Genomic DNA, 110,264 nt, shown 5'->3' with positions numbered 1-110,264 from the left:
TATGCACTTAGGTCCAATTCAAAGTCCAACTTCATGATTATTCATAGGGGCTTAACATTTGTTGTTGAGGCTTTGGTTCACCCTCTATTCCTCACCTTTACTTGGAGGAACAACTATGGAACAAAGCGGTGTGACTGACTACAGTCTTACATACAGTGCAACCTTTAATAACAGGTTGACATGACGCATGAAAAATAGCAGATGGCATTTAGAATCACTCCTTATTTGGTGCGAATTGATGCCATCTGTCAACAGGGGAAATGCACCTACACTCCACTAAATAGGCTAATATACGGGAACAATATGTGAAGTTTTGGCCATTCATTGAAATTGGATGAATATTGCTTATGGTAAAGACCGAATTACTTATACACAATCTTCCATGCAAGGCCTAAATACAATTAAGACTACATGAAGACTAAATCTAAATCTATTATTTTTTTAAGTGAGTATAAGCGCTACATTTTTACTTTCTTCCTTTTTTTAACACATTTGATTCTGATACAACATTTTTTCCAATGAATAAGTGTGAGAAGAGAATGATGCAAATGTAACGTCACCACATTATGGCATTGGCAACAAGAAAGGATTCCCTTTTACAGGGAGAGCACCACCACAGTAATGCCCAAATATGCATTCAGCAACAGAATCTGAGTGGGCCGTAAGCAGTGAGTGATGTGAATTTGTAAAAACACCCATCCAGGCAATTAAAATTATTAATAAAAAATTGAAATTTTGGCACGTGTAAAACCCCTGAGCTAATTTATGGTCACAATCTACTTGAGGCTCACTACATTATTTCCCCTGGATGCAATACAGTGAATATGGAAAACTAAATCCCCTGCATTCTCATTGGACCATCTACTGTCTGTCTGAGTAAAAACTATTGGGCACAAGTTAAGTTGGTATCACCTTCTCTCCCTGCTCCCTTTACACTGCAAACCTGCAAAAAAGCAGAGATAATATTGTGTGATCCCTAAACCGGAACCCTCCCGGCACTGAGCTGTTCCTTGAAATTCTGTCTAGAAGGTGACAAACAGAACTGGTGACAAAGGGCAGCCCTGCTGGAGTTCAACATAAACCTCTAAGGGGCAATGTGAATCAAGCTCTGGTCAATCAAAGGCCCTGGACCTCAACCTCCAGGTAGCTGTAGGTTTGATGCACGTCCGTATTTTTAATATTTCTGTCAATGTTTTTCTTCTTCTCAGAAACAGGGCCAGCAAGTCAATGCCATAGTGGTAGAGTACTGCTATATTATCCATGCTGTGTTAGATTCTTGCTATTTCTTGTCCAGCAGGTTGGTTCTATGTATTTCTCAGGATTACATACACCAGCGAAAGAGATGGGATAGTTCACGATCAGCCGTACACATTTTCCCTGTGGCCTATGGACAATATAATGGACTGTTGCCAATGCACAATGTTTACACAAGAAAGTGTATGGTTACAAATGATCACTCTGAAAGTTATTTTATGTATTGTATGAAATAAGTTTTGTGAAAATGGTACATGTTTTTCACTGCCACTAATGGGGTCACAGTGGTGACTAATGTAGCACATGTTGCCCAGTGACCACTGTCCATTGGCTAGCACATGTCAAGGCTGCTTTGCACTCAACACAAGAGGCGCAGATCACCGCTACATTTGTGCGTTTCTCATCTGCATTTACCCACCACCATTCAGAAGTGAATCACTTCCTCCAATTTGGAATAGGTTTTGAGTGGAAAGTGTTTTGTGTAGGAGATGTGTGGGAAGTAAACATTCTAAACTACCTGGGAGTCTGTGTGCTGTATCCCATTAAAGTGCATGAAGCTGTTAGCACTACCCTCCTACATGCGCAGCGTTGATAGGTGCTAGTGTGAATACGGGTAACCTTACTGGAGTAGTGCCAGTCTGATATGCCCCACAGATGGTTACATGATGGTTTACCATTGTCTTTGGGACTAAGGCTGTTGCTCATTGACACCAAATCATTCTGCCAATGTCAAGCCTTTTCCGCCAGGCCTTACATGATGAATGAAATAATGCAACATCAAAGGTAGACATGGCTTGATTTAGACTAAAATGCACTTAAGTTCAGTTCACCTCAAAATACTAGGCCCTACAAGTACAAACCACTGACCTGATCCACATACATTCACTTTATTTCCCAAAATTATTAAGCAATGCATGATTCATGAAAGTGATTTTGAGGGTCCTGAATATTTCCTGTTCCATAGAAGTAATACAATAACACAACAATAAGAAACAGAAATATACCCATATACAAGCTGAGCTTGCTCGGTGCAAGGTGGCTGGGCACACCCTGAGATAGGGTGAGGAGTATGCTTACACTTTGGGGTCACCTGGAGGAGCTGAGGTATGAACCTGACTGCAAAAAATTCTCTCTAAATCTATTTGTCAATTGCTCATGATGAAAGTGTCATCAGTTTTTGTTTCATTCGCAAATCCCATACTCAACACGGTTTACTGGAAACTAAATACAATGACAAGCAACTCAATAACTGCACTCCCATTCAGCTGAATTTTTGGACGACAGAATGAAATAATACACTTTTTGTGATGAACAGTTGATTGGCTGTGAAGATATATACATACATGTTTGCTGATATTTCTTTTGTTCTGTTTTATTTGTGTGCCAGGAACTTGACTGAAAATCTGCTCTCGTAATAGAGTGCAGATCTACCCAGAATGGCTTTATTTTTGAACATACTCCATCCCACAGACAGTTTTGTCAGTGTTGTGTAGGTGGGTGTCAAAACGCCTCAGCACAAAATGATGGAAATCTCTCAGAGAAACGTGACATATGCCGCAGATGGTGATGGCTTTCCGTCACAAGGTACCGGTTCTCCATAGTTCTCATTTAGTGCCAACATGTCTGTTTTTTTCCCCAAACTCACGCTTAATGATGTCAATGAGAGGAGGAACAGGAAGCAGTAGAGACATTCTAGGCCCATGAGATGAATCAGACCTGCATAAATCTTTATCAAACAATATACGATTGCTCTGATGATTTGCTGAGTGTGAGAATGTCCCTCTTCACCCCTCCTTTTCATGGTGAAAGGACCTGTCCACTAAACTCGGGTCAAAAATTAAACAACACAAAAAGAAAACAAGATCACGACATCATAAAAATGTCAACTATAAAAGTATGAATAACTATGTTTTTGTGAGCACAACATTATTAAGTATAACTGTGTTAAGCTATGTTCTGGAAGGTTTTCCTTATTCGTTGAAAGTACTTATATTGTCTTGTCTCCACTTGAAGAATCCAATTGAAGAGCCAATATACTGGCAATGGTACAGACATGCAAATAGCACCATCTAGTGGACAGATGAAACAATATCATCAATGTGTCAGCAATTCTGTACACATCCGTGACCTATTAACCTATTGAATCACTTTGGTCCTCCTTGTGTTGCTGTAAAGTGCTATATAAATAAACTTTGATTGATTGGTTGATTGAAATCAAGATATTTGCATATTTTTTCTTTGATTGTAAGGTTTACCTCAAATAGCCATGATACCAAATGGGTTCATATTGCAAGGCATCTTTCTTTGTTTGCCCAAAGCAAGACCTTCACCTCTTAAGTGTTAATTAAAATGCAGCACGCCATATGCCAAGTCATGTTTTCCAAATGAGCAAGTTTAAAATAATCAATAACGACTTTCCAAGCAAGAAGATATTGTCAAAGGGCTTAACATTTCCTCGGCACACATTTGGTAAAACAGCCCAAAACAATTAAATTCCCACCCTTCCAACTTCCACCCTTCATAGTCACCCACAAAGAGATAACCTAACTACAGTATTTGCATGAATGTTAAATGTGTCACTTTTAGATAAAGAGTTACAACATTTCTTTTTCACTCTACAATTTCAATTTGGATTATTTCAAACCGCTCACAGCCTGTGAAATGTTTGAAGCTCACCTTACCTCTAACCCCAAACCATAGGCGTTTATAATAAACATTGTCAAATAATGAGTCCAATGTTGCCACTACGCTCCCTCTGGACCTACCATTTAGTTTCAAAGATTATGTGCGTAAAGAATACTTTACCCTATTATCTCCAGGATGAACTCAAGTCAAGTGCAATTGAACGCATAGTTTGGCGCCCCCTGCTGCTCAGAGCTCCTTGGGTGTTGCGATGGCATAGAACTCTAAGTTCTCTAAGAAGTAGCCAATAAATTAAATCCATCAAAACAGCATTGAACTATAATCCAGCCCGACCGTCGACAAAACCTGACAGAAGAGAATAGGCCTGTTCAAGAGACCTTTAGCTTCCATTGATGAAGGGGAAAAAAGTGCTCTCCATGACTTCCTTCAGGGATCCATGTTTTAGCGCGCTTCTCCACGTGGGTAAACTTCATCAACCCAGATCGCTAAGGGCCTGTTGTTTTAGTCATCTCCAGGACCTGGCTCCATCCATTTGGACATTTGACGTTTGTGTTACTGGTTATCGCATCTTAATTTACGGTAGGCCTAACTCTGGTGTTTACACCATGGAAATTAAACTTTGTGGAATAATGGATCAGAAGTTTAAAGCAGTACTAAGTAACTTGTTTACCTTAGATCCTTTCCGCAGTCCCTTTGTGGGTAATACAAGTGTTAATGGGATGATTGGGGTGTCTTTCATCTCCCCCTGGTGTCTCTGTCCAGAAAACCACCCTTGCAACTTCCCTGCCTCCGCCATAGGAGCACACTCATGAAGAAGCTAATGGGCAAAGCTAACTGCGGGCTAGCGCCAGTTTAGCCAGGTTTGAGTGAAAAAAAAAAAAGTCCATTATATATTGGATATTGTACATTCATTGTGCCACAACTCAATGACATGAGTTGTGGCACAATGTACAATATCCCTCCCTCCCTTTGTCTTTTCTGTCAGAGTAAAAAGTTCTAGGCACCTGCAGTGGCGCTTATGGCCTCTAGGGGCATGAGTTACTTAGTTCTGCTTTACATTAAAATGGATATGCTTTATTGTGTCTGACAGTTTTAACAATAGCCGAAATGGGAAATGTGACATCTCTAAGATTTATTATATGTATGTGTGTGTGTGTGTGTAAATACAATTAGCAAATAAATAAACATCAACTTATCAATGGACAACACTTGGGCTTATTTTCTATTGGAAGTCCAAACAAAATAATACTGTGCAACTGTTAAATGGATTTATGTTGTTGTTTTTTTCACACTGACTACAGATTATTCTTGCCTTCGAAATTCTCCAGTGTCTTCTTTCAACAGTGCCAACTCTAGTGCACAGAAACCAAAACGATGCAACAAGTAGCCCCTGAATGAACTCATCAGACCACATCTTTGTTTTTGTGTGATGATTTCGTGTCCGTGTGCGCTGTGCAGTTGCAGCAGCAGCAGCGCAGTCACTGAGGAGTCGGGCATCTGTCTTTCAGGTTGTCCATGAAGCGCTCCAGTTTGCCAGAGAGGAGTCTGCTGTACGTCTGCAGTACCGCGGTCATGCTGCGTGTGCTTCTAGGAACACACGACAGGACCGGACTCTCCTCTGCCCCCTGGTGGATCGTGGCAGAAAGACGCATATCAGAAGGTCATCATAAGGAGGCAAGGGTATGACAGAAATATGTATAATTGAGCTTGGTGGTACATGTGTTTAAAAGTATAATTGCTTCTTTAATCTCACAGCCTCCGGTGAATTATGTAAAACATGTTTTTTTTTTTAATTCTTTGTGTGAGAATGAGTGTCTAACAGGGAAAGTATGCACTATCATCGTCTTGTCCTGAGGAAGGAAGCTTTGGGGTCGAACTGGACTGTACTGGAACAGCCGAAATTTACGAGAAGCCAGGATACTTCCACAGTGCAGTGATGACTAACAATGCTGACAACGTTTTTTCCGAGTAATCCCTTAACCCGCGCCTGAACCAAGCACATTTTCTCCAGTTCGGCATTACCCAAATCAAAAAGCTTCTTGAAAAAAAACCCCCGCCAAAGTAGCGACAAAAATGAGATGAAAACAAGGATGAAAATGCAACATAAAAGCGATGAGAGTGCAGGAAAAAAGACACAATAAAAGCAACAAAAAACAGCCTATAAAGTGACCAGAAAAGGGATGAAGGTGCAACAAAAAAAGTGCTAAAAGTGCAGCAAAAAAAGTGACAAAAACTTTAGAAAGAATTTTGAAAAAGAAAGAAATTGATGAAAAAGAACAGGAAAAAACGACAACACAAGGAAAAAGATCCCTTTAGATCAGTTTCAGAGGTCTTAGCCATCAAATGAGGCGTAGCACTGGCTCCAGTCCAGAAGCTTTTAGATTTGGGTAAAGCTGAACTGCAGAAAATGTGCTCGGTTAAAGGGGCTAGATGCAAGTTAGCCATTTTATACTCACTACTGCCACCTCAGGTCATACGTGTAACTGCACCTTCTATGTTAAGCTCATGCATGACGGCACTTCGGACCCGAATAAACACCCTTTTGAGTGACAGTGCAGGATTTTACTTAATTAAATACTTAATTTTAACATTTTTAAACTCCGTATAGTCCCTTTAAGACGGTCATCCGGAGATTTTGTTAACAGCTTTTTGACCCATAAAGGTGTGTGCGCCGGGTTACCGTGGAGACTCCTTACACTCAGATGCAGGTGTGTGAGGATGAGCAGGTAGTTGCCGATGTTCTGCAGGAGTCTCCTCAGCACAGAAGTGGCACATGGCGACTGGCTGAGAGTGGTGACAGACTCCACTCCTTCATTTAGAATCCTCAGTGAAGCCACGAGGTCCCCCCTCTTCTGCTGGAGCTGGGGTGGCGTTCAGCGTGGACGACATGTAAAAGAAATGTGGCCTTAAATCGTTGCGGTGACATCATGTTGGTACTGCTGCGTCTCATGACATACTGATTTGTTTTCCCAGGACGCGGCGTGGAGTGCTGTGCAAGGAAGCTGAACGGCTTGTGGGAGAGTGGCGAGGCCTTCACACTCGAGCTGTAAGAGGACGGATCGTGCGAAGGTAAGTGAAAAGTTGCACAGATTAAGGTCAGTTATTGTGAGTGAAATTGAAAATGTCTTCAAAGCCTCCAGGGGCTGCGCTGTACGTGCAATGGTGCATTCTCATCAATTAATGTGCTGAAAAATACAAACCAGACACTTAGGCATTGGGCTGGGCAGATTCTAACACATACAACTACAGCAGAAGTGGGCAATATTGTGTTTTAGTCATCAAAACGTCAATTAAAGGCCCTGTACTTGAGCTTTACGAACAGTGACAGTAGTTTAATCATCAATTGTAGTCCACTTACCTGACGCATTTCTAATATTCCAATTCTTTCTAAGCATATTAATCAACTTCCATAGAGCAAAGCAGAACTTAACTTCACAACCAATAAAAATACTATAATCAGTCTCTTTTCACTCAAGTGTAAGAGGACACAATAAATATATTCCACTGTTCGTAAGTGTAACATTGCCCTTCTGAATGTTGTGATCATATTTGTTTCACTCTTTGTACAAGATGTTTTATTTGTATATAAAATGAATTTCTATGGTACCCTTTATTTGAATGAAAATGGTAAATCATTCTTCTTGGATCAAAAAAAAGCGTATATATGTAAATATAGAGGACAAAAACAATAGATCAGACAAGACTATTTAGAATTTAGTCTATTTTGATGTGCAGTACAAAAGAGTCTTACCAATTCACTCTCCATCCATGAGACGATATTGAGAGCCTCCCTCACTGGCTTATTGCATACAAAGGCTATAGGTTTAGTTTGAGCATCCCATGGCCAAGATGTCACCACGCAGAGCAGTAGTAAACCTGATTCAGCAGAACTCAAATAAATTACCCACGACAAGAACAAAAAATAATTGCGGCCGGATTTATTTTCCGTGTACTTACTGCCTACAGCCATACCCTGCTCGGGCGCTCCTCCTGAAACTTCCACATTTGTTCCATGAAGCACCAGATGTCCAGCTCCTCTGTGGCTGTGCGTGTGTCCTTTTTGTCTTCCCACCTTCTCATTGAGTAGTGGGAAGTGCGAGCGATAACTAGCCCGAGAGCAGGACGGCTTCCAACTTCCCTTTCCAGTCAACCGAATGTTAGGCTTTAAATGGCTTTGATTGTGTTATGGCTTTTTTGCTCCAGGAGTTTTGTAGAACATTGGGATGAAAAGTTAATGATTTATTATTGTGCAACTCTCTGATTTACACAGATGACATCAAATCCAGCCACTGCTCATAGAGGATATTTACTTTTTGGTTGGGGTTTACAATGACCAATAGCAGTAGCACGTTGAGTTCGTACAGAGTACAAAATTGGTGTCAGGAAAAGGAACACAGTCCATATACAGGAAAGAGGAGTAGTTTAGGCAAATGAGGCATGCCCGGGCTTTGCAGTGTACCAGGCACAAAGCACGTCCCATTTGGTTTTACATTCTGACTTAACCCTGTAAAGGCCAAACCAGGAAAACATTGTCAAAAAATTATATATTTTTTAAAAGAGTGTCTATTGAACCTTCTGGGAAAAAAAGTTTTGATTTGTATATAAAGCATGCATATTAAAATAACTTATATTACTATTTTATGACCCGCTGTGTCAAATTTCAGTAACAATTTTAAATGTTTTCTGCATATGGCCATGTGGATCCTCTTTGGTACAGGATAGCAGGTCATCTTACCTTGAGATCTTCAAATTTGGTTCACTGATCCCTGGCAGCCATTTTGGATGTCCCATTGAAGGCCTATGGTGCATGAATAGCCTGCTGACCCCTCGTGGATAACCTGTGCATTAAGTATCTGATTGTATACTTCGGGTTCTTAAGGAATAACATATGAACATCAGAATGTCATGTATCAAATATTGTAACTCCCTTATCATCCAGTAAGTACTTATATCTTCAGTAAAATACAGTAATGGTACATAGGCTATCCATCTATAGACCTGCTATTTCTGCGATGATCAACTGTAAATCTTAAAAATCTATATAGGCCTATAGGCCAATGACCCGATAATTGTGGCTGCATGGCCGGATACACACACAGCCCCCGTTGGTCATGGGGCGCATCTGGAAGGCGCAGGGATTGATTCATTCATGTCAAGTGTTTAAGATGTGTGACAACAACTGTCAATGCAACACAAAGAGAAACATAGGGACATCAACACCAATCCTGATATGGGACACGTGGTCACCCGTCACCTCAGCCTGCGGACGGATGGCAGTGCCCCATTCTCCTTCTGCTCAGTGCTCATGGCCAGCTGTTTGCCCGTGCCATTATCAAGACGCATGGCTCCTAATATTAGACATATAAAGGCATAAAGGCGCACATGCAGAGGTCTGACAACAAATGCATGTGCTGTCTCTCTCTCTCTTAACTCCTCCTTTCTCTGCAGACAATTTCAATTGGTGTTAATTAAGACAAATGCGCGTCTCCTATGCGCACACGATGACCGGAGCGCTTTGCTTTCCGCTCACAAGGAGAAAACTGCGGGTCATGGCACCGGTGTTGGCCGCATTGCATCACGGACTCGACACCCGGTACCCCGCTGGTGCCCACCCACCTCAAGTGGAGCCTCCGAGCAGCCTGTAGCATCTTTATCGAGTTGCTTTTGCCGCACAGTGTCATTCAGTCTTTCCCTGAATGCGCGGCTCTGGGTGCGCATAGCTGGTGTTACGCGCCCCTTGGACAACTTCAGGACACTGCTGTTTGGATTTTCTGGGAGCTACCGAGAATAACACCCGCTGAAGTGACGTGTTATTCCCCGAGAGTCGTCCGCTGGCCGATCGCAGCAGCCGTTTAAGAGTGCGATACAACCTGTGGCTGAGCCGCGAGCTCATCCTTTCTGACACCGTTCCAGGCGCAATGGAGGGACACAGCTGACGGTTCTGATCCTAACCCGAGGAGGAGAGAATAAGAGGAGATAATACAGCCCCGAGGGGAACCGTAAGTATTCTGCGTCCTAACAACATGCATCACTGTCTCGTGTGACAAACGCGCGCGTTTCTCTAACTTTGTACACGTCCCGCTCAAGGGCAAAGCCTAATCGAAGGTCTGATTGAGTTGTGTAATTACAAGTGACGCGTTGCTTGTCTGGGATTTTTGGTAAAAATAAATATAGTTGTTTTGTTAATGGAATTCGAGGACAGGCAAAGACAGAAGGCACGGGTGGTTATGGACCTCTATTGCGCATGAGGTCTTACTGTCGGCTCTGTGTCCCGGTGCGATGAAATAAGTGTTAGGCAGCTCTGCTCATGACTCACGCAGCCACATTCCAATACTTTTTTCACTTGGACATAGGGATACATGTGTCAAATCTTCAATTATAAATGCAATGGCAGACAGCAATTCATTCAGAAGGAATGTAGCCTATCCATAAGTCAATAGTTAAAAAAAAACAAAAAAAAACATAAAGGCTGCATTCCAAAATGGCTTCAAAATTTCGTTTTAGCCATAAAATATGTCCCCCCGGCATGAGATGAGATCTGCTGACTGACTTGTGCAGCTGAAGGTGCCTGCAGCTTGTGCTGAAATGACATGAGCCATGATCAGGGTGACAGTGGCTCAGGTGGTAGAGCGGTCGTTTGATCCCAGCTCTAACCAGTACCGTCGCCGTGTCACTGGGCAAGACACTTTCTCAACCTTACATGTGGTGTGTGCCAGTTATTGATGGTCATCTATGTTTTTGGCACATACACATTTCCATCAATCAACCCCGCGGCAGCTGTGGCCACGGCAGTAGCTCACCATCACCAAGTGAGGATGTTTAAATGGTGCTATGTGTGTAAGTCATTTACTATTCAATTATTATTATTGATGATAAGAAACATAAGAAAAGTATGTTCAGATTCAAAACAATATCCAGGTGAATTGAAGGTGTGCGCAGCCAGACACAGAAACTGCACTTGAGGAGAGTGCTTTGGATCTGTGCTTTTCAGTTTTCATCCACTGTTCATCCATCAGGTGAGAGCCGACCCCCGGTGACCACAATGACCAGGCTTCTCTGTCTTGATTTGTCTCGTGTGAGTGCAGGAGTTGCCTGCAATCTCTACCTGGTTTCCCCCGCACGTTTCCAGCCATCCTGTTAGACCTTCCTCTGCCCTCTATTGTCCTTGTGAAATGATCTTTTCCAGGCTGTTGTCTGCTTTTACCATATGACTATAACAATTCAGGGTATTCTCTCTGATATGTTCACCAGGGATGTATTGGCTTGAATTCATTTTACCCAGGATGGTTTGTTGTTGATATCTTTTTCATTCAATTACTGTGGGTGTGAAATCCTCCCCATTTTAATGTTGTTTCAGAAACAATATTGATCACTCTGTGCCCTCAGAATGAGTTCATCTGAACTTGAAAGCCTTTTTGTTTTCCCATACTTTTCTTTCCTTTTTTCTTCCTTAAACTTATTAAGCAAGAGCAAGTTGAAACATGGCACCAGCTTGATTAATAACCGCCACAGGGATAGAGTTAGAATTACTGATCTCTTCACTGTCATATAAAAGCATGGCACTACGCTCTTATTTCAGCTTGATTGGTGCGCTTTGAGGCCTCGCCAACGTCCAAACAGCTGCAGTCGTGTTGAGGAATGCTTTATCGAGGCACACTTCAGCAGCAGTGGGTCCCTGCGGACAGCAGCCCATTAAAGCACACAGATCACAGGGCTATATGTCCACATGTGTGTCCAAGTGAATTATGTCATACTTGAACTGATTCCCAGTGTTTTGTTTATGGTCCACAGTGTTTTTGCACCTGTATTGAGGCCACATTGGCCAAAACGAGCACTGTCTGACTCCTCAAAAGTGCTCTTCTCAATAGCTGGGAGTGTGCTATCGCTCAGGTGTGAGTCTCACTTGGCACTGCACACAGATTTCAGTAGCAGCGAGGAGCTTGTCTGAAAAGCCTGGAGACATGAGCTTAGGATTTTCATACAAGTGTCGTCTTAAGGAACTAACAGTTGAAGTGTTTTTACCTCCACCCTCACACACACACACACATACATCCACATTAAACCTAATATTTTTTCATAATGTCAAAATATTGCTGCCTCATTGAACACAATTTATCAACGGGAAGATTTATGTGTAAACGGTCTCATGATCTCTTATTTAGTTGATGTTCACTGTGTACTCATTGTGGCAGTCATCTTTACGACATAGGTTTACTTCAGAATGTTTTTTTGTTTAATACATTATCTGTCAAATGCCAGATTTAGGAGCTTTTTTCTTTCATGCTCGTCAGCGCAAATTTTGGTTCAGATGTTCCGTGCTGTGTACAGACTTCATCTCCAAACTCCTTTATTCTTAACCAGTCTTGCTTCTTTTTGTTTACATATAGCATTGCCAGCTGCATAGCATTTGCATAATTGTGTGTAATTGTGTTGTTGCCGTCTACTCTTGGGTGTTGTTTCTTTAATCATGGCTAGAAGGTATCAGCAGAAGCTAACCTCCAGGATGTTGTTCACCGGCATAAAGCAGATTGGAGTTCATTTAGGGTGCATCTTGTTGTAGTTCCCGATGATGGAGAGAGAGAGAGAGAGCGCTTCGTCAAATCCAGAGTGAACTTCCCCGCGTCAACAGTTGTGACTCCTAAGTTTCTTTTAACTTTGGAAGATGAAGATGACAGCCTCTACATGCTTTTTTCTACTCATTCTACAGAGGTTCACAAACAATAAATCAATGATAGAGGAAATGTTATTTTGTTGCCCCATTAAAGTAAATGGGATAGAACATCAAGCTGTGGACCGGACTCTGTGTGCAGCTCATCTAAACGTGATACTTCTGAAAGAGTCTCTTCAATATCAAGTCTGGAAATTCTTCAAAATTTTACAATGGCAGTGTTGGAGTGTTCAGTTTGTATACAGTATTAATATTGTTTAAAAAAAACTAACGTATATGTATCTTCTTTCCTTAAGTGTGATTTGCCTGGATAAGTGGTGAGGTTTACAATAACAAACGCACAGTCACATTCTGTAGTTTCTCCAGCCTTTTTCCCACTCGAGCCAATTTGACCAAATAAATAAAGAAGGCGGCTTCTGCTGGGAATAATATGGGACACTGGCGGAGCACACTTTAGACATTTACTATAGACAAAGGTTGTTAGAGCAGTTGTCCTCACATCCAAAAGATGTGTAGTTGAAATCCTAGCTCCAACTGGTGCATACATGCTGCCATTGTGTCTTCAGGCAAGACACTTCACCCGCCATGTTTGTGCAGGAATCTCATGACTGATTAGTGGTGATGGCTTACTTTGATTATGATTATTTATATTTTCATTAAGATGATATTTCAACACAGACCAAAATGTAGGTAGTTTCATACTTCACTATAGCCTCTTTACCTAAATACTTGCGGATTGCGTCCATAACTCAATAGACTGGAGCACAAAGAGAAATGTAAAGTAACTTGATACAGTAATCAAATTTTGCTGATAAATTCTATGTCGAAATGTAGGAGGTTTTTGGGGAGCGGCTCGGTAAGAGGTGCAGACGGGGTGTTAAAATTATGGTAAAACAAACAACATCAAGCAATGATAGAAAATGTTTCTGCCATACTGTAGAGACGCTGTCAATATGCAATAACTTTAAATCTCAAGCAGCAGCACATGTCCAAGCCTCTCCCTGGAGAATTAGTCATCCCACTTCAATATAGAGATGACTCAAAGCACGGGCAAAGGACAGCGGCGCGGAGCTATCAATTTATCCCAGAATGCAAGATAGATAAATGAAAATAATAAAAACCCACTCTGCTCTCATTTAACCACAGATGCACCTGCAACAACGCACAACACAGATCCACAACACCATCAGGACCCACAGAGCACTGTAGTGCGGGAGGAGGGGGGGTAGAGGGAGCACTTCTTTTGCAGTCAGACCAAACCGGCACAACGGCACCGCGTCAGCCGTCCAGCTGCTTCTCTCCTCTGCTACCCACCGCCGAGACACGCGCCGCGGGAGGAGACTTTTCACAGGGCTGTTCCGCATCATGCACCAAAAGCTAGGGGAGGGGAAAGAAAAAAAAAAAAAATCTCATGTCCAAAATGCTACGTCACTCAGCAGTCTTCACGTGGCTGGTCAGCTTTGAGGATATATAGTTGCAATGGTGAAGGGCAAAGGCGAGGACAGCAAGCAGCTTCAGTACCAGCAAACTTTGGTGAGTTGATGAAGTCTGAAATTGACATGTATCTTTCAATGCCATGCTCCTTGCAGCTGCAAACTATGAGCTGCAGTAAAAATGCCGCTTCTCTCTGCAGTCTACTTGACAAAATCCATATCTTTGTTTCACTTGATCCACAGGTGTTGCATCACTCCTTTCTCAAATCATTTCTTGTTTTTTATTGAGGGATTTTGCACGAGCATAACAGATGAACTGGTTGAGCTCTAGAGAGGATCGTGTGCAAGCCCAAAGCTATCAATACATGTGTAGCCTAATGAGCTGATAATGTGCCTGTAAAATGTCATTAAAGCCCTATTCGGATTACATTTCACTCACGTCCCGCCAGTGCTGTTTCATTCCCCGGACTGCCCCTCATCTTACGCCTCCTTCTCATCTCTCTCCAGGAGGACGACCCCTTTTATATGGACGGCCTAAAAGTAGACTCTTTCAGAATATTAATTGCCCCATGCACCAGTTTTTTACGTGTCATATATGTGTCATAGCAGGACTGACTGTGGTGCCTCGAAGCAACATATTAGCCAGAGCATCACAGTGTGCAACCTGCAGTAAGTCTGCACAATGAATGTTTGAGGTCAAGTGAAACTTGTGAGTGTGGTGGTGAGCGGAGGCTCCGATGTGTGCAGCTGTACTTCTGCGGGTCTGCCCTAAGGACAGCTGTGGCTACATGTGTAGCTTAACATCAGAGCAGGACCGGTGACAGATTTACTGAGGCCCTTGGCAAAATGACTTCACACGGGCTCCCATACCTACTGTTTGCTATAAAATGACTCATGATAGAAAATGGGCGTGAGGTCCTGAAATTAGATTTCATAGTCATTGAAAAAGAGCTCCAATGCACACAAATAAACTGTTCCTCTTTGCCATTTTAACACATAGTGTTCCCTGTCAACGCAAGGATCACATAGGTTGGTTACACATGTACAGACAGCAGTTAGCACAGAAGCTACTGAGATAATAATGTTGCCAGACACAGTGATGCATTAATCACAGTTTTAGCTTGATTATTTTTGGTGTTGATATTTGTGTCAAGGATTAATTGTGCCTAAACGATGACTTTCAAATGCTTCTAATACTATGTATTTTGTTTTTTTATGCTTTAACATAGAAGCTTAGATAGAAGTACATATAATCATGAAAATAAAAAAATGTTTTGATTGCTTACAATAATATTACCAAACTCCATGACCGCCCTATACTCAATATTCCCAGACTTAAACTTTTATTCAGATAACTTCAACTTTGAAAACATGTCTTGGAGCTTTTGCTTTATCACCAGCGCTGTCCCTCAAGACTTTGTCATGATCTAAAAACAAGCTAGAGGCATTCAAGCTAACGAAAACTGCAAACATCACAGAATAAACTATTTTTTTTAAATCTTTGTCAGACACAAGCTTTACTCAACCCACTCTTATTTCAGCGTTTGCCTCCTGGTCAGCCGTTGGCCCTGTTATTCTGCTGTATATGTCAGGGCTGAAGTTGTGCGTGTTTTCTCCCCTCTGCGTCCACGTGCTTTTAAGCTGGACATGCAATGTTCTGGTCCTCCTGCGACTGTGCCCCGGAGACGCACAGTGGCTTTGCTCTTACTTGCGATCGATGACACGCTGCGTATCTAAGTGTAAAGATCAATGGTGATGTGGAGTAAAATGGCACTCGGTGTCTCTATTGGTTCGGAACGTGCCCCCCCCCCCCCCCCCCCACTCTCGCAGCTCTGGGGCCTTAAAATCAATGGCTTTATCATTAACTGGCTTGATCCAACTCCATTTACCCATCCCAAAAATAGATGCCCGTATGTGTCTTTCTGCACATGCAAGCAATATAGAAGTGCCCGATGAGAAAAGTGACATCGCGTTCACAATGCAGACGCACAAAGTCACTCAGAGTAGCAATCCGGATTTACTCTACACCCAATTAGACAATTTAGCTCCATCTAGGTCTATTTTTAGCTCATTTTACACCAGGTTTAGTCCTGATGTGATCTCGTTTATAAGGTGGGGCTTGCAAAGTCAATTATTTTGCACGGTGGCTTCGTTTTCCATCTGAGAGCCACTGCCTTATTGGGTCATATTAGATTTCAATGACTACAGCGGAAAAGTGATGCGTGCGTTCTGCAGAGAACAAGGCACAAATATGTCCCCATCAACGGCTTTGTGTTGTATTTTAATTTCATACTTCTAACTGGCAGTGATGAAAATTTACCGCAGAAAATGACACAAAGCATTATGCAACAAAACAGAGAAAGAGGAAGATTTTGTGTGATAAGACACAGACATTTCATCTCCTCATCCACAGCCATTGTACTGAAATGCCACTTCTCAAAATACCATTTGTTAAGCCGGAGTCTGGAGTGTTTACCAAGACAATTAAGCCAGGAAGGTTAAATGCATTGTTGTCCATGAGCTTTGTGTGCCGCGCCGTCTGGGTGCATAATGTATTAAGATAGAACTTTGATTACACATATTTAATTTATGAAGCCATTTCTCTGCTCAGCGTTTTCTGTTGGGCCATTGGTTTGTTCATTCCCCGTCCGATAGCAAAGCGGGAGTGGCTCAGTGGTAGAGCTTTGACCCATTAGTCTAAAGGTCGGTGATGATCTCGGGTCTCGGTGCCATTACGTCCATGGGAAAGACATTCCACTATCTGTGTGTAGACCGATGTATATATGAGAGTGTGTTGGTGAGTGCAAATGCGGAGGAAAGGCTCTGGACTGAGGCCAGTTTGGGTGCTACTGCATTTAATTAAGAGTTAATTGTACTGGTAATTATTGTAATAATATTTTTTGTATCCGGAGTACAGACTCAAATTAATAACTATTATGTATCCTATTTACTGTCAAATAATAATGTTATAGAAGGTGAATTGAAGTAACAACAGCATATGGCGAATGTATTGTTGAAGTATGGGGCATTGAACCCTGTTTTTAGGATGCCTTTGGGGCTTTTGGGATGGTGCGCCTGAATGATGGTCTATTTCACCCTAATTTAAGTTCTGGATTGGACCCGTGCCACCAACCCAAGACATTCATGTGGAGTCAAAACATGCTCTGGACCAAATAAACCCTATGAATGTTGGGAAATCACTGTCTCACAATCTCTAAGTAGCATGAAAGAACACATTTTTTGACTGCAGGTGGAAATTAGCACAAGTGCTATAACCTGGTACAATGCATCTCTCCCTTTGAGGTTAATGTATATTGTACACTGTCCCTGTTCAAATAAATAAATAAACTAAACTAAACTAAACTTGACTGGATATATTAATCAGTATATTATCTATGAGCATACTAACTTTATTTTTTACCAATGGGATAACAAAAGCTAATTAAGCGTTTTTATTATTTTATTAAGATGCAAAGTGATAAATGCTTTGCAGTGAAGACAAATTAGGTGCTGAAATGATGCACATTCTCAGATTTAAGCATAAGCCTTATTCAAATATATATGAAAGAAACAAAGCATCATGTCTGTTTTTTGGGCCAAAGTCAAACAAAAAGCTAAAAAGTGAAAATCCCAATACGTTGATTTCATATATTTTGGGGGTTTCATTTGCGAAAAGTACAATTAGAGGAAATATGTGTTTAATGTTCACTTTGCATAGCAGTGTTGTTATCTATTTCAGCACAATAAAAAACAAATGAATAAGTCACTCCTTATTGATGGAATTCACTCGTTCGCTTTGCTGGTAGTGCGGTCTTGTCCAAAAACTACTTTACCCAAGGAAGAAAAGGACATTTTTTTTAGATGTCTATTTCTGATGAACAAATGAACACTGCCCTTTTCCTGGAAGAGAGATTTTGGATTCTAATGGACAAAGCGGACAAAGTGTCAGGTCCAAGTGGAGTATAGGCAGTGGCTTCCTGTGCGTCTCTTCCGGCCTCCTGTGGCATGGGGCAGCTGTAATGGAGGAGAGCCAGGTCAGAGGCAGGAGATGGAGCGACAGGCGTTGTACTGACTGCTGTGACTTGTGTCTAAGCTCTTTGAAAAGCTCTTTCCTCACCAGTGTGGGAGGTCTGAGTGTGTCATGGGGTTCGCCACTTCTCTTTGTGTCAGCTTCGGGAAACTTTATTTAGGCCGAGTGGGCGTTTTATACTTGTCATGTTTACGGTGTGCGAGGACATGGCGTTTAGTGCAGGTTACAATCAATAGCCGCTTTAAAAAGGTTGCGTTCATGCGATATCATACCACTTAAAGGTGCATTATGCAACTTTTTACACGGGATAAAAAGTTGATATTTGTGCGCGTTTGACCTTGTAGTGACTCAGCGGCTGTATGAGTGGTTACCGTGGCGCCTTTACGTTCAATCACGGTGGCCTCTACAGCGCTCCGGGATCAGTTGTTTTGTAGGTTTTCTGGCGAGAGGGTCCGTCCGCAGTGAAAGCCTTCTAAACATTTGATCCTGGAGCGTCCGAGAGGCCACTGTGATGTATAAGCAAAGGCACCATGATGGCCACTCATAGCCACTGGGTCACTACAAGGTCAAAAACGCACAAATATCAACTTTTCTTCCCGCATTAAAAGTTGCATAATGCACCTTTAAATATGAAGTCCAAAATCTTAGGGTACAATTGGTCTTCAAGTTTTAGTTTAAGGATAATATCTCTAATATCTAAAAACTGGCATGACATTGAGTTTCATCTCCGCTATCGAATTTTAGAACGTTGTACACACACATTATCAAGGGTTTACGGGACAATTAGAGAATCACACTTTTTTTTTCAAAATTTGGGGTTACTTTTAATGCGCAGTGCGGCAGAAGGACATTTTGATCTTGGTGTTTGCCACAGCACTTTTGTGACCATGTGACAAACGTTACTCCCTATGGCCCCAACACACACACACACAATATGAACGCTGTATTAGCAGGAACATTAACTCAGCACTGCAGTGGCCCTTCATGACACATTTACCCCCTGTAACGTCATCACCAAAACATTTTTAATATAAGATAGGGGGGAAATTTGTGAAGTTAAAGTCCACGCCACGTTTATGAGACTGCTTATCGAATTTCATTGGATGGGATTTGATTCAAGCGTCTGGTTCCCGAGCCATAGAGATTAAGAATAGGATCAAATGTCATGAATTGAATGTTGAGGTTAAACGCTGTCATTTTGTTGTTTAAAGGCTACATCGTCAATAAAGAAATATTAGCCAAACAATATTACACACTGACTATAGCATCAGAATGTTAGCACAACCTGAGTAATGTCAATTAGATACATCCCCATTAGATTATCATTACACTGAGCGAGAATTTGCTACGGTATTTGTCAGTATTATGGATTTATGGGGCAAAAAAACTCCTCCTACTCCCTCAGCTTTTGGTCAGCACATCGCCGCATTCAAAGAGGCTAAACAGGCCTGAATTGGAGCAGATGTTCCTCCCCACATGCCCCTGTCGTTTGCAGCGGCAGGAGGTGCACCATTTGGCCGCAGCGCAGATCAAAGTAATCACCAACCTGGAATAACCCACCGCACCTTTTACCCACAATCCCACCTGCAACGTGCACTGGCCATTGCAGCAACGAGCCCATCATGCAGCGAACACATGAGCTGTCACTATCCAGGCTCTGCTGCATGCTATAAACCGATGTACGGTTTATAGCAGCTCTGTTTCCCCCATCTTTTTATTCCATATGTCAGCGGACCATTAATATTTAAAGCCACACTGTAGCAATATTTCAATGTAAATATATGCATACAGCGATGCGGGATAAGGCGGGACTGTCACTTCCCTCGCCCAGGGGCTCAAGTGTGGGCCACCTGGAGCCAATTATAACGCATACATCGGTCATGGCGTTTTAGCAGATGTACAAAAACACGCCTGATCAGTGAACGCACAAAGTACAAACAAAGTAATGACGCACAGGTAGCACTGCATCCGTCGTGTGTGCGGACCTTTATTGCGGTAAGCGGACACAGATTGGCTCCTAATGAGAGTGACCAAGCAGTCGACCCGCTAGTGCTCGATCTGCTTGTTCTTTTTTCTTTTGTTTTGTGGTGTAAAGACTCACAGACCAGTTGGGATGGTAAATAGGAGCGTGCTGTTAGCGGCTCACTTCGAACACTTCACAGGGATTGTTGAGGCACTGCAGATTCACAGAGGCAGCAGCACCCATAATTTAATAGTTTGCTACACTGCAATGGTTGCATGGAGGGTTCAACACGACATAGGTTTGTGTACTGTAGGTGCAACCCAGTTTTTTTCGGGGGTGAGTTTACACACATGATTCACAACGTTAAGGAAGAATCACTGTTTGTCAATTCAAACAACTTGCTTAACTTAACAACTTAACAACTTAACAAATTACAGCAAGTCATTTTCCTTCCAACATTTGCCTCACCATCTCTAATTATCCAGGCTTGGGACATTTGTCATTTAGGATGCCGGATCTAGTGCGTATGTGCGGCTGTTTTCCAAATCCAACTTTTAAAAAATCGCAAAATGACATAGTAAGGCCCGTGTTAAAAAGTGGCCGTAATTCTAGGAGTAATACAATATTTACCTAAAGAGAAGCTATAAAGTTTGAGTACATTTTTCAGCTCCGGGCTGAGGTAGCTTCGGTAAAATAGCTGAATTTGTTCCCAGAAAGTTTACTCCTATAGATATTTTAAAAGTGAAAAGTTTGCAAATAATAGCACTCTCTTTCTCAGTCTGTCTGTTTTGAGCACACGCTGGCTTCTTATCAGGCCGCTCTGTTCTTCCGAGTCAGTGTTCTGCACCCCTCTCTCGGTCTCTCTCACTCGGGGCAGCTGGCTTTGGTCCATTTTGAGCCCTGTCACTTCCCCATAGTCCTACTCCCTCCCACACTTCACGCACACGCACGCACGCACGCACGCACGCACGCACGCACGCACGCACGCACACACACACACACACACACACACACACACACACACACACACACACACGCACACACACACACACACACGCACACACACACACCACATATGCTCACTACAGGCCACTGCAGCAAAAACAGCAATCACATCTCACCTGGTGCTAAAAATAGCCCATGCGGTGTGTATAGAGTGATCTCATATAGAATAGATGTGAGGTTATAGAAACAAAGCAGTGGGCTCCGGCGCACAACACAGAAGAGGCTCTAAAGGGCTCATTGAGATTTGGGATAATTGCTTCTGCTTACTGTTCTGAGCGGGAAAAAACTATTAGGACGAGGTGGGAATTGAAATAGCATTTGCAAACTGAACTATTGTGTCGATTGTGGATGATATTGAGGAAGTTCATCATTTATTTATTGTTTGATTTGGATGGCTTACATTAAAAGATAGCACCATATATTTCTGGAATAGGTGGCCAGGTGGGTGCTTTAAGTGTTAGTAGTTTTTGTGTTGATGAAGGGAAGAATTATTTTTATGTTTCCTGCTCACAGAATAATTGGAAAATACAATTGAACTTGCTAATTGTCTCACTCCCTGCAATACACTTTGTACTAGAAGTTACTTCCACAACTATGCGAGATTCTAAACTGTTTTTCACCATAGGATCTGGTAACCTTAAAGGTGCATTATGCAACTTTTTATGTGGAAAAAAAAGTTGATATTTGTGCGTATTTGACCTTGTAGTGAACCAGTGGTCAGCATGGCGTTACTTTTGAGCATGGTGGTCTCTACAACGCTCCTGCATCAATTTTATAGGTTTTCTGGTGAGAGAGAAAAAAACAATTGATCCTGGAGCGTCCTGGAGAGCACTGTGATGGAAAGTTAAGACGTCAAGCTGACCACTCATACAGCAACTGGGTCACTACAAGATTAAATACGCACATATATCAACTTTTTCCCCCCCACATAAAATGTTGCAAAATGCATCTTTAAGTCAGGGGTTTTCTGTTTCTGATGCTCATCTTGAGAAACAAACTTTAAAATGTAAACAAAACCATAATTGTTATCAATAAAGCAGTTGTTCAATTGAGCATGTTTAAAGCAGTACTATGTAACTCATGCCCCTACAGGCCATAAGCGCCACTGCAGGTGTAGTAGCATGTTGCGTTTTTTTACTCAGTGATTGTCCGTGAGAGTAAATGCTACTCTGACAGAAAAGACAAAGGAAGAGAGGGATATTGTACATCCAATTACACAATGGAGATCTACTCAAAGATTTACTCAAACCTTGCTGTAAATACTGTTTAAGTTGCGCTAGCCTGCAGTTAGCTTTGCCCGTTAGCCTGCTAGCTTCTTCTTCATGATTCCATTAGAAGTTGCAATTGTGGTTTTCTGGCCAGAGACACCTGGGGGAGATGAAAGACCCCCCAATCATCCCATTAGGACTTGTATTACCCCCAGAGGGACTACAAAAAATATTTATTAAGGTAAACAAGTTACTTAGTACTGCTTTAACTGCATGTGTGGGGACAAGAGTCTATGTGAAATATGTGCGAAAAATCTTCCACACCCAACCTCACATTCACGTTGCCCTAGTGTCAGCACTTATTACGAAATTCTTAGCGACAGTAATGAATAGATTTTAAATTTGATCATTTGCATCAGTTGAGTATGACAAGAGCTGGGGATGCTCAGCTATTCATACACTTCCACACACACTGAAAAAGCTAAATGTAAGTGTCACGTCTCCCCTGTGTCTGATGTTACTGATGACATGCTTTATAATGAACAAATGTTGGTCTGTGATTTATCATCTTTACAAAATCACATTGATCTTCATCTGGCAAATTAGCTCTCAAGAAACAAAAGCTGTAGTGGCAGGTACTCCATCAGTACTTCAAATGCAAATGCCCACAGGAACGTTGGAAATCACGGCCTCTGACATTCCTGCTGCTAATTGTTGATTACATTACCTATGCTCGACAGTGCTCTTAAATGCAAAAAACTATGTGAGTGTCTATATATAAACTTTGATCATTCAAAATTGCCACAGCTTTGACTCTCCGTGTGATACTTGCCTCGAAACCTGTTGCAAATGTAATCTGTCTTGCTGAACACAATGCTGCGACACATGCACATCACCCCCACCCCGGCCCTTTCGTTTCTGCGTCCTTTTTCTGACAAGATGCCACTCTCACAGCTGGATCCTTCAAACTGCCTGACATCCCGCACCCCTCCCACAGCCCCGTGGAACTGGGAAAATATGACACTTGGCTGCACGGTTATAGAAATATCAATAGATTGCAATGGTTGAGTTTTATTTTTGAGTTTTAGGTTCAATCATGACTAAGCCTAAAGTGAACAAGGAGAAAACCATAGATCACGACAAAACCAGGTCTAACGCGCCGCAGTTATCCATTGGTTTCAAGTGTTAGGGCCGCATCACTGTACTATCTTTAAACTATCCTTAAAAAGTCCCCAAAACGGTTTCAATAATAGCAAAACATCATGTAACTTGGCCTAGTGGTGCTGGCAAGGTCAAATATTAAGTTTGAGAACCGCTATCAGCTGTTGGGACGCAACCAGGATTATGATGAACACAGATTTTAATAAGGTCTAGTATCTGGAGTGGGAACCGCTGGGTACCTCTCAATTCGAAACGATACATGGCTGTTAATAGGGAAAACCATACTGACTGTACTGTTGACCATTACTAGCCCTCTATTGACTGTGAAAGTAGTGGAACACTGCGGCCTCATTGATATGCATCAAAGTATCGATATTGGCAGAAATTGGTATCATATCGTGCGGCAAAACATCGCGATATATCACTAAATCAATTCATTGTCGTACTCCTGGTCTACATGCCGCCCCTATTAATATTGGCATATACATTTGCATTTGTGTATTCAGATGTTATGAAAGTTAAATAGCTGCACGTTCACCTCTTGCAGGTACTGACTCACAGATATAAGCCTTCCTGCACATACTTCCTAATGAAAACAGCGTGATGAGTCAAATTTGTCCCTTCCCCTCCTAATTTAATTTTGTCCCTTAAGTCTGTGGGCCATAGATTAGTGGGAGTGCTCCGATCGTCCTGCCATTCCCACCTCTCTCCTCTATCAATACCCGCTGGGAAGGTGCTCAAGCAATCACCGTAAGAATATACAGTACGCTGGGGCTAAAGTGTCCGATACATCCATCTTGCACAGACCGAGGAGACAGCTTAATCCATCCTCATAAAAAAGAAAAAAAAAAAAGGCCCTCGTACATATGCATCACAATGGACAGTGAGTGAAGTTTGGGGATGTGCAAGTATTCATTATCAGAGTTTCACAGGTACGTGTCCTTGGTTGATCTTTGCAGCGCGCGGATCTCGAAGTGCAGTGAGTGAGAGGGGAGTTGGTGAGAAGTGGTAATGAGGGGGTTCTTATCTCGTTTGGCGTCCGCACGACTTCTGATCATGTTAAATGGGCAGTTAGTGAAGCCTGGTTAAACGGGCGGCTGATTCTAAAAGGAAATGTCTTCTTGGTGTCAAGGGATCAGGCCAAAGGATTTTACATGTCACATCACAGACTTCAAGACTCCCAACTTAGGGCTGAACGATTTCGGAGACATATTGAACTGTGATTGTGATTTGATTTGCAATCGATGTATGCACCTTTAGCCATACTCCAAGCATGTCTTTTGTGTATATGGAGTTTTGTGTATATGCTATTATGATAATGTGTTTATCACCTGTTGGTCTCGCCACAACAGTAAGAGAAATGCCGCTTTTGAAGTGAGTAAAAACATGCAAAATTCAATCGACCAAAATAATTGTCCACGGCAAGCATAGCACTTTATGTAACAATGGACTGTAGTTTTGGGTTTGTTGCTATAAAAGAGTCTCACTTAATTAGGGAAATTATTAATCTATTATTGTCTTTGTCTATGCAACTGATTTGTCTGAAGGAATTAAGGAACATTTTGTGTTTTCTTTGACTTATCAGCCATAGTAATTTTAGATGATGATTTTCTGCTACAATGCGTTTAGATCAAGTAAAATTGGTGCCATGGATAGTGTGAGTGAGCGAGTGAGTGGGACGAGGGGGCGGCAGTAGTACACCGGTGTGCAGATGACTAACGCACAAGCTACATAAGCTGTCGATGTGGGAGGAGCTCATAAACAGGTTACAGATAACAACTCATTTAACCCGCAGTGCTCCACCTGCTGCTCTGCCGGGGCGCCGCACTCCAGATGGCCAACGAACGCTTTTTCACAGGCCCAAGGAGACGAGCCACATTAACGGGACGCTTATAGCTACTCCTGGTGGGTGTGGGTGTGTGTCTATACATGTAGTTACAGCACGTGTATGTGTGTGTGTGTGTGTGTGTGTGTGTGTGTGTGTGGGATGCAAAATCATTACAAGTTAAATTTATGTGAACAACAGACATGGGCACGAAGCGTCTGCCACTTTCAATTCACGCCGTTGCCCTGGTCCAGCTGACAGATATGGGTCATTTAATTTAGGAAATACCACCTCCGCCATGACGCTGCCGGAGAGAGGAGTAGACTTGACCTACATCTTTTTACTTTTTAGGATTTTACATTCACTTTGAGGAGAGTTTTATTACGCAACCATACAGTAAAAAACATGACCTCAGCGTGCAAAGCAAAGGGATTTCAGTATAATGTAAATGAGACCTTTTTAGTTCAGTGTACTACAGCGCATTATCAACAGGACCTCTACTCCTTTGGACTGACTTTTTGAGGCTTTTCAACAGGTTTTTCTATCATCAAAACATGTCTGGGGTGGTCTTTTGTTTCATTTGCGCTTGTCAGTAATCCTGCCTATTTAATCTGTCTTCACACTCAGATTTCCTCACATTGTTTTGAAGCCTGCACACCTTCATCAGACTCGTTCTCCTCACCCTTACGTAGCCACTTCTTTTACACGAGTTTGGAACTGGTTCAAGATTACACCAGGGAAGCGAGCCCATTCTGTCTGGAGCGGCACTGACAGGAAAACACAAAAAGAAAATATTCCATTTAATGGCGCTATAGCGCGTCTTATTCACTTGATAACACAACTCAATTATAGCCGACCATTTTCTTTTCTTGAGGCTCATCGGCTTAATGCAATTTAAATGTATTGTTACCACGAGTATTCTTCCGTTTGTGCCAATGCTAAAACCCTGTGAGGTGTGGCCTGACTTGACATCATGCACAAGCGATAACACGAGCACTAATGTGGAAAAGTAGCAATTTTACACAGATAGCTTTGCAGCATAAAACCTAATGGGCCTTATAGACACACATAAGGCTTCTTTATCGGCTCCCAGTGAAGGGATACATGTATTTAAAAACTAGACATGGCTTTTCGGCTTTTGCTCCCAAACATAAAGCTATATTACGTGTTGGAGAGCTCGGTCAATGTTAACAATGCTCATTTAACTTGCTGCTCTGGTGCCTGAGTTTAATGCCAGAAGCAGCTGGTGGTGATGATAGTCAGTTGGCAGGAGCGACAGCCATCAACAGCCTCAAGCCAAGCGTCTCTTTTTATGACGACAAAAGGTTAGCATGCCCCGTCTGGTCAAAACTTCTCTGATACATCAAAAAATGTCACTGCTTTGAATTTGTATGAGGGAGTGCATCTGATTTTTGGTATATCGTCAGGCAATTTGCTCTAGTGCTATATAATTAGATACGAGTTGATAATAGCATTACGATTGTAGACGTTATTCATTCAGTGAAAGCTGTGTCCTCACTTTTTTAAACCGCTATGAGCGTGTCCGACAAACACTGCCTTTTAACGAATGGCATTTGTAGGATGTTGCTGATTGGCTGTTGTTTGTAGCAGTGGTCCAAGTGTAGTTCAAACTTGTCCTAATTCATTTTTGCACCACATTATTGGTAATCATAAGATAAATATGGCATTAGGGGTGATAACTGTTGTTTGGTAGATGGAAAACAGCTGATGTAGTGCAGTTTAAACCACAGATACACAGGTACATCGCAAGGGAAGCACTGAATTGAGCACAACACTATTTATCTAATGCAATCGTGCTGCCTTATGTTTATGTGCAGATTTAATATCGAGGGTGGCTAGAATCTGTGCATGGGAAACAATGGGAGTCTTCAGCTTCCTCTTTTGGGCAGGATATTTTTAGCTTGAGGGAGTAACGGACACAAATTCAAGATAGAGAATGCACGTTGCTGTTATTGCATAATCTTTATGGTTTATTTGGTCAGGACAGCACATGTTAATGAACATGCATGAGACTCATTCCCATCCGTTGTCCCCCACTTGCACTCACACATTCATACTGGCCTGTTGTACATGTTTTTGGGGGAAGGGGACACAGACAGACACAGGGAGAAAATGCAAACTCCGCAAAGAAAGGCCCCGTCTGGCCCACATATCGAACCTGGAACCCTCACTGTACTCAACCGATAAAATATATTCATAGACTTCTTGAACCAAGCTCGACTTCTCCGTGAGCTTCCAATTTGGCGATGTGCCCCGTGTGCTTGAAGTTTTACTTTCATTCCGCAATTGATTGGCCCAATTTAAAACCGTTTAACATGCTAAACACAGGTCCACTCCACACAACCCCATTCTCTTGACAAGCTGACTTTTTTCACTCCGCTATCGAGGCAAGGTTATGAATATGTATCACTGCCTAAATGCCTACAGGTGGGGGTTGAGGAGGAGAGCATCCTGCCAGCATAGACCCATCTTTGCTCGTCCGTCAGTAGCAGCAGGCTCCCATACTGCTGCTCTGCTTTCCTCCTGCACCCGTTGTTCATGAGAGCAGAAAGAAGTCTGGGGGCGGCGTGATGCCCATCTCAATGAGACAACGGGCGTGTGGAGGAATTGGTGTAGGACAAAAAGAGAGGTGGTGCTCTGAGAGGCGGAGGAGAGCTGTTGCGTTGTAACATACAGCGAGGAAGCCAAGGGGGACCATTATCAAAAAATAAAGAGTATGAGAGATGGAGGGAGAGAGAGAGGCAGAGCAGCAGCACAGAGTCTGCAGGAGTCGTGATGCTAATCTTAATGTTGCCGAGGAGAGGCTGGAGAGAGATCAATGTCTCACCGAGCTGTAAATAAGGTGTGGATGTAATGTAATCCTGAACACAAGTGGCACAAATCTCCTGCAGAGACTTCCATGTACTTCACTTGCAGCCATCTTTTCATTTCCATTCCTCCAGCATCCCAAAATCTAAAAATTAAAACCTCACCCTCATCAGGTCTTCACTGAGCTCATATATTGACTGGTAATTCAACCTTCTGAGATTTCTGCACTGCGCTGCACAAGCCTGGTTACATTACTGGGTAAACTTACTGCCTCAGCATTTCAAAAGTCAGGCGATGTTGACCTTCACTTTATGAATTCAGGGACGACATGCAGCACAAGCTTATAACAAGCTTTATTATTAAAACATGTACACGTCATTGGATCATCTATTAAACCTGGAGCTGGAAGTGCGCGTCAAAACACTCTCCCTATGACTTGATTTAAAGATCAGGCCACGGGTCAGGATCACTTTCCCGCTCGACACCAGCGCCCTTTGGTAGCCTGCCGCAGTGCTTCTCCCTGCGGGACAAGATTTAATTTTAACACCTGCCTTTGAAAATGAGCACACAGAAGAGGAGTAAAGCTTGTACTCACTTTGCCGATGGCACTGTGATTGACAGGAGTCTGTGCTGCTGGGAGAGCACACTGCTGTAGAACAGTGGATGAACACCTGTGGCAAGTAGGAGGATAGGGATTGTTTTGGCATTTGTAAAAAACATTCAATGCGATTCAACTTAAAAATCCATCCAAAAGCAATCACGTGACAGAAAATTACTGACCGTGTCCTGACGTGGCGTGTAGGTGGTTGGATCCACAAATGTGAACATCTCCACAATGAAGCGTTTGTAATGTGTGGGATAGGGAAGTCCAGAATTAGCATCCACAGGCACCACTTTGGTCAGGTAGCGGTCCTCAGAGTATGGGCACCTGTTGCAGAGGAATAATAGCCAGTACTATTATAGCTGAACTTGAACCTGCCCTTTTGTTGTTCACAAATATGATGCCATTCACAAAAGGAGCAGTTAAGCCATGTTCTGTGGATGAAGAAGTCATTTGTATACTACAGAGATTAGTTAATGGCCTTAAGTGCTTGTGGAGCAGCATTTCATCATTTTATAATCCAAACTTCATACCCATTTAGTAAGAGGTCCCACTGAGGCCGGCCATTCGGGTTGGGTGCAGATGTGGCCCAGCAGTGCTCCAGCATCAGAACAATGTTGGGGTCAGACCTCTCCAAGAGCCGCACTTCCACGTAGACCGGATCCCTCAAGACCTTTGTGATGGGGTAGTCCGACGGGGAGTAGTAGGAACTGTACGCTGCCACCTCTAAAAAAGACGGATGGTGAATTTGCATAATTGCGCCACCTGATAAAAGGTCACACACTTAACTCACCCTCTGCACATCCCTTTGAGTGACATCGTCCATTCCCAAGACGGAGCTCCACCCGAAGAGGTCCCACACCGGCCACTGGTCGCGGTGAAGGAACATTATTCACCTCCATGACAAGAGCCTGAGCAGCTGAGCTCGAATAGCGGCACTGGAACAGCAGCCTATGGAGATGAGAGGATCACAGCATCAAGCGCTGACTCACTTCTTATTCACATCAGAATATGCGTTTATTTTAGTGCCGTTTTGTTGTTGACACCCCTAGGCAAGTGGATAGAAAGATACGGCTGATACAGTGGATGTCAAGTTAACAGTACAGTTTTCAGACGGCATGTGCTAAAACAAACTAAAATGGACAATTTTAGTTAGCCATTTCCATTGGCCTTAAACTCAAGTGAGAATATATCCATTGTCAACAGAGCTGTACAAATTATAGTTTTCCATCTCAAAAGTCAAGGATGCTTTTGGGATTTTAGGTCACACTCATAAATGGACCAGCCGGCATTTTACTCCCTGCACGGCTCATTTGCTCCCCACCATCGTTATCTTTTTAATGGCGTGTCGAGTCCATTCTATTCTTAAAAGGCTCTTAAATATCGTAAATCACTCCTATTCTACTCTAGCCAACAGGTTTTACCATTGCGGTCGTGGATCACAGGAGGAAGAAGACTCGGCCCAAACTCCAAAGCATTTCCTTTGAGATAATTAAATTTGACCCAGTGTCCTCGGTGTGTAATGAGTCTTAACTCACTCAAAATGGCTGTCTCTGGTGATCGATCCTCTGGGTCCCATTCCCACCTCGTACGCAGACGACATATGGTTTTCATAAACAATATAGCCATCTTCCTCCTGCAATTTTAAACAGAGGGTTTCAGAGAAATGGACAAGTGCCGTCAAGATGCTCTTGTTCATTTGTGGACCAGCGTGGCGAATAATTGTTTTCCGTTTTCGTGATGTTCGACCAAGGCTTCATGGACAATATGCAGCAAGAAACAGGGGTGAAGTATAGTGAGATATTAGTAGAATCGATCTCATGTCGAGGCACAGAGCCCAGCATGTGTACCGTGACTGAATCCCTTTTGTATACTATAGCCAGTCAATAGGCATTGTTCCACAACACTTTGTTTGGATTTGCCATCATGATTTCTGGCAAGAGAATTCAAGTCATTTCATTTGTTTTTGGGACTGTGACATCGTACATTGTCACAGGGCAAAAGAAAACATTGTCTTCTACTCACCGTAGTTCTTGTCCCACATTGAGTCACAGCAAACTGAAAAATCGCGAACGCCGAGGTGACACCAGCCGGGCTACAGGAGTCATGATCGGGCTCCAGCAGACTGACCGAATCCACATCAATACGCGGCATCGTGGCCTCCCGCGCCACCACCACAATGAAAAGCCCATTTCTGGTGCACTGCACAGTCACTGTAAGAAAGAAACAAACATCATTACGTTTGCTGAACTGTCTCCCTTCCCTGCTCTCCATCTGTCAGATGAATGTATTTTTTGTAATTGCCATTCTCGCACTTTGGTGCAGTACTGTGTGGTTTCAGCCCAGTAATCCCTGTTGTCCCATATGATCTGACAGTTAAGAGCGAGACATTTGCAATACTGGAGCGGTATTTACGTTGGTGCCATGTAATTGACAAAAAAACATTCAAACCCCATACAAAACAATGAACAGCCATTCCATTGCTCTCAATCATAGTTTCATTAAAATCAATTATCAAACTTGATTTCAACTTGGACAAACTTTGAACTTAAAATTCATGATAAGACATACCTGCTTTCCCATAGTAGCACTGCTGGCCGTCATAGCAGCAGTTTATGCTTTGACACTGTTCAGGGGTGACATCGGTTTGGCCACAGCGAATCTTGGTGGCATCCTCCACTTGGCATATGTCAAAAGGTGCTGCAGTTGTTGTCGGTAATGGATTCTTTGGCAGCTGCGCAGGAGTAGCCCATGGCTTTTGCACATGGGGGACCCACTGACTGTGTACGTGACAAGCCAGGACAACAATCATAACACCCAACAGATTAGGAATACACTCCATGTTGGTGCTTTGCTGTCGAAAGAGCAGGCCAGAGGAGGAACAATGGGGTCTCTTCATTTGAGAGGCTTTTGTGTGGTGATTGATTGAGTATGCGGATAGTGCCACCCAGCCGTTATTAGTACTTAATTGTATGCCAGCCCTGTAGAGTCAATCAGCTCAGAGCAAACAGGTGCAGTGTGCTCATCTGCCAGCAGGAAGTCATGTGACTGGGGAGATGGGAATAATAAAAGAGTGGGGGGAAAGGTGCGGCTGGCATGATAGGGATGCAATATTTTCCGCATTGAATCCACTTCGCAATTTGAGAATGGTCAAAATTGATAAAGGCTGCCGTTATATGAGGCGATGCCCTCTGCGGAGAACCACGGGGAACCACAGAATACTTAGAAAGTGATCAACTCAAACGCCTACTTATTAATTTAAGAAATATAGTTGTTATTTTCCTACATTTTACACCAAGACGCCATCTTAATAGCTGTTCTTGTGAAATCATAATTTCCCATTCATCTTTAATCCGAAGTAGTTAAGCATTGTCGTGTGCCCCCAGAGGCCCCCTTACCCCACCTTGGGACACACTGGTGTAGATCTCTGTAGTGCATAAACTGCCTCCTGAGCAGGTTTAGAATGTGCACTGTGAGGTGAATCTTGATTTCAGAAAAAAGGGAAATTGCAATTAGATATTTTGCCAAAACCGTTCAGCTCTGGTGGTTGTAGACAGTGGCTCTGGAGGGAGATTATGCTGGCTTATACTTGGGAGCCTGGGAGTTTGATTTTCATTCTTTCTGCTGTGTGTGATAGTGCTGGAAAAAAAAAGTGTGAATGGCTGTTTCGTCTCATTGTGAGAATTTTCTCTCAAATGAAGCTCACGTTACATAATGGAGCATTACACATTCAGTTTTTGCTATAGCTCAAATTGGGTAAATTCAATGAACTGTGGTTTTTCTGAAACACAAATGCAGAGTCTGTTACCTGTTTTTTTTATCTGTGAAGTGTTTTGGCTTTTCCTAATTGACCTGTTCCTTCGTATATTTTCTGTTCAAAGTACTGTCTGGTCAGAGTGAAATTATAAGTATAATACAATAAATAAGATACTATGAACGACTCATAAGGGATCTACTATTAGGTAAAGCAAAATCACTGAGGTCTTCAATCTGCCAGACTTCCCATTTTATGCTATTTTTTTTTTCTATTTAGCCTTGATTTGGTCCTGATTTAGTAATTTGTTAAAGTTTTGAATGAGATGAAAGAATCAATCGCTCGCAATTCTTGTTTCAATTAAATGTCACAGGCTGTGTTGAAATGGTTTAGTCAAATATTGCAGCGATGTTGTAATTCCAATACATAATCAACAGTGAATATTGCAATATTATGCAGTCTTACACTTCTGTGAATGTTTTTTTCTGTCTGAACCAGTCCACTGCTTTTCCTTGTCGATACATTTCTTTTTGGAGCTTGATCTGTGCGGCTCTTCCTGTTCACTCTCCGCTCCTCTCAGCATCGCACTAAATTTTTTATTTTGCTCTTTTGAAAACTACACGGTGTGCAGAGCTCTGCCAGGGAGGCTCACAGTCAAGTTACTTCTCCAAACTCGGACGTGATGGATTTTACAACATCTTTGACTCTGTGGTGTGTTCACTGTCTATGCGCCGTGGGGGAAAAAAACGAAAATCTGCTGCCTCATTTCCACCTGCTGCCCAACTGACCGAAAATAACTGCCCCCTGTGTGTCTCTTAAACAGATGTATGGGCGCTACACACAGGAGCTGGGTGTGTATGCCAAGGAAGAAGCGGCGCGCCTACGGGACGGGGGCGTGCGAGATGGAGGGGGCCTGCGGAGAAACACCAGCGTCCGGAGCAGGGCCGCTGACCTGCTGGAGTATGAGAAGGACCCCTGCGCCAAATGCCAAAGTAAGCCACGCACAATAAGCAAATCTCAGAGTAAAGGTAGTTTAGTTTCCTGGGAGGACAAGAGCCGACTGTGCGTCATCACTTGTTGAATGTAGACGTTGTAGCCGTGATTGAATTTTATCATTATCAACAAACCACAAGCACATAGATTACCAAATATTGTTGAAATACTGCGTGAGCGCTGACTGCTTTAATATGATAAACTACTTTGTGCTCATTTGTCAGCTAATACCTGTTGATCTCTAGTGTGTCAGGATTTCTTGCTTGGATAGAGGTCATTGCTTATTCCTAAGGGCGAATCTCTACAAAGACATGCATTATGGCCAGAGGTTGAAAAAAAGAGTAACGTTACTTCAAATTAATTTGACCTAAAAGTCTGATCATATTTTTGTGTTGATGTAATTGAAGTAAGTGCCTTGCATGGTGTCCTGCAGTGGCCAGTTCCACCTCCTCCTTCTTCTTCCTCCTGCGCAGCTCCCTCCGCGCCACAACAGTCTTTCACCATCTTCTGGGAAGAGCTTAGTAGTTAATCTGTTTTATTCTCCAGTGAACGTCCATTAGCCAGAACAATAGAAGGCATGTGTGACTTTGATGAAGACCGTGAAAATCAAAAAATACATATTCTTTAGATTAGACGTAAAAAGCTATTTATGTAAATGCTCTTTTTTACTCACTACTGCCAGCTCAGGTCTTACGCGTAACTGCAGCTTCTATATTAAGCTCGTGCATGACGGCAATTCGGACCCGAATTAACACCTTTTTTAGTGACAGTGCAGGATTTTAGAGGCAGTTGTGGTGAAAAGGTCTGAGCTCATTCTACACATTAGGACATGGCCGGAACATGTAAGGGGATGAAAATACTTAGTTTTAACATTTTTAAACACCGTAGAGTCCCATGATTTAAACCTGAAGCCTTTCTCTATTACAGATTTGCTCTAGGAGGGTAATCAAATGTTATACTCGAGTACTTTTACCAGAATTTTACTCCAGGGCAAATAAAACGTACGGTGTGATGTAACTGCTCTGAGAAAGTAACTTTAAAAAGTGAATGTTTATGAGTAAATGTAACTGAGTATATCTTTTTGGCTTTGACACCAGTGTTCCTCACTCAGCTCGTTGTTTGAAGTTCAAAGTTCAAACAAAGAGCTCTTACTGTGTCAGGATTCACTGCAGACTTGTAGATTAAAAATCACCGTGCATCATGCCGATGCCGGATAATGACCAGGGATTTAAACCCAATTGAGTCAAACTTACACCACGATTGTAAACCATGGAGGGAAAAACACCTAACTTAAGGGCATTTCTAAAGCAGGAATGCAATTAAAATGAATTAAGTCTAAAACCGCAGATGACCCTGAGTACGACCTTAGTGTTAGCTACCACAGTTTAAGAACCACTTTTTAATGCTGTTGATATTTATCACTGAATCTATCCGGACACTTTTTCATCTTTCCAGTTTTTTACAAGAAGTGAATGGTTTCTCGTGGGCCATAGTTTGAGACAGGACAGTCGCTGAAAATGGCATTGGAAAAACGGTCTCCCCGTGGTTTAAGTGCAGCTCCCTCGTCAGAGCGATGTGCTTTTAGACCGGAGACATTTGTCCAGAAGGTCACCAGAGAGAAGTGCTGTGCGGCCTCATAATGGAGTGGGGCTGAGGTGAGAGTCTGCAGACCTTGTGGAGAACAATGCGGCGCTTCAATGAGCATAAAAGTTTCTGTTCTTCTGTTTGTAGAATACCCAACACGAGAGAGTTGGAGATTCATCCTATACTAGCTGTGCAGTGTGACCTCCTGGTAATAGGGCTCTCTCAATGTCAGACCTGTGGAGCGCCCTCTGCTGGCTGCTTGTGATATGGCAAGAGGGGGAATTGGAAGAGACTTGTCAGATTGTTTTATGTCGGGGCTCCCTGATGGCTGCAGATAAGGGAGTGGCACAAGACAGCACGAAGACTGATTGATGTATTAAGTTTGACTTTGGGCGTTTGCATCATTCACTTCAACAACAACTCACCCACGCTGTTAAAATATTTAGCGCGGTGTGGAATACATTGTGTTGTTCATTATAGCCTGTGTCTCCAAGAAAACCAACCTATAGCAGTAGATAGTACCTATAGTACCGATTTAAGCAGTGGCTTAAATACATGTGAATTGCTGACAAGGCGAAACATCCCATGCTGCAGCTCAGTGATCACTAGTGAGATCTTGCATCTGACTGAGATTTACGCTGGTTGCTTATAACCTTGTCTTGGTCCTAATGTAGGTTTCACATCATGTACAAGTTGTTGTGAATAAGTCAATGTTAAAATTGCTTACAGTCCAGTCACTGTTAGGCCTATAATGTTTCTGAAATAAACCTACCTTTAACCTCTTAACCCCCACTGGAACTGAGCACATTAGAATCAGTATAGTTTTATTGATTCTGATTCTGATGCGCTTGGTTCATACGCAACCGAAAGTAGCGATGAAAATTAGGATGAAAACACAACAAAAAAGCCACAAAAGAACAACAAAACATGGCAAAAACATGACAAAAAAGCGGCAACAACGTGATAGAGAGGTTACTATCACTTTTGTAGGTCTTAGCTTTCAATTGCATTACACTGTTGCTTTCCAGTTGAGAAGCTTTTAGATTTGGGTAAAGCCGAACTATGTGAGAAAATGTGCTTGGTTTAGGCAGGGGTAAGAGGTTAACTCTGTCTTTTTGCTTCCTTTACTTTCCTTTTATCCTGGCTTTACTTTCATTTCTTTCCACAAAAGATACTTTACTCATACTTAAAGGGGCTAGATGCAAGTTAGCCATTTTATACTCACTACTGCCACCTCAGGTCATACGTGTAGCTGCAGCTTCTATATTTAGCTCGTACACGACGGCACTTCGGACCCGAATTAACACCTTTTTGAGTGACAGTGCAGGATTATAGAGGCAGTTGTGGTGAACAGGTCTGGGCTCATTCTACACCTTAGGACATTGTTGAAACATGTACGGGAAGGAAAATACTTAATTTTCACATTTTTAAACTTTGTATAGTTTAAGTTTAGTGCACTGATATTTGCACTTGTCGTGGTGTCCACTATTGACCGCGAAACTCTAAGGCCAATATTTTTGTTCAGGGCTATGATTGGATCAAATGAGAGCCCCAATGATTTGTAGTCAATCCCTAAAAATGCTTGTACTTAATAGCTATTATTCTTTTCTGTTGTTGGGCAGTGTGTGTTTGGACAATAATTTAGTTCAAAGTAATTCTGTCTTATAATATTTGGCTTTATTCAAATCTGCCCTCATCGGTCCAAAAATCATCTGCTTAAAAATCAATATCGGACACGGAGAAACCATATTGGTCAATCAGTCTTACACATGCTATTGTTATGGATGCTGATATTTTTGTTGTCTTGGAATTGATTTTTTGCAGGAAGCAAAAAAGAGGCTTCGCTGTTTGACTTGGGCCAGCGGCTGTTTTACAAAACGGCTGTTTGTGCCTTTGCCCTTGCGACGGCTGATCTTATTAGCGCAGGAGTGATTGCTGCTCAGGTTCAGGCGACAGGCGCCGTAATGGAGCCATTTAAAACAATCAGAATCGGATCAAAAGCCAGGTGTGACTTGTGCCTCCGCTGTCTGCGTATGGCCGCGAACCAAGAGGAGCTTGTATTTTTAGACTCTGAGGCTCCGTCTCTCCACTGCCTGTTGCTCCCTTTTATCGTCGGAGTGATAGTCCTGGCATTGAGTGAAGTGGGAGGGTTTTTTTTGTAGTGTTTTCCTCCTCTATTTTGTTTGTGTGGGAACATTTTTGCTGTGGGCGCTGCAGGACAGAGAAGTGTTTCGTGTGCCCCGTTCAGATCAGTTGCTTTTTGAACGCCCCGGCCTACACACTGCTCTGCTAAAAAAGAAAAAAAAAAGTGATCGTGTTGGAGAGCCAAAAAAGATGGACTGAATCATGCTCTGACTTGGGTTACTATTATATAAATGTCTGCCTCGCACTAGTTTGCTTGCCATACAAATTTTCTCTCTTGTTCTTGTAGTAAATTTGATTATGACTCGCTTATACAAGGTGATGTAATGCTGTTAGTAAATCATGTGAAAGCTCTCTTCCCTTGTGTGATATTTTTAATTTCAAGGAATGAAGAAGCTTGAGTGTTACAGTCTGTGCTTTAGTCAAGATGTGCGCAGAACTGTACAGCTTGCTGTGCAGGTCCCATATGCTGCGCGTGTATTTGAAGAGCTAAATTCAAGCATTTTCATTTATGAATAATAATTTAATACGGTATTTACAAATGATAGATATGGTGCTTCAACGCCCCTCCTGGAACCGCCACCTTAACGTGGTGGAGGTGTTTGAGCACCCGAATGATCCTGGGTGCTCTGTCGCGGGCTTCGGGCCCCAGGTATATGGTCTCCCAGGACAAACAGGTCCGAGGTGATGGGTCAGACAAAGAGCGTCCCTCTGTGGACCCACCACCTGCAGGAGGCGCCATAAGGGGCTGGTGCAATGTGATTTGGGCAGAAAAGTGGAAGAAGATGGATGGATGGATGGATGGATGGATGGATGGTGCTTCAATGTTTCCTCACAGCCTCATTAAGCACAATCAGACTGTCAACAGCTATAGACAAATTCCTTCTCTATTGAAATCTAGGTGATAGAAGGGAGTTTTGCTTACTTTGTAGTTTTGGAAATGTTAATCTAAAATACCTGTCTATCTCAGAACTGTTTGCCCTTTTGTGAATCAGAACAAGAGAAGCAGTGTTACGTTTACCACTTAGTGCCTTCATACACTACTTTTGCGACACCTCACCGTAAGTGTAGTGTAGGTAGCAACCACTTTTAAGAAAACCCTTCCTCGTAGCTTGAATCAGAGCAATTTCCTGACTCAATGCTTTATGTCTGCGTGGTTATGTTTTGACACCTTTCACAAGCGTTGCATGATCAAGGCTTGTGAAATATGGATCTGGCTCAAGCGTTAGTGGCACATTTTAAGCCTCTCCCGGGAGCGCTGCGTTCATGAATGCTCCGGATACTGAAGTGAATTCCAGGCTTTGGCAATATCTGTAGACAGGAGAGGAAATAGGTCCAGCTCTCCTTTTAGCTGACCCAACTCAGATTATAGATAATTTCCAGATCACAACGGGCACAGATTTGTCGTTGTCGAACTCATTTTGAGCACTTTAAAATAACACTCAAATGATTGTATGTGTTTTTCAGTGTGTGCGTCCCGGTGCCAAAAGTTCCTCATTTCCAGAGTGGGGGAAGACTGGATTTTTCTCATTTTGTTGGGACTGGTAATGGCTCTGGTGAGCTGGGTCATGGACTATGCCATAGCGTTCTGCCAAGAAGGTAAGCGAGTGCCAAAGAGTAAGTAAACACTAATGACACTCATGGTTTACTGAGGAGAGGTGTTAAAAATTAATTAGGGCGGCCTCCGAGGTTGTGTTTTGCAATTTACACCCATAAAAGTGTGGCATTTCATTTAGGCATCGTGTGACATTGAATATCCACTTACTCACTGACTTTCTCTGCAGTATTATCAATTACATCTTTGGTTTAGTTTTGATTTTTATTTGACGACCATGAAGATCTGAACAATAAAAGCAACAACATCGAACGAAAAATCCACTGTCTTATCTTTTTGTTACTGTTGTAATAAACCTGATACGTTCTATATATAAACTAATGTGTTTTCTTCTCTCAGTTCCGTCCACTCTTTTGCTCTCCTTGTCTGTTAAGTAATAGGGGGCGCCCTTAGTGCCTCAAACCACCGTCCGTCCGCAGTGCTCATCTCCTCTTCATTAACTTTAATAGATTACCTTTACTAGTACGTGGAGTTTGTAATGAGACGGAGAATCTTGCATTCGTTTACTCTGTCCCCTGACCTGCTGCAAGAGCACCCTCTTATGGTCCCCTTGTGCTGGTTGTGTGTGTGTGCAGCACAGAAGTGGATGCACGGCGGTCTGGACAGTAACCTGCTGCTACAGTACATTGCTTGGGTCACGTATCCCGTGGTGCTCATCACATTCTCGGCGGGATTCACTCAGATCCTCGCTCCTCAAGCCGTGGGTAAGACGCTATGTAAACACCACCGCGCTATGGATCCGGACTAATTCCTGGTGTGCTTTTGAATATTCTAATGAGCCGCCTAATGCACAGTAAGGCCTTCAAGGACATGGCCTGTGTTTCTCTTTAGTGGTCACGTCTGCAGAAAAGAAATCCATAAAGTGATGAGATGTGCATACGCAAAAACTATATGAATATCAATCAGCTTCCTTCATCTGCTCCTCCCTGCAGGTTTAATTTATGTGTCTCATCAGCGTCCCCCCAATAATTGGTTTTCTTCAACTTGTCTTTCCGTGTCGCTCTGTCATCCCGCCGCCTCTCCTCCCAGGATCGGGCATACCCGAGATGAAGACCATTTTGCGAGGAGTGGTGTTGAAGGAATACCTGACTTTTAAGACGTTTGTGGCCAAAGTCATCGGGCTGACCTGCGCTCTGGGCAGTGGCATGCCTTTGGGAAAAGAGGTACAGCTTCCTTATCCCTTTAATGTATTCCACTCATTACTCCTCGGCTCGTGACTTATCGCTCCCGAGATGTTTTTTTGAACTTCCCCAGATCTAAAACATCATCGCTCTTTCATTCTCATTAACGTCAAGTGATAATAAAGAATGTGATTTACTTCTAATAGCGCCTCCAGGTCCCATTTGGAGGAGTAATAAAATTGTTGGCAAATATATCCCAGCTAGATTTCTCCATAAATTTGAGTGCCAATGTTTTACTCACTGTTAATGCTGTGCTCCCAGCCGTGTCCTGTGTGTACTAACAAATTTATCTCCGGTTATCTCTTTGGCAGGGGCCTTTCGTGCATGTTGCCAGCTTGTGTGCCGCTCTCCTCAGTAAACTCATGGCCGCCGTGTTTGGAGGGATATACATGGTGAGCACATAGAATGCATTGTAAATTTACTCATCTATAACCTAAGCTTACCAAAGCTTAAAAGCCGCCCGCATCGTTGTGAAAACCTGTTAACCCTCGGCAAAGGTACCACTAATGCGCATCAGAAGTGAGAGAGACACTTTTGCCGGCAAGTCCCACAGGCCAGTTCAGTCGGATATTAGATCAGACCCAAGGGATTCTTTACAGCTATCAACCAGATACATAATGAGAAGGCAACTCATTAAAATGCTGCTATAACCTTTGGGCCCTCTGTGGTTTTCTATACAATAAGATGACCTTTCAGAGACCAGATTATTGCTATAAGGAGTGGTGATGACAGAAAAAACAAAGCAAAGAGATTACAAAACAACATTAAGAGAGTCCCCTTGTATAGCTTATTTTATACCATGGCCAGGCGTGCGTTAAAACTGTATACCACACTGTTAGTCCGGCAACAGTTAAATCACGTTCTATAGCACTCCACTGCAGCTGTTTCCATAGTAACAATAAACAATTGAGCTGGAACTAGTTTCAGATGCAACAGCTTAAAAAGTAAAATAACTCCTGTCCAGGACCTAAAAAAAACAAACAGGCCCAAAACAGGCCCAACTGAAACTGTTCAGTTTGGACCATGGTATAAGCGGATTAAACAATGAGGAGCAGTGCATTAGGCAGTTTTATTGCACTTTGCTGCGCACCGTTCTTAAAAATGTTAAAACCAAGTATTTTCATCCCCCTACATGTTCCAGCCATGTCCTAATGTGTAGAATGAGCCTAGATCTATTTACCACAACTGCATCTAAAATCCTGCACTGTCTCTCAAAAAGTTGTGACTTCGGGTCGTAAGTGCCGTCATGCACGAGCTTAATTTAGAGACTGCAGTTACGCGTAAGACCTGAGGTGGCAGTAGTGAGTATAAAATGACCAACTTGCATCTAGTGTTTTTAAGACTGCCTAATGCATTGCTCCTTGTTGTTTAATCCTTACGTATACAATACTAGCCTGCATTTGCATACAATATTCATAGAGAATATTCACTTTTACAAAATGAATGAAACTCTTTGTCATCTGAATTAGGGGAGTGATGTCTACAAAGTTAGTTAGACAAATATTTGGCCATGTTTATATCATCAACTAAAACTCCAACATTGGTCGATGTTTTGTTTAAAGAACAGTGACATGAGGCGATACATGAGACTTCTTTGACTTTTCAGTGCATGTCTACAGCAGGACTATCAATTTGAATTGTCAGATTTGCACAATAATGTTTTCTCTCTTTTGTTTTAAGTTTGATTGAATGGGGACAAGTATATTTCATAAGCTCATGTTACATACGACAACATTTTAGCCTAAGCTAATTCTCAATGGCCGTCCCTAGTGAGGCCTTTACACAAAAATAAAACATTAAAAGAGCAGCCCACCGTTTTTCCATACTGAGATATGTTCTTACCTGAGCTTAGACGAGGTGATGCGTACCTGGTCTTTGTGTGTGCGCTCAGTCACGCAAAAAAGACCGAAGATGTTATTTGCATTTAGCCTCTCCTCCACTCCTCTATGGGGCCAAACGGGGGTGATGATCGAAGCGACCGGGCTCTTCCACATGTTTTCCCTATTTAAATATGGTTACGTGAGTAGTTATTTTGTGTAACTATACCTGGATCGTGTAACTACTCGTGGAAGAGCTTGGTTGCTTCTAACATCACCCCCATTTGGCCCCATAGAGGAGTGGAGGAGAGGCTAAATGCGAACAACATCTTTGGTCTTTTTTGCGTGACTGAGCGCACACACAAAGACAACACAGGTACGCATCAACTCGTCTAAGCTCAGAGGAGAACATATTTCAGTATGGAAAAATGGTGGCCTGGTTCCTTTAAGTTAAACACTCACAATAACAATACAAACACAGCAGAAGATGATCACGTGTGATCCGCTCGCACAGCAGTGAGACGGCTTTAAGCAGTGTTATTTCACCCCCGCTACATGCACTGCAGTGTGAAACAAAAGCACAATCTGAAATGCTTTGACTCCTCTTTCAGGACACAGTGTCACTCATGTGAGACCACCCCGCGGCCCTCTGCTCCCTCCAAATCTGCCCTGGACTAATCTGAGCCTATCTATCACTGCGAGAGCTCTCCTCCATGCTCCAGCAGCCCCCTGTATGGGACAAGATACACACCAGAGACATGGGGAAAGACGACACAAACACACAGTCCTCCACCAAACTGTTAATTTGAGCGAACTGAGGAGTGGAGACTGTTTACAGAAGCCCATTTGCAGCTTGCATAACGTTGTGGGCTGTGGATAATAATTTGGATTGCCTCCAAGAAAAAAAAGGGGGAAAAAAGAGGTAATTCCTTCACTCACATCTCTCTTTCTGTCTTTTCCTCAATGTTTACGCTAAAGGAAGAGCCCTGTGAGGGAAGCAAGGTATGAAAACAGAAATCATACCATCGGCATTAATAAACCATGCTGTCCATTACTCACGCTGATGCGGACTGACGCTTTCCCATTTGTGTTTGGATGTGCTCAATGGAGTGTCACCGGGAACCATCGATCTGTGCCCTGTCTGGTTTTTGTACAAACATCTCATTTCATAATGTCAACACTCAGCCCGGGGTTTTCAATTAGGCCCTCAAAGAACTATGATTAGATAATTGTCCCACATCCCACGACTATGATAATTTCGTGTGGTAGTCAGTGTTTGATTTTTAATTTTTGGGTAAAGAAAGAGGCACGAGCAGCAGGTTGTTTGATATTATATGAACATTAACCCCGTTTGTGTCATCGTCAAGGTTATTGAAAGTGCATATGACTGGTCAGCTTTGCCAGGATCTTATATTATACAATGTCGTTGTATTTCCTACTTGGTTATGGCCAAATAATGTAATATTTTGCTTTTGTTTCGTCCATATAATCAACGGCAGTGTTTTATGTCCCAGGGCTTAGATAGGCCTTGTTATTAAGTGTGTAGTTTATGTATCAATACTTTCTTAAACGGAAATAACCTTTTGTGAGAAGGGCTGGGCGACCTCATCACCGTCTGTCTACACTTGATCTGCTTTTGAATTAATAGACAATCATTTTTGCTTTGTTTGTTTTTTGTCCTTATAGTTTACTGACAAGGTTTGTACTGCAAATATGCTCAACTGTTGAAGGTGGGATATTTTTTCTAATGAAAGAGTGCACACTTAATCCATGATAATTATGATTATTATAATTGTCATGGGCATTATGAAACATTTTTTTAATTAAGCAAAGCTCTATGAAGTAGCATTGGCTTTTTCATTAGAAATGCATGAGAACAACACTGTTTGCATGAGTCCACCTGTTGATGCCTAATACTGTAGATAAGCTTGTGCCAGTGCATGTGTAGGTCTCTGTATGCGTCTGTGTGCCTCTCTCCGGACAGAACGAGCTGAGGAACACAGAGATGCTGTCTGCCGCCTGCGCTGTGGGCGTGGGCTGCTGCTTCGCTGCCCCCATCGGAGGTGAGCCAACATGGCCGCTAGAGCACCCAGCGCACGGAATGATGTCTAATTATGGCCGATAATTGCATGAGTTAATTAGATGAGGGGGAGTACTCGCCCCGCATTAGGCTTGGACATGCCACTATTCATTAAGTCCGGCGTCTTAAGGTTTGGTGGCCAAATAGATTTGTATCAGCGATCTTTGACCTCAGAAATCCTTTTTGATTAACACTTACTTCAGGACACAGCTTCATGCTTCACAAATTAGGGATCACATCTGATTGAGACTCCATTTTCAAACAATGACCTGCACATTTATTGTTCAATGTAACAGTGTGGAAATAATGTTCATGAGCACAGAATAATAGACGGCTATCAATAGTAGGATACAGGGAGTGAAGTGTTTTTACCCCCACCCTCCATCTGAAATTCTGATCTAGATGTCTTGAATGCGGTGAAGCTAATCTTGGTCACTTGTTCGGTGCAGGAGTGCTGTTCAGTATCGAAGTCACCTCCACGTTCTTCGCCGTGAGAAACTACTGGAGGGGATTCTTTGCCGCCACCTTCAGTGCCTTCATCTTCAGAGTGCTGGCCGTGTGGAACCAGGAGGAAGGTACACGACTCTATCCATGAGACAAATATTTGAGCTTAAACACCGGCTTTGGCCTCCTCATCATTTTAGTCTTTTACATAATGACTCTGCAAGGTCAAATGAAGGGAATTTTAGTTCTTGTTTGCCCAGCGGAAATCGCAAAGTCTGTAATTACTGTAGTTAAGTTCTCTGCAAACCACAGAATTTCCTATCATTAAGAGGTGGTTTATGGAAACTTTTTTATGTTGAATGGTACTTTATTTGTTGTTTGAGTTGAGTTTTATTTAACCTTGTAGTTTTCCACACACAAGTTCTGAATTACATGTGATTCATATTTTCATAGACTTCTCCCAGACATATTTGAATGAGAACTATGAATCTTCATTTTAAAATATTGTTATTCGCAATCTCCACACTTACACAGATAGTTTTCCAGCAATCGTTCTACCCTAATGTGCACTGTTCTCTGAAGGGGAATATGTTGCGCTTTTCCTCAGAGACCATCACTGCGCTGTTCAAAACCCGCTTTCGTCTGGATTTCCCATTTGATCTGCAGGAGCTGCCCGCGTTCGCCATTCTGGGGTTTGTGCGTTTCTCATAAGCTCAAGTTTGATGCACACGGTTGGATTGTCTCAAAAGAGCAGTGCATGAAATTAACTTGTGTGTGTGTGTGTGTGTGTCTGCTTATTACAAAAAGAAGCGGGGTTTAGATCACCGCCTTCTGATTTATGGCATGCCAAAACACTAGACTAGACTAGAGAAACAGCATTAGACAGGTTCTCACTGACAAAAGAAGTCTCAGGAGATTGTGGTGAATGGGTAGGGTTCACCTTGAGTCGTCGTATGTGGTTTTAATTTCATTTTCTTTTTCATGTGCGTGTTTAGGATCGCCTGTGGATTCGCGGGTGCTCTGTTTGTCTACCTGAACAGGCACATAGTCGAATGTATGAGGAAACAGAAGACAATCAACAAGTTCCTGTTGAGAAAGTAAGAATGTGATGAAATGACTTTAAAGTGGACATATCCTACAAAACCTTGTTGAGCTTTAAGCCATGCTTTAAAGTTGCTCAAAGTTTACATACCCTGGCAGAATTTTTCAAGATTTTTTGAAGAATGTGAAAGATGACACGAAAGTTTTTTTTTCACTCATAGTTAATGATTGTGTGAAGCTGTTTGTGGTGAAAAAATAGAGTTTGATGTTTTTAAATCATTATGAAAAAAGAAAGTACCAAAATGACCCTGATCAAAAGTTTACATACCCCCATTCTGTGTATTGCCTGCTTTAGAATCAATGACAGCTTAGAGTCTTGTGTTGTGGACAAGGTTCTATATATAATCTAATGGTAAAGCGGCCCATTCTTCTTGATCATAAACTTTTGATCAGGGAAATTTTTGGTGCTTTGTTTTTTCATTATGATATATAAACAGCAAAGTCCAGTTTTTTCCCCTTTATTTTACCACAAATGGCATCACACAACCACTAACTATGAACATAAAATAAGAAGAAATAATCTTTCTTCATCTTTGAAAAATAGTCACAAAAAAATCTAAAATTCTGCCAGGGTATGTAAGTTATTCCTCCGGCTCCCAGCAGGAGGAAGTCAAAATCTTCACCAGCTCTAGTCTGCATTTCATTGTTAGCCAACTATTTAATTCTTAAAGAAACATAATTTCAAACTATAAGACATAAAATACCTAAGCTAAGGCACCCAAAATAATGCTTGGAAGTGCACGGTAGTACAGCGGTTAGTGCTCGTGCTTCACAGCTAGAAGGTCCAGGTTCGATTCCCACCAGGGACCGGGCCTTTCTGTGTGGAGTTTGCATGTTCTCTCCGTGTCTGCGTAGGTTTCCTCCAGGTACTCCGGTTTCCCCTACCGCTAAAAACATGTACAATAGACCAGGATGAATGCGAGTGTGTTTGAGAGTGTGCTTGGGGGACAACGGATGGAAATTAGCCCAAGGCTACAATCTGGTGTGGCTTGTCTACATGCATGTTCATTAACATGCACTGTCCCGACCAAATAAACCAGTAAACTATTCTTAAGCTCATATGCTTGATATGTTCACCTTAAAGCCACACTTATGTGCAGGTTATGTGCCGCTATGTTACAAGAATGAAATTGTTATAAAACTCATAACATGAATAAAAATACCTCCTAATGCTTAACCCCAAACAAAGCCATTTGTTTCTAAATAGGAAATCAAAATAAAACATTGGCTACTTTTTGCAAAAGTAAAGCAAAGCACAGACATCTTCATGTCGTCTCATGATCGGAAGATCGGGGTTTCGAATCCCACCTCCTGAAAGTTCACACTGTCGTTGTGTCCTTGGGCAAGACACTTCACCCACATTGCCCCCAGTGTCTGCGTACATTAGTGTATGATTGAGAGTATGAATGGGTGAGTGTATCTTTGATGTAAAGGGCTTTGAGTGCCTAATGTAGGTGGAAAAGCGCTATATAAGTTGAGACCATTTACCATTTACCATGGAGACATACAGGTGATGTCCCGCCCTCTGACACGTGTTTTTCACCAACACTTTTTTTTTTTAAATAAAATGACACAAAATACATACCCAATCAGAGTGAAGAAACTGCTGCTAAAAATGCTCTCTTATGTATTGTCAACCTCACTGTTACTGTTCACCTGAATTGTCTGATTCAAAATAAAACGATATGCAACTGGGGATAGGGAACTGAATCAAAACTAGAGATCCCACACATTGTCTGCCTAAAAATACCTTCAGACGTGATGTCCCACATTACAAAGTTATGGGTGGTCAATTAAATAGGCCACTCGATCACATCACACACAGTATACCGGTATATATTAAAGGCCTCAGTGAGACCGTCAGACCATTAACATCCCTCTAGTCCCTCTCTTCCTGTCAGGCGGTTGCTGTATCCCGCCCTGGTCACGCTGCTGGTGTCTACACTGACGTTCCCGCCGGGTTTTGGACAGTTTATGGCTGGGCAGGTGAGAAAACACTTCATTCATCATCCCACTGTTGCCACGACAAATAGATGAAAGCTGACGTTTGTGTGCGAAGAGTGCAGGTCGTAGGTCAGGTGTAATTTCTTGCCCCTCTTATCCACTGATGGTCACTGCCAAGAGTCATGAGCAGACCAGATTTATAAGAAGATTTAGGCACTTTTGGGTGTCGGCCCTGCTGCATAACAATGAGCCGAGATGTGTGGTCATGCATGGAAAAGTCTCAGTGCAATTATTTAGGCTACTGCAGTGGTAGCAAAAGCCCGGAATATGACAGAAATGTAATGTCAGAGTTTAGAAATGCAGCCTCAGTGAAATAATTTGTGGCATTCAGGAAACTGCAGTTAACGCAGTAGTATAGCAAAAGAAATCATAAATCAAAACTTTTTGAAGGTTAGTAACCAGAGCTTTGCGAAGTGACTCTCAGGGCCCGATCTTGTGTTTCTAAACGCAGACAATTTGCGCTTAGTAGGAGTGCACTTTCAGCTCTTGCCACTCCAAACATAACACTTTTAAGGTGGAAGTACTTGGGGTGGAGAAACAACCATGACCAATGTTCAACAGCCTTTTCCTCCTTCCAGACTCCGAGGGGGAGGTTGAGGGTTTGTGGGGGTGAACGTGTGCTTTTGTTTTGGTCAAGTTAATGCAATTACGGCCTAGCGAGTGCCGACCCGTGGCTATGTCTCAATGTCTCGGGACACAAACATTGTTTTATTTTTATTAACCCATTACTACTAACCCATTGTAACGGGTGTGGATCAGTTCAACATAGTCTTATGGACTTGGGGCACATCCGTTAACCCTTTGTGGTCTCTGCGTTGTGTTCGATTGGAGTACTGCGCGGAGAAGGAAGGACCAGGAGACGAGTCGATCACCGGGAGCACTTTCACTGGCTTCTGTACAGAATAAAATAAAATGTACATGAAATGTACTGTAGTCTCTCCCATGCACACAGCTCACCAGTCCCCTCTCAGAAAGCATAGCGCAGACTTTTTTATTTAGCTCACGATGGGGTTAATAAAGTTTTTAGTTTGACCTGTGAGAGCCTATAAAGCTGCAAGCAGAACATAAGGCAGTGCGATGTAAACGAGGAAATGGATGTGAGGCCCTTTAGAGTTCTGCTGCTGTTGTATTTGAATTTAAAAAATCAGCTTAATTCAAGGCATTAAAAAGTTCAAATTATGAGCGCATTTTCTGTTCGGAGGAGCATTCCTGGTCACATGTCACAGTAAATGTATTTGAGTAAATGTAACTGATTTAGCATTGTGCTCATTAAAGCCATGTTGTGCTCACTGACAGTTGACGCAACACGAGTCCCTGGTGGCCCTGTTTGACAACCGGACATGGTGCCGACATGGGGTTGCAGAGGAGTTCGACTACATCAGCCACCATCACGGCTGGAGACACCCACAAGTCAACGTCTTCATCACACTGATCCTCTTCATCATTATGAAAGTGTGTTTCAAAGTGACTTCATTTGGAATTTTGCAGTTTTGATTGTCAGTATGTACAGCTGGTTCAGATAGTTTGCAGATTTCTTTCATTATTTACAAATTATTAAATAAGCAGTCGGATATAGAAAAGTAAACCAATTCTTCTCTGGTTACCCTACAACAAACCAATAGCTTGCCAGGCCTCTCTTTGTAGAAATATAGGCTTTCTATATTTCTGCAACATGTTGATAAATTAAAATTACAGATGGTGTTTTTCTTTGAGGTGATGTTAAACTGAATCTACAGAAATGAAGGTAATTCTAGTGAAGTAGTGAGAGGAAACAAGTTTTCCCTTTGTGATGTAATAGTATGGCTACTAACTTTCCAGTGTGTACTTCATCAACAGTTTCCTCAAAGCAGAGAGCAAGCATCGCTGCAATTTATATTTTATAAAAGGGGCAAAAAGTTGGAGACCCTTGTCCTAATATAATGTTGACATGAGTTGTCAGACCCTACAAGAGCTGCAAACCTGTCACATTGATCTGTCAATGACATTGAGCTGTGCTGTTTGGAAACATTAATAAACGTTCTGTGGTCAGTTCTATTAATTGCCCATGATTAGCACAAAGTTAGCACATGTGCGGGAGAGTGTCCGCGCTTTAAACAATGCATCTGGTTTGAATTAAATTAGATGATCTGCTAGAGACTGTACCTAGACCTGAGTTTAGATTTTCCACCCAAAAAAAACAATGAAATTCAGTCTCAGATTGTAACACGGGAATAAATAGTGAGGTATTAATATTTTCTGAACCCAACCATTGTTAAATGTCCCTTTTTGCAGTTTTGGATGTCCGCCGTAGCCACCACCATGCCGGTTCCTTGCGGTGCCTTCATGCCAGTCTTTCTAATAGGTGAGAAATATCGCTTGTTTTTGTTAAATCTGAGGGACACTCTCCCGCAATGAGCAGCCTGTTCTTTTGCTGTTTGATTGGCAGGTGCAGCATTTGGCAGACTTGTCGGCGAGATAATGGCGTCTGCGTTTCCTGATGGTATCCACGCGGACGGCACCGTGTATCCCATAGTTCCTGGAGGATATGCCGTTGTCGGTATGCTCTTTCAATACATTTCATGGAGAGGTTGATGTGAAGTGCTGTCAGCAAAACAATACATATCACAAGTCAGTTAAAATAGAGGGTATCTCCTTTACTATGTCCCATTGCATGATTATATTTTAAAATGATTCATTCTTTTACTAATTTTCTTGACTATACTAATAATATATTGACTATATTGCAAAACCACACCAAGAAACTGGAGCATCAAGAGGAAAACTGTTCATAAATCCATCTTTGATAATTATTCTGGTTGATTTGACTGTAAATATAGTGTGACTCACAGAGGCACTAAGCTGTAAAATGCTTTTTCATTATTCATCGGCTTCTGAGAAGAAACATTTACTACATTTTTACATACTGAATGGTGTAATACGGTAAGATATTAATCTGTGAGCAAAACAACCATCTTGCCTGCCTTTGTGTGCTCAGGAGCTGCGGCGCTCTCCGGGGCAGTCACACACACTGTCTCCACGGCTGTGATCGTGTTTGAACTCACTGGTCAGATCTCACACATCCTGCCGGTCATGATTGCTGTCATCCTGGCCAACGCTGTGGCACAAGCCCTTCAGCCCTCTCTCTATGACTCCATCATTCGCATTAAGAAACTCCCCTACCTCCCTGAGCTGGGAATGGGACACCATGAGTGAGTGTGTTTTTCTTCTTTTTTTTTCCATCAGTGGTTGTGAAGAGTTATCTTTGAGACCTTGTTTCACACCACATTCTAGGAAGTACAATATCCGGGTGGAAGACATCATGGTCAGAGATTTGCGCTACATCACACTTAGCTCAACCTACAGGGAGTTACAGGAGATGCTTCAGACGGGACAGCTCAAGACACTGGCCTTGGTTGAGTCCAAAGGTAACAATGTGATATGTGTTGTAAATACAAACAAATAATACGTGTAGGGTGTGACTACTTTTCTATGAAAAGATTTGGTGACAACTATTTTTTCTTAGCTATGTAACTTATTTTCTTTAAAATATGAATTTACGTTTTATTGGCTGTGCAACAAAGTAACAAACCACTGCTGACAAAAACACAAACCCACTCCTAATTGTATTGACATAAAGTACTACAGTGATACTGCAGTCCTGATTAACCTTTAACCTCATGTTGCATTTTAGAGTCCATGATCCTGCTGGGCTCCATTGAGAGGCTGCAGCTGCAGTCTCTGCTGACACTGCAGCTCGGTCGGCAGCGCAGACTGCAGTACCTCCGGCAGATGGCCCAGGACAATGGCACTCAGGAACCTCTGCCCAGTCTCAACTCAGACAGTAGTGCCAGCTCCCCTTGTGGGGAAACCCACGTCATCAACGCCACTCCTCGCACCAACGCTCGCCAAACGGTTCGCTTTTTGGTGAGCGCGCAAGAGGTGTGAGGCAATCGGGGGCGGGCTGAGGGCGGGCGGCTACACGGCAGCATGGGGCTAGCATGTAGCAATAGGTAAAGGCACAGAGAGGGGTAATGGGCTGCTGGGGTAAGTCTTGGTTACACCATACTGTGTAAATGTTGTACAATAACATGTTTTCTGTGTGTGCGTGTCGTCTGTGCCCTTACCTGTGCTGTCCTGTGCATGTGCTCTTTTCGTCTGCATGTGTTTTACTGTGTGTGGCCCCTCCTCTTAATGTATTTTCCACATAGATCTCTACAGAGGAGTCGTCCTCCTTCAGCCCGGCTGCGTCCAACCTGCAGCTTCCTCTCAAATCTGCGCTAAAAACAGTGTCTGCCATCAACACAGAGACATCAAACAGTATGTATCTTCTGAACCGCATGCAAGTAGAGCAGTTCTGCATTATGCAGTAGATAGACCCACTGTAATTGTAAACAAAACCAAAACAAAGTCTTCTTAGAAGTAATATCTTTTCTTGACTATTATTGTCTCTAATCAGGCATGATGAGGTCACTGATACAAAAACAAGCCTTGTACTGTTGTTGACACATACTGTTTACTTTTCAGGCTCTCAGACACTTTCCTGCACGGACCAGGACAAAGAGCTGTTGGAGGTGAGCACAAGGGTATGTAAGGTGTGATGCAGTGGGAGGGTGGGGCTGATGGGTGGTCTTCTCTCACAAGCAGCAAGCTTTGATTTATAAGATCTTCTCTGATAGACACTAATGGTGGCTAAATGTAATTGTTGAAGCCAAATGACAGTGAGTTTAAAAGTAATTGTAACACACTACACTGGAGCTTTCATTAGACCTCTCTAATATTTAGGCTTAAGGTTTACTGACGCTGACTACTAAATAGAATAGAATTGCATTTACTGTAACACAGTAATGCTACTTCCATTTAAAATTGAGAAATGGAAGTAGCGTAGTGCAAGTTGAAGTGCTCAATGAATCTCAATAAGACACTTTTAGTAGACATCTCTTTCATTAAGGTTAAGTTTAGGGCCAATTTATAGTTTAGCTTGACTAGCTAGCCAATCAGAGGCTAGCTAGTCACTCCATCTTGCATAAAATATAATAAAAATATATATATAATTGTTTTTTTACACTGCTGATTGACCCATGTCCATGGTTGCGCATACATCCCATTCCAAAACCTTAAAAAAAACTAAATAAAATGTATCCTAAAGCATCATGGGGCCACCAGGACAGAAAGTAAAGGCGCTAGACCAGGGGTCACCAACCTTATTTCAGCTGAGGGCTACTTTAAGAGCATTAAGTTGTTCCAGGGCTACCAGTTAAAGACAAATTCTAAAGACTTAAACGTACACTGTTCACTTATAGGATATTGACCCCATATTATATTAAAATAGCTTTATTTAAACTCATACTGAGTCACAAGAACCGAAATAACTGTAATTTTAAGAATTAGATTCAAGAAAATGAAGTGTTTTACACTTTAGAAAAAGTCCCAAGGGCTACTGGACATGCCCCAAAGGGCCCCTGGGTGCCCGCGGGCACCACGTTGGTGACCCCTGCGCTAGACTAACCACCCATTCAGCCGTTGGGTCAGTGAAAGGTCAAATATGCACTAGTACATAAAATTACATAAATTACATAAAAAGTTGCATAGTGCACCACTTAAGTATACGTTTGCGTATGTTTGGTGTATACTGTATACTGTGTATTAAAAGCTTGTATGTGGATTACAAATGCATACAAAGTATGCAGGCATGACTCTGTGATGCAAGATAAAGTCGGTCACAAACAGACAACCTCCTGTGAGCACAGGTGTTCAGAATACCATTAAGGACTGCCCTGTTATGTGGAATCGCCGCAGAGAGCATGTGTGTGAGGAAGCATGCCTCTGCACTTTGAAACTGAAGCTGTTCAATCCACACACTAGACATTTTTTGTCATTTACACAGCTGTGGACAGACTTACGGGATGTTTTCCCTGTTAGATGATTAAATATATTGACTCTTCTCTGTAGGAAACACTCAGGAGATTGTAATAACATTATGAAGCTGTTTATGAACAGCTGTGCTTGTATTTGTGAAAACATGTGAAAATGTTCAGCTTCAGTTACCGTCGCCGTCGTATCAGTTTGTAATGTTTGTCCCTAAATGATGCTGTTGTTCTGACAGGACTTATTTGTTACTTCACATTGAGGGACAACATTAATATGCAGCTGGTTAATATCTGAAATGCTCTGTAGTCCTCATAATGTCTTTTGTTCTTGGCAGTTTCTTTAACAAAGTGTTGTGTAACATTTCTGGTGCAGCCTGTGCCTTCACCTTCATCTGTAGTAATTAGGCGATCAGCAACATTGTGCTCACATGGCGGGCCCTTCTCTCTGAGAAGTGGATTGATCCGATGTTGCAGAGTGCCATGTTGTGAGTGAAGTGTCCTCTTTGACTGACACTGTGTTCATGTTGTGTTGATGCTTCTCTCTGCCCCGGAAGAGCCCTGGGCCGGCTCCTCCTGATCTCAGAAAGGCCAGGCCCAAACGTGTGAGGATCTCCATGGCGGTAAGACTGTCTGCCGCCTAGAGACTGTTGCTTAGTAACCGTTGCATTGCGACAAGCACACAGTGAGGGCAGAACCAAAATATTTGTAGTGCATCGACCACAGCAATACGTGGCTTTGCAGAGAGTGAAAGGGCGTGAGAAACCAGGGCCCGTTTGTGTTGTGCAGTGGTCACTGTCCTCAACCTGACTGCAGCCTGGATCTGACTCTTGAGTATTGTGTTCTTATCAAAACAATACTGTGAGTTGGTGTTATCAACACGTCTGAAGTGATGTTGATGATGAATAGACTTAAAAACAAAGTTTTGTTTTCAGGATTCTGCTGCGGTAGAAGACCACATGAGCCCAACAGAGGTCAGATCTGCAGTAACATCAAAAATGATTAGACTTTATTTGTCTGTTTGTTGTTAATTATGTGCTGAATCGGACTTGTCTCTTGTCTGATTCAGATTTCCGTGTGGGTGGAGCAGCAACTCGATCAAGCTGTCGACTTTAAGAACTGCAAGATTGACCCTGCTCCTTTCCAACTGGTTGAGCAAACATCACTCCATAAGGTACCAGCCCCTGCAAAAACTAAACGAGACACTTTGGGAGTATTTTTAGATAGGATAGGATAAATTTACAAGTTTTGCGTAATGGGCTGGATGATCGCCTAGAAGTTTACGCCGCACATATACTAGTCTCATTTGTGGCCACACCATTGACAGTTTGTGTGCCACTGTCGAATAATGTCAATAATAATACAATAATAATATGTAAGAAACACAAATATGGTTGTTTCAGGGCTGTTTGAATTGCTCTGGCTTAACTTGCTCCTTGTCCATAGACTCACACCATCTTTTCTCTGCTGGGCCTGGACCATGCTTATGTGACTAGTATGGGACGTCTGGTTGGAGTGGTATCGCTCAAAGAGGCAATTGCTATATTTATTCAACGTTTTGCTCTTGACTAACATCAAATTAACTGTTTGACTGTGTTTCTCCTGTTGTTGCAGTTACGTAAAGCCATTGAGGGTTCAGTGACAGTGACTGGGGTCAAAGTGCGCCCCCCTTTGGCAAGTTTTCGGGACAGTGGCAATACCACGAGTGTATCTGAGGTAACTGAACTCCACAAACTGTGTATCCGTCACAGGGGTCTCTCATTGCCACGGGACCCCAACCGCCCCAAGTCGGAGGACGATGCCGGCCTCCCGTTAAAAGAGATCCCTGTTGAATTTTCAGACCAATGCACTTTACAATTTGCAACAGGGCAAACTGTTGATATCACGGATTCATCAGAGCTGGTGCTCCAAGAAAGCCCCTCTTTTGCAGAGGACCAGTCAGAGTTCACTTTTGACTGTAGCCCCTCCCACACAGAGGAGTCTGAACTGGCCTGTGACTATGACCCCCCCAGCCAGACTCTGGATGTTGATGAAGCCCAGCTGGAACAAAGTCAGGACCCCGACCAATCAGAGCTGGAGGAAGAGGGAAGCCCCGCCCACAGTGATGACCGGCATGAATGATGAGCAGGGATGCATACTGTTGTCTTATGAATGTTACAGTCAAGTCCAACTCCATGTTTTCAAAGCATTATAACGATGAGGTGAGAAAGGAAACATGTTTGTGCATCAACGTCGATCTTTTCAAAAACCCAACGATAATCACAGGAGAATTTCTTTATGGGCGTAAGTACATAACTTATTTGAAATTATATCCCCGTCACAAAAAGTCAGACATGCATGAAAACTATTTATTAGACAAACTATATTAAAAAGATATTGCAATGTGTATTCTGAAAAAGAAAAGAAAACTTGTACAACAACCTAACCAGACTTGGTGATGTGTACAATAGTCCCAGTGAAGAGTTTCCTAAAACACACCTTATTATTCTTACTCATGTCAATATTAAGTATTGTTTAGATTGATTTGAGGAAAGACTAAAAGACCTAATGATTTGTTTTGGTCATTTATTACCAAATGATTATAATCACGGTCAACATTTGACGATAGTAAGACTTTGACAGTGCGGGGGTGTGGATGGGTGTGTGGGTGTGAGAGTGTCTGATTTGCCAAAGTTGTTGATTTTCTGTGTCATACTAGCGCTTATGCCAAATGAACTTTGTGTTGATAATATTTTTTGGGAGAGAAAAATAAAGGGATCTGACTGCAGTTCTCAATAATCAAGCACATCTGTAAGTGACCAAGCACAGAGGTATACGATCTCTGCCACTACCTACCATTCATTTAAGGCTGGTCTCTTTACAATACAGTATAGAAATGGCCTGATATGCAAAATGAATATTTGTATTCATTATATGTTTGAATATTCCTTCATGGTTGTCTTTGATTGCAGCAGTTTGTTGAATTAGCATTCTGTTATTAGAATATTGTACGTTGTATATGTCATCCCCCCCAAAACAACACAAACAAACAAAAAAAGGCAGCTTCTGTCGGACCTGAGGCTCCAGACAAAGGTAAAGCACACTGTATTTCCACTACTACATTCTGAAGGTCAAAGCCAAACTGACTGTCTAAGGACACAGCTGAAAGTATTTTGATTTGTATAAAACGCTTCTATAGCTTGAACTGTGTGAATTTCTACTGTCTCTGGCATGTTACAGGAACAGCAGGATAGTGGGCATAATGTACAGAGCACACTAGCATAAGTGCAACACACTGACTTATGCACCCTGTAGATATTATTCCAGTCATATGCATCTTTATGGCAAAGTTAATCCAGCCTGGCCTCTAATGCAGAGGTTTTATAGCACAGTTAAATGTGTGTGGGGGTCTGTGTGTGAGAGAGACAAACATGTCTGTGTTTCAAATGAATGCAAATGTCTTACTGTAGCTTTGTACAACTATTTGAATTGAAACCATGTTTTATTTGAACCAATCAGGGCTTGTTCTTGTCTGTGTACATTTGTGCATTCATTTATTTGCATCTTTGGCATTGAGAATGTGAAATATTGCTCAGACATACCAGTGTAAGGAGTCTTATTTGCAGCGTATCTAGTTAAGCAATAAGTCTGTAGTATCTCCCTTTATATGGCACTGAACTGTATATATGCTTTGTACATACAAATATAACATACATGCTGTGTACAGGAGAATTATGCATTTGAAATCAAGCAGCCACTGTTATTTTTCAGAGAACATAAATTGTTTTGTACATGAGTGAATGATTAAATTTAAACACAAATCTTCTGTGTTTTTTGGTAAAACAAACCAAAACAAAACAAGTAATTGAAAAAGCAATATTTATTTACTTCACATTTTTCCCAGACATTCAGTATCAGTATCAAACATAGCCCACCTTGCATGACTTGGCAACACTACAAAATACCCATAAAAAACGGACATGACTTCACAAAACAACAGCTTTACATTCGATTGAACTTTCCACCCACGGACACTGTTCACAGCAGCAAGTCACATGGAGCATGGCCAGTACAGGGAGGGCGCGAGAAGGCAGAGAGTGAAGGAAGCAAGGAGAGGGGAGACGGGATGTGAATGTAGGGTCACAGTTAAAAACATTGTCGGAAATAAAAAGGTAGATTCCGCATTGGCCATCCTTTTGTGTTTTGAATCAGAAACATCCCAAACTCTATCTACTTCAAGCAACATGCAACGAGACAAGACAGAACTCAATGCTTTTATTTCCTGGCCTTTCTTTAAGTCTTGAATCATTTGAAAACATTTTAATGCAAACAGAGTGACCCACAACCGCTTCCTGATGATCCAATTTGGCCAAAAGTGATATCTAGCTTTTTATAACCGTGTCCGGAATAAAACACACTGACTCCACTGAGACAAAGATGGGACAAAACATCACATCAAGTACTCTTTGTCATCTTTCCTCTCCTGCTCCTCGTCCTGCTCCTCTTCCTCGTCAAATGAGGCCACTCCAGAGGACGCCCGGTCGGAGAAGAAGCCCCTCGGAGTGCAGTGCCAGACGCGGATCTCCTGGAACACGCTATCCTCCTCGTCCTCCTCTCCGGGGGACTCCGAGTGGGACGTAGAGTAGCAGGAGTCATAGCGGCTACTGCGTGCTCGGGGCCTCCACTCGTGCTTTTGGCTCATGTACGGCTCGCTCTGGGGGTGATCCCGTAACTGCGCAGGTTGCTCCTCCTCCTCCTCCTCTTCTTCTTCTCCCCCCTGCAGGAATGGGCTCAGGTAGCTGGCGGGCGAAGTGGGTGAAACGGTCTGGGACGAATGTGGGCCACTGTGGGAGACTTGTTTGGCACACAGCAGGCTGCCCCCGCCGCCCGACGATCCCGAGAGTGCGTCAGGCTCCACCTCCTCCGCGCCCGTGTCTTGTGGGACAACAGGGCTGAAGTTGTCGGCGTCTGAGAGAGGAGCAGAGAGTCAAAATCCCTGGAGGCGCCGAACGGGATGGTTGGGTGGACGGGACAATGAGTAGAGTTCAGTCAGTGATGGAAAGGACAGTGAAATGAGATGACGGCAGCAGACGAATGGTGACCGTCAATACCTGAGGTTTGCCGAGTGAAGGCGTGATTCTGTTCATTGGCGGCGACGTCATCATCGTTTGAGTCTTCCCCCTCTTCGTCATCGTCGTCATCGATAGAGGCCCAGGCTCGCAGCTTGGCCTCTGCAATGGCAAACTGTTCCGCCACACCTGCAATACGGCAAAATTTACAAATGTAGCACTCGTCGTGACCGAATACCAAGAGGGGAACCTCTTAACCCCCGACTGAACCGAGCACATTGTCTCCAGTTCGGCTTTACCCAAATCGAAAAGCTTCTCGACTGTGTAAGGACCCATTAGAAAGCGGTGACCTACAAAAACTGACCCTAACTTTTTTTTTGTTGCGTTGTCGCCGTGTTTTTGTCTCGTTTTTGAAGTCACTTATTTCTTTCATTTCTGTCACTTTTTTGTAGGTGTTTTTTTTAAAATGCTTTTACTTGTATTTTTATTGCTTTTTCATCATTTTTTTGTTGTTGCCTTTTTGTCATGTTTCATCCCATTTTGTTGCACTTAAGTCTTTTTTTTTTTTGCATTGTTGCTTTTCTGGCACGTTTTTGTCGCTCTTTTGTTTGGTCACTTTTTGTCGCGTTTTCATTGCCATTTTGACACTTTTTTCCTAAGACGTTTCTAGATTTGGGTAAATCCAAACAGAGACATGGCAGATGTTCTGACCTGGTTTATGATTAATATTTCTTATTGGGCTATTGCACACAAAACAAAAACAGATAAAGTTTTATGTCATTGCTGTGAGCACAAATAAAAAAAGGCGACACTTTCTTACAATAGTATTAATATTGACTCTCATAGGGTTATATTGGCTCCTGCGATCCATTTGAAATGCATATTTACACAGTATCTATACTTACAGCATATTATTTGTCTAATATGTTGCGACTTGTTTAGCCCCTTGAGGGTTTTTGGTAACCTTCCATCACACTCACTAAATGAAATATTGCTATCGTTCATTAAATGTGTATTATGCTGATGGACGTGCATGGTGTGAGCGCAGAGCTTGCAGTCATCTCCCCTCCCTCTCTCTAATGATCAAACCCTGCCCATGAAACCAGCGCCACAAGGATGAGTCACAGCTGAACAACAGGAGCCGCTGTGCCGTTGCCAAACAGTTGAGGCTGTCTAATAGGCCACCATCTGCAGTCAAGGCGAGCCATCACCCACAGACTGCACATTTTATGCTGAACGTGCTTTTTTAGCGTTTGACCATTGTTCCTGTATGAATATTAAAACCCAGATCTGTAGCAGGTTTGAGTAATTCAGTTTGCCTGGTTAAACGCCTACCCTACTGATGTCATGAGGAGGTGCTTCTCTGAGTTTTCAAAGTCCAGACAGTGAATTCTGGCCATTTCAATGCTCAAAATACCTCCACTACAAATCACTTCTGGCCAATATGGCAAATAGTCTCTATTTATACAGCGTGTTTCCACTTACATTCTCCACTCAAAGCGCTTTAAATCACCCGCTCACCTTCTCCTTCATACGCTAATGTAGGCAGACAGTGGCTACGTTTACATGCAGACCAAAAATCAGATTTCTGGAGTTCTCAGATTAGCAGGCAGGAAAGCAGCATAATCTGATACATGTTCTGATTTTCATATAATCTGATTTCTTTCAGATCACGTGTGCATAAACTAACCGGGAAAATAAAGCAAAGACGCCAAACTAATGTCACAAAGACCACAATCAAAAGATATTATGAACAGACTGAAATTAGTTTTGATGAAAAAATGACATAAAAAAAATAAAATAAATAAATAAAAGTTATCCATGAATTGAAACCAAAATTTGCACTGGCACATGTAGAGCCCGGAGTTTTTGGATTCGCTGATTTCTGAAGAGAAAGTAAATGCATTCGATCTGATTATTGTGTTATCTGATTTCTCCAGTTAATTTTTCTGACCATGTAGACGTAGTCACTGTGTGAACCAATGGGATTCGAACTTAAACTTTTTTTTTTTTTCATACCATAGTTTGAGTAATAAAATGTGAATTGCCAATGCTAAGGTTTTGAACGAGGAGGATTACTCCATGGCTGAAGATGAGCCTGTGGAACTCACCCAGGCTAAGTAAGAGGATCTGTGCCCGTGCGAATAAAGAGAGTGACAGCAAAGTGTGAGATGACGAATCATGACATGCCTGCAGCAAAGCGAGCCTCCTTCTCCCCCTCGCTCAGGTGGCAGTAGGCGTTAAAGTGTGTGTGAGCGGCCGGTGGGGGTTCTGACGGTTTAGGCCAACCTTTCCACTCGATGAGGTGTGCGACGCGACCCTGCGCCAGTGAGGTGGGTTTAGTGACATGATCCCTTACGGCCTGGGAGATGCCTGCAGAGATAAAGAACAGAGGATTTACATGTGCAGTACAGGTCAAAAGCCACAATTTATGCAGGACAAATGTAGTGATCACTGTAAGTCAGTGGTTCTCAAACTTTTCACGGGAAGTATCACTTGGAAAATAAGTATATAATAGATATAATAATATAAAATATTTGATCTTCCAATACCACCAGGCCAACGACAAATCAAGGCTAAACTGTCTAAAAAGATTTGGCCTAAACTGGGAGTAAACCAGGTATAAACCAGAAAAACACCTAACTTAAATGCATTACTAAAGCATAACTGCATGTATGACTCAGTAAAAATGAATAAAGTCAAAAAGTGCACATGACCCTGAGTACCACCTAAAGAAGCTCAAGTACCACAGTTTGAGAACCAGTGCTATTTGATATTGTATGTTGCGTTTTTTTGATTGAGAAACTTCAGATAATCCTGTTGTCAGTGTAACGACTATACCTGGTTTAGTTTCAGAGACAAATCAGTAATCCTTAATCAGATCAGGATAATTTTGTATGGGTATATGCCTTTAGCAAATTCTCAGATTCTAGATCTGTGTGCGTTTTGCAGTTTAAAAAGGATTCGCCATAGAGTTAAAATACATTACCATTAAGGGAGGATCTGGCAAGTGCTGCAAACTCATGGATGCTCACGCCTTTCCGGGTGTCTGCTGAAGATTTTCCTGATTTGGGAATCATTTCACTCTCCTCAAATTTCACCTAGAAAGAAATAACACACAGCAAAAAAACAAAACAAATGCAGACAAATGCAATAGCCTGTATATCAAAATAGCTGTGCTCTGTCCTACCTCATCCCTGTATCTTTCCCGTCTTTCTCGGCTCCTGGCCCTCAGTCTCATTGTGAAGTGAAAAGATGCAGCCACTGCGTAGCATAACACCTCGACTAAAAATCATCGCTTGCGTTTGTGGTTTAAACCGAGAGGCAGACAAGCAAACAGCCATGCCCTAAATTTACCGCACAGATGCTAAAGCCGGTTAGAATGACTGGGGTTGAGGGAGGTGAGGGCAGCGGTGCCGGTCTACACGAATGGGCAAACATATGGCCGCAAATCCAGCAAACCTGCTGCCATCTCTGTAAACCCAATTAAAGGTGATAGCGCTACCTGACCGAGATCATGTCCAAGCAAAGTTCATAAGCATCACACACAGTGTTGATGGTCAGACTTTAAGTGTAATAAATAGACGAATAATTATAATAATTAAAGAAAACTTGAAGAGTCAAAATGTGCACGTGCACTTAGCAGATAGGCTAATCCTAAACAGATTGGCTCAAAGCTGCTGTAACAAAGAAGGCTGTGCTGGCTGAGCTAAAAGGCTTAAGCGGAGTTAGAAAATGACAGTGAATTCGTGTCACATTCTGGCAAGAGCTGGTGCTGGTGCTGGTGATATAAAAGGTATAACCCGCTCCAGCAGACAGCTGCATGGCATCGCTGTTCCGCGCGCGCAATAACCACAATGCGCACAACACAGAATATAAATATATAAAATATATAAATAAATAAAATAGAATAAAAATAATGTTTGACACGCGCCTGCAAGTGGCTCCCAGTGAGGTACTGTAGCCTACTCTGATGTGGAGTGTGATAAGATTGAACTTCAAATAAGTAGGCCATAATGAGGCTTATGGCTATAATAATAATAATAATAATAATAATAATAATAAAATAATAATAATAATAATAATAATAATAATAATAATAATAAATAATAATAAATAACAACAATAAATAATAACAGCTCAATATCATCCAGGCCCTAGAGACAACAATAGCTATATTATTATTAACTTTGGCGAAAGTTGGCATTTATATAGGTTAAAAGCTCACCATTTTACCTAATTATCTGACCTCACATGGTGTTAGTGACCCCTAAAGTCACTGGGTCAAGCTGCCACGAAGCTCATCCCTGTGATCCCCACGTCATAGCACAGATCCATAGAACCATCCGCTGACATTTGGACAGCTGGACCTGTAGCCCCTGGACCTGTAGCCACGTACTGCTTTGATCTCAGGAGACCATGTGAAACACGTCTCACCGCCACAGACGCGCGTGCAGGCCCTGTAACCGCACGTGTGTAATGATACATCGATTGGACATGGATGCAGAGTGTCTCCAAACTCGTCCGCCCTATGCATGCAAACAGGGACACACCAGCAACCGAGTGTCTTGCCCGCGCTGTTGCTGTAGCATCGTTTCTTCAATGCGCTCACATACCATACCTGAAACTCTGACCGACGCGGCTCATCATAAAGCGCTTATGTCTCCGATCCACTCAACAGAGCCCTCCCGTCGCGCGCAGCATTCGCCCAACAGGATCACGGACAGCACGTCCCCAACTCCAGTATATGGTCGAAGGCGCAACACGCACCATTTGTTGCTCGCCAGGATATATGGGTTACATAGGCTGTCCAAATGTCTCCCAAACAGCGTCATCAACGCGAGGCGGTGTCACAGTCCCCTCCCACAGCCTGGTAGCCCACTGACTCCCTCAAAGCACCTTCTCTCAAACAGGTGCTCCATATTTTTGTGGTACCGAGTATTGACTCAATAAAAAATGTACGAGATGGCACAACACAATCCTTCCATAACACGAATTGAACAAAGTCACTGAACACGTCATCAGTCCAATCAAAGTGACATTGCGGTTGTAAACGTGACTGTAAAGCAAATGGCAATACGTTTCTCCGTGTCGAGTGTTGAATTGTGGTCAAGTGTCCACAGAAGGCGCGTGTAGGGGACACCGGGAACAAGATGCATCATATGGGGGACAAAGCCAGACACATGACTTTTCTATTGATAAGAGACACATTATGCTTAATACATTGATATATTACCAAATTACTTGCAAAATACGGTGCAATTTAAGAAGTCCTTTATTTGCAATGTCCCCATTAACTCATGTTTCCAGTTTCCGATGCAAAGAAGCATTATTTACTTAAATAAAGCAAAAAAAAGAAGGTATTTACAAAAACAATTCAAACAAAACTAATAGATGGATTATCTAAAGCACCTCTCTGCATCTGGACAACCATGGTTTCTGCTGGAAAAGGATACCCGGCAATCATCTCATCAATTTATGATTTCTGAATAATAAAGCTAAAAAAAAAAAATCTTTATATATTTACAGAACTGTCCTGAAATAGTTTCTACTCCAAGTAGAAAAGGCTATCGGATCATTTCTGTGTTTTAAATGTATATATCTTATCAAGTCAATTTTTGTAAGTTTCAAGTTTCAGTGATTGGGTAAGTGTCTCTCCCGCAGCTTGGATTAAAGAGGTAAGACAAGTCAGTCACTACTGGGATGGGAGACCATGGCTTTGAGGAAGCATTAAGACCACTCTGCAGTAGTCAAGGTCAAAGATCATTACAGTCATAGTGTCCTCTGTGAGGCCTATCAGTAGGAAACAAGAAAAAAATAGAATCATTTAAAAAACTCCATGTGTCAATTTAAGATTACTCCGCAAAGTACATTTTCTTGTCGAAATTTTATCTGCATCATTATTATAAACACACTTCAGTCATGCTGCACACTAGGTGGAGGGCAAAAGTAGAGCTATTTGACTTAACACATTATGGCATGACACCAACATCTGAAATGCCCCACACCCTTTACTCTTTTAACCACACAATGATGGGCATCAGAATAATCTAGAACCAGAAAGCAGCAGCCTGTTTGTGTCATTGATTAAAAAAAATGTCTAGTAGTGATGTGGCATATTTCAAACCTTGTTATAAAGCAATCCTGCTGCACCAACTTTCAAGTTTATTAGATGAGGACACTTTCTGCAACAAGCAGGTGGGACATGAGGGAGGGATCAGAAGGGAAGAGAGAAGTGATTGTTTTTGAGTCTATCCCTCAAAGAAGAAGAAAAGGAAAACATTTATCCTCATTGAGGACTGATATTAGTCTTCCTCTGGCAAAGCATCCATGTCTCCTCAAAAGCCCGCAGGGTCCAGGCCTTGCCAAACAGGGCGGCCGCTTGCATCAGTCATTACTCTTTGTCTGACTCCTCCTCTGCCTCCCGGAGCCAGGTGAAGAACGCTGTGACGGACTTTAAGGCCACGCCTTTGCCCGTCTGCTCTGCAGGGTCTTTGCTGGATTCCCATTTGTAAAATGCTTCCTCTTTAATCACATCCTCATCATACAAGGCATCAAAGAACATGCGCAGCAGGTCTAGACAAGAAGTTCCACAATGGGTCAATACACACATTGACACGCATCAATTTGGTATAAAATAAACACATCTTGTTCCAGGGCTGATAATAGATGTAAATAAATGTTTTCTTCTAACTTACTTGCAGGCTGTTCCATGTGCACCATTAGTGCCTGAAGGGCATAAAGGGCCTGTAGCTCCTTCTGTTCATCATAGAGATACCTCTGCAACAATGTGGCTCTGTCGCCAATCTGCTTTGCATCCATTTTGTATGGGTTATCACCTTCAGAAAGAAAAGTCAAGAAATTCTAAGCCACAAAGTAATTTAGGTCATTGCCACTTGCTGTGATTACTACTTACAGATGACAGCACACTGACAGACTGATGTCATCAATGCACGAATGAAATTGTTGGATGCAGTCTGCTGTTCGTCCAAGTTGGCCTGTTGAAAAAAAAAATAAAAAAATAAAGAGTTGAATATTTAAGTTGTATATAGCAGTAATTAATAAAAAATGTATGGTGAAAAATGACACCTCAATCCAGTCACGGATTCGCTGGTTGTTGGCTTTGTCCTGAAGCAGTCTGTCCAGTTGTTTGCTAAGCTCCTCACCAGTGAAAACTTTTTTACTGCCCTCTTTTGATTCCACCTCTTCTCCTAAGGTGTACTCAATTTTCTGCAAATAATTATTATTTTAAAAAATAAACAAAGTTTCCAAGAATTACTTTTTACACAGTTGTTGATGCACATTGTAACACCCCGATGATTCCTACAAACCTGATCTGTGACAAATTTGTTAACGTCAACATCTTTGGGCAGAAAGTCTTTCCAGTTCAGGTCAGCCTCAATCCACATGGCCCCAACTTTCTTGGGGGTCTAAAAGGTAATCATCATTTACATTAGTTCCATACTATAAAAACAAATGAACTGATACTGACAAAAGCTAGCTTCACCTACCATTCCTTTACACAGCATGTTTAGGATCTGTACCAGTAACACACCTGCCTTTCCAAGAGGCACTAGTGGCTTTGAAATCTCCCTGAAATCGAAACAAGAAAAACATCACTCATGTTACATAGTAATTAAATTGTAAGAGACCACATGCTGAAATAAGGACAATATTGTAAGTACCTGAATAGCTGTTCCATAGTGAGCCCACCTTCATGTAGCATTGGGGTAATGAGCTCAGTGAGGTAAAGCCAGATGTGAGGTATATCTATTTCCATATCCTCTGCCACTTCCAAGATCTCATGCAACCTGAAGCAAAACAGACTCAGTTTATATAATGCACAAATGTAACAGCCAAGTGGCTCTGTAAACACCCTGAAGCTCACCCTTTGTAGTACTGCTGTGGAAGCAAAGTCCCCGCTTTAATCAGCTGATGGAGCAGCAGGCCCATGTGCTCCCTGGCAATGGTGCTGCGTTCAAGTGTTGATTCCAAACTGACTCGTACGAAGACAAAAAGGAGGGAGGCACTGTTCAACTCTGCTACACACTGCAACGCTTCCTGTAAGACAAGAGACTTTTTTTCTTTTGGTTGTCATAAAAGTGGGGGATTTATTTCAGTTATTGTAATTTCGCTGACAAAGCCTTTTGGATGAGAGCCGAAACGTTCAACACTTTTAACTACAGAGTACAGAAAATGACTCAAGAACCTTCATTGACAATGTAAAATACATTTGTTGGGGGAAAAAAGACAAGTGATGTTGGAATGTAAATATAAAACATTTCATCAAACGCTAATGCAGAATAGAGGTAAGATTTTATGCCCAAGCCTGACCCAAATTTCAGGATGCAAGCACACGTTTTTGAAGCATGGCGAGGTCAGCACTTTGGTACTGGCGCTACAGAGACCACCTCCATACACTCTTTCTCTGTGGACAGTGTTTAACTCACAATGGCTAAATAAGCAGTTTAGCACTTAAGCATCTAAAGTATTGTAAATGCAGTGTGATGTTAATGAATAATGAGAGGAGATGAGCAGAGAGACTGCATTGGAGGGAGACTGACAGACTGTGCTACTGCTGCTGTTTGTGCTTGTAACCTGCCCCGCACTGCGCACACCTCTCGGCCTGCCATGGTGTGTGCACAGTGCTGCTGCCTGCTTGTGCAGGGGCCCTGCTTCGTGCTCTGGCCTACAATTCATTTGTAGTCGAGTCCAGGTTGGTCTGGATTTTTCAGGCCCGATCTCACCTCTCGCAGACACGCAAGTTAAAATCAGTGCAATGTATTTCTATGGCAGTCTGCCCAGATTCATGTCAGAGGTCTTTCTAAACTGTGCACGTGCCCAAAACACATCCATTTACTCCACATGAAGAATCGGTACGTGTGGGGGTATTGTGAGAGCCAGAACCAATAGTTCTGACTTTCACGGCTTCAAACGAGCGGAAATGGAACATGCAGTTTCGAGCACAGTAGCATTCACAAGACCATCTTGTACCTTCAAGTCATTGATGTGGAGGTATTCCTCAATTATGGCATTCGACTTCTTCTCAAGGTCCTCCTCAGTCAAGGCAGGCTTAGAAGGCGGTGGTGTTGGAGCATTCTCACGCTTAACTAAAACAACAGAAAGAAGAAGGATGAGAAGTGAAATGAAGACTGACAACACTGGACATACTTTAAAATGACAACTAATAAATTCATGAATACGAACCAGGTATATCTTTGCTTGAAGCCCGGTCCCTGCTGCCCCGGTCCCTGCTGCCCCGGTCCCTGCTGCCGCGGTCCCTGCTGCCGCGGTCCCTGCTGCCCCGGTCCCTGCTGCCACGGTCATCGGTCATGCTGGCCACGCGCCGCACAGGATCCATGGAGCCGCGGCCATCTCCTCCTCGGCTGCCACGCTCCTTCGATTCGCGGCTGAAGCTTCTCTTGGTGATATCAGTGCGGCTGCCCCTGTCACCGTCACGTCCTTCCCGGCGATCGAAGCGGTCGAAGCGGTCCCTGTCACTACCCCCACGTTCACGACTGGAGCTTGACCTACACAATTTGAAAAAAATCACTTTGATGGACTGCACAGATGTACTCGTGTGTATTATTGAGACCAGCTGGTGAACGAAGTAAACAAAAGCAATAGCGCAAAGAATAGCAATGAATGCAAGTACCTTTGAGGAGCTCTGCGATCAGACTCCGATGAACCAGACTGCAGGGCTGAGAAACGGTTTAGTGTACTAGTCGCAGGACGGCTTGAGTCTAAAAGAAGAATGAAGAAATCCATAATTGAAAACTCATTTATACTAAACTAAGACACTGATCAATATACTAGAGTAGTCTTAGTTATTTGAGACAAAATAATTTTACCCTGCTCTCCACTGGCTGGTTTAGTTCCACTTCCTCCACTGCTGCCTTTTCCCCAGCTGCCCCACATGCCTTTGCCTCCTGGAGCCAGCAGCTGATTGTTAAAGTCCAATGCACCAGGCTAAAAAAACAAAAAACAGATGGACATTCACAAAAAGACCTGATTTTAGCTGTAAATTTTACCAAAGCATTCTTCATAGGCTTCATGTTACCTTTGTGATTTTGCTGAGGCGGGTGGTGTCTATGGGTCGGTTTTTAGAGATGGGGACTGTGTTCCAACCTTCGTCCTGTGGCGGATTGGTCCTGCCACCCCCCGGTGTGTGTGGACCACGGCCACCCATGTTCATCCTGCCGCCTCCTCCTCCTCCTCCTCCTCCCTCCTTCTTGGACAGAAGCTGCTGCTGGACCTTTATCTGCTCCCTATGCTCCTCCAACTCAGCCTCTTTGTGAATCTGGTCAATTGTTTTAGGCCCCAGGTCTGCTCTTCGAGGCACCCAGTTACTCTGCAGATGAAAAAGTTTGAGAAGTAAATAACAATTTTAGATCTAAAAAGGGAATTTCATTATCATTATCAAAATTTTAAGCACCCTTCGGAGGTCTAAGACATCTTGTAGCATGAAACGAATTCTTGATGAGGTCTTTTTCTCTTTAATGATTTTGTCCATTTGGTTGAAATACTGGTCCATTCGGGGCTAGAAAAAGAAAAGAAAAATAATGATTACATTAAATGCAATTTTAAGCCTGCAGTTAAAAGTATATATTGTTCTCCACAGTCCCTTATTATAATTAAGGTTCAGTGGTTATAAGTCAAATTTTACGCCATCAGATACAGTATGTTACTGTTTTCATGTTGAAGTTATTTGTGCTGACAAGTACCTTTGCCTTCTCAAAGTCTAGGTCTTTTCCAATCGTAGACAGAAGCCTGCAAAGACACTCAAGAGACTCCTCATCGTGATTCTTCAATAGTTTTACAACACAATCGTGCATAATGGCTTCTGTCAACATCTTCAGTTTGAAGAGCTCGCCAATGAACTTGATATTGCCCAGTGAACGTCGGCGAGCCTTGTCTCTAGAGTCGTCTAGCTCCACTTTCAAACGCTCACGGTCCTCGTCCTAGGAAATACAGACAACTGCTATGCAAAGCTTTGTTTCAGTGGAATTATTACCAATTATAAAAGCAACCACTTACTTTTGCGGCTTCCAACTCTTTCTGTTTTGCCTCAAAGATTTCATCATCATCTTGATCCTTTTCAAATTCTTTTTGACAACGATTCAACAGAAGTTTGCGGAAGTTTGCTGTTGTTCCTGGCTTGTCTGCAGTAGGGACTTTTAACTGTAGAGAATAAAATGTTTGATTTAACATGGTAAAGCAACTAGATTGATATGGTGTCGCCTAATTGGGTGCTTCTTCAGATCCTCTATTCCATCATAGATATCAATCCCCACGTCCCCCAATGTGATCTCTAAAAATCTTATAAGATTAAATATTAGAAAATTAAGCCGTGTACTCTATTTGTTCGGAAATAAATGCACAGTAACTATGTTAACATAATGTGAATGTCAATCAACCCACAATATACATTAGAATTATTAAGACAGGTGACTTACTCCCATAAGGCAACGGCACATGTTGGCATAAGCCACAGAAAAGTTGGGCTCCATGATGGCCTTTTCAAAGATGAGATCAATCGCTCCTTTTAGTCTCTCCTCGGTGTCTATGGGCAGCTCTTGCACTTGCTTCATCAGCTCTTGAAACTTTTGTGGAGTCAGTTTGTTGAGGATACTGCGGAGTCGTTTCAACACCTCTTTAGTCTTGGCCTGTTCTGGATCGTCCTCCACGTCCACCTCTTCTCCACGACTATGTGCGGACTTTTTCACAGATGGTTTCCAAGCCTTTTCAGCCTTGTTCAATTTTATGTCCTCATTCATACTGCTAATGATTTTCCTAGGTTCCTTTCGCTGACCCTGCTGAGACCTCGAAGATCGAGGTCCTGGGGGCTGTAAGGAATTTACAAAATTACAGATTTACAAAATAATCTACATGTTACTACTACAAATGTAGAAATGTATTTACTGGGCCTCGTGGTCCTCCCACTGATCTGCTGCCCAGGTTACCCAAGTATGAGGGAGTGAAATCTGGCCCAGCATTCATCAGTCGAGCTGGGTCAGCAGGTCGCAGGGGAGTCTTGTTCACCTGAAGATAAAGCAAAAATTACATGGATTTTTGCTAACCAAAACCTTGAGAGAAGATCTTTACAGAGATGGCTTCTTCAGATCCTCAGTACCATCAGATGCATTCAGTGGCCCAGACACGTGGCTCAAAACAAAAGTCATCACTGAAGCAGGAAAAGTAACAAGGCTCTATTTATTATACCTATTTACTTAGGCATGAATTGCCTAAGACACTGAACAAAAATATAAATGCCAGTGTGGTTATACGCAGTATTTTTATTTTTTTATTTTGCCTTTATTTAACCATGTTAGTCCCATTGAAATCAAAGTTCTCCTACAAGAGTGTCCTGGCCAAGATGGGCAGCCACAGTTTCCATAACATTAAAAAGCATGTACAGCATTAGTTAAAACATTCACGCACAGATGATCTGGACTGGACTGACATCACAAGAGACTTGAGACTATTCGAAGAAATAAGATCAGTGATTTTTAACTCCTTCTGCAGTACGTTCCATGTGAATGGAGCCAAAGAACTGAAAATAGTCTTTCTGAATTCAGTCTGCACTTGAAGGGATATTTAAGTGATTTTTTACCATTTTTCATTTAAAATAACTTATATTTGAGCAGCATCAGCTGCTTGAATGTTGGTGGACATTCCTGCAGTCAAATGCCAATAGCACCCTCCTTCAAAACTGGCAAAATCTATGGCATAGTGCCGTGTGTAAATCTAAACATTTCAGAACTGACTTTTATTGTAGCCAGCCTGAGGCACACCTGTGCAATATTCCTGCCGTCTAATCAGCATTTTGATATGCCACACCTGTGGAGTGGGCTGGATTATTTAGGCAAACACAAATTTAGACAATATTTGAGAGAAATAGATCTATTGTATTGTGATGTCTGACTCAGCGCATGAAAAAAAATTGGACCAAAACACAAGTGTTCCGTTTACATTTTGTTCAGTGTATGTTCATTTGACAAGAGCTTTACAGAACACAGCATCTCTACTCAAACAGTAAAATATAACAATTAGAATGTACCTTGTCAAGAACCACATCACTGATGATAGGCAGGCCCTCTGGTTTGTGCATACTGGCATTGCTGAACTGGAATTCCAACAGGAATGCCCGGTCGTACCGTTTCTTTGCCTCTGGATTAATTGGCTTCCATTGCTCTGAAGAATAATGCAGATTTTGTGTCACATAAATGTATTGAATGGTTAAAAAAAATAAGTATTTACCTTCTTTATACTGATATTTCTGCTCTGTGGGCTCGGTTTTGTGTTTGATTTCATTCTGTTTGTCTTCCCTTTCCTCCCAGGTCTCATCAACAGCTTCAGTAGGAGTTTCAACTGGCGCAGTCAGAACAGAATCAGCCTGAATGGGCAAGGGCTCTGAAGGGGGTTTGGTATCCTTCTCCTGGTTAAACCGCAATGATAGAATTCGATTCATAACAAACACAAACTACAAAAGTACAAAAATGTAAAACCCCTCATTTAGGCCATACAGACCTCTGTAAAGGCATCCAGGAGAGTTCCAATGGCCTCCTTCTTATTCAGCTCTTTCATGCTTTTCTTTTTCTTTGGCACAGATGTAGCAGCTGTAAAAGTAGTCTTTGATTAGTCATAATATACTTTATGTTCTGTAATTTTTCATTTAAAAAAATAACCTACAACCTTGCATAGTAGACTCCTCTGTTGGAGAGGACACAGGGGGTGGTGCAGTAACCTCGCTCGTTTCATTCTGTTCCTCTTTTTTATCTTCCTCTTGCACCTGGGGGGGCACAGGCATTTTGGCCACTGGTGCAGGTTCCTGAGTTTGAGACGTTTCAGACTTGTCCAGTGGTTTAGTGTCAGGTATTGTCATTTCCTCAGACATCTCCTCAATGTCCTGTGGAAAGCCGTTTGGTAGAGATGGCTCTGCCTTTTCAGAAACTGTAGCTTGGAGCTCTCTTTCTAAATTGTGGGCATCATTCTGAGTCTGTGGAGCAGCAGCTTCGTCTGTGGAGGCTGCGAGTTCAGCAGCTTCAGTAACAGGTGTAGGAGGTGGACAGTCAGTCTCATCATTAGCAGTACCTTCAACTGAGGGCTCAATATCATCAACTACTGTCTCCTCGGCTTTGACCTCCTCAGTCTGTTGTTCCTTTTCTGGTGCCATCTGAACCGGAGAAATTTGTGGTTCAACCTTTTTGACAGGCATATCTTGTACTGCTAGTGACACAGAGGGACTTACTGGTGCATCCACTGTGTCACTAACTTCAGTACTTGCAACCTCAGAAGTAGATGTCTCCATGTCTGGAGTGGGTGAAGAGGATGGTTGCTGATCCTTTATTGATATTGGCACATCTGGAACTGTTGTAAGGGCTACAGATTGTGATGCTATGTCGGTGTTTGGTGCTGTGGGGCAGTCCGTGTCCTGCTTAGGCTCTTGAAGAACCTCTGTATTAGCAGCAGGAGGAGGAGGTGGCGAGGCATCCGCACATTCAGTGCTTTCATCTGTTATGAAAATATCACAGACCATGAAGAAAACTATGAAGCAAAAAAAAATAAAATAAAATATTCACCTCTCTGTGAGGCCATCACTTCTCCATTAGTTTGGGCTGGATTTACATCTGCCAGGGTGGGCTAGAACAAAATTAACTTTTTGTTAAACAAAATCAAGAAAATGAGCATTTCAAAAATATCAAGAATGTAGAGAATTGTGGGTCATTGCCAGGAACATGTGAATAAATAGACCACAGTCTTAACTGTTAAATTGATATGTTTCACAACACCAGGAAGAGCAGATTTGAAATAATGTTATAATAGCTGGAAAAAACAGTTGTAAACTCTGTAATCTATATTCCATTACTTTACATGACAAAAAAAAAAAACTTCACTCAGATCCAAACAGTGTTTACCTGTGGGGGAGTTGGGGTGGAGGAGGACCGCCCACCTGACATGATCTCCTCTGTAATGTCTCGTCCTCCTTGGTTGGGGTCTCGTATTCTTATCTTTAACATAAAAACAAGAATCTTGGTCTAAAACAAGCCCAACATCGAACAGAGTATGTAACCATTTGCTCTTGGCTCATGAGGCACTAACCCATAATGAAAAACTATTATTTGCATGTAAAAAGGAATGTTCTGCATTCAACAGTCAATACTCATTTAGCCCATTCACTATTTTGACCTTAGACAAGAGCCGCGAGTCCCTATTGTTGAGACACACTACCGGTTTACGTTCCCTCTTTAGTGGGCCCTGTGACTGGGCGGGGGCTTGCTGAGGTACTGGAGCTTGTTGCGGTTGCTGGGCTGGGTTGACCATTATAGGTGGAGGCTGGACTGATGTAGCATACTGCGGCTGCGCTGAATAGTAAGGCCCGGCTGCAAAAAGCAAAAAGCTTTGTTAAAAATACACTTTAAAACACAAGCATATACAAATATATATTTAGGAAATAAAGAAAAGGCCATGTGCAAATGTCTACAATTTTATCTGTGTAGTCAACATTTGATCTTTTGTATTTATATAAGCTCACAGGCCATGTTTAATATCAAACTGGGACTTAAATGTGTTGAATACAACTTAAAAAATGGGGGTTAAAAGAAGAAAAACGATTTAAAGCTGGGTACCCCTTTTTGTAGTAAATGTGTTTTTACCATCACAGAGTACGCTGTAAATACAGATTGCATTGTCTTAACCTAAATATTATTGAGCAATGGAAGACTGTAAAAAAATAAAAATAAAAATCAGGTACCCCAGCTTTAAGTGTACTTTACAATGGAAATAAAGAAAAAATAGTTCCTTTGTTGCGGTCAGACAAAACTTCAAATAATGTCCACTTTGACAACACCCCACTTGGTCACGTATATGCTTAGGAGCAGGACTCGTGACCAACTTTTACTGCTGGTGTTAGTATGCAACCAATTTTTTTTTTCTTTTCATTTGCCTAGAGAACTATTATACTGGTCACAGTGGCGACCATTGCCTTGAACATGTGTGCCTGGGGAATTAGGCACTGTGAAGTTTGAGTTCAGATGGCGAGACCTCAGAGGCCTCAGAGTCCCGACTTAGGTTGGGAGCTATTGGAGAATCCGTGAGCTGTATATTTGTATAGGAGTACACAGACTTTGAGAACCAAAAGGGTTACGATGCAGCCTGCTGACTGACAACACAAGCGCACACTCACACACTACTCACCAGGGTAGCGCTGAGAGGTGAGAGGAGCACCGTGGAGAGAGAGACGGCCATTCTCTCGGGCAGCGCCTCTCCCCCCACCACCCCGTCTCTCCCTCGCAGCAAGAGGGGGCTCTGAACCACGCAGCACAAGAGAAAAGGGAGTAAGGGGCGAGAGGCAGGAAAGAAGCAGAGGGGGGGCAGGAAAAGACAGATGCAGAATGAGTTAATGAAAAGATCTAGGGGAGGCAGGGGGTTAAAATCAGCCCATGAAATGGCAACTTGATGCACGTTTGAGTGTCTTCCTTTTTGACATTGGAAACAACAGTAACTTGTAATCAATTGAAATGAAAATTGGAAAGAAGCATTTCATGGAACTGTTTAGGCACATTTCAAGAGAAAACTAGAGAGAACACAAGCCGAAGCAGTAGAGCCAGACCACACGCAACTAACAGATCACTATACAGCTGTGTTATTCTGACCCCAAGACATAAGACACTATAAGCCACAACATCTCAAGCAAAACCATGATATCATCTGCAGATCAAACCTAAAGAGAATATTTTAGACAAAAACAAAAAATACTACAAAAAAACTGTAGCAGTTTAGCAGACAAAACAGAAAACTGTAGATTTTTAATCCAGTAGATAAATATATAAAGATATACAGCCACTGGATGGTTGATTAAGGGGCATATACCAACTATTTTACTAGCATTCACATTAATGTCATGGTTGTGCTTGATGGCTACAAAAAGAATAAAGAAACACTGACCAAACCCTGGATATTCAGCAGGGCTAGTTCCTGGATAGAAACCCGCTGTTCCTGTTGTCACAGGATACTGCTGAGTAGTTGCCATATAAGGGGGTCGATACTAGAAAAAAACAAATAAGTGTGAAATGCAACAAAGTCACAAACAGTAAAGCCTAATATAAATGTTTAATGCCAAGTACTGGTTAATACTGAAAAGAGTCTACTTTCCATTAGAAATAAATTAGGGATGTCCCGATTAGAGCTGGGTACTGTTAAACAGTAGTTACTTGCAGTGTTCTCGCCAGCGCAATTGAGCGTAGAGGCCCCCTACGGCGTGAATTTCTTCCCCCACACTGCGATTTCACACCCTACGCTGTGTTTCAACCAACATAGGGGGATTTTTTGTTGTCTTTTCCTTTTTGAATCGATGCAGTCATAATAATACCCAACTTAAATTTAAAAAATATATACATCTTCAGAAAAAGGAGCCCTCAAAATGCTGGAAAGGGTCTAAATTTCAGAAAGACATTTTCATCTTTAGGGACAGACCCACTGAGGCTGAGCACACGTGCCACAAGGAATATATTAGATATTTTTGGGAAAAAGTGAGCACTCACTATATGTTTTAGACATTTTTGGTACAGTTTTGGTAAATAATTAGTGACAGAATGTAAAGATCTTGGTGTTTTGTCATCGAACAGCAGCACTCGCGTTTAGAAAAGTTTTTTGCTAAAAGAAAACGGTGTCATGATGTGGATCTGGCTTGTCCCATGCATATTACAGTATAGTTTCACCAATTAGCAGTATATCACAGGCCTTTCTTTAAACATACAGGAAGGAATTTTAAATTGGAAAGCAATGTTGGGTGATATACATGCTAAAATAAGCATTTTACATCAAATCAAAAAGGTTTCATAATTGCAGTATTTAAAGCCCTTTCACAAAACAGCTGAACTGTATATTGCTTCAGTTCCATCTGCGTCTAAAGGCCATTCAGGTCTATTATATTTAGGGCCTTTAAGCACTTGTAGGACCCACACATGGCTAATTATTATGCATAAAGTGCACAAGAGCTCTCTCATCACTGCCGTTGGGTTAGATTCTTATCTGTAAAAACTAAATGACAGCACTGCAAAATAACAAGGAACTTTTCTCTGCCATTATAGCGTCTGCCGAGTGGCCTCAGTGAATGTTCAAGCTGTTAGCGGTACTAGCTTAGCGATAGCATTTGCAGCTATGGCTTGCAGATTGACGGTCATCTTTTGGACAATAGGACCGGATACATTCATTAAATCGGATCCAATCCGATGCTCTCAAAAGACCTGGATCGGCTACCGATACCAACACAGTATATCGGATCAGGACATCCCTAATATAAATGGGCATCAAGCCATCAAACTCTTACAGCTACTTTGATCACTGCAGACCCACCTGGTTGGGAGGAATGAAGTAGCCCTGCGGGGAACCAGCAAACGGGATCTGCTGTTGGGAGATCATCATGACCTGGGAGCTTGCTGAATAGACGTGAGGCGCTACCGGTCTTGGGCCACTGCTTGCCTGTACTCTTGGAGCACTGGTGGGCATAGCTGGCCGGGTTGGATAGTAACCCTGAAGGACAATTAAAAAAAGAGGACAGAGACAAAAGGTGAGAAGAGTGATTCAGATGATGAAATCTTAGGAAGAATATCTGTCAGCCACAGAATAAATGAGATTAGGATGTTTTCACTGTAATATTGCAGTGTCGTCAACAATCGGGACTTTTGTAAAAATGAAACATTTCTTTTCACAATCATAACACTTTTTGTATTTTTAACAAACCTGGACTCTGAACTATATTTAATTTGCGAAGAAATAAATCAGCATCTACAGTTAGTTGCATTGTGTTTTTAAGTTTAGATCATCCTAAAATTACCGTAACTTTTGTCATTTGTAAAAAGTGAAAAGACTTCTGCGAAAGAGAACTTGAAGAAATGTACCAATATGCAATTGTGCACAGTGTGTCCAGCACTTCAAATTCACAACTAGTACACGAACTGGACCAACAGGAACAAGTAAATAACCCTTAAAAATAAAAAATAAAAAATAATAATAAAAAAAGAGAAGCTAAGAAGAACGTTTACCTGTATCGCTCTGTATCCACCCTTCATCCGCAAACACATGAGCAGAGAGCAAGAAAAGGAATGAGATTTCGGTGAAAATGAAGACAACAGACAATGCGGAGCGCAAAGTTCATTAAAATTGAGAAGATGAACGAAGCATGGAATCTCCAGATAAAGAGGCATCTTTGCACCTTTTCAATGACTCTTCTAATGTACTGCAGTTGCAAGTTTCAATCTAATTTGCGAGCAGAGTGTGCATCATAAAGAAGAATCCAAAGTACTTAACACAGCATTATAACAATGAAACATTTTTTTCAATAGCAAACAAGTTGTGACTACAAACTAAATGAAGTACACAGATAAAAATCCTCTTTGGCAAGTTTTTTTTTACAGAAAGACTGAAAAACAATAGAAAAAGCATGCAACCTCAACAGAAGTTAGAGGGAAAGTGAGATAGATTGAGGATTGTTAGTACCTGTTGGTGTAAAGTGCGGGGCCCTGCAGCAAACTGGTAGGACAGCAAAAAGAAAGGAAGAATTCAAGATAGGCATTGGAGAGAGTTGGCCATCACACACATTTGTCAAAAGCCATTAATGAGAAGGCTGTGTCACTGTGTGGGAAGTTTGATCATGTTGTGTTTTCGTCAAAGAGTGATAAAACAAAGCTGTAAACAATACCTGTCTTGGTGGCGGTGCGGAGTTCATTTGTGGAGGTGGGGGGGTGGCAAAAACGAGAGATGGGGGCTGTCCGGGACCGTAGGCAGCCTTAGCAGAAAAAAAATCAAAAGCTTATACTAGAATAGAAGGTTTGCTTTTACTAGTCTAATGCACAATTCTTTCCCATTTTAAGAGAAACTGAAATTCGTCTCACTGTAATGATTGACAGGTAGTGTCCTAAACGACTGATTCTTGATTCACATGATTGAATAATGGGCTTCACAACAACAGAAGTGAAGCAAAAACACACACAAAAATCAATGAATATTATTATTCTATCATTAGTATTGTTTTTAATATTCCTGTCACTGCATAGTGGGATGACAACATTTGGTCTGTACTGTTGATCAAAAGCTATCACTATTGATTGCATTTAAAGTGACCACACTGATTCTTACCTGTGTTAGTCCTGGGGATGGGGCAGGGTTTGGGACAGTAGTGGGTCCCGTTATAGGCTGTGGCGGTTTGTTCATTTCACGTTTTTGTGTGGTTCTGCATTAGGGTGGCTTTCTGTTGCCAGCCTGTCTAGAGGGGGGGGAAAAACATATTAAAATCCAAAGATCTTGATACATATCACAAAAATGTTAACTGTAATGCAGTAAGTGTGGCAATACTGACAGCAAGGGTGTGGTCTACAGTCTGTCTATGATAACACCATGACCGCCCCATGTCGTCAAAAGACCAAATGTTTCTCACATACAATTGCATTAACTTTTATTATTTATATGAAATTCAGTTTAAGAAGTGACTCATTTGAATAGCCTACCTTAGGGAATATTAATCAGGCTTGTTTTCTTAAAATTAACTAATAAAGGAGAACATTTTTCACATAAAACATGTGAATTAATTTAGATTCAGTAATTTCATCAGTGTGGAGGCAACGATTTTGGTCCCAGTGTTCAGTTGGGAACATTATGAAAATGGATACCTTAGGTCAAAGGTTATTAGCCACATTACCCGGGAGTACACATGATTACTAAAAGCCTACGCACTTCAAAAGCAAATATGTATTATTTTTTATACATACAGTGCACTACTATTACTTGCATACGTGTCATACACAATACACCTGCTGACACGATGAGTACGATAGTATTAGCAGCTAGCTCAGTGCCATGCTTCTTTGATAGAGCATCAATCCAATTACAAACTACATAACAGCAGTATATCATTGAAATGACAAGTGTCATCAAATGTGTTTGAAAAAAATATTTAGAGAACTTTCAAGCAGTAAAATGGCATACAAAGCAATAAAATGGCATTCTGGCCCGTTTCTAGCCAATAGTACACTTCAGGCAGTACGTGTCCCATCAGCACTGGTCTGGAATTTACTGGACAAAATGCTTTCGTTATAATATTGTCCAGCCCAACAAGAAAAGTCACATTTCACACATGAGTTAAAACATAATTGTCAAAGAAGCTAATGTTGCTCAAGGTTAGCACTCGATGGTTTGGGAGGATTACAACTACAGGCCATCGGGAAATTTACAGACGAACGATAAATGTGGTATTTTAGCCCCAAGTGAAATACATTTTAGGACGTAGACTTTGTTTTCAAGCGGTATTAGCTACGTCCAACTCCCAATGTTATATTTACAGGAGCAACATTTAGTTCTCTACCCAGATGGCAGAATGTAGCATCAAGTCACAAGGTGAGCGTTAGCTAAAAATGAAAGCCGTTACTCCCTCGATAGGTTACGTTAACATGACTAGAAGTTAAAGTACAAGTTGTGTTATTGATATATTACAGAGACATATTGGTTTGCGCAGTATCCACGTAACAGATGTTCTGGGTCTATAGGTTACATGAGGATTGACAGCCGGTTAGGCCTTACAAGCTAATGCTAAGGCTAGCAATGCCTGTGAGATAATGCCTCCAACATCGGGTGGGTAACACATACAGCCGGCAGTGTAATCTTCTTACCGGAAAAAAAGAGTAATTCTTGTGTTGTTTTATAGAAATTCGGGGAGCACGACTTCAGTAACCGATGTCTTCTGTTTATGAAAGTATCCCTTTTCTTCGGAAAACAGTTATGTTCCCTTGGTTCTTGACTTAGCGTGCTAGGCTAACCGGCAGATGGATGAATGCCACTTCTGTCACTGCAGTTTAAATCCCCGGGCTGCAAAAGTGACAGTGGTCAAAATTAAGTAATACAATACTTTGGGAGTACTAATGACTACTCCAGTGGCCCCGAAACAACCCCCTGGACTGGAGGTCCATGATCAAGGCGTCGATGGTTTCGGATTGCCGGTAAGGTGTGTACTCGGTGCCTTTGAGGACACTCACAGCGAGGCCATACTAGCGCTGACTACGGAGCCGGTAGCCTCCGAGCCGCATGGGTTACTTCCGGGTAAATTACAACGACGTCGCTACCAAGTCATGTGGTACAGTGGCGAGTCTCACACATGCTAGTATCGTGGAGTCAGATAAGCCATTTAAAACAATTGTATAATAGGCGAAAAAAAGTATATTTTTATGTCCTGAAATACACCGAGGTCTGGGAAGTCAGGCATGTCCTAGATTCTTGTTGTAGATCACCCAATGTATTTATTTATTTATTGTTTGAAAAAACATAAACAACTAGAAGGATCAGATAAGAAGCCATTTATTCGCGTAAATCGGGTTATAGTGGCACTTTTATGTAGTCTACATGTTATTTAGAATTTCTAACATTTCTAAAAGAAGATATTAATGTCTGTTAAGAAACATGTTTCATTTACTTAATTTCAAAAGAAATAATTCAAGGGTAGCCTACGCAAGACTTGGGTATGACTCAAAATGGCGAATAGTAGTTGTAAAGACACCCTGTTTTATAATATGTTCCTAACTAAGACCTACTTATGTTTCATTTACTAATAGATGACATTTAAGTTTACATAATAAGTTTTATTTGTGAAATAACATGCAAGAAACAAAAACATTCTCCATCAGGCAGAAATGCATCAGTGGCTCGGGACAGATATCCTCACAAATATTCACAAATGTCTTCATTGACAGGACTGGAAAGTACATGATTTCTCCAGATCTATTAGGAAAAGAAAGCATAAAGTATTACATTTACAATTAATACCACTGTAATAGAATACCACAGCAAGTTGTAATTTAATTATGAAGCCTGATCTTACCTGGGGTACTATCACTGCACTGCCTAAGTGATTTCATGGCAGTCATGTAGTTTGGTCCCAAAAATGATTCATATGAATTCGTTTGTATATCCTGTAGACACTTAGTGGAGTCTTTAAAGAGGAGGTTTTTTCCATCAACCGAATCGAACATTCTGAATTTGTCATCGCTGCCACTTCGTCCAAACTTGGCCTGTAAATTGAAATCAGAGCAATCAATCTTCCTTTCACAGCATTAATTCTTATTTGTGCCTTTGAGAATCTACCACATATATTTACATCTTCTAAAATTGTATGGTAATATTAATATAGAAAATTAACCTGCTGATCGTTGAGAACACGAACCACTTCACTTTTGATATCAGGTCGTGTCATCACAGCATGTGCGGGCACTGCAGCCAGGTTGCATGACTCATAATCACCAATAGGAACCGACCCATCCTTCCCAGGGCAGATCAGCTCAAATTCATCACTTCTCAATGCGGTTGCCCAGTCAGGACCATTTCCTGTGAATCACAATCAACAAATGTATTCATGACATGTGCTGTAATAAGAGTCAAAGCTGCATGAATTTTACCGTTGGTGTTTTCCCCAACAATTGTGTGTTTGATGAAAGCCACGTCGCCAGCACCTTCCGCGAGACATCTGGAAAACAAGCAACAAACATATTCACAGTATTGCCATCGATGCAAGAGCATAATGCTACAGATTTTTTTTCTCTCACCTAAAAGCCCCAGCATAGCCATAGAACAGCTCATCTGCACTGGGTTTGCATTTATCCTCATCTCCAACTGTCTTTCCACTACCTTTGCAGTTGAGACAAAATGGGGATGCAATGTCTGCTCCAGGGGCACAGCCGGAGCTGAAGAACTGAGCTATGATTAGAAATATATAGTTAGTAAGTCATTAGCCGTATTTGACACTGTGTGGCCGATTGGTATTTGGTGTACTCACTAAAGTCGCAGTTATTTGTTGCTTTATGGATATGACCCATGGGGATGTTCCAGCCAGCTGTTCGGCCCATGCCAGTGTGACAAGACCTCTTTCCTTTGAGGTTACCCCAGCTCATTCCTGAACCTCTTTTAACCACGGCCACAGAATAGTAAGAGGATGCCGCTATAAAACAACAAATATTAAAGAAATTATATTTTGAAGAATGGTTACTCTGTTTGTATATTACCCATATATTACATTTATTTTGCAGTAATATATGGCAGTCCATCAAGTTCATTCAAAGATAAATGAATGAGTAATAATACATACATGGTCCAGGAGCGCTGCATTTTCCTGTGAGGAGGAAAAAAAAGTGCAATTATTAACACAAAAAAACTATATAACCGTCCTTTTTGACCATTTGCCTCATTATGGACTAGTAAAACCAACCTTCATCATACTGCTCGACCATAGCTGGAACCAAACCACATTTCCCAGCTGTGTACACCTGCCCACCATCCACTGCCACTGCGTCAGCTTCTTGCCGCTACGAAATAAAAAGGGAAAACCTTCAGAAAACTATAAGAGAACGGAACCAGAAATATACAGTATTATTTCTTTTTACCATAATTTTCTTGAAACACTCTTCCACCGTTGGAGCTGTCTGGCATTCAATAGCAGGGATTCCAGCCTCTGGTAGGAAACTGTTGCCAGACCATAAGTCACATTTAGCGGTCTCAGGGCCATTTGCAGGACCAACAGCACACCATCTGATACTGGTTGTTGCTGAATCCTGGGGCTGTTCTGAAAAGTGAACCTGGGCATGAGGCGATGACCAGTGGCATTTGCTTCGCAGTACAACACAAGGTCAAATAAACTGTACCTCTGAGCAGGGATTGGAGCTTATGCGTGTATTGAGCACCTAAATACAGGAAAGAGTCTGTGCCTGGGGGTACCTGCTGAAGCTTGACTGTCGAGTCACTAAACAACAAGTTTTTGCCTCCGTAACTCGCGGAGGAGAACAGGTTCAATCCCTACAAGAAAGGCTATGATATAATTTTATTCTATTACTTATATTTGAATTATCTCTGTTAATATCTCTTACTCTGACAGATGTAAGACTTGTCCAGATGAATTCAGACAGAACCTTGTCCTTGCGGGTGACCACAGCGTGAGCTACTTGTTCTCCGAGATTGCAAGTTTTGAAGTCTTCGACAGGCACCCTGCCGTCTTCACACAGCAGCTCATAGTTGTTTCGTTCAGATGCTTGAGTTCATGTCAGGGCAGAGGAGGGCAGTATTTTTATTCATTCAATACAATAGCGCCGCTTAATAAATGTGCTGCTCCCTACTTCAGTCTAAAACATCTTCACAACAATGGTCTTCTTACCTGGAATATCAGCAGGATTCATAAATGCCACCTCCCCTGCGTCTTCTGCCAAACATCTGTTGAAGTGTAGTTTTTCACATTTAATCCGTGAAACAAGTGTTATGCAGATTTGTTTTGTTTATACGTACTTGAAGGCTCCAGCACCACCATCGTATTCATTTGTTGATGACGCTGAGCAGTCGCCTTTGCAAAGTTGGCACAGGTTTTGGTATCCACTTGCACCAGGGACACAGCTGGCACTGAAGAAATTACTCACAGCTGGAAAAAAAAATATATGAGAAAGTGTAACGGACTCTGAAGTGGAAGATGTGGAATCATTGTTTTCTACAGTGAGCCCACCTTGAAGCAGAGGTTGGTTATCAGCGCCATCCCAGTTCATCCAGCCCTTGCTTAAGAGAGTACCAATAGGAAGGATCCACCCCTCAGAGGTTCCCAGACCAGTGTGGCATGATTTCTTCCCCTTAAGGTCTTTCAGGCCAAAAAATGTGCCCTTCTTTGCCACGGCTACACTATAGGAGCATGCCTCAGCGTTTTCTATGGTGGAATAAATTTGGAATTAGACAAACCCACTCTGAGTCAAGTCAACAAAACAAAGCAAAACAACCACCAAAAATAATAATGAGAAATACCACTTTTGTAGTCCTCAGCAATGATGGGCACCAAATCATGATTCCTCAGTCCAGCTTTGAAAATGAGCTCACCAGCCAAAGTAACTGCATCTGCCTCACCAGCCTGACAGTACAGTAGAGATCGGTTTATATTTCAACACATTTTTCAGGCTTTATTGAAATTTGTCATTCAAATAGTTTGGCTGGTAACTTTTTGATGTAACCCTCTTTATTTATTTATTCAGATTTGAGACTGGTGCAAAGGATAAATGGGTTTCACCTCTGCATAGATGTATTGTCTCGTAATAGTTTATATGAATATTGATGAACACAAATTAAATAATATTGTACTGTCCCATAATAATTCTAGGTAACATCCTTGTAATTGTTAAATGGAGGGGGGGTCAAATAACTCCAAAGTATCACAAGCTATGTCAAAAATTAACATAATATTGACTACAAGCCTAATCTGTAAACAATTATCTACAAAAACAAAATTAAGAAGCTCCTGCTATAGCAATTACCTTGATGGCAGTAATGCAGGCATCGTGATCCATTTTTCTCACACAGGTGAAAGCAGGAGATCTGTTTACCAGGTCATTACATTTTCGTAGTTCTAGTTCTGAGATGACGCACCACTTTATTGTTGTAGTGGGAACTGCAAAGCCTGTGGCTGTTGACGTGCATATGGAAATCAAAGAATTCAGAAGTAAGCATATTATAATGTTGCATAATTTCAAATGCAATATTTGGTGGTACAGAAAACAAAACATTACCCAGGCAGCAAAGTGCGGCGACAAGGTGGAGAAGCTTCATGATGGCAGCGGGGTCCCTGGTCCAGCAGAACGGAGAGGAGGCAGTGGAAGAGGCTTATATAGACAGCTCCCCTTATCAACTGAAGAAAAAAAAAAAAAAGCCTGCGTTTACTCAAGTTTCCTAATGTAGGCACATAAGTGTACCTTTGAACCTCTGCGCTTGCACATGGATAGTCCCAAATTTCTCCATTCTGGACATTCAACTAAGTAAATCCATGAAATATTGCCAGCAATAGTATGATTATTTATAGTTATTTTGAATGTTTGTTTAAAAAAAAAAAAAAAAACATAAAATATCCAATACCGGTATTATTGTAGAACATAATATGCAAACATATTTTTGCAGATTGGTAGAAAACAGGAAGATTTACCCAGTAAATATTGCCCAATACAAGAGCTTAAAGTACATGTTGATTTTGACTAAAACACAATAGCATTTTTTCCTGTCTATTTTTTGTCAGAGGCTGGATTTGACCACAAATCAAAAGTCCAGCTGTTATTCTTTGACGATGTCAAGGTTTATATAATTAAATAGATAAAGTTTTGTTTCTTCAATGCAGCACTTGATGCAAGAGTGACCTTAGCATGACCCAAATTGTGTCACACAGCACATACCAAACATTATCTTATCACTTACTCAAACCTTAAAACATTATGATTATTCATCATACGATTTAACATTCAGTCTAATACATTTAACAGCTCATTTGATAACATATTATCCTATGACTTCTGTTTGTCCTCATGATTACCTCAATTTACTTCCTGTGACATATGCTTTTACAGCCCACACGTCTGAGTCCATATTATTGATTTGAACCAGATAAAGAATGTCAATGCCGGGTGGTTTTGACAAGCTGTGCTGACAGTTTCCTCACTAGCGCACAGTGCTGATCAGACACATACAGGCAGGAACACCGCCAGTGTGGAGAACAATGAGTTTTCATGAAAAAGCAACAATCCTGTGTAGCTTCTTTGCCTAAGCAATAGAGATAGTCATCATTGTTTGAAAGCCTCAGTCATAAAGGCACTAGCAGCTCTGTCACTAGCTGTTAAACAAGGGAGAACGAGCTACTTATTATTACAGTTTGTAGCAGCATAATGTAAGTCAAATGACAGACCAAAAATCTGCATTCACGCAAGGCAGTAGATGAAATAAATCATAGTTCTGAATCCCACACTTAAGACTGGTTTGTTTTAACTTATCTGAAGTGCAGCAATATTTTTGATAACATTAAAAATGAAGTACATTTCACACACACAAAAACATCCAAAAATAAGCCCATCTTAAAAATTTAATTTAAAACGGGCTGACAGATTACTCATTAACTTTCATTGACTACTTTCTGAGAAGTACGGTTCGCGACTATTCTTATGCAAGAGAAAAATTGTGAAAACGGTTTCATAGCCTTTTGGACTCAGTGACACCTACTGCCCATACAAAGCCTAATGTATTGCCTGGGATGTTAGTGCAAGTGAGTTGAAAATGATGTCGGAGTTAATAGCGTTGCACGTTTTTGCGCAACACTCCAAGTACAAAGAATATCAGAGAATATCAAAGTCAGTGTCCTCATCTGTTTGTACAGCTGCAAGAGCTTTTCTATCAACTTTGACCGTTGCCCTGTACAGACGTTTTCAGCTGGGCCTTCATCCAAGGTTTGAAGAGTAAAAGTTCCCCCAAAAAAGTTCTAAAAATGTGGAATTTATTTAACAGAATACAAAAATATATGACTGTTTTACTTGTTTCTCAAATCACATTAAAATGTTTAAGTTAGAATTTAAAATAGCAAACACCTACACTTCTGCACAGCATTCAGTGTGCCCCATTTTTTGTGACCAAGGTTTAGTTAGCAAATGTTCAAGAAGTACCACCAGAAACACCGATGTCCCATATTCAGTGGGTATATTTTAACACCAGCAAATTTTCTTGGCAGGATATAAAAAAAAAAAAATGAAACATTTACAACAGCTAAATATCAGTCTCACCAAGTCATTTCTGTACAGTGTAGGTCCGATTGATGAGATGAGCTTAGTCCCGTTTCAAAGTCACTAGTTGAAAGCCAAATCCTAATCCCCCCCCAACCCAATGTAATTAAAATAGTCGTCTACTCAGTGCTACGTGTAACATTATGTACTTAATTGTATTTTGAAGCCATTTTTAGTAAATTCAACGTTGCTTTTCAAAAAAAAAAAAAGGTTTTACAGTGAGGAGTACCAGATCAAAAATGAAACAGTTAAAAGGTTCTTTAAGGAACATTTCATGTGAAAAAAAGATAACTATATTTGTGTGTAAGTGACCTTTTGACAGAGGCGTCTACAGACACCCCAGGATCAACAGTTTTGTAGGTTTTCTTGTGAGAGGGAGGGTCCGTCAGCAGTGAAAACCTACCAGCGACTCATACATGTTTTTTTTTCACATAAAAAGTTCCATAAAGGACCTTTAAGAAAACTCCCTTTGCCTGTCCTAACAGAAACGACCAGAAAATAAGAAAATAAGCTCTGGCCTTAAAACGTTCTTTGCTGGAAGGGGCATCTTCACACGTTCACGGTGTCGGCTATCCAACACTAGAGATCCACTTTGACTCTGTACACGTGTGCTATACTTTTATATAGGTACTGTATAATCTGGTATTCTTTGATCAAATATCAAAAGGAGATTCATCTCAAAAGATTATATCAAATAAAATGTCAACACTGCTGGCATCATATTGGTATTGACCGCATTAGGGCTCTACACGGACAGCCCATGGAAGGTCATTCCATGGAAATAATAAGGATTTTCAATAACAGCCAGAAAGATTGTTCCAGGTCATTGGTGAAACGGCGAGGTCTACCAAAGAAAACACACAAGAAACATTGAGCCCTTCAAAGGTTAATTCCTCTCCTGTACAAATACAGTCTCCTGCGGACATAGCCCTGCCTCCTGCAGTGTGATGTCATAGTCCAAATGAGCGAGCTTCCTTCTTGGGAAGTTGGTGACAAGTTCAAAGCGTTCATTAGGATAGCCCTTAGACTGCACATGTTTTACCAATGCCTTAAAAAGACAAAAAAGAGAGAGAACAGAACCGTAATGAGAGAGCGAAAAATAATGGTTATATTTCACACTTTCAAACTGCAGAATTCTCTCACCATTAGTTTTGCTTGTGAAGACAATGAAATTTGCTCCCTTTGACCATCTGGGTAACGTAGCATCAATCTCGCTTTAGGACCTAGGAACAAAATTGAATATTGTATTAGTGAAATACTTACGGCGCTTTACTGTGACCATCCACATCAAAATTTTCATTCACACTTTTCAAAAAAGAATAGTCAACTCTGTAGCAACTCATGACAACAAAACACATCCTGTTAATGTCCTGAATAGTGGTTCTCAAACTATGGTACGGGTACTCCTGATGGTACTTTGCCTTTTTCAGGCAGTTCTCAGTTCACAATTTTACACTTTATTCATTTAAAGTTGAGAAAATAGATTTTTTGCTTGAGCAAGGCATTTATGTTTTTATAGTTTAGACGTAGTTTAGTCCATATGTATTCTAGACCTCGTCTTTGTAAGATTTCAGTTGTACAGGAGTTGCCCATTGAAGATGAAGGTTCTTGAGTCATCCTCTGTACTCGAAGTGTAGGACGTTTCGCCTCTGAGAGAAGAAGCTTCGTCAGCAACGCTACAGAGTACAGATGATGACTCAAGAACCTTCATTTAGGTATTCTTGAACTTTTTGAAATGGTACTTAGTGTGAAAAGGTTTGAGAACCACTGTATTGGAATGGACTGGAAGACGAAAAGTTATATTTTGCATTTTTGACACTAAGTATTTTCTTTTATTTAAACAGTTGCAGTAGGGGTTGCAGTAACCAAATAACTTTTTTTAAGCCTCTGGGAATTTAAAGGAAACATACTTCTGAGCTTCATCAGAACAGAAATAGAGAGCTATGGTAGTATTTATACTGTGCCGCTATTAGTCTGTTGCACATTGTAATCAGGAATGTTTGTCATGTTTGTCATGTCCCACAACATGACAAAGTATTTTCCCCCATTACTAAGCATTGAATGCTTGACACTGTGTCATACCATTGTCGTCTGGGCAGTCAACATCGCTGGATTTGGAAGTGCTTGTTTTACAAGGTCCATCACTTTTGGATGCTTCAGAGCAATGGTCACTCCCAGAAAGTACATCAGGCTGGGGATGTAGATCACTGGTAGTTGGCGTCTCCAGATGGTTCTTTTTACTCTCCTCTTTCTTGTGATTCTGGTTGTTCTCTTTATACGGAGACTTTCTGTGACACGAAGGGGAAGTATCATGATGAAGACGCTGTGGAACAGAGGTAGGAGCAGAGGCGCGCTTGTTGGAAGATCCCCTCTCTTCTTGAGGCTCTGGCAGTTCTGTGTCTGAACCGTCCACAGAGATGGGTCCCTCGCTGTCGGAAAAAGGCTCGGCGTCTGAGTCCTCATCCGATCGCAGGGAGTCCGCAGCCTCTGGGACGTTTGTAGACTCGTAATGGGTCTCCTGTAGTGACGCACGTATGGCGGCCTCCAGCTGACTATCCTCACTAGCATCAATCAAACTTTCCTGCATCAACAAACGACAAGTTCAGCTCATACACTGTAGCAGTAACTATAAGTCTCTTTTATATCTGACAACATTAACTACAATACTGTAAGCCAGTATTAGCATGGGTATACTTGTAACTCACAGATCGCGCTCTTTTTGCAGGCGGGGCTTGGCTGGACGGACCGTCTAACTGCCCATGTTCAGCAAGGAAACCTGATGTCTGCTCCAAGAAAGACGACACATCTAACTGGTTCCATTCCACCATCTTCTGACCTAAGAGAAAGTATAGTTTAAAAAAAAAATATATATATATATATATATATGATGCAAACCTTTCATTTTCATTCATGCTCGAGATCAAGTGCATTCCCTTATGAATTCTAGTTTCTGGTTTGCTTTAGTTATTTTTTAGGAGGAGTCATTTGGTCGTAACACATTAACGAAAGAGTCATGCATAAATACAGACATAAAACACTGATTAAAAGTCATTAGCAAACAATACTATATTTACTCTATTTTCTTAAAACAGATATATCCAAACACGACCAAAACAACTCACCAGTACGTGGATCTAAGATTGAAATATAGGGAAACTTGTTCAATTTGTAAAACTGAATGTATCTTTGTCCTTCTTCACTGTCATGATAGACCTATAATAATCAAAGATATTACAAAACCATTATTCTATAGTGTTTATTACATGATGATTAACATGTGTTATGGAACTTGCCTGCCAAAATATAAAATGCTCTCTGATGATGGTCTTCACTGCATCGTTGCTCCAAACATCTCGGTTCAGGCACTGGCAGGCAAAGTCTTGTACATTTTGAATATTTATCATGAGCCATTTGTTCTCCAGTTGTCCAGAATCTTTTGCCTGTATAGACATACAATTGACAACAGTTACACATTATGTAGCTTATGTCTTTATCTAAAATGTTAGAAAAGTTCTAAATCCATCAGAAGAATTGAAAGAGCCAACAGTAAATGATTCCTCACCGTTTCAAAGCTTCCTTTGTGCATGAGTTCAATGGGAGGACGGAAAAGGTCTGCCAGGGTGCTAAGTTTCTTGTCCACAGCACCACCGTTTCTCAGTTCCTGTTCCTGGCGAACTAATGGACAAAACAGCATATTCAGATTAATGTCAGTTCTGTAAAACAAAGAAAAGGAGTATAAACACTCACTTGTTTCTGTTTGGAAATCACGAAAGCCATCAAATATTGAACGAGCAGGTCTTCTTCTCTTAGGCACTGTAAATTTACAAAAAAGGCATAACTATTCATTTCAATACATGTAAACATATAATTAATGGGGGAGCATGATTTCAGAAAATACCTCCAAATAATGGCTCCGGTTCAACCAAAATTTCCTGCTTCTGGGGAATTGGAGCTCTTACTTCACTGTGACAAAATTGTACAGAAATTTAATTCAAATATGAGACGCAAAAAAGTACTTTTCTTATTCAATGACCAATTTAAAGGCGGTCTTTCAAATAAAATCATATCTTACTCAGACGGAGGAGCCCTACTGCTTGAGGCTGTAGAACTGGAGCTGGTGCTAGGCTCTTCCGCGATACCTCCTCCATCTAGAAACATCGTCACAGCCATCTCTAAGTTATTGTTGCAGGCTTCCAGCATATGTTTTCCCACACTCTCTGTGGCTCCTGTAAAACAACGACATTGGGTTAACAAGTGGACAACCTCAGTGCAGTACCCAGGGACTCATCTCGCGACCCTGAGCGTTATTTTATCAGGATAGAAGACGAGTCTCTGAGCATACTTTAGGTTGATGAACCACCAGGAGGAGCTTCTGCCTTGCTGTTTGCGGAGTTAAACTATGGAATAGCTTGAATGTGTCGCTCAAGCAATGTACCAGTTTGGCCATTTAAATCTATGTATAAAAAACATGGTCTTCACAAACTACAGAGCTGGAAATTAATTATATTATTTATTAATTATTATTGTCACTCTGTTGTCCAGGTTCTTGTAAAAGAAACATTTTCAGCTTCTGTAAAAATTGAAATATCGAAATAGAAAGGGGGTGGGACTAAACAAGGTCACACTTCAACCCACTCCTTTTCGAACATATGTTTTGTATTGCTACATTATTATTATTTTTAAGTTGTTTGAAATAAACTAAACTAAACTATAGGGCTGGGCGATATATCGATATTTAATACATATCGATATATATTTTTTAATGAGATATGGAATCAGACCATAACGCGTATACCGGGATATTTCAAATTCAGATAGGCTATTAAGTTAACAAAAAGAAACAGGTAATCTCAAGGTGATTTTAAAAAAGTGTATCTTAAACTGAGCACTTTATGTTGTTTTCATCCAAGATATTTTTTTTATTATACAGTGTTTATGTTTACATTTTATAGCGAGTTTTCAATAAAACTACTCATATTTGGCTCCGACTTTGCCTTAACATTTCATTTCACAGCTCTCACTTTGCGGAAAAAATATACGTATATATATATCGTATATCGATATTCAACCTAAATATATCGGGATATGACTTTTGGTCCATATCGCCCAGCCCTACTAAACTAAACATGAGAGAAACTGGAACAACCAAGAGAACATGGAAACTCCACAAGGAAATTCTTCACAAAGTCTGGGAATTGAACCCGATAACCTCTTGCTGTGAGGTGAGTGGTAGTCACTAAAGCCTCCACAATGCAACTACTCTTAATCAAATTGGATTCATTGAAAGATATGAAACCTAGAAAGAGTCAGTGTTGCTTTGCACGCCAACACTGTCAACACTTTTCAGCAAGTGCTTGCATAAAATTCACACTTAAAACCACAGTTGAGCTCGTGACATCACTCGTAACTGTATTATTAAGCATTGGTGCTGGTCTATGTTTCTCGGCAAAAAAGAAAAGAAAAGGTAATTATAACATCATCAAAAAATACAAAAACTTAATCGTCACTCTTCCACGTACAGAGCTAAAACGTTGCTGTTTGAAGAATGGTGGTTCCGTGTGTCTTTATCCGCACTGCGCATGTCCATTTCACTTTACAAGTCCAGCAGCAGCACATCCAAATAATTCAGTAAAATGGTTTAGAAACTACAAACATACCACGGTCACAAATATCACCAGCATGCTTACAACCCGCGATTGGGTTAAGTATTTCAAAAGCGAAGCCCAAAGCTGCTATGAGCAAAAGTCAGACAAAGTAGGATGACAGGAGTCCCGCTGAAAAGGCGAAACCCTCCACCACCCGACCTCCATTCCAGTGAATCAAACAAGCAGCGTATATGTGAAAGATACTGGCCATTTCCATCAAAAATGATCACATTTACCCCGTGTATGTAAAGACACGGGGCATTGTCCAGTGCACTGTGGAATTATAGTTGGCAGATAGGACTTTTTACGCGTATTTCTGATTGTTTCACAGGAGTTAAGTAGATAACTGGTTGTGCTTTTTCCTTGTGCATGCACTGACAGCGTAGGGGCTGGAGCCAAGACTTGACGGCCGTTTTTTTCTTCTGCGCAAGAATAGTATGACCACTTATCGAAATAGGCCGCTGCTATAACCTATCTCAGAACTACATAAAAAGCCAAACGCTTAAATACGGTTCCTTTATACCTGTTATTGCTGTGAATTGTTGTATTAACCCGTTCATCCCCGGAGCTGAGTTGTCTCCGAGCGCCGCCATCTTACCGCCACAAACAACAACATAAATGTGGCGCATGCGCTTTGCGGGCTTTTCCTGCCTGGTGCGCGAGCCCCTGTGCGTCATAGTCATATATTGCATTGTGGGTGATGTAGTTCATTGATGGTATCCTCGTGTTCAACTGGGGCCTGAACTGTTGTTGGCTTCAGTGTCGCTGAAGGAAAAGGTGATAAAGTAAATGTGTGTGACTCGGTTCATCCTCGGATTGAATGAAACAAAGTTCAAGTTTGAGTGATGTGATTTTATTTGCATAATAAATAATATTCATTTCCAAAATATTCTCCATCTATGCCTGAAGGCTTCCATACCTTTACACCAAGTAGCTCTAAGTGGCACTTCTCCAATGGAAACAAATTCTTGAGCGCAACACACACAAAAATGACGAATAGTGCTTGCTATTTACAAAATGTACACTTGGGCTATTACCTTCGGCTGTCCATAGTTACTTCAAAGTAGCAACAGTAAAATATAAAGTCTTACATTCATATAAATAAATTAAACTCAAGAGAAACAAGTTGTCTAAAACCATGGAGCTACACACGGGAAGAGCTCTTTCCGCGTCCAACCTGAAGGTAACAAAGTGTAACATGTTTTGCCCTTCATTAAGAGTAGGTATCCTTACGACTTAGGCAACAAATGATTTAAGCCCTGAGCCCTGATTAAGAGGATATAGTTAAATGTGGTTTATGACCATTATGAATGTAAATGCAAGGATTTACAAATAAACTTAACTAACAATTTTCAGATAAAAGTATTATTAAAAGCTATAGCCTTACTTGGTAGGCTATTCATGAATACTGCACGTTAACCAATAGGTAAAAGTCACAAATAATGGTCTCTGGAAATATAGTCCTCCTGACATAAATTATGTACAAGCTTAGTGCTGGACCAATCTTTTCCTAAAAACATTCCTTTAATAAACTAATTACGGTATTTCAGAAATTGACAATTAAATGACATTAAACTGTTAGAATGATGTTTTATTATTGATTTCCCTTTAATATCAATGTTTTATTTGTTTTACCTTAAAATACATCCTTGCCAACTCAAAACTTCCACATCACTGTAAAGATAAAAATAGCGACTATTGTCTATATTTTATACTGTGGAAATGGTTAACCACATTAGGTGTGCTAATTTAAATGTATTTTTACTTGAGGGCCAGTGCATTAGTGATCATTTTCTATGATATAATATCCAACATGCAAAACAAAAATGCACAAAGTAGAGATAATTGAAGAATGTAAGAAAGTGGATATAGTTGTCACATTTTACACCCATCTTAATTAAATATGCATCCACACAATGATGGCATCAAAGGGAACATGCATGCAATGATGCATGTTTAGTAGACCCTGGGAGTGCGGGAAGTATGAATGAAGGTAGTGCCAAAGAAACAATATGTGAGGGTCTCTTAAATAAAGTTGTGTTATCGTTAGGGCAGGCAGAGGAGATGACGAGAAACACTGTTACATAAGCAGGTCAATTAATGTTTACTCTTGTTCAGAAGCGGATGAATGTAGCGTCAATCTGGCGAACACTGGGAAGTGCCAGCATTATCTTCCGCCTGTATTGGGGATCCTTCTGAAGTGGGTTTCTTTCAAGATAAACAGTCTCCAAAGAGTTGGCATTTTTGAGCTCATCAAGATCGGACCAGTTTTCTATCTGATTATCATTCATCTGTAAGGAAAATAAATACATTTTTAAAACAGTTGTTCTTAATGCTTCTTTTTTATCACAAATAATGCGTCAAATGTTCAGCCTCTGCAACACATACCCAAAATTCCTGCAGATCTGTCAGATGGCTGATGTTTTCAATCTTTTTTACTCGATTGGCAGCTATATCCAATGTTGTAAGTTTTTTCTGTAAAGAAACATTTGGTGAGTTACAGATATAAAGGTACTTTTATTGATTAAGCTTTATTTATAAATGTCTTACATTATTTTCCAAGCCCTCAATAACTTCAATGCCATTATGGCTCAGATAAAGCTCTTTCAGGTTGACGAGGTTCTGTAGACCTTCAATCTTCGTAATTCTGTTACTCTGGAAGCACATTATTAGATTATTATGAAAAGTGCCTATGTACTGGACCACTGTGGTCAAAATATCATAACAAACATGTGTACCTGAATACTTAAAACTGACAGGTGGTGTAAGCCCTCCAGGTTCTGAAGTTTTGTGATTTTATTTGTTCCAAGAAATAAACTTTGCAAGGTGGAAAGTGAATCAAGGTTTTCTATGACCTAAAGACAGACAAAGGTTAAGGATCAATGCTTCACATTTATAAACAGGTTCACTGACTGATTATTACAAAACTCTTACCCGGATGCGGTTAGATCCCAGCTCTAGCATCTCAAGGCATGAAAATTGATCCAAGTTGGCAACACTGCCGATTTTGTTGTGGAGCAAAAAAAGTTTCTTCAGTCGCGTTAACTGCTCCAATCCTTCTATTTTTCTTAAAATGTTGAAAGATACATCAAGTTGTCTGTGAATGAGACAAAATCCTTTTAGAAATACAGCATTTCATGAATGCCCTGAACAGATACATGTGAGGCAGTACACTTCATTAAAGGGATGGCATCTTGTAGAAATACTGAATAAACATTTCAGACGAAATATGACTTTACTGTTTTGTTTTTTGGCCCGTCTGATTTGTTGACATACAATGAGAAAATAAATAATAGTGTGTGTTTTTAAATGGCCTAAATCTCTTTGGCATTGTATAATGTTTTAATAATGAGTGTCTATATTACTGAAAAGCTTACTCCAATTCTATGAGATTGTTGAGGTTCTCCAGCTTGCGAATCTGATTGTCATAAAGATCTAATTCCTGCAGAGACCTAAGGCTGTCAAGGTTTTCAATCTTTTTTATGAGATTCTGTCGCAAGGAAAGCGTCTGCAAATGAAAGAAAAAGAAAAAAAACATTATTATTCATTTTATTAATAAATGAATCATATATTTTTTACCACTATTCATTACTTTAGCTTTCTGTAGACATTCCAGTCCTTCAATTTTTCCAATTCGACAGTGAACAAGATCAACATCCTACAAAAAATGAGTTAGCCTCCAACTTATCCCAGGGAAGAAAATTTACTATCAAATATAAGCACCTCCTCTTCCGGGTCCAAAGTGATAGTGTCCATATCGACAGGAGATTCTTCTTTACCTGGGGGGGGGGGAAAAAACACATATTGAAAATATATGATCATCAGGCATGTGGATAGTTTGTGTAGCATGGTGTTACTTGTGGAAGTGGACTGATTGGGATCCACATCCCCATTGATGCTCTTCCGTCTGGTTTCGTCATCTCCAGATTCTTCAGACTCACCCCTCCGGTCCACTGAAGTTACCAGAAAATATTTCATTTTAATTTCAATCTCCACACATTACTGAAGCCCTTTAGTCCAATGCATAATAGTGCAGTGGCAGAAGCTGATGCCTGTGTCACCCCACCCTCATTTCATTGGATGCAAGTCAAAGTAGGATGCTGTCATGGTATCCTACTTCAGTAAGGGTTGACAGCTATGAAGGCAGACAAACAGATGACATTTTCCATCCCAATCATATCTCTAAATGACACCATGTGGCTAAAAAGCAGAAATAAAAAATATTCTAACCAGAGCTTACCGCTGCTAGCATTTCCCCACGCATGTAGCTTAACCAATGCTGGCGGTTACGAATCAAAATGCATCCAAAACAGCAATTCCCTGATTATGTGGATATGTATTGCAACCATGAATAGCAAACGACTTAAGAGTTTATTTTCATGATAAAACAAACACGCAAACGGATGTTTCTGAGTACGTTAGCGTTATACATGATGTTGTTAGCATGGATGTTATTAGCCTGTTAAAAGACCAATGTCGAAAATATATCGATTTGAGAGCACAGATGAAACCAGTCCTTTTGTTCATCTCTTGGCAACATGTCCTTCAAACAGAGCTAGAAACAGCCTCCATCAGGAGCCATTTTTAACATTTACTCACCTTCCATTTCTTGCTCTCCAACAGACAAGGAGGCCATGTTTCCTGTAAACACTGCCGACAACCTCTCAGCCAATCCGCGGCACGCGCGGAGCCTTTGGGCCGCTAGGGGGCGCGCAGCCTACACCCCTATGTGCATTGTGCACGTCCTACCGTGACTGTGATTACAGTGACTACACTAAAAGTGCTTCTATGCTTTTGTTACAGAGTTAGTTTTTACATTGTTGCATAGCTTTAGCTTATTGTTCATACGATATGATAAGAATTTATACATTCATAAATATAGGCTACAAATATAAATATTCACCACACCGAGAATAACACATAAAACATTGTGGACCAATGTGGTCCACAATAGGCAACAATATAATACAAATGACTGATCATCATAATAGTAATAATAATAAATAATGAATGAATGACTGTACTTGGGCTTGTTCAGGTGGTACAATTTTAGACTTAATTCATTTTGATTTTAAAAACTTTCATTAATGCTTTAGTAGTAGCCTAATGTATGTCCGGCGTTTTCTAGTTTAGACATAATTTAGCTCAATTTAGATATATTATAGAACCAGTTTAGTCTGAATTTGATCTTGATCAAATAGCTAATAATTCTAGGCCCACACAATATCAAGTCAGAGGAAAATGTCTAGGCTAATCCGTGCAAGGACACTGCAAGCTGGACGATGCTTTTCTCAATGGACAGTGACTGTGTTTTTGGTTCACCAATGATATGGAGCATCTATTCAACCAACTTTCCTGCAGAAGAGCAGACAGGATTAAGGGGGGGTTACTGTGCATACTTTACCCATCTCACAGCCTCTTCTGTCCTGCCTCATGGAAAAGACTGCTGAGTCTCGATTACTGACAGGTCCAACTGACTGAAGGACAGCTTTATCACCACGCTGTCAGGAAGCTGAATTCTCCCTTTACCTTCCCTCTGACACCCCCTATTGTATTATGTATTTTATATTGCTCTACATATCTAGTGTCATTTATTTATTTATTTTTGTACTACAGCAATATAGCCATGTTCTTATAGCTGCCCGCCAACTTCATATTAAATGTATGGACTGCATTGAATGTTGAGACATTTATAAGTAGCCCACTACATTGTTTGTAATTTTATTTTAGAACCATATTTTTATATAGGCTATATACCATGCACTATTTTTTTCTTTTTCTTAGCCGAATCTGTAACAAGAGAACAGCTCTGTAGTTATGGCGTAAGGTAAACTCATGTGGTCAGGCAGGTTAGGGTTAAACCATGGGTGAAAAAAAACAAACCCAGGTGAAGTTGATGCTTAAGCCATGACATAAACCAATGGGTTATCAACCTGTTAGTGAAGCGCCTCCCATTCCACGTGCCGCCTACAGTAGCCAATCACATGAGAGCTTTGGATACACTTTAACTTTTTGTTCTGTACAAATTATTTACATCGGTCTCCAAACTGGGTTTGAGAAGCAGTTGCTTTGTTCTTCTTATCCCATTGGCAGTTCCTTTCCCCTGCAGGAGTAGAGGGAGTGCTTGGACAGTTCGAGCTTCCCAGCTCTCGTCGCAGATCTAACATGCATTTTTTTGTCTGGGTTTTTGCATTGTCTTTTTGTCATTTCGCACAATGCTTAACTTCTCCAATAGGTAGGCCATTTGCTCTGTTATACCCGCTTTGATAAACGTGTGCGGAATTTAGACTTTCTACGTGATGGATTTGAGCTCTTGAAATTCTAGTAGCAAAAAATTGCGGCAGATCATTTCTGTGTTGCTCCTTTTGCATTAGCCTAGGCCTATTTGTTGTTGAGATTGTATTACCCTAAGAATATGATTCAGAGGAGGACTAATGTGATTTTCTTGTTTGCAAATATTTGTGTTTGAGATATTAAAACAACGCCAATGTGGAAACCCATAACTGAGTTGTTTGTTTTCTCATTCAGATACTGTTATAGTTCAGGTCCAGGTGGGTGCTCAGCCTCTCGTGCAACAAGTTCTTCTTAATGGAATTACATACAGGGGTTTCAGCAAGGAACTCAACTACACAATTCAAGGTATAGCCGATGCAGCTCTTCCTGTCTTATCCAGCGATAACGAGGCAGCAGAACTAAGTAAGTGGCAACAATTATTAATGAAATATACTGTAACTCAATACCATCTAATTATTGTTTTGTTTCCAAGGATATCACACTGTTCTTCGATCCCGTGAGTGCATTCTGGAGGGATCTCAGTTGCACTGGACTGACAGAGTGTTTTATGATGGAAAGGTTCATCTGAGTCTGGACTCCTCTGGCACTTGGACAGCTCATGTGCCACAAGCCCAGGTCTTGAAAGCACAGTGGGACCAGGAAGCAGAGCGCACAAGAATGGAGAAAGCGCGTCTTCAGGAGGGATGCGTCCTACTGATGAAAGAATTAAAGATTTCTCAGGAGCAGCTAGGTATCCACATATTTATATGAGTACTTTGTGTAAGATTTGTTATAGTAAGTGTTCATTAACAACCTGTTTTGTTTGTGACTAAATCCCATCGTGTGTTTATATTTTTCCATTTGTTCAGTGAGATTTTTATGCTTTCTTAGTTTCAGGTACTCCTTTGCCTCAGTTACTGATCCCCATTTTGGCTCTTCTGGCCTTAATTGGACTAATTCTAATCAGCCTTTTCCTCTCCAAAAACATGGGTGAGCACCTACACTTAATAACAATAATATGCCACATGACTAAGCTATGGACTCTCATGATCATGTGTTTTTCACTCTGCTGCTAGGACTGAGGCACCCTGGAGGTAATGCAACAACACTCCCTGTGTTTTAGAGTTCGATGGAGCGCATGTCTTGCATAATCCTGCAAAAAAAAAAAGGACCAAGCGACGGATTCTAAGACACACAGGCTATGGTTACTTCTATATGTGTATGTTGATTTTAACTTTTTCTTGTTGTGTTCCCACAGGTGTAATTGGATCAGTAATACATTATCCAAAAGACAAAGCTGAAGATACTTCAACAACAAAAGGATTTAGCTACCATACAATCTAATTTATCACGTTACTACTGCTACAAATAGTAATGTAGTGATGGTGTGGACTAGTTTTGAACAGGGATTGTTAAGTTCCTGTAGCCTACTGTCTTCTTTTCACTCGCTTTTAGAACTGACTTTAAAATTAATGCTTGTTTTTAAATCCATCCAAGGACAGGCGCCTCCTTATTTGTCTGAATTGTTGTCTTCGCACACCCTTGTCAGAGCACCACGATCCTCGGACCAATGTTTGTTAGTACAAGATCTAATTTAAAAATAGATAGAGCCTTTGCAGGGAACTCTACGCTACTTCAGTCCAGAGCTTCAAAACTCTGTTAAAGGCACATCTTTTTGCACAGGCTTTTTACACAAGATGAGCTGAGCATTTTTTTGTCATATTGTTGTTACTGTTCATTTTTCAGTTTTATTTATCTTATTGTTTTACATATTGTTGTGTTTATTTTGGTTTTGTTCAGTCAAAGCCAGTATTTAGTGTACAGTACACTTTGAACCTGTACAGCACTTTGAGACAGTGATTTATAAGTAAACCTGACCTTTAGTACAATGCAACTCGAGGCTCGTTCATATTATATACATATAAAGCCTAGTATCTCATGCAATAAAAGCAATGCTGTGGCCCTTGTGGTGGTGTTTGTGGCCCTTTCCATGGTTTAGAATCACTGGGGGATATGAACTTCAATTTCATTCTAAATACTGCAGACCAATCAGTGTTCCAAATACTATTACTGACACTCATTTGGCTTGTGTTACCTTGCGACATCATCTGCATACCCAAAGCGGTTTGTCTTGTGTTATTGTTTCACTACCACAATAAGTTAGCAACTACTGCAGCTTTTGGTGTCCTGGGTCAAAATGATAGAGATGTGACTGCTACTCTGCGGCAACAGCCTTTTCGATCTTTGCCAAACACTCAACCACGCATCGCGCCCGCTCATATGATATATGGTTTCACTTTAACTGTATAGGCTACTACACTCAATTATTAGGATTTTTATCCCTATTTGCTGTATTGCAATTCATCCTTATAGCCTACACACTCTGCACAATTTAACTCCTAAGCACTTTTAAACTGGTAGGCTATTTTATTAGGCTACATAAATAAGAAAATGTGAGAATGATTAACAGTTTGATAAGGTTAAGGCTTTTTCTTTCATATTCACATTGCATGTTAAGAAATTTGTATATTTGTATTTTTTTTTTATCTCTATGCTAAATACCGGTGATTATCAATCAAATAGATGATGAATAACACTCTTTTAGCCTCATTGTCTCCACTAATAGCCTAGTGGCTGCCATTCAACTGTCAGGAAAAAGTCATGTGACTGAAACCTATCTAGGCCAGAGCGAGAGTTGCAGATTAATTTCCAAACAAACTACGTATGCGTGGTCAATCCCGAAATCTAGTTGACAGCGGTGGTGATGAAGTACACTCGAGTTTACTGTATATTACTCAAGTAAATCTAGAAGGTTGTTTGCGTCATGATTATTTTTGCCCAGCAGATGGCGGTGATCGACTTTTTGAACCACGGTATGCTGCGGAAGTCCACGCCTCTGGCATCGCTCTCTACCAATCACAGGGCCGCATTTGGAAGCGTTACCATAGCACCGACGTCGACCGTAGAAAAACTGACCAATCAGGTAATCACATTTAGATATTTAAACTGCATGAAAAAGCCGTGGCCGATTTTAAAATTCTGAGAGGAAGTGTTTGCCAGTGGTTCTGCGACTGTTCGAGCTTTGTCCCAGAGGTAGGTTAAACATTACATGAAAATTATTGGTTAAAACAAAAAACGTGATACCTGGAAAAGTGACGGTCGAGATGCGTAGCCGCTCTTGCATTTTGTATGACTATTAAATGTTAGCCATGCATTTCAGTTTGTTGTCGCAGTCACGTAATTCTTTTTGCTAGCTAAACAAGCCACATGTTTGCGGACTTACTGACAACTTTGTAATATTTCTAGGTTTGTGAGAGTCCGGCGATAATGGCACAGTTCGGGTTTGAGAGCGACATCCACAGCATTTTAAAGCTGGATATGCCTATCACGAACGCCCCTATGGCAAGATGGCAGCGGAAGGCCAGCTCTTCCAGTTGTACGTCTGCGGTAAATGGCCTGTCTCCTGGGAAATCCGTGAACGTGTCTTTGGGTTCGTCAAAAACACCGAGCAAAACACCAGGTTTGGCGTGGATAATGTTGTTCAAGTGAGCATTTCACTCTGCCATGCTAATACAGATGTTGTTGCAGGAAAAAGTAAGAAACAAACTCCCTCCAAGATGGGAGGTGATCGTTTTATTCCTATTAGAAACTGTAAACAAATGGATGTGGCGAATTTTTTGCTGACTAAAGAAGCTGAACCTGACAACATGAATTCTTCAGCAGTAAGTTTGTGAAACTACTTTTAAATTGCTTTGGTTGACATTTGATATGGCATCTTATAAATCATGGCTCCCTTTTTATGAACCAGAAAGCCTTGTCAGTAACGCTGAATGGTTACGATATTGACGATGCGAAGATTCTACACCTGGGAGGAAAGCCTCTAAATGCACCAGAAGGTATTTACCCTGAAATACGTGTGTAACTTACAGCTTTAACATTTATATTTAACATTGATTTGTATGACCCTGAATTACAGGCTACCAAAACAATTTGAAGGTTCTCTACAGCCAGGGTACCACTCCTGTCTCAACCACAAAGACCAGATACATATCTACTACCCCTGAACGAATTTTGGACGCTCCTCAGCTTCGTAATGATTTCTGTACGTTGACTGTGAACATTTCTTGTTTGTGCCATTGACTATGGTTTGTGCATATCATGTGAGTGATGTTTTTATTTTTACTTCACAGATTTAAATCTGTTAGACTGGAGTTGTCGAAATACCCTTGCTGTGGGACTTCACAACACTGTTTATTTGTGGGATGCAAGCCAAGGAGATATAGTTCTTCTGATGAAGACTGAGCGTGAGGAGGATTATATTTGCTCAGTGTCCTGGGCCAAGGAGGGTAGCTATCTTGCTATTGGCACCAGTGATTGCACGGTTCAGGTAAATGCATTTTTATGTCGTTGGTTAATTTGCTATAGTCCAGGGCTGTAATTCTTCCCTTTATTTTAGCTGTGGGACGTTGAGAACCAAAAGCGGCTTCGCAGTATGACAAGCCATACAGCCAGAGTTGGTAGTCTCAGTTGGAATGAACACATTCTTTCAAGGTAGGGTACAAAATAAACTTATCTGTTTTTCATTGGTGTCTAAAATGCTTTTGATCATTTTTCAGTGGCTCCAGATCAGGACACATTCATCATCATGATGTGAGAATGGCACAGCACCACAGATTTACATTGAGTGCTCACTCACAAGAAGTCTGTGGGCTGAAGTGGTCCCCCGACGGCAGGTACCTGGCCAGTGGAGGGAATGACAATTTGGTGTGTGTATGGCCCCGTGTCTCTGATGGTAGTGCCGGCAACGAGAGCCAGACTATTCGCCGTTGGAGTGAACACCAAGGAGCAGTGAAGGTCTGGTGGTATTTTAAAAATTACTTTTTAGGTTTAGTTCTATGCCTCACAATATGCTTGTTTTTTTGTTTTTTCATTTTGTAGGCGTTAGCCTGGTGTCCATGGCAACCAAATATTCTTGCATCTGGAGGTGGCACAAGTGACCGTCACATACGGATCTGGAACGTCAACAGTGGCTCTTGCATCAGTTCAATAGACACTCAGTCACAAGTAAGACCATTGCTGAAGGTCAATGTAATAAAACTGTGAAGGCCATATACCTGATTTATACATTTTTAACTACGAGATCATCATACATTTAAAAAGGCCTATTCTTCCCCCCCCCCTGCTCCCCACTGTCTGATTTTGATATGTGTTGAGACATTTTTGGAGTTAAAATCTAGATCGATTCGGTACTAAAATATATCCATCTCTAGGTATCTTCTCTTGTATTTGCACCAAACTACAAAGAATTGGTCTCGGGCCATGGATATGCACATAACAATGTTGTTATCTGGAAGTACCCTTCACTTATGAAGGTGGCAGATCTCGCAGGTAAGCAATTGTCAACAATTAAGAAGAAACTGGCATTTTTCAATTATAATGTGATGCTGGGTTTTGTTTAGGTCATCAAGATCGAGTGCTCGGTGTAAGTCTAAGCCCAGACAACACATCATTGGCTTCTATTGCTGGAGATGAGTCCATTCAAATGTGGAATTGCTTTGAGATGGACCCTGTTAAAAAGAAGGCCTTGGATAGGAAGATCAAACCAACAACCGCCTTGCAACACTCCATCAGATAATGGCATCGTCTTGGCTCTTCAATGTCCTTAGTCTAAATGAACTTTCTATTTAATCTTTTTTTTTTTTCCTTGTTAACCATTTTTGGTTTTAAGGGTATTTTGACAAGTGCACATGTGGGTTCTTCGCTGTTGAATCTAACTTTTATTGTATAATTGAGATGGTTGACTAATAAATGATTGTGATCTGACTTTATATGCTCATGTGTCTCCCAATTGCATGCAATAAATCTTGGTCATCTCACCTGCATGACCACTCATTTAGGTAATCTAAAATGAGTTTGAGTCATGCACTCATTTAGGCAAAAAGAGTGCATTTTACCTAAATGCACTCACATCTGCCTGTTTTGGGGATTTAAAAAAAAAACAGGCTACATACCATGTGTAAACTAAATTTTGGTTTTCAACTGAAATACCTTGGAACAGTTTTATTTGAAAAGATAAATAAGACATTTACAAAGAAACATTTAAACATAGATCTGAAAATGGTGCAATACTCCTATTTAGAGTCATGCAGTCAGACCAGTGTGTTGGTCAGGTTCAAGCCAGAGTTTAAATTGGTGACAAGCACCTGTCTTGCGAGACCAATAACAGTTACATAAAACATAATTTGGCACACAGCAGCAAAAACATGCCATTCATATCCCACAAATTTTGAAAGCTATACAAATCGTACACAATGTAAACTATGAATGACTTACAGTCCAAAACAAATTCAGCTAAATTTAGGTCAAATTTCCTTTACCTTGCCCATGAATATTTGACCATTGGTCTCGGGGGGAATATGCCCGTTACTCAGGTGGTTTCCATTAGCCACTACTGTGGCAATGTCTTTTGTTAATCCGTTCATGGCTTTGGTGTTCTCAGAGGCAGGAAGCCGTTTTCCCTTGATGTATGCTTGGACCCAAAAGTGGGAGAACAAGATGAAGAAGAAGGTACCATACATCCAGACAAGATGAATCCACAAGGGAAACTGGTAGTCACATTTTTCCATAAAGTAATACTGGCTGGCATGAAGGGACACCAGGATAAATTGAGTCTGTTTAGAGAAATGGAACAAAGTGGTTTAGGGTCATGGTTGGTTAAAGTGTGGAAATTTCACTAAATATAAATTAGTACATACAAGCTGGATGGCAGTCAAATACTTCTTCCACCACAGATATTTCTGAAAGCGACTTCCGGCAGCAGACAGTCCATAGTAGGAATACATGATGACATGGACTGTAGAGTTCACCATGGGATGAAAGGTCCCCATTCCTGCAGCTGAAAAAGAACACATTTGAGTGATTTTTTTGTAGTAATTTACACTATTTCTGTATGTTTTATTTCAGTTCTGGAACTCTTCTGGACTTGGCAGTGTAACTTTCTCAGCCAGTGGCAGCACTCAGACAACTATATAAAAGTTTTTTTCTAAATGTTTTGACTCATGATTAACCAAAAGATAACCAATAAATTGCAAATGATGATGATATACCTCGAGCATATTGAGCATGCATTAACTTACAGAGCACTTGTATTACAAAAACTGTAAGCAGTTCAGCTTTTCACATAGGATTTATGAAAAAGTAATTACTTTGTTAATGAAATGTGAGAAAATGCTTAATTATCTAGGCCTAGTATTGATAATGAACACAATACATCATCGCTTTGATCGCGACACTAATTTTCATACAATTTAAAGCCCACTTTTTTTAAACTATATTCAAGTATATTGTTGTACATAATTGAAAAATGCATTTTACACGTTATATCATACACTGCCTTCGTTTTGAGCGCCTACAGATTTCTTGAATGTTGAGGTGAAAATCCAACTGAAGTCACTCTATAAAATGCATCGTCCTTTTGGCATTTACACCACTTCCAATGGTCTTTCATACTGTAGGTAAAATGCATGTTACGGTTTGCAGGCCTGCTTACCAGGGGTGAGGGTGGCGCCCCACCACCAACTCCAAGGCATGACGGAGTGGTGAAAAACATGGAGAAATGTAATCTGGCTTTGTTTCTTCCTCAGCACAAAGAATACCTACAATAAATGCAATAGAAAACTTCATATAAATTTACATTAACGGAACAATGATGTTGGCACATATAACTACTTACTGTGTCCAGAAGTTCAATGTATTTAGAAATATAAAACATCCAGGATGTTCGAACCATCTAAGGGAGAAGAATAATACACACTTCAGTACAGTACGCTCCATTGTTAAAGTACCGTTTTCTTTAGTTTGGCCATTTTTGTGATGTTTATAGTTTCACGTCCTTATTGAGCAACGACAGGAAGTGACATAGATGAAGGGAAACAATTTTAAACTATTACCATGTTAAATCAATTGGAAATGGGAACCGCTATGGAACTTTTCCTTCATCTATGTCACTTCCTGTCAGCAGCTTAAAATTTCAAATAAAAATAACTAAAATAATTAATAAAATTTTCTGCCCAACATTTCTTAATTAAAATTGCTGCTCCACTGAAGTAAAAAGGATAATTATGCAACTGATGTAATCCTTCTAAATAAGTCATGTTTTCCGAAGCATTAAAACGGGTCATATGCACTTTAAGTTAAGAGATAAGTGTGCATTTTTTATGGTGAAAAAAGTAAAATGTGAACATAGAGAAATCCATTTTAAGCATTTTCATTTGATTACACATGAGAATAAAACAATCACTATCTTTTGATATGAAAATAAGGAATGAAAATAAGTGCTATACTGGAAAATGTGTATGTGAAAAATACGTGAAATATGTTTTGAGAAAATGGCCTTGAAGTTACAATTTCCTGTATACATCTATGAAGAAATGTTGAACTTTTTGTGAATATTGTGCAATTTATTTCATTCCAAGTAAAAATGTATTTGTTAAGTTAACTGGCCTAACCCCTGGACATTGAAACAATTTGCCTGTAGCGCTTCCACTTTAAAAAAGAAAAAAAAAAGGCTGTTCAGAACATGTGCCTTACCCTCAGGGCCTCTGGACTGTTGGATGTGTCAACAAGATCGCATCTCCATGTATACGTTGTAGCCCATCCTGACATCAAGAACTAGACGCAAAACAAAAGAAAAAAAAGTGTTGGTAAAACATTAATACTGCATTTCAGCTGTTATTTTGTAGTGAACCTACTTCATAGACGATGTAACCATTAAATAAAACCATAGATAGATTGTAGACGACCATAGCACTTTTTAAATGGAAAGGTTTGCGGTTGGCCATGAGCCGAGGTCCGGCGCACACGGCGAAGAAGACATAGGTCAGCAGTAGGACCGTCATATCAATGGGACTCTGCATTAGAGGGTAGTCCCTGACTCTGACATCTGCAAACACACACACTCATCATTAATGTGAGCCATTGCATTAATGACCTATGTAATGTTTGCTTTTACATATGAATTTAAGCTCCTACTTACCTATTTTGTCAAAATAGTAATCATTGATATATACAAGGCCAGATAAAATTGGTCGTGACATGGTGTCTGTTTTCTTCTGTCCCAATATGACCCTAAAATTAAAAAAAAAAGAGAACACAAAGGGACTATAAATACGATAATATGTCCTTTTTTGAGGACAGGTGAGCACTGAGCAGCTTAACCACCTGCGCTGCTCACTAAATAAACAGATGACAGCTGTACATGTGCATCAAATATCAATAAATATTTCAATCAACACTGAAGCAATAGGTTTAGAACATGAACATATGGGCTTTTGTTTCTTTCTTCTTTTTGGACGGAAACTAAAATGATCTTTTTGTACCAACCCATATGTCCCATAAATCAATGTGTGCCTTTTGGGACAACCTGTGGAACATCAACTCCTTAAATGCAATGAAATAGTCTCATGCTGACTAAGACAGCTTGTCAAACAGGTGAGGCAAAGAACGTGACCCATATTGCCTGCCTAACAGATGAGCATGGCTAACATAATGTAAAATCATTGGAGTCTCTTGTGGAGTAAACTAAGAAAAGAATGAAAAGTTAACTGTACATGGTGGCACAGAAAATACTTAAATAGAATGGTCACAATTGTCAAGTGTCTGTAGTAAAGACTTACCCTCTGACCCTCTGGCACTGTTTGAGAAGAGAACTGCTGTGGAGCCAGAGCGGGAGCACACAGTCAGTGTCACAATCCAAAAAACAGTGAAACAAGCTGCTTGTTCAACTCACTGCTTCAGCAGTCCTCACTGAGTGATTAAACAAGTGAAGGTAACAAGCACAAGAGAACTTAAAAGATGGATGAGTAAAAGTACCAATGTTCTCACTACTGACTGAATGACTAAATGCACTCTGCTCAATTTAAACCCAAAGACATTACTAGAAACTTTGCAGGTTTCACAACCACACCCTGTTTCATGGCTAGCTCCACCCTCTCACTCCAGCTTTGGCTGTCTCTCATTGGGCATCAGTTCAGTGAATGGGATGAGGTCAGAGTGTGGTTCCCTGGTTAGCAACTTAGCTCCCATGTAATTAATTACATAGCAGTGAAATGAAATGAAAGAAAATAAACAAAGTTAAAGCATAAACCCCCCCTTTAAAACATATCAATATATATATATATTAAGTTCTCGCCTTTTATCTCAAACACAGGTTTACCAATGCCTTATGCTAAACCGGCATTATCAATAATCATATTGATAATGCAAATGAATAGTAGGGCAAAGTTGACATGTAGCCTAACGTCACTTTTTAGCCATGCGATGGTACAAGGGCTGGGTCTGCAACGACAAGCCCTCCATGTTGCGCCTCTGGTTTTACCTGTTTGCCAAGAGCCAGTGACGATGGGTGTGAGGCCTGGAGTCAGCCCAACGTGTGCGCAACAGCGGACGGCAGGCTGGAATGTAAGGAATCTCTACAGAGAACAAAGGAAGAAGTGGCACATAGGATGCACACTCAGACACTCAGAATTTCTGCCGTCACCTACACCACTGTTTCCCAACCAGGGCTACAGGGACTCTTGAGGGTGCACACGCGCTTAGCAGGGGGTACTTGCAACGAATCCTGATTCAAAAGAAGTTGTATCTTGTACTTGTTGAATATTATTTTTGAAAGAAAATCCGTTTCAATATATATCTTGCAATGTATGGACTTCACAGTCTTTTAGCCTTGTTTTGAAAAGAACACATTTTTATTTTACACATTTTTAAAGGCACATCGTGTAGTATTTTACTTATAAACAAAATTGAACTACTAGAATTTATTTTATGATAGATCATTCATCATTGAGAAATTACCTCATAAATGTACAAACAAACATGTGTTTTTGCTCAGTTCTCCTAAGGCGTGACTGCAACTTTGCTGGGAGTGGGTACGTCTCCAGCGCGTCTCCATGGAGATGTGACTAAAGTCAGTAGAATTTGAGATTAAAATAGGTTAGGTCCTCATCCAAATCCATTCTTTGATTATTCCCTGCAGTAATAGTATTTTGTATCGAGCTGGTCAATAGCAGCGTGTTTTGCAACAGTATAGTCCAAAATGTTACGCAGTGTCCCTTCAAGTATTTGAAGAATAAAAGAAAGGTCCACGAGGCAAAAAAAAAAAGTCTGAGAACCACTGATACTACTCTTGACCAACAAGTCTTCTTGTACTGCAAAATTTAAATAAGTTGTCAGTGCACTTTTCCCGATGAACACTATGTAACACTTATTTTTAAAAAGATGTGTATTGCACTTGAATTAAAAATGCAAACAGCCAAAGAAACATCTGAATTGGTAAAGTAATAAAGATGTAAAAAATGTTAATGTGATATTACTTCGACAAAGTGACATTATGTAGATAGACATACCTATACCTACAATCTAATCCAATATTGATTGGATTACTTAATATCAAATTTGCACAGCAACCCAGTTCATTGCATGGATACAAACAACACTGTTTCTTTCACCATTCATTCAAAAAATGTTAG

General features: G+C 41.2%; 10 protein-coding genes and 1 long non-coding RNA gene across 20 annotated transcripts; 3 read left to right on the top strand and 8 right to left on the bottom strand.

The window, feature by feature from the left end:
- Positions 1-5,363: 5,363 nt before the first annotated feature.
- thpo (thrombopoietin) lies at positions 5,364-8,060 on the bottom strand. The gene is made up of 5 exons (XM_079568684.1): positions 7,855-8,060; positions 7,649-7,773; positions 6,855-6,941; positions 6,594-6,758; positions 5,364-5,522 (listed from the first exon to the last, which is right to left on the bottom strand). The coding sequence occupies exons 1-5, from the start codon at positions 7,865-7,867 to the stop codon at positions 5,376-5,378; spliced, it is 537 nt and encodes a 178-aa protein (XP_079424810.1). The 5' UTR covers positions 7,868-8,060; the 3' UTR covers positions 5,364-5,375.
- Positions 8,061-9,157: 1,097 nt separating this feature from the next.
- Positions 9,158-57,018, top strand: clcn2a (chloride channel, voltage-sensitive 2a). Of its 6 annotated transcripts, none has more exons than XM_079568669.1 (25): positions 9,158-9,896; positions 33,198-33,366; positions 38,561-38,692; positions 39,284-39,412; positions 39,738-39,871; positions 40,201-40,281; positions 42,685-42,708; positions 43,393-43,404; positions 43,691-43,769; positions 44,236-44,361; positions 44,838-44,922; positions 45,226-45,327; positions 47,215-47,317; positions 48,632-48,787; positions 49,607-49,676; positions 49,761-49,871; positions 50,310-50,523; positions 50,606-50,739; positions 51,006-51,253; positions 51,523-51,631; positions 51,839-51,885; positions 53,736-53,801; positions 54,114-54,152; positions 54,248-54,352; positions 54,625-54,793. In XM_079568669.1, the coding sequence occupies exons 2-25, from the start codon at positions 33,198-33,200 to the stop codon at positions 54,748-54,750; spliced, it is 2,601 nt and encodes an 866-aa protein (XP_079424795.1). In that variant the 5' UTR covers positions 9,158-9,896; the 3' UTR covers positions 54,751-54,793. The 6 variants fall into 6 exon arrangements, with proteins under 6 accessions (XP_079424795.1, XP_079424793.1, XP_079424794.1 ...); XM_079568667.1 differs by lacking the exon at positions 9,158-9,896 and adding an exon at positions 13,488-14,098 and having other exon boundaries at positions 54,625-54,801; XM_079568668.1 differs by lacking the exon at positions 9,158-9,896 and adding an exon at positions 13,489-14,098 and having other exon boundaries at positions 51,006-51,238; positions 54,625-54,796.
- Positions 28,354-31,836, bottom strand: LOC306972176 (zona pellucida sperm-binding protein 4-like). The gene is made up of 8 exons (XM_079568690.1): positions 31,192-31,836; positions 30,646-30,833; positions 30,159-30,256; positions 29,414-29,571; positions 29,154-29,346; positions 28,800-28,947; positions 28,615-28,690; positions 28,354-28,539 (listed from the first exon to the last, which is right to left on the bottom strand). The coding sequence occupies exons 1-8, from the start codon at positions 31,517-31,519 to the stop codon at positions 28,403-28,405; spliced, it is 1,326 nt and encodes a 441-aa protein (XP_079424816.1). The 5' UTR covers positions 31,520-31,836; the 3' UTR covers positions 28,354-28,402.
- Positions 57,019-57,520: 502 nt separating the features above from the next.
- fam131aa (family with sequence similarity 131 member Aa) lies at positions 57,521-63,085 on the bottom strand. Of its 2 annotated transcripts, none has more exons than XM_079569267.1 (5): positions 62,848-63,085; positions 61,216-61,327; positions 60,417-60,599; positions 58,269-58,415; positions 57,521-58,125 (listed from the first exon to the last, which is right to left on the bottom strand). In XM_079569267.1, exons 2-5 carry the CDS (start codon positions 61,304-61,306, stop codon positions 57,608-57,610), a joined length of 939 nt encoding a protein of 312 aa, XP_079425393.1. In that variant the 5' UTR covers positions 61,307-61,327; positions 62,848-63,085; the 3' UTR covers positions 57,521-57,607. The 2 variants fall into 2 exon arrangements, with proteins under 2 accessions (XP_079425393.1, XP_079425392.1); XM_079569266.1 differs by lacking the exon at positions 62,848-63,085 and adding an exon at positions 61,417-61,666.
- A 405-nt stretch (positions 63,086-63,490) lies between these two features.
- On the bottom strand, positions 63,491-80,311 carry eif4g1a (eukaryotic translation initiation factor 4 gamma, 1a). 3 transcript variants are annotated; one of them, XM_079570264.1, is made up of 33 exons: positions 79,892-80,311; positions 78,366-78,492; positions 77,929-78,015; positions 77,727-77,759; positions 77,273-77,293; positions 76,584-76,760; positions 75,174-75,273; positions 74,424-74,534; positions 73,458-73,609; positions 73,145-73,237; positions 72,809-72,869; positions 71,922-72,740; positions 71,757-71,845; positions 71,487-71,664; positions 71,287-71,420; positions 70,149-70,268; positions 69,683-70,072; positions 69,264-69,407; positions 68,951-69,187; positions 68,662-68,766; positions 68,287-68,577; positions 68,078-68,195; positions 67,882-67,969; positions 67,434-67,756; positions 67,221-67,336; positions 66,115-66,287; positions 65,912-66,037; positions 65,738-65,819; positions 65,558-65,656; positions 65,316-65,456; positions 65,143-65,224; positions 64,925-65,065; positions 63,491-64,802 (listed from the first exon to the last, which is right to left on the bottom strand). In XM_079570264.1, the coding sequence occupies exons 2-33, from the start codon at positions 78,438-78,440 to the stop codon at positions 64,621-64,623; spliced, it is 5,088 nt and encodes a 1,695-aa protein (XP_079426390.1). In that variant the 5' UTR covers positions 78,441-78,492; positions 79,892-80,311; the 3' UTR covers positions 63,491-64,620. The 3 variants fall into 3 exon arrangements, with proteins under 3 accessions (XP_079426390.1, XP_079426392.1, XP_079426391.1); XM_079570266.1 differs by lacking the exon at positions 74,424-74,534; XM_079570265.1 differs by lacking the exons at positions 74,424-74,534; positions 77,273-77,293; positions 77,727-77,759.
- Positions 80,312-80,849: 538 nt separating this feature from the next.
- Positions 80,850-85,055, bottom strand: tfa (transferrin-a). Its single transcript, XM_079568967.1, has 17 exons — positions 84,797-85,055; positions 84,545-84,693; positions 84,042-84,144; positions 83,752-83,946; positions 83,541-83,670; positions 83,413-83,468; positions 83,129-83,289; positions 82,907-83,057; positions 82,649-82,827; positions 82,474-82,570; positions 82,354-82,377; positions 82,045-82,206; positions 81,815-81,965; positions 81,668-81,735; positions 81,412-81,596; positions 81,094-81,283; positions 80,850-80,993 (listed from the first exon to the last, which is right to left on the bottom strand). Exons 1-17 carry the CDS (start codon positions 84,834-84,836, stop codon positions 80,956-80,958), a joined length of 2,079 nt encoding a protein of 692 aa, XP_079425093.1. The 5' UTR covers positions 84,837-85,055; the 3' UTR covers positions 80,850-80,955.
- A 2,189-nt stretch (positions 85,056-87,244) lies between these two features.
- Positions 87,245-93,098, bottom strand: ubxn7 (UBX domain protein 7). Its single transcript, XM_079568612.1, has 11 exons — positions 92,990-93,098; positions 90,894-91,047; positions 90,720-90,784; positions 90,569-90,634; positions 90,384-90,496; positions 90,115-90,261; positions 89,944-90,034; positions 89,527-89,657; positions 88,904-89,402; positions 87,965-88,044; positions 87,245-87,869 (listed from the first exon to the last, which is right to left on the bottom strand). Exons 1-11 carry the CDS (start codon positions 93,093-93,095, stop codon positions 87,708-87,710), a joined length of 1,614 nt encoding a protein of 537 aa, XP_079424738.1. The 5' UTR covers positions 93,096-93,098; the 3' UTR covers positions 87,245-87,707.
- A 209-nt stretch (positions 93,099-93,307) lies between these two features.
- Positions 93,308-97,194, bottom strand: ppp1r7 (protein phosphatase 1, regulatory (inhibitor) subunit 7). Its single transcript, XM_079569632.1, has 10 exons — positions 97,066-97,194; positions 96,324-96,419; positions 96,190-96,245; positions 96,059-96,124; positions 95,844-95,974; positions 95,401-95,563; positions 95,205-95,321; positions 95,017-95,121; positions 94,855-94,941; positions 93,308-94,757 (listed from the first exon to the last, which is right to left on the bottom strand). Exons 1-10 carry the CDS (start codon positions 97,100-97,102, stop codon positions 94,581-94,583), a joined length of 1,035 nt encoding a protein of 344 aa, XP_079425758.1. The 5' UTR covers positions 97,103-97,194; the 3' UTR covers positions 93,308-94,580.
- A 1,188-nt stretch (positions 97,195-98,382) lies between these two features.
- On the top strand, positions 98,383-100,118 carry LOC306972626. Its single transcript, XR_013793518.1, has 6 exons — positions 98,383-98,701; positions 98,995-99,162; positions 99,233-99,490; positions 99,631-99,729; positions 99,816-99,833; positions 99,998-100,118. It is a non-coding gene; the product is annotated as an uncharacterized lncRNA (long non-coding RNA).
- Positions 100,119-101,539: 1,421 nt separating this feature from the next.
- Positions 101,540-104,530, top strand: cdc20 (cell division cycle 20 homolog). Of its 2 annotated transcripts, none has more exons than XM_079569264.1 (11): positions 101,540-101,722; positions 102,046-102,259; positions 102,328-102,461; positions 102,548-102,635; positions 102,716-102,841; positions 102,930-103,126; positions 103,196-103,290; positions 103,356-103,593; positions 103,678-103,803; positions 104,010-104,127; positions 104,199-104,530. In XM_079569264.1, the coding sequence occupies exons 1-11, from the start codon at positions 101,564-101,566 to the stop codon at positions 104,372-104,374; spliced, it is 1,671 nt and encodes a 556-aa protein (XP_079425390.1). In that variant the 5' UTR covers positions 101,540-101,563; the 3' UTR covers positions 104,375-104,530. The 2 variants fall into 2 exon arrangements, with proteins under 2 accessions (XP_079425390.1, XP_079425391.1); XM_079569265.1 differs by lacking the exon at positions 101,540-101,722 and adding an exon at positions 101,751-101,832.
- Positions 104,531-104,893: 363 nt separating this feature from the next.
- elovl1a (ELOVL fatty acid elongase 1a) lies at positions 104,894-108,582 on the bottom strand. Its single transcript, XM_079569241.1, has 8 exons — positions 108,414-108,582; positions 107,774-107,865; positions 107,490-107,680; positions 107,329-107,409; positions 106,472-106,528; positions 106,289-106,394; positions 105,495-105,634; positions 104,894-105,410 (listed from the first exon to the last, which is right to left on the bottom strand). The coding sequence occupies exons 2-8, from the start codon at positions 107,832-107,834 to the stop codon at positions 105,102-105,104; spliced, it is 945 nt and encodes a 314-aa protein (XP_079425367.1). The 5' UTR covers positions 107,835-107,865; positions 108,414-108,582; the 3' UTR covers positions 104,894-105,101.
- Positions 108,583-110,264: the final 1,682 nt, after the last annotated feature.

Source organism: Gobius niger (assembly GCF_951799975.1).
Source record: "Gobius niger genome assembly, chromosome: 13".
Taxonomy (NCBI): Eukaryota; Metazoa; Chordata; class Actinopteri; order Gobiiformes; family Gobiidae; genus Gobius; species Gobius niger.
Note: the sequence above shows the minus strand (reverse complement) of the source record. Positions and strands in the feature narration are given on the sequence as shown.

Excerpts from the sequence above, each read along its gene's own strand:
- ubxn7 (XM_079568612.1), bottom strand. The coding sequence starts at position 93,095 with ATGCGCCACATTTATGTTGTTGTTTGTGGCGGTAAGATGGCGGCGCTC. Across the intron at positions 90,785-90,893 it reads AGTAGGGCTCCTCCGTCTGA|TGAAGTAAGAGCTCCAATTC; the intron begins GTAAGATATGAT and ends ATTTTGTCACAG. Across the intron at positions 87,870-87,964 it reads CTTCACAAGCAAAACTAATG|GCATTGGTAAAACATGTGCA; the intron begins GTGAGAGAATTC and ends TGTCTTTTTAAG.
- tfa (XM_079568967.1), bottom strand. The coding sequence starts at position 84,836 with ATGAAGCTTCTCCACCTTGTCGCCGCACTTTGCTGCCTGG. Across the intron at positions 84,694-84,796 it reads CGCCGCACTTTGCTGCCTGG|CCACAGGCTTTGCAGTTCCC; the intron begins GTAATGTTTTGT and ends GCACGTCAACAG. Across the intron at positions 83,469-83,540 it reads GGTGGTGCTGGAGCCTTCAA|ATGTTTGGCAGAAGACGCAG; the intron begins GTACGTATAAAC and ends ACACTTCAACAG.
- fam131aa (XM_079569266.1), bottom strand. The coding sequence starts at position 61,467 with ATGAGACTGAGGGCCAGGAGCCGAGAAAGACGGGAAAGATACAGGGAT. Across the intron at positions 60,600-61,215 it reads TGCCAGATCCTCCCTTAATG|GCATCTCCCAGGCCGTAAGG; the intron begins GTAATGTATTTT and ends TTATCTCTGCAG. Across the intron at positions 58,416-60,416 it reads GGAGGCTCGCTTTGCTGCAG|GTGTGGCGGAACAGTTTGCC; the intron begins GCATGTCATGAT and ends GCCGTATTGCAG.
- LOC306972176 (XM_079568690.1), bottom strand. The coding sequence starts at position 31,519 with ATGAAGAGACCCCATTGTTCCTCCTCTGGCCTGCTCTTTCGACAGCAA. Across the intron at positions 29,572-30,158 it reads ACCAGAGACAGCCATTTTGA|GCTGCTGTTCCAGTGCCGCT; the intron begins GTGAGTTAAGAC and ends TCATCTCCATAG. Across the intron at positions 29,347-29,413 it reads CTCAAAGGGATGTGCAGAGG|AGGTGGCAGCGTACAGTTCC; the intron begins GTGAGTTAAGTG and ends CGTCTTTTTTAG.
- cdc20 (XM_079569264.1), top strand. The coding sequence starts at position 101,564 with ATGATTATTTTTGCCCAGCAGATGGCGGTGATCGACTTTTTGAACCAC. Across the intron at positions 102,260-102,327 it reads AACACCGAGCAAAACACCAG|GAAAAAGTAAGAAACAAACT; the intron begins GTTTGGCGTGGA and ends ATGTTGTTGCAG. Across the intron at positions 102,636-102,715 it reads GCCTCTAAATGCACCAGAAG|GCTACCAAAACAATTTGAAG; the intron begins GTATTTACCCTG and ends CCTGAATTACAG.
- clcn2a (XM_079568672.1), top strand. The coding sequence starts at position 14,045 with ATGGTGAAGGGCAAAGGCGAGGACAGCAAGCAGCTTCAGTACCAGCAA. Across the intron at positions 33,367-38,560 it reads CCCCTGCGCCAAATGCCAAA|TGTGTGCGTCCCGGTGCCAA; the intron begins GTAAGCCACGCA and ends TGTGTTTTTCAG. Across the intron at positions 54,712-54,792 it reads GAGTGGTATCGCTCAAAGAG|TTACGTAAAGCCATTGAGGG; the intron begins GCAATTGCTATA and ends CTGTTGTTGCAG.
- ppp1r7 (XM_079569632.1), bottom strand. The coding sequence starts at position 97,102 with ATGGCCTCCTTGTCTGTTGGAGAGCAAGAAATGGAAG. Across the intron at positions 95,564-95,843 it reads AACAATCTCATAGAATTGGA|ACAACTTGATGTATCTTTCA; the intron begins GTAAGCTTTTCA and ends TCTCATTCACAG. Across the intron at positions 94,758-94,854 it reads CAGATCTGCAGGAATTTTGG|ATGAATGATAATCAGATAGA; the intron begins GTATGTGTTGCA and ends TTTTCCTTACAG.
- thpo (XM_079568684.1), bottom strand. Across the intron at positions 6,759-6,854 it reads CGTCCTGGGAAAACAAATCA|CTCCAGCAGAAGAGGGGGGA; the intron begins GTATGTCATGAG and ends ACGCCACCCCAG. Across the intron at positions 5,523-6,593 it reads TCACACACCTGCATCTGAGT|GGGGCAGAGGAGAGTCCGGT; the intron begins GTAAGGAGTCTC and ends ACGATCCACCAG.
- eif4g1a (XM_079570264.1), bottom strand. The coding sequence starts at position 78,440 with ATGAACAAACCGCCACAGCCTATAACGGGACCCACTACTGTCCCAAAC. Across the intron at positions 76,761-77,272 it reads GTGGATACAGAGCGATACAG|GGTTACTATCCAACCCGGCC; the intron begins GTAAACGTTCTT and ends ATTGTCCTTCAG. Across the intron at positions 65,820-65,911 it reads ACTATGGAACAGCTATTCAG|GGAGATTTCAAAGCCACTAG; the intron begins GTACTTACAATA and ends TTTCGATTTCAG.
- elovl1a (XM_079569241.1), bottom strand. The coding sequence starts at position 107,834 with ATGTCACGACCAATTTTATCTGGCCTTGTATATATCAATGATTACTAT. Across the intron at positions 106,529-107,328 it reads ACAGTCCAGAGGCCCTGAGG|ATGGTTCGAACATCCTGGAT; the intron begins GTAAGGCACATG and ends CTTCTCCCTTAG. Across the intron at positions 105,635-106,288 it reads GGGCGCCACCCTCACCCCTG|CTGCAGGAATGGGGACCTTT; the intron begins GTAAGCAGGCCT and ends GTTCTTTTTCAG.